Source organism: Rhodamnia argentea, chromosome 1, assembly GCF_020921035.1.
Source record: "Rhodamnia argentea isolate NSW1041297 chromosome 1, ASM2092103v1, whole genome shotgun sequence".
NCBI lineage: Eukaryota > Viridiplantae > Streptophyta > Magnoliopsida > Myrtales > Myrtaceae > Rhodamnia > Rhodamnia argentea.
In genome coordinates this window covers 35,751,154-35,881,107 of record NC_063150.1, presented here as the reverse complement: position 1 = coordinate 35,881,107, position 129,954 = coordinate 35,751,154, and the positions used below count along the sequence as shown (strand labels likewise).

Here is a 129,954-nt window from a genome sequence, read left to right as displayed (position 1 = left end):
TACTTAATTCCTAAAATCAAAGAAAATTTGATGAGAGGCTTAAGGTTGGTAATCTGCGTAAAAAAGGGGTAAGTTTAAGGCCTGGTTAAGAAATGAAAATAGAAATTTGGCTTAAGTACACTATTAATGTCATAAGTTGCGTATTACGCTCATTTTAATGCCAAATCTTTCAAAACAATCACTTAAATGTTATATTATTTTTTGAAAAATGCTCACTTGAGTGCTAACTCCGATTTAAAACCTACATTGGCTCGCTAGAAATCCGATGCGGCCTTATTATTATTATTATTATTATTATTATTATTATTAGGGTTGATACTACGGAAAACTTCAAACTGGTATACCCGTGACAAATTTACTCCCAAACTATACACCTATGATAAATTTACCATATGTTAGTCTTCGTTAAATCTAGCCGACAAATTGTTGAGTTGGATGATATATAACAATTTACGGATGTACCAATTTGGGGTTTTTACCTTATGTTTGTCACATATGTATCAATTTGAGATTTTTTGTGGTATTAACCCAATTTAACAAAGGGTAAATTTGTCACGGGTGTACCGGTTCGGAGTTTTTTGTTGTAAAAATAATTAGTTTACGGTAAATTTATCGCAGAAGTATCGGTTTGAAGTTTTTGGTGGTCACAAAAATAGTTTGGGGTAAATTTGTCACGGGTGTACCGGTTTGGGGTTTTTCGTAATCAAAAAATAATTTGGAGTAAATTTGTCACATATGTACTAATTTGAGATTTTTCATGGTATTAATCATAATAACTTAGCCAACATGGCTCGTTGAAAGTACATGTGGCCTTCCACATGAACTTAAACTTAAAAATTAAATAAAAATTAAACAAAAATTTAATAAAAGAAAATAAGCTGAAAATAAAAAAAAGGGGGGTTAGGATTTGTTTAGGCAGCGACGAGGAGCCACTCACAGGGGCGAAGGAACTCCCGGTGAGCGGGCTCCCACCACCGCCTGGTGCCGAGCCTCGCCACGGCATAGTGGATAAATGAGAGCGGCGTCACCGGTGCATCCCCAATCCGAGTGTGGATGGCACCAGGAGCTCCATCCTTTGCACCGTCTTCCTCGAACACATACCTTGTGTCCCCCACCTGAACAATCACCATCATCAGTCGAAATAGGAGAAGGATTCGTATCAAAAATGTCATTTTTATAATTCGTTTGAGCAAGTGCAATGGAGATTTTCAGATGAAAATTTTCAGCTTTTTTGGGGGCTTTCTTACTTGGAGATCTCCTGCACTTTGGCGGAGAGGGAGAGGCACGCGATGACCACGAGCTGCATCATTCGTGGCCTGCTATTGTCTTGATGTAGGCGGAAGCGAGCGAGCATTGGCCCAACCTAGGCCAGATCGGCGAGGGTTGCCCTTGCCGTGGCTGGCCTCCTCGCCCAGATCTGTCGGGTCGAGCTCGTTGAGGATGGGAGAGACCTTGCTTTCTTGTTGCGGGGGTCGCCGACCATTGGCTAGGGCTCGGTGACCCCGCTGGCCAACGCCCACCTTCATTAGCCTTTGCCGCCTTTGGTGGGGCTGCAGTAGTGAGAGCTGTGCAAGCCTTTGCCGCCTGAATAGCTCCTTCTTTTTTTAAAAAAAAAAATCAGCTTATTTTTCTTTTATTTACTTTATTTTTTAATTTTTTATCTTAGAAGTCTACGTGGCCATAATTTTATATAAAATATGCTACGTCAGTTAATAAAATTAGATATAAAATCCACGTATTTCATTTGGTCGAAATTATTTCAATTTGGCACTTGAGTGATTGTTTTTCTCCGATTTTGGTACTTAAGTGATCTTTTGAAAGTTTTGACATTAAAATGAGCGTCGTACGCAACTTATGGCTACTTGTAATGTACTTCACCCGGACTATAAGAAAATTGGCAAATACACAAAAAAAAAAAAAAACCAAATACTAGACCATAATTTAATGGAAAAAAATTTGTCGAGTCTATAATTTGCGACAGTAATCTCTAAACAGAGTTAGAAAATGTAAGATGTTGCTTACCAAGGAGAATAAAAATGCTTAACTCGATAAAAAAAAAAAGTAGATAAATAGACAAAAAAAAAAAAAAAAAACACGTGAACGTTGGTAACCCAAATAAGAGTTAGTAGTGACCCAAAAGTAGTTCTTATTTTGATTGGGTGAAAAAGTGGAAAATTACTCTATAGGTTGGTAATTTCGTATAAATGTTAGCAAACTCAAAATGTTGGTAAATTATGCAAATAAAAGTTGCTACGTTGACATGAAAATTGCTAATTTGTAAACTATCAAAATAGTTGATGATGTCATAAAAATGTCCGTAAGTGACTTGAGAAATAGTCATCAATCATCTTTCATATTAACATTCTTTTTAGGATTAATACCATGAAAAATTCCAAATTGATGCAAATGTGATAAATTTACCCCACATTATTTTTTTTACCATAAAAAAAATTCTAATTTGTGCACTTGTGATAAATTTACCAAAAACTATTTTTCTTACCACAATAAACTCCAAACCAGTATACCTATGATAAATTTATCACAAACTACTATTTTTTACCATAAAAAATTTCAAACTATGCAAGTGTAGCAAGTTTACCTCAAACTAATTTTTTTACCATTGAAAACCTCAAACCGATACACTTGTGATAAATTTACCCTCCGTTAATTTTTATTAAATTGGGTTAATACTTCGAAAAATCATAAAGTAATATACTTGTGAAAAATAGAGGATAAAAACCTAGTTTGGCTTCATTCGTCAACCGCACGTATCATCCAACTCAGCAAATTGATGGTAAAATTTAAAGTAAACTAACGGAGGGTAAATTTGTCACAGGTGTATCGCTTTGGGGTTCTTGATGGCAAATAAATAGTTTGGGGTAAATTTATCACATGCGTACTGGCTTGAAGTTCTTGGTAGTAAAAAAAAAATAACTTTGGGTAAATTTGTCACAAGTTTACTTTTTGGGATATTTTATAGTAAAAAAAATAGTGTTAGATAAATTTGTCACGTGTGTACCAAGTTGGGATTTTTCGTGGTATTAACTCTTCTTTTATAGCTATCAATATATATTGAAATTCACTGGCATTTTTTTTTTTTTTGGACATGAAACAATAGAATCATGCTAAATCAATTTGTGAAGAATGAGTGTGGGCGTCGTTACTGTGAAGGAAACCAATGTCCCCACTTTTAAGGGAGACTTAAAAGTGTATGAGCTATCAAGTTGGAATGATGAAACACGTACAATAAATCACCTGCAACTATAAGTACCATCACATGACATTAGAAAACGAAAATGTGCGCGTTGAATGGAAGCATACATTCGACAAATGCTTAACCTCCTTCAAATTTTGCTTGAAATGCCACTAAACTTCATATAGGTCATATGGGCTATGTAACATTATAAGGCCCGGTTTATTTCTCGAAAAATAAACAATTAAGAAAATATTTTCCTAAAAATGATCGGATGTGTTGCTTGTAATAATGAATGAATGAAATTTTTTTCATCGTCCACTAAAGCGTTTAAATGTAAAATGTTGTTAATATTGGCTTATTATTCCTAAGCAGAAAATATTTTTCAAATTATTTATTTTTGTGAAACAAACGGAGCTTAAGTATCCTTTTTTATTCTTCTTTTAGTTAGGATAAATACGTCATAAGTCCTAAAATTTGTGGCAAATGTGCAATTGAATCATAAAACTTAAATACAATTGAGTTCTAAAACTTGCAAAAAAGTACAATCAAATCATAAAAATTATTAAATTGGTACAATTAAGTCATTCCATAAAGTCCGTCCAATTTGGCTAACCAAAAATGATGACATAGCATTGTTTGTCAAATTTTTTAAGACACGTGGCGCTGAAGCGGCGCCCACCAAGCACCATATTAGGGAAAAAAATGAAAAAAAGAGAAGAAAAATAATTTCTGTTCATCTTCTTCGTTGAGCTTGGCCATGGCCAATTGAGCTTCATCAAAGCCATGGCCACTTGAGCTTCTTTGAGCTCGCGGAGCTTTGTCGAGCTTGTGGCCATGGCCGCTCGAGCTTCTCTAAGCTCCGGGCCATGGTTGCTCGAGTTTCGTTGAGCTCGGTCATGGCCATCCGAGCTTCTTCAAGCTCGTGGCCATGCCCGCACAAGCTTCTTCCACGAACTTGTTCAAACCAATGGCTTGTTCTTGGACACACTTCTCCGTCTTGAACGGACTTTGAACCATTGCCCCTGAAAAAGCAGCTAATTATGGATGGCAAAAACCATCCATTGATGGTCGACCAATACAACGTTCCAATCGGTCATGTCCAACACAGCGATAGTGGCCATTTGCTTCAGCAAAATCGAGTCTTTTTTACGGCGTGTAACACTGAAATGGCTAGAGTGCCAAAAAAGGGAATGAAATCTGTAGACGAAAATGCTGGTTATGAATTTGCAGGTGGATATGCGCACAAGATTGGCTTGTGCTAGGGAGCAATATGTGAAGCCAACGAAGAACCGGAGCATAAAAAGCCGGACATTTTGCTGTTCGAGATTTGATTATGGCCAAGCTTGCAGATGCTCAAGCAGCCATGGCCACGAGCTCAACAAAGGTCAGGCGGTCTCGAGCAGCCATGGCTGAGCTTGACAAAGCCGCTCAAGCGACCATGGTTAGGAGCTCCAAAAAGCTCGATATGGCCAAACTCAGTGAAGAAGATGAACAATAACTTCCTTTTTCTTTTTCTTCGAGAATTTTCATTTTTTTTTCCTGATGTGACATTTGATGGTTGGACCACATGTTTTAGGAAAATATTAAAAACCACGCCAGCATTTTTGTTAGACAAATTAAACGGAGTTAACGGAAAGAGTTAATTGCATCAGTTGATAAATTTTAGGACTTAGATTGTAATTATTACAATTTATTTGTATTTTCGACAAATTTTGATTTTTGGTGCACTTATCAATCGAAAGTTCATTTAGGATTATGCAACAAATTTACCTGTTTAAGCACTTTTCCTCTTTCACTTGAAAAAATACCTTGATTTCAGTATGAAAATTGTGTAAGATCCGAACTTCACCATTTCATCCTCTTAAGTTGCAACTTCTTGGTTGACTTGCCAATTAGAACTGTCGAGAGAAAAAGACAGCACTGATGAGGCTGGTGGTAATATTTTCAGTCGAGGTTCTTTAACGGGCATAAATCGTCTTGATAGCAACCACCAAAGCACTGGAACAAGGTTAGCTCCGCTATTGGTCCACAAGTAAGGTAAATAGGTCCATTGCCGGGCGGGCGGGCGGGCGGCTCAGAAACGGGAAGACCTAATGGAGTAACCCCAACTCTAGGATCAGAGATGCTAACAGATAGACCTATTTACAACTGGTGTTTATCTCCCGTCAAGTGTGCTCCCCAGACATAGACTACGTACAAGGTAGTACCTTTGGTAAGATAAGAATATAACTGCGTCAACAGAACGTGTCCAAAAATAAACATCCCAGGGATCAACTCACTACTCAAAATATAGTCGCCTCTAGAGTCCCAAGACACATGTAGATACTATATCGTATGTCATCTCAGCATGGATTCAAGGTTTTCAAAGTCATATTGATGCTGTTATCTGTTTTCTTTAAACATGGGCCAACATGAGCATGCTAATAAGAGGATGAGCTATTCATTTTATCACCATTTCTTGTATCCGCTACATCTTCATTTCCAACATCAAACTATCAGATCTTTTCAAACATTAGGCAACATGATCGTCCTGTTCAATTACGAAAAATGGTCTTAAGCAAGCGTAGCAATAACTTTAACCGATCTGCGATTCATGCGTAGATACTAGATCCTCTATAACAACCCTTCTCTAAGTGCTTTTTCAAGCCAAGTCTAACTTCAACCCTCGGTGTTATCTTTGGCAAATGGCTCATCGCACATATGTCTTCAATCTTTTGTAGAAACATGTTAAACTGAGCCAAGAGTTCACTGAACCATACTTGATATAGGGAACATGGACTTGGCTAGGTGACAGACCGTTCAAGATGCAAGATGTCTTCAGTTCAATTCCTATCCACTTCCCATCTTACCAAATAAAAGAAATATGATCACAATCCATCACTGGAAACAGAAATGAGCTACCTGAGTGAAGTTGACGAACTCCAATGTAGGAACAAGCAGCAAGAATCTTTAATCAAAGAAATTGCCTTTTTTTCCCACAGTTGCAATGCAAAGAAGATTTGCTTTATAGCTAGAACTTTTGCGCATCTACAATTCCAAAATACAAAACTTCAGGAAAATCCCTCCTTTGTCCTACTTTCACTATGCTGCATAGAGGCCGGCTTGTTAGATGAAGACCATACTGTAACTTCAAAGGATAAACAAAATTGTTGGTATTTCTCCAACGCCCGGAAGATGAGAAAAATTTGAATGGTAGAATGGAATATATTATAATCCATTATTAGTAATGTCCAGGCCCATTTTTGGCGACAACTTAGACGAAGTGATGAGTAGGATATTCATGCTCGTACCCATTATAGTCATAATAGAGCCTTTCCCCCTTGGCAATATCACGAGTAGCAACCAAAAAGACCCTGCACTCGCTGTTCACATTGTACCTCACGCATTTACAGTTCTGCTTCTTTTTACCATCCCTGCATATTAGTTTATGAAGTCTAAGCAGAAGGAGAAGCATAAGCTCTTGATATCTTTGGGAGAAGGAACGATGAACATCTGGCTTGAAAACACTTCAAAACAATTTGAGATGGCAAATCATGCAAAGTAATATTCGAAATTCAGCTACACAAAAAGTAAAGGTGGTTTTCTTTTAGAGTACAATGCATTAAAATAAAGAAGTAGATGACGAACAAAAGGATTCAAGTGGCTTACGCGGTGTGGTTGTTGATGCCATTTATAAAGCGTGCAATGTTTCCACGTTTATCAGGACAGATGACAAGACTTCTAGATGAATCATTTGCTAGAAGAAGAGTCATCATACTATCGCAATCGTCTTTTTCTCGGTTCTTAAGGTAATCCACATCACCGGTGTACTCTGCAATAAATGTCATGTCTTTAATCGGACCATCAGCTTCTACAGTGAAGCTGCATCATGATGGAGCAAGCAAAAGGGACCAATTAAACAAATGCATAATGGTACAGTAGATATCATACTAAAGGTCAATGGTGATAGTAAAGTAGTACCCTTCACATGAATCAAAAACTACTAGAAGAGGAGGCCATTCGCCTCTTTTAGACATTGCTCTACAGTGCTCCAGAGTTTCAATATCTTCTTTAGGAAGAACCTGTTAGGAAATCGAAACACTTCAGAAAAATAAACTGTCAATTTTGTGCGCAAATGATGTCAGAAAAGAAGTATATAATCCAAACCTGCATGCCACCTTTTTCAAGCTTTGCCTGATTAGCCGATCTAGGAGCCCATCCTGGTAAGTACGTGAGATCATCACTGAACTCCATGTTTAGTGCTGTCAAAGCAGAAGCAAGTGAACCCATTTCTTGCAACCTTTGGGAGGGATCCTCCACTGGCGTAAATGGAAGGAGTCTCCTCCTTTTCTTCTGCATAACCAAAGGCCCTGAACGCTTCCGACGCTTCCTAGTGTCTAAATGAAAGGAAGAATCAAACTATTTGCCTCAATAGTCAACAAATGTACGACATTAGAGACTTTCCAAGTTCTCTTTTGCCAATAATGGCTTCAACAATTGGTGTAGTCACTAATGCAAGTGTAACAAAAAGAGCAGCAGATTTGAAATGTAATATGAAGTTCAAACTGTAATACTTTCAAGACAAAAGAATCCATGTAATTCAGTGGACTGTGCGACGGTGTCTTTGCCTGGGCTCAATGGCCTAATATGGATGTTTGTAGTCTGTATACTTTGAACCAGAGGAAAGAAACACCAATAAGCATGATTTTTTTGTCTAAAATATTTAGGGGGTGGGGGGTTGGTTCTCCTAGCCTTTCTGACTAAAAGCTTGAAGTCAGGTGATGACATCGAAATCCATATTAGGAAAAGTGCGATGATGTTTTTTCCTGGGCTCAATGCCTAATATGGGAAGTTCTAGTCTACATACTCCAAACAAGAGGAAAGAAACCCTGATAAGCTCTATTCTTTCTTTAAGGTCTTGTAGTAAAAGAGCAAAATGGTCAAACATTGAGGGACATAAGGAAACTAGTCGCACATGCTCGAGTTACAACATCTGAGTTTTGACCTGCTTCCCAGGTCAAAACTCAGAGGTTGTAGCATTAGTGCAACGCCGGAACTACCTAAATCAACCACATTTAGGTAGGACGCCCTTGTTCCTTCTTGTTCTTTACCGCATCGACCACATTCAGCCATGAGCTCTAAGACTCTAAAAGCTCTATCTGTTATGATCGCTGTCTATTGCGGACAACTCCCATGAACTAACAACACTACGATCAGAGATCAAAACATGAAAGATCAAAATGCCAATGGGTTCTGATTTGCCATTCACGTTAGCAATAACACCAAAGACGGGCTAATCAAAATCTTCACCTTGAGCTTGAGGAGACCCGCATTTCTCATCGACACAACTGGACCTTTGGATCCTGAAGAAGTCTATGATCCTCTTCTGCGAAAATTCTACAAAAGAAAGGTATGATGGCACAATCAATCACACCCTCATCAAAAAACAATATCTTGTACGAAAAACCAAGAATCGAAGCATCGGATCGATAATGCCCCCCTACTTCTTACTCTTCTGTGTTCACAACACTTGGGGCAGAGCCACGACCCCATTGGGAGCTTCACGACGATCGGCCTCAGGCAATTCATGTGGAACCCCTTGTCGCATTTGTCGCACAGCAGCAGCTCATCGGCACTGTCGCCGGACCGGCATTGCTCGCAGATCACGTCGCTGTAGCTCTCCCGCTCCACCACCGCGTACTCGGCCTTGGCCAGCACCTCCGCGATCGTCTTGTACTTTCTGGGTTGCGGCGGAGATGGAGGCACCGTCCGCCGCGATGACCCGCTGAACCGGATGAATTTCCTGGCCGGTGCCATGTTTGCCTGGGTGGGCTGAGATAGGGTTTGATAGGATTGTTCAGAGCTTTTTTGAGCTGGAAGAAGTAGAGAAAATGCTTTGTCTACACCAATTTTTAGCTCCCTATAAAACGTGAGAGTTAACGAAACTCACACATTACAGCACAACACATATGCAAGGCACAGCTTTACAAAACAGATACGATTAGACTATTAAGGACAATTTTCGCCAAAATTTATAAATTACAAGGCTTCTAAACACATTTACATACCACAGCTAATACCAAGTGGGACTCTAAATCACATACTAAACTCGCGAGGTGACTCATCAATAGGGTTCCGAGGAAAATTTGATATTTCCGAAAAATATTTTCCAAAGAGAAAATGATAATATCTCCTCATGTTTGACTCAAATATGAGAATAAACTGAAAACTATTTTCTATCAATTTTGAAAAGGGAAAACTTGATTTTTGTTTTCCTATATAGACATGCACAATTCATGTGTCTAAGAGATACATGGCTGGGAAGGTCTTGACGGCAAGAGCCGTGCTTTTTCTTGCCTAGCCACTCGAAACATAAGCACAGGCATGGGGGGACTTAGGTGGCCTTGATGTACCTAGGTCCAGTCGCCAGTGACATGAACATGGGAGTCAAGTATCTAGACACGATTGTTGGGAACTAGAGCACAACGCTAAGGTCTTGGGCCCGACATCGGGGCACCTAGGCCCAGCCTTGGTGGACTTGGGTTAGAGCGTTGCGGAATCGGAGCCTAATGCTGGTGACTTGGGCATGAGAGCTGGGTAATCGGGCATGATGATTGAGGGCCTAAGAATGAGCATTGGTTCTTTTGTGGACCCAATCCTTGACTTGGGTGCGAGAGCCAAATACTTGGGCATGGCCTTCGAGGACTTGAGCACATGCACCGGGATCTTGAGCATGGCCATCAGGGACTCAGTCATGAGCACAAGGGTCTTCGGCCTTGTCTTTGTGGACGTAGGCCCCGACTTGGACGTGGGAGTCAAATGTCCAAGCATGGCCACGAGGGACTGGGGCACAAACATCGGGGTCCAAGGCATGGCCACTAGTTGCTCAGGCATGCACTTTGGGGTCCTAGGCCTAGCCTCAAGAGACGTAAACCCGGCCTCTATGGACTTAGGCCTAGGCATTGGTTACTTGGGCACGGCAATGGGGTACCCGGCATGGTCGTAGGGGGTCTAAGGCCTTGAGCCAAAGGACTTGGAACCGGGGTTTGGCTTCAATGGATACAGGCGCAAGTGCTAGTAACTTGGGAGTGAGAGCTGGGTACCCAAACATGGTCGCCGAGACCCAAGCACATGCATTGGGGTTCTAAGCCCAGCCTTCATGGACCCACATCCAATCTCTATGGACTCGGGCTTGGGCATTGGTGACTTGGGTGCCGGAGTCGGGTGCTAGGACATAGGCACCGAGGTCTTAGGCTGACCTTTGTTAACCTAGGCCCGGTCATTGAGGAGCCGATCTCGACTTGGATGGGCTCGGGCCAACTTGGGAACGAGTGTCGGGGTTTCTTTGCTAAGCGCATAAATGTTTGGTCTAAGCTCCATTGCATACTCTTACTTTGGAAAAAGACTTTTGATTTTCAAAAGAGGGAATTATTTTTTGAATTCAAACATAGATTTTCTGTTAATTGAATTTCCTGAAAAATCCAAATGCCGGATTATGAGGAAAATATTTTCCGACATAATATTTTTTGCAAAACAAACGGAACCTAAGACTCATCCTACATAGTCAACACCCTTTGAGTGTTCTATTTTATATTTCACCACATGTGAAATGTATTGAGCTGTTACGAATGATGTCAAAATAAGTTCCCAGCTCCTGGCAAGAGAAGGGTTGCAAGTGATCATCAAGGCAAGAGAGCTTCAATAAGGGGGGCGAGTATGTAGCTTTGCAAGGTAATTCATCAAAAGATCTAATTTTCAAATTGTCGGCGCATTGAGTACTCTTTGAGGGGCATAACTCACATAGAACCGGTTGAAGTGCCACAAACGGTATCGGAATAGAACTCTATCTAGCAAATGCGTGGTTTAAGGATGGACTAGGCCTTTAGTCGACTTAATGAGGATGGAGAATGATTGCCGGGTTGAAGTAAGTTATGGATGTTAATAGACATTTAAAATGGCGGAAAGAGATAAGAGCAGCAAGTCAAATATTGAATTAAGAGAGTATTATCCTAGCATTGTAAGAAGAGTATTTAACAAATGAGACCTACATTATCCATACTTGCTAAATTTTGGGTTGTACATTGTTAACACTTGATTTTTAATTAGTTTTTCTTTATAAAATTCTTTTAGGAACCCAAAAAATTTATAAAATTGCAAAATTAACTTTGGAAGCCTTGGCTGAGCCTAAGGAAACAATTTTGATAAAAAAAAATTTCGGTATTTTTTAAATATTTTTTCATATATTAGGAAAATGCCCAAAAACTACAAAAAAAAAAATAGCATTCATGGCCACAAAAATATGGAAAAATAGCCAAAATTTTTATTTTAATTCCCTTTTCATTTTGGTCATTTAAAAATTAGAAAATTCAATTTGGAGTCACATGATTCTTCACAAACGCGTATCCCAATTGAGCCAACAAATTACTCTTTGAGTCACTTTATTTTCTATTTTTACGTTTTTCAAGTCATGAAGCTTTCCTCTAAGGCATCACATTTCACTTTAGTCCATTTTTTTGGAGATTAGTTCAATTTTGGCAAAAAAGACCTAATTGCACTAAAAATTTTCAATTTAGTCCATCATTTTCTCCAAAGTGCAATTAGCCAATTTTTAGTTATCCCAATTCAAAGCCAAACCACTACCTCCTAGGTTTTTGGGCATTCTGAACACGATGGTGGGGGTGGTTTGATCTGATTCCGCCATTTCAAGCCTCAATTGCACAAATTGGGTGATTGGGTCAAATTTAAAATTTGGGGGTTTTGTGCAAAATTAAGCCAATTGGACCCGAGCTTGTCATTCCTAGATGAAACACATAACATAGAATTTGATTTTGGCTTTGATTTCATAAAATTTGGGCATTTGTGGGTCCAATTTGACATTTTTCAATTGTCGAGGTCGGTTAGGTCGGGCGGACCCGATCCAATGACTCGGCTGCCTATCATCTTCCCAAGCTCATTCTAACGTGTAGTACATAGGCATGGGAGAGGAACCAAATTGGCTTCCCAATCGGCACATCCGAAAAACCAAGGATAGATCTCGAAAACACCCATCGGATTACGATGACGGTGAGCCATTCGGTACGTGATTCTCGGCACGTGCCGAGATAGGCTGGCGCAAACGGTTGAGCGCACGGAAGTTGGTCGTAGGGGGGGATCGGTCGGGATTTTGATCACTCTCGCGAAAAGGGGAGGGGGGATTCGGTTACAAACAAAAAAATGAATAACAACGGACGCACGAGGAGAGAGAGAGAGAGAGAGGGGGAATCCCCTGAAAAAGTAGGCTTGTCCACCATTGAAATTGAAAAACCCGAGAGTTTCAAGCTCGGTTTCCGGCCAGCACAGGCAACGCCACCGGTCTCGTTGGCTTCACCTTAGCCGGGAGAATGTGTCAAGGCCATCCCGTGCCCATGGACGCTCGGGCTATCATGGAAACTCCTTAGTCCGAATGTTTTTCTTCAATATTTTTGGTTGATTCAAGTCCCTAGCAAGCCCTAACCTTGGATATACCTCTGTGTTGCATTGATTAATCACTTAAGTCGAACCCTAACCTTCCCGACCGGGTCATGAACGCCTCCCCCCCGCCACTGCAAGATATTGTCCGCTTGACACACCCTCACGGTTTGTTCCTCCGAGCGCCCGGAAAACGCGCCAAGTCTAAGGGCACCCCATAAAGGCTTCCCAAGACCTCCTCCAGGCAATGGGGACTAGAGGAGTTGGACAAACTCCAAAGGCACAGGTCCCCACGTGCCCTTTAGCACCAGCAGGGCCCCTGGCCCCACATGCGGAGCGACTACCAACACCCACCCCCCCCCCCTCCGCCCCCCCACTCGCAAGAATTGTCCTCTTTGGACACACATCCTCACGGTTTGTTCCTCCGAGCGCGCCCATACAACGCCCAAAACGCGTCTTCAAGTCTAAGGGCACCCAAGCCTTATAAAGGCTTCCCAAGACCTCCTCCTAGGCAATGTGGGACTAGAGGAGTTGTGACAGTCATGAGCTCACTCATTCGTCTCGAGCAAAACCGAGGCCTTTGGTTCTCTAGGTAAGCATACTCGACCTCCATGGATAATGCCTGGCTGTTTAGTTTTAAGCTTTGAACATTGAAATCTAGAGATTCTGAGTTTCACTGGATAATAGCTCACGGCTCACATTGGTTAGCATAGTTCAAGGTTGATTCAGGCTTCGAATTTGATATATGTTGATTAGGAAGAGATGAGGTTTCGCTTGGTGTAGGAATCGCAGCATTTCGGGCATGTTTTGACATCGGAATGGGAGCTTTGGCAAGGCGCCGACGCAAATCGCTAGCGCCAATCGTTTTCTCCAATGGTCTATTTGACTAGTCAACAATTGTTGACTAGTTAACGCCGATATGGTGCCCACGTGGCGCCCACGTCGATTATAACAAAACAAAAAGAAAAAATCCGATCCGACATTGGAAATAGGTGCCATGTGTTGTCATCGTGCCTTCTCAAAAATAAAAAATGATTTTCAGAAATTAAAAATGAATTTTTCAAAAATAAAAATAAAACCCAGATCCGATGGTGGAGGTTGTGCCATGTGTCAAAATCTAGGATTTTTTGGAATATAAAATCATTTTCAGAATTAAAATCAATTTTCGAAAAATTTTAAAAAATGTTTTGTGATTGTGTGGCCTAGGTTTAGCCACACGTCACGATCTCGATTGTCCGTAAATTTTTTAAAAAAAAATTAAAAATTATTTTTTTGATCGGGCGGTCAAGATCTCTCACGTTTCTTAATCGGGGCATCGGTATAAATGGGTGGGAAAATAATAAAAATTCGAAAAAATTTGAAAAATTCAAATAAAAATCGCCTAAATGGAGTTGTTTTGGTCATAGACCGACTCAAGACCCTTATGATCTGGACCGGGTGCCCGAGAGGCGCGGGCCGAGTCAACCCAAACCCGTCTAAATAAATTTTTTCAATAAAAAATCAGAAAATGGTTTTAAAAATCCCCCAAAAAAAAAAAAAATGGAAAAATCATAGAAATTCCAAAAATTGGGAAAAAATAAAAAAATTCCAAAAATTCAGAAAAATCTCAAAAATTAGAAAATGGCCATTGTTTTTGATAGACCAATCTTGTTTTTAACGTTTTTGTCCCCTTCATTCTTTTGAAAATGATGATTTTGCCCTTTAAGGGTAAATTGTCTCAAATTTCCGAAAATTCAAGAAAATCCCAAAAATTAGGAAATGGGTCTATTTAACTGGCTAATCCTATTTTTGGAGATTTTGCCTCCCGATTGTTTTTGTAATGATGATTTTTCCCCTTATGAGCAAATTGTCTTGAAAATTCATAAAAATCCCAAAAAATGTCAGAAAATATAAAATAGGCACATTCAATTGGCCAATCCTATTTTTAGTGTTTCTGATTTTAAATCTTTTCAAAAATGACAATTTCGTCCCTTTTGGGAAAATTATCCTCAAATCATTCACAAAACTCCTTCCAAACTCCGAATACCTCCTCTCTAAGTCATTAGAGCTTTACTAGGGATGCCATGTATTGATTTTATGTGCCCTATCTGCATGAACTAGATCCTTGATTTACACATTTAGTTTCACTGATTGTGATTGATAGGTAGATATTTCCCATCAGCCCCAAATCATCTGCATATAAAAATTAAGTTAGAGAAATCATTTAACTTAGGTACCATAAGGTCGTCAATAACGACATTAGCGTAACTAAATCCCCATCCCCATTTCTCTTGTTCCGTATGAGTCATGTGACTTTTCCCATTGCCCGACAAGGTTGTCAATTTACCTTTTCCAACAATTGATGGCAACTCCGAAGGATGTACACTTACACACATATCACCCGATCACGCACTAAAAGTTCGAAACCATCAGTAAATCCTGCCGTCGCAAGAGATGAGGACTTGGAAGAGTCCAAGCCAATCTATGGATCACCATGGATCTATAGAAATTGGTGATTACCCCTAAACCTAAACGCGTCTCGTTTGAAATGAGGGTCACGACATGTGAGTTTGCCCATGACTTTCAATCATCACTCATGCCTCTTGAATCTTAATTTTGCTATAGTCCTTGGGACTCTATTAATTTTTTCAACATGTGTGATGCATATGACTTTTCAAAAGCAAAAATGTTGTTGTATCATTTTCTTTGATGTTTGAAAGTATTATACATTACCATTAGATTTTCATATATTATGCAGTTTTTCGAATTTCGATAGATTTGCTTCTTTTTTTTTTCTTTCAGTTCTTTTTTTAATGAAAATATATAAAAGATGATTTCTAATGTGAGAGAGAGCTAAAAAAGTGGAAATTAAAAAGGTTAAAACTACGAAAAGTTTCAAATTGGAAATTTAAAATAAAGTATTTAAAAAAATAAACCGTACAAATTGGACGTAAGTTTATCCTTGGCCCTAATTTGGAATATAATGTCAATTGAGTTGTAAAAGGAATAGCATTGAGATGTTCATGATATTAATACATTTACGAGAAATTTGTCAACTACTAGTTTGGAGTATTTCGTGGTCAAAATAATTAATTTAAGGTAAATTTATCACAGATATACTAGTTTAGAGTTTTTGATGATCAAAAAAATAGTACCGAATAAGAAAATAAGTCGAATAAAAAATTTACTTAGTTTGGGGTAAATTTGTCATAGACGTATCAGTTTAGGACTTTTCATGGTAATAACTCTTAAAATAAAGTAGTAAAAACAATAAAATTCGACATAATTGTTTTGCCCTAATTTGGAATATAATGTCAAGAGTTGTAAAAGGAAACATGAGTTATGGAATGCTTGACAAATATATGAAATCTCTATTACGCAAAGCAGTCGATCGAACAATAAAATAAACAAAACAAGAAAATAAGTCAAATAAATTTAGTCGTGTGATCTCGTTCACGAAAGGAATTATTCTACTATAGCTCAAATGAATAAGATGGAATGGAGAAGTACTTACCAGGCTGGATTAGTGACGAAAGTCTGAATTTTAGCCCAAATGAATAAACGAATGGAGAAGTACTTACCGGGCTGGATTAGTGATGAAAGTGGATTTGGGAAAATACTATATTTGATATAGTGTATTATTTTGAAGACTGTAAAAATATTGGACGCGATATCTAGGGCCGTCGGTGAGATTTCTATCGAACGTTATTGTATGAAATTAGGCCCGACGTGACCCCGATTCTCGGCTTGAGCGCGAAACCTCCTTGAACCTCTACGTCCCACTAACCCCACCCCTATAAGAGCCCCCACTTTTCTCTCTCCCCCTTATTTTCTCTTCCCCTCTTCCTCGTGGATATCTCCCTTTCTCCTCCATCTTCATCTTCTTCTCTTCTTCGGTTCAGCCCCGACGCCACCGCTCCTAGTATGAGCTTGTGCCCGGCGACAACCCCATCCTCAGCCCACCGTCCGCTCACCGCTTCCTCTTAAGCCTGTACGGCACCGAAAAGAAAGAGAGGAGCCGAGCTCATTTTGTCGATGATTTGGACTCCGTCTTCTTTGTCTACGATCCTAAGATAAACTAGCTAGCAAGGTGTGGTGGTCATGAGAATGGAAACCTTGGACGGAAGTAACGTCAGCGAATCGAGAGCAGATGCTTTATGTAGTCCCCTAGTTATCTGATGAGGAAGTTTTGTAAATAACCGAAATGCATAATGGATATGTATTTCTATAAAATCAATTGTTGTGGCATGGGATGATCATACTGATTGTATGCGCTATTATTAGGCTATAGGTTAGGAAACTCTATAAGTAAAGTCATACCTTTAGGCGTCGTGCTTGCTGCTTGTTTTACATGCACTTATTTATTTTTGTCTAATTTTTCGCATGCGTACTATTATAACAAGTAAAAGACTAAAAAAGAATGCAATTAGAGCATGATTTAATGTTGGGGTCTCGATAAGGTTGGTATCGTAGTACGGATTAAAATCGGACCCCTAACAATGTATCAAATTAGGAAGATCGAGGACCGCTCCTTACACAGTGTTTCCCAGCCCCCGATTACATCATACAACTCATGCAGTGTTTAGCCCCACATTTCCTCATGAAATAATATCTCAATTTTACAAAAGAATTACACAAATATTACTCTAAAATTTAAATGGCTTACACTTGAATACTTATGCAATTCCACGAAAAAAGACCCACGTCAAGCACTCGTATCAATGGCTCTTCAACCACTATAATAGAAGGCCCTCGCGTAACAGAACACGCACTGTACTTCAACAAGGGAAATAAACAAATAAAATAAAATCTTTTAGTTTCCTCTTTTGATTAACTTCGCGATTCCAACTCGCCATAAAGGAAATTACCATGTTATACTTTGCTGGATTTGGAACATCCTGTAAAATATCCAATTTAGAATATTCACATTTTTGCTTTGAGGTCAAACTCAAGACATATTTTAACAATCTTTACTTTGGCCCGACGTTTGAGTCAAGTTACAATCGCTTCGCAAATAATTTGATCTTCACTACTACTCCCCTATAACCCCTTTATAGGCTCAACCGCCATAGACATCGTTCAAGCTCTCTTGAACTTGGCCATAACCATGGATCACATTAGAATAGTGAATGCACATGCACCTTTAACTGCTCCATAAGGGCTTTCGGACACAACCTTCTCTACCATAGATAAAGGAAAATCATTATTACATCCATATCTATCGAAAGCTCTAACATGTAACTTGTCAATATCGGCAGGTACAACAACTATTGGCTCTGCTCGATTATCGAGATTAAGTGGTCCCAACTACTAAGTTGACGCACTATTACCTAAGTTGACTAAATTTTCTAACCTCGGATTTAACAAGTCCAGCAATCACAATCAATCAATATACCTCAAGAGTTTCTGATTGCAACTCCACCTCAAGCTAAATACCGTTTAGATCCATATGAACAATGCTATAATCATTCTACTTACCTTGTGCATAGCCTAGGAACATTCATTTTTCTGCCCTTCATCGAGCTTATCATTACTAACTCGAAAATAATATGGACAACCAAATATGACAATAATAGAATAATCAGAAACGTTACCTAACCACAATTTTTCGGGAGTTCAACATCCAATCGTAGTCGATGGGATCTATTCACCAAATAGCTCGCCGTACTAAGTGCATCCGCCATGAATCTCCTAACCATACCAAGACTAGAGAGCATTTTATGGGCCGCATCTAATGATATTCTGCTCATCAATTTTGTAACATGTTGTGGTTTACTAGTACTAGTGTGGTATCTCACTATGCCTTCATTCATGCAGAATTCATTTAACAACTCTGAGCAAAACTCCATGCTTTTGTTAGCCCGCACATGTTTGATCATTTTTCCAGTCTTCTTTTCAATCAAAGCTCTCAACTGTCCGATCCTGATAATAGCATCAAACTTGTGCTTAAGCACAAACATCCAAGTCCTCCTCAAGTAGTCATCCATAACTGTTAACATAAGTCTGGTGCTCTTCTTCGAAAGAAACAGTGACAGCCTGCGAACATCCAAATGAAGTAATTCTGCAATTTTCATGGTTTTTCTAATAGCCGCACTAAACTGCACTTTTTGCTGTTGATCTAAATCACAGCACGTGCATATATTTAGTTTTTTAATAATATAACCGCACAACAAATTTCTTTCATTTAAAAACTTCAGACTTCTCTCGCTAATGTGCCCAAAACGAATATGCCACAATTCGGACTCTCAAACGGATGCATTTGACGTCTCCGTGGCAAAATTCATCATTATCTCACCTTAAAGTTCATATAGGCCATTGTGTTGGATCCTTTTCATTATCACCAAGACACCTCAAATAATTTTCAAAATTTCATATTCTGAAAAATACCGACACCAAGCTGAGTAGCACTCAAGGAAATTAGATTTTTCTTCAACTTTGGAATATGCCTAACTCTAGTCAATGTCATCACAATACCATTATGCATTCTGATTCTAATATCACTAACACCTACAACATCGCATTCAACGTCGTTCCCAACTGCACTTTACTACTATACATGCATTGAGGAGTAATAAACCAGTTTCTATTTGGTGTAACATAAAAAAAAAATCATAATTCATAATCCACCTACCAAATGACGAATCATCAATGACATATAAGAAATAATTAGCATTATCCGAATTACTATCACCTACAGCTGCAACATCATATGTAGACTCAACTCGAATTCTCTTCCCCTTCTCGCTTTTTAGCTTAAAGTAATCCCTTCTAAGATACCCTCTCTTGCCACAACTCCAACAGACATCACCATCAGTCCTAGATTGGCTATGTCTGTTTATATTTATACTACTTTTGCTAACATGAGTTCCGATTCTTCCTATATTTTTACTACTAAAGCGGTAAATATAGATTCATCAGATCCTCTTCTAGCGACGTCGTCACTTAGAACTAAATCATGAATCCCATCAAAAGTTAAATTGGTTGACCCATATGAATTACCAATAGCAATAACAATAGTATTCCAACTATCAAACAATAAGAATAATAGAATCAAAGCACATACCTCATCTTCAAAGTTAATATTAACTAAACTCAATTGGCTAACGATCACATTGATTTCATTGATATGATTAGCAACCGATGCACCTTTGCCCATCTTTAAATTAAATAGACATCGCATCAAATAGATTGATCGTAAAGGGCTTCTCGTACATATCCAATAGGGCTTTCATCAAACTCGCAGTAGTATTCTCTTTCATGATATCAAACGCAAAGGTACGAGCCAACGTCACCCGAATAACACCCATCACTCGCCTATCTAATAATTCACAGTCAGCTTGCTTCATGGATTCCGGTTTCTCCCCAAACAAAGGTAAGTGCGCTTTCATCCGATATAGATAGTCCTCAATCTGCATATTCTAGAAACCAAAACCGTTCCCATCAAATCTGTCGATTTTCAGTTTACTTTCTTTCATCTCCATTGATTCATTTCAACGCAATCAAGCCTCGCTCTTATACCAATTATTGTGCAAAGCAAGCAATCGAACAATAAAATAGAAAGAACAAGAAAATAAGTCAAACACTTGATTTACATGGTTTGATTGTCGAGACCTATGTCCACGGGGAAAGCAACAATAAATTTCACTATAAATCAAACGATACGATGGAGATTACAACCAGTCGAGTCACTCAAACACTCTCAGTGTTTTTCAGCCCCCAATTACGTCAAATAACAGAAGCAGTATTTAGCCCCACAATTCCTCACAAAAGAATTAGACAAAGCTTATTTTAAAATTTAAACAGCTTCAACACTTGAATACTTGATGCAATTTTACAAAGAAAGACCCACGCCAAGCACTTGTGTTAACGGCACTTCAACCACTCTGATAGAAGGCCATCACATATCACAATATACATACATGTTTATATGTACCCAAAAACTTGGTCCAAGTCAAAAAAAATCCACATTGAACTTTCCTTCAATGGTCAAGGCTCCAACATACACTGTAGTTCAACAAGAGAAATAAACATATAAAATAAAATCTTTTAGTTTCCTCTTTTGATTAACTTCGCCAATTCCAACTAGCGATAGAGGAAGTTACGATATTATATTTTGCTGGATTTTGAACGTCCCTAAAATATCCGATTCAAAATATTCAAATTTTGGCTTCGGGCTCAAACTCGAGATATATTTTTAACAATCTCCATCTTGGCACAACGTTTGAGCCAAGTTACAATCGCTTCGCAAATAATTTAAACTCAATACTACTCCCCATAGCCCCTTCATGGGCTCCACTGCCATAGACATCGTTAAAGTTCAAGCCTCGAACTGTAGATCTCATCGTAACACCAAATGCACATTCACCTTTAACTGCTCCACAAGGGCTTGCGGACACAATTTTCTCTATCACGGATAAAGTAAAATCATCTCTATCACAGATAAAGCACTTCAAGCCCTTATTTGAAATAAAGTCTATTGTAGGCCCCTATTTGAGAAAATGAAAGCACTTCGAGTCCTTATTTGGATTTTTCTCTAAAAATGATTACAAACTTATTTCTCTTTTTGGTCATAGATCACAAGCTTAACTAAGAAAAACGATCTGACAAAAAAAAAAAACTAAGAAAAAATATCTGGTGTAACTTACATGCATTCTTTAAATTTTGTAATAGTAATGTCTTACCCAACTTAAAATTAATAGAAGTCCAAATCCGAAATTACACAAATTTATCATGCTCATGCTTTTTTCACTCCATTTTTGAATTATGACACCCCCATCACCTTAAATGGCCACATTACTCCTTATGGTCCTCATTCTTCATTTAAAATTAATTTTTTTCTTTTTTTCTTCTTTTTCTTCTTTTTTTTTTTGTTTCAATTTTACTGACAGGCAAAACTACCTATGCCTATCTCAAACGACAAACATAGAGGTCAAAATGCCGGGCCAACTCTTGATTTAGGATTTATTCTTACATTTTTTTCTGAATTTCTGGTCTCTTCTCTTTTTTGATTTCTTCCCATTTGGGACGAAATTAGCGTCCCACTTTTCCAAAAAAAAAAAGAGAAAGGATTTATTTGACAGATTACCATCTAATATTGTACTAATAGTCATATATATATATGTGTGTGTGTGTGTGTGTGAATTATCTACAAGTTTTAATGAATGCATTTTGTTTAACTATAAGTTTATATTTGTCATTACATTATAGTCCGAGTATTTTAACTGCTCAACTTTCACTTTATTTGGCAAATCAAATAGTCCAATTTTTTTTTTTTTGTTAATTTTAGTGGTATCACCGCACAAAGTTTCAAAATATTCCATAAAAAATTAAAAAATATGAGTATATGACAAAGCTATGTACATTAAAAATCTTAAACATCTATTATTACGTAAATTCAAAAGAAAATGCTCCATAAAACATTATTATGTGAATTATTATATTTGAATTATTACATGGAATAATTAGCCATTAATAAAACGAAGATGAAAAAGTAAGTAATAATCTTAACTCAAGAACGAGACCCACAAGGAATAACGTGGTCAATTCAAAGTGGTAGGAGGTGTAGAAGCAAAAAATGGAGTGCAACTTGAGCCATTCATTAACTGTAAACTTTTCTACTACAATTTTTTTAGGAAATGTGCCAAAAAATCTTAGACCTATTGCATTGGTGTCAATTTAGTCCTCAACCTTTCAATTATGCCTATTTAATCATAAAATTTTTATATTTATGCCAATTGAGTTTATCCGATCAATTTTGGCTAGAAATCGCTAACGTGGATGCCGTCCATCCTACATGCCGTGACCTACATTGACATGGACGCCATCCGTCCTAATTGGCATGACCAGTAATGATGTGGACTTTCTTTATAATTTTTTTTATATGTGGCATGACTAGCGTTAAAGTGGGCATTCTTAGTAAATTTTTTTTTAAAGAAGTTTAAATTTTAATTATTTTTTCTTTTTTCTGTCGGGCCCAATATGAAAGAAGAAAAAAAGAAAGAAAAAATTAAATTTTTTTCAAAATAATTAAAAATACAATCTTTTCATAGAAAATATTTAAAAAAATGCCCCTATTAAAGCGGTCATACCACATAGGATGATCAACGTCCACGTTAGATATTTTTAGCCAAAATTAGCTGAGTGGCCTCAATTGGCATAAATGAAAAATGTTTAGGATTAAACTAGCACAATTGAAAGGTTTAGAACTGAATTGGCACAATTGCAATAGATTTAAGACTTTTGTGGTACTTTTCCCCCAATATTTTATGTTACTTAAGGCCTTTTGTTTTATTGCTAGCAACGCCTAATCAACACAACTTAAAGCGAATTCAACTCGAGTCCTAACAATCCAATTTAACTCGAAAATCAAAATCATCATCTCATCACTAGCCAAAAGTGTTTTTTTTTTAATAAAAAAATTGAGTAAATTGAATTTGTTTGAATACATTTGTTGCCTCATTTTTTTTTTTTTTGGTACAACTCTACTACCAACCACCATGCTAGCCAACTTTCAATCCAAAACAACTTAACTATTGTATCCAGATTCTACAAATTCAAGACATAGACTTATTGCAGTGTACTAATTTTCAGTTGTTTGGTTGAAATCTCATTAAATTATGTAAAAATACATATGTGTGTTACTAATTGGACTTTCATTGTATCTATAATAGGTGAAAATGTATTCGTGAGTACGCTATAAAAGAATTATAGATCACTCGATAAACGTGTGGAATGTGAGCGTTCTCTAATCTCTATCCACTAATAATCGAATCCACTTTAGGGAAAGGCTAGGCCCAGAGGCCTTTGTATAAAAAGTCAAACAAACAGAAAGTTTGACTGGGCCAGCGCTCGACGCAGACCAAAAGATAAAATTGCATATTGGGCTTAGGCTTTGTTTCGGAAAATTAAGGAGAGAATATTATTTCCTCTTAATTTGAGATTACTCGCTAACAAAAGTTATTTATACTTTTATCCATTTCGCTCCCCAACTTCCACTTTTCCGCCACGTCCTCTCGTCCTCGAGCAAAGCGGATTTTTGCGTGATTCAAGGCTTTTGTTTTACAGAAAAAAAAATAAATGATTTGGAAAATATTTTTCTTTAAATGATGGTTTTTGTTAGCAATGAGAAAATTTTTTATTGACTAATTATTTCAAATGATCACTTTTAGAAAAATACTTTTCAAATTATTCATTTTCACGTAATAAATGGAGCTTAAATGTCGGAATTAGGCTCCATTAGAACCTAGAGATCATCCTTGAGCAAGCATTATATATATACATAAATTATACATGAACCGATAGTAGTCGAGATGCAATTCCAACACTAAACCTCTACTACTTACATAAATTTCGAGTATTAGATGTATGCATCAATTATTAAAAGAACAAAGGTGTTTGATTTTTTATCTCAACGTACCATTGTTGAGATGACTTTCACTATATAAAGATATTGCAAAGTATTACATAAGGAAACAATACAACAATGAAAAAAAATAATAAAGGGATAATCAGATTACAAAAATTGTTAATCCCTTGATTCTAGCATCTCCAAGAATCAGCGCTTGTGATTTTGATTGATATCTCCAAATTCTTCTCCCTTGATTGATAAATTAGTGCCTTTACTCCCCCCTCAAATTGGAAATGGGAGAATCCCAAATTCAATTTGTGACATAAGTTTCCAAATGTATTTCTAGACAAGGGTTTTGTGAAGAGATCAACAATTTGATGCACAGACGGAACATATTTAGTTACAAATGTTCTAAGAGCCACTTTTTCCGGCACATAATGATAATCTAATTCAATACATTTAGTTCTTGCATGAAACACTAGATTAATCGACATATAAAGTGTGTTGATATTATCACAAAATAGTATTGGTGAACTTGAGAGATAAATACCCAAATCTCTCAAAAGAAATGATATCCAAATAATCTCTGCAATTGTCAAGGCCATTGCACGATACTCTACCTCGGCATTGGATTGAGTAACTGTTCATTGCTTCATAGCGGTCCACGATATATAATTACTACCTAAGAAAACACAAAATCCAGTAGTCAATCATCGAGTCAAGGGACAACCTGCCCAATCTGCATCACAAAAAGCATACAAGTCCAAAGTTGACTTGGATGAGATTTGCATTCCTTGATTAGTTGTGTCGCTAATAAAACGCATTTTGTGCTTCACAATTTGAAAATGACTCACAGTAGGTTGATGCATGAATTGATAGACAATATTGACTACATATGAAATATCAAGCCGTATAACCGTGAGATATTGAAGAGCTCCAACGATACTATGATATAGCGTGGGATCCGAAATTAGTGTTGCATCTGTACTAGAATGAGAGCTAGTGGCCATAGGTGTGGAAACCGGCTTGCAGCCCTCCATTTGTGCACGTTCAAGAATTGATAAAGCATATTGTTGTTGGTACGGATAAAGACCACCAGAGAATATCTTAACTTCCACACCTAGTGTAGCAGCCCCATGTCCTTCATTGCAAATTCACTACTCAACGTAGAGATGAACTCATCAAGCAATTTTGGGTTATCACCTATAATGATCATATGATCTACATATAAAAGTAGAGCTAGAATGCCATGGTCGGACTTTTTGAATAAATAACGAAGAATCCAAATTGCTGCAAAAGAAATCGGATCCCAAAAGAATGAGCTAAAGCAATCAAACCATGCGCTTGGTGCTTGCTTGAGGCTATACAAAGCTCTCTCCAGTTTGCAAACATAAGACGGATAATTTTTATCCTCAAAATCGGGTGGTTGCTCCATATAAATAGGCTGCGATAAAAATCCATGTAAGAATGCATTTTTAATATCTAATTGTTTGATGGGCCAACCTTTAACGGTAACAATGGTGAGGACCGTTCTTATGCTTCTTGGTCGAACAATTGGTGAGATTGTCTCACGGAAATCTACTCCTGCTACTTGAGTATATCCTTTGGGGACCAATCTTGCTTCTAATCTTTCTAATGTACCATCGGATTTTAACTTAGACTAAAAGCCCATTGACAACCCACAACATTAGTATTTGGAGGACATGGAACAAGACTCCAAGTTTTATTCCGATGCAACGCCTCTCAAGTTCCTCTTCCATTGCCGCCGACGACACTGGATGCTTTAAAGCAAAGCGTACATTGTTCAGTTCCTTCATTATTGAGTCCATCATATGAAAATTGGCGTATTTTGGATCAGGCTTCACAATACCAGCATGTGCTCAAGTAACCATTGAATGATTTCGAGTGGGAGAACATGGTACTGAAGAATCATGAAGAACATCCAAAAAAGAATCTTCATTTGTCAAATTGCATGAAGAATTAAGCAGAGCACCAAATGAGTCACTAATTTCAACATGACTTTGGCGAACATGTGATTCACCTCCATCAATGTTGTCCTCATGAGAATTCTTCTAAGTAGCAAAATTCAATAAATCATCACTTGGTTGATTTGAGTTAGCAGAGGACGCACCTTGTTGCAAATACAAAGGTCAAAATTCTAAGTAAGATGTTGAAGTGTCTTCATTTGGCCAACTTATAAATTTAGATATCTCCACTTTATCACAATGATCGGGAAATATGGTCTCATCAAAGACGACGTGCCGCAATATATAAATTTGACCAATCGGATGATAGAGACATTGATATCCCTTATGGTGATCACTATAGCAGAGAAATACACATTTAATGATCGAGGATCGAACTTATTCTTGGTGTAGCCCCTAAGATAAGGAAAGCATCCATAACCAAAAAACTTGCAAAAAATTATAATCTGGTTTTTTGCCAAATAAGAATTCATAAGGTGATTTCATGCTTAACAACCTTGTAGAAAGCCGATTCAATCGAAAAACTGTTGTTTGAAAGCTTTCAACCGAGTACTTTTTAGAAATTCCCACTTCGATAAAGCATCGTCAAGCCAATTTCATATATATGCCTATGTTTTCGCTCGACAACTCCATTTTGTTCGAGAGTATTTGGGCAAGATACTTGAGTAACAATCCCTCTCCTTTGCAAGTGTATCAAGAAATCTGCTCGGTTGAACTCTTCTCCTCCATTAGATTGAAATTTTTTAATATGCCCTCCAAATTGCCTTTCCAAATATTTCTCGAAATTGAGAAAACATGCATAAAAATCAAATTTTTGCCGCAATGGAAACAACCAAGCATAACATGTATAATCATCCCCAAAGAAAACATAATACTAAAACCTTTGAAATGACATTATTGGAGCCTTTCCTCGCAAATCACAATGTATCTTTTTGAAAGGCTTAGTAGTATTAGTTTTGGAAGGCAAAAAGGGAAGTTTAGATGGTTGCCCCATTTTACAACTACTATATATGGTAGTAAGTTTATTCCAAGCGAAAATAGTAATATCGCCTTTATTTTGCAGATAATGGATTGCCATTGGCTATGGATGTCCCAACTTTTGATGCCAAGTACTTTCATCAGCTTTTCTAGGTTGGTTTGAAAATAGTGCTTCTATTGGCGCCTTTTAAGGTATACAAATCACCTTCACTGTTTCCAATTGTTAGAACCTTACCCCGTTTTCCTATCCTTTATCACAAAACCAGTGGTGCAGAACTCAAGGTTTAGAGGATACTCAGTTGTAAATTGACTCATTGATAATAAATTCTTTTTTTATGTGGGGAACAAGTAGAACATTTTTTTAATTCAATACTCTATTTGCCCAAATTGATTGGAACATCACCAATATGGGAAATTTCAATCGAATCATCATTTCCAACCTTGATACTATCTTTTCCCATATATGGTCGTAAGCTGAAAAGATTACCTTGATCGCCAATCATATGATTTGAAGCTTCGGTATGACTGAACCATTCTAAATCTTGACTACCTTGAATAGTAAGGGCGGCAAATGCTTTTGGCACATCCGATGGTGGGAGGAAAGATTGATTAGACCGATTAAAGTAATTTAAAGCAATATGTCCTTGTTTGTTATAGATTTAACAGGGAACAATTTTGTTTGTTCCTTTCCCAAGTTTCTCGATCTTGCTTTGATTAAATTGTGGCTTGTAACCCCGGGAATGCATAAAATCAACCCTACATATTTTTTTTTCTTGAACTGTTGTGAGAAAACCCCCTTCCATGCGAAGAAAAATTATTGTTGTTGGAATGTGCTTTCCCTTCTTGTTGCTTTTAAAATTGCTTCAATGACCAAAGAAAGTTGTCCCGTGTTGAACTACAAGAGAACTTTTATTTGCCAGGCAACTCTCAAAACTTTGCAATTGTGAAATCAAGAGAATGTTGGCATTGGAGGCTTCAACATAGAGGTTGTGAATGAATCATATTGATCACCTAAGCTATTCAAAACAAAGAGACCCTTCTTTTTGTCCTCAAGGGGACATTCGATAGTAGATAACTCATTAAAATATTTTTGAAAAGTACTAAGATACTCGTGAAGAGATGAAAAATTAGCTCTATGACTTTTTTGGATTTGTAGAAAAATTGAAACTTCACGTTCCGCCTCGCTACGATACCTTAGCAAAAATATTTTTTTGCTTAAGAACGTTTGAAAGTTACACATTCAGTGAACGTTGTAAAAAGACTCGTTACTTCTCGAAAAATTATGACTCTTGGTTGTGAAAAATGACAGTTCCCCAAAAAAATATTTTGTAAAGCTAACCACACCCCTCTAGATGTCTTCAAGTCTACTCCTTGAGCAAGAACTTCTTCAGAGAATGTTGTAATAATCTATCCGCGCAGAAGGCGATCTAACCTTCTCCATTGTAAACTCTAGATTTGTCACTTTCTCTGAGACTCCGGTTTCTCCTCCGTTAGCAGAGGAGTTGATTGTTGGACTCGACATCCGGTAATCGCCATCAATGAATCCCACCATATCCTAACTTTCAATCGGTGAAAGCATTTGTGCTCTCCAACAAGACAGTTTGTTTGTGTTATTTTCAGTGACACAAAATTGCCAATGTTCAAAGACGAGGGGTATGGATACTTGGCGGGAGCGATGGTTAAGGATCAATTTCTTTTGAAAATATGCTCTGATACCATAAAAGAGCAAAGGTGTTTGATTCTTAATCTCAACATACCATTGTTGAGATGACTTTCACTACATAAAGATATTACAAAATATTACATAAGGAAACAATGCAACAATAGAAATTAATAATAATAATAAAGGGATAATCATATTACAAAAGTTTTCAATCCTTTGATTCTAGCATCTCTAAGAATTAGCGCTTGTAATTTTAATTGATATATTCAGATTCTTCTTCCTTGATTAATAAATCAGTGCATTCAATTACATCTTAGAGTAGTTCCACAAACACTCCTTTTGATAATCAAACCCTACGTGCCCATCGGTCGATCAGAGAGTCACCCTAGGCGGTCGCGCCTGGGTCGCGCCCGTTGGTCAAACTCAAGAGTCCCTTGCTGACAAAAAATGTCTGCCCATCTCTTTCCAGAAGTATATAATACAGATTTGTGGAGGCTAGGCTGGACTCGTGGTGGAAGCAATCCACGATCGCATACCTGCTGCATCTTTCTTCGGGATTCCAGCGGGACCACTATTGTACGTGATCGAGAAGGTTTGGCACTAACATTGATCAATCTAAAGAACGCATACTTTGCTCGATGCATGCCTCGTCTGCTCCGCGACGAGTTGATCGACCTTACCAAACTGTCAAGTCAAAATCAAGTGAATAACTGTTGGGAGACCTAAAAAACATGGTAGGTTTTTGCCAGTTTTTTCAGAGTTTCACACCTAATTATTGTTTGTAATATCTATTGACTTGCGTACCAACAATATTGATACTTGACTAACTAGTGGTTGACCCAAAGAAAATATGAGAGCCATGCATTGTAAGTGGTGGCTATTGGTATTGGTCCACGTGTAATTTGTTTATTATTTGCTCCATCACCCTCAAGTGAATGTTATTGGACATCCTCGGCAGTGTGAGCGCTGTCTGAAAGACGGGACATGTATAGGTCTTTAAATCGGTATGGATGCCATTCGTACGCCCCTTGTTCAATGCAATCCGATCACAACATCAACATATAAATAGTCATCCGAGCACTCATTTGATTTCTCTCTCCCAATTAACTTAAGGATTGGACGGTCAATCCAAGAGCAAAACCCGGATGGGAGGAGAGTAAAAAAAAGTTCTAAATCTATTATATTGATATCAATTCATTCTTAAACTTTTTGTATTGGTACTAATTCAGTCCTAAATCTTTTGTATTTATGCTAATTGAGCCAATTCGGTCAATTTTGACCACAAATTGCTGACATGGATGTCGATTGTTATACGTGGCACGATTGACGCTATCGTGGATATTTTTAAATGTTTTTAAATATATATTTTTTTTTTTTTTAAAAAATGCTTAATAAAATTTTTACAAATATTTAAAATATTATAATAATATTAAAAAATTATCTACGTTGACGCCAGTCGTATGTTGTAGGATAATTGACATCCATGTTAACGATTTCAAGCCAAAATTGGTACGATTAAATCAATTAGCATAAATGTAAAATATTTAAGACTGAATTGACATCAATGTAAAATGTTTAAGATTGAATTGACACCAATAAAAGTTTAAGGTAGAATTGGCACTAATGCAAAAGGTTTAGGACTGAATTGGCACAAAAAAAGGTTTAGAACTGAATTAATATCAATGTAACAGGTTGGACTTTTTTGACACTTCTCCCAAATCTGGACACCCTGACCCGTTTGTTGTGGTGCTGACCAATTTTATGGTCCCCATTTCCAGCTTCAACGGTTATCATATTCTTACTTATTCCCTCACGATAAGGACGATGCGCATCAACTTGTTCGTGGTTGCACACCGAAGATCCAAGTACATAGGAAGTATCAAATGAGTGGGTACAAGCATGAGATTCTGACTTTCAATTCCCATCTAACATTCAAGAAATTAAATTCCAACGGACGATTATAACTTTGGGACCTTCTTATTGAATGGTGATTCCAATTTGTGGATGCCAAGAACCAAAATGCAGCAATAACTACAGTCGTGACAGAATTTTCATGCGATTGTGTTACTACGCATCATGATGGTCTTTTTAAGGATGTTATTTCGACACAGAAAGAGTCTATGACCGTGGGCTAGTCTCCCAAAATTATTTTACACGAATCATCAAGTAGACATCACGGTTCGTTAATTATTCCCAATGACTCTGTGGCCATCGGGGCCATAGTGTGATTTTCTTCAAATCCCTAGGCTAAATCTTCCATGAAGGCGGAGTTTTTGCATCCAAAACAAATAAAATCACGGGGGTTCTATTCTCACTTTCGAGATTCTTTTCCTCCCTTTTTATTTTTTCTAGAAAGATGCCATGCATATATCATAATAAGGGAGAAGTATACCAAAAGTTGTGTACCGTGCTTATTTTAATACAAAAAATTTCCGCATAGATCACTTAAGTGCCAAAGTGGAGAAAAAACAATCACTTAAGTGCATCCAATGAGAAATTCTAGCCAAACCGATTTCGTGGCATTTATAACAAATTTCTTAATCCAACGTTGCAATTTTTTAAAAAAATTTAGCCTACATGGATTTCTAAAATTAAAAAAAAAAGCTAAAAGTTTTTAAAATATTCAAAATAAGATAAAAAAAAAATTAAAAGAGAGGGGGGGAGGGGTTGCATAGGCAACAAGGGTTTGCATAGCCCTTGCCGTCGCCGCCCCACTATCGACAGCAATGACCAAATTGCCAGCGAGGTTGGGGGATGGCTAGTGGAGGTCACGAGCCTCGGCCAAGTCGATGACCCCCGCTAGTGGCTGCCCTTGACCGGTCTTGGGCGAGGACCCGTAGGCACTTACCTGTGTTCAACAAGGGTTGTCGACCCCTAGTTAGGGCTCGATCACTCCCATCGGTTATCCCTCACCCTCACTAGCCATTGCTAGGATGGTGGGACAGTGATGGTGAGGGCTATGCGTTTGTGCAACCCTCTATTTTAATTTTTTATTATTATTTTTAGATTAATTTTAGCTTTTTTTTTTTTTTTTAATCTAATTAATTTTTCAATTTTATTATTTTTTATTTTTTATTTTTTATTATTGATTGGACCTCCGGCAAGCCATGTCGGTTGCATATATTAATAAAAAAAACCACGTTGAATTTTCGACCAAGTGAATAGAGTTAGCACTTAAGTGATCGTTTTTAAAAAAAAAGCACTTAAATGATCATTTCGAGACTTTTAGTACTAAAGTGAGTATTGCATATAACTTTTGGCATTTCTAGTATACTTCTTCCATCATAATAATACTCAAGAGTTACATCTTTCAAATCTAGCAAATTTCAAATAATTGCATAACAAAGCAAAAACCAGAAAGTGCAGTTGGAAGCGTATTCTCATCCCTCCAAAACAAATTTGCCACCGTAAAATTTTAGCGATTAATCACCGGATTCAATGATGAGCACACATCAAGATCCCCCACTCCATATGTAACGGCTTGCGGTGCACATTTAAGTTCAACTTCCTCATTACCATCATCGTGCAAAGATATTAACATCAATATATTGAAACAACACGGATCAAATACGTGTAGGGAACACTCAAATCTATATCTAAATTTAGTTCGAAAGGGAAAAATCCCAAATCTTGACCTAAATTTAAATCGAGAGAGGAGAGTGACTTAATCATGAATAGGTTGCGGAGTCACGTCATAAACATCCTCATCGACAGCTGTCAGGATGGATGACCGAACCGATCTCCATGTTCACCCAAGATCAGCTGCGAAAATTTATTCATGCACACAAAAGGAAAGCTTCAAAGAGGAAAGAGGGAAATAGGAAGGGAGAGAGGGGAGGTTAGCCTCCCTCCCTCCTCATGGACAACTTGAGAGGTGGCATTTTCTCGAGGAAAGGAGGAAGGGGAGGAAACCCTATCGAGAGAGAGTTTTGAAGGAGAGACAATTTTAATTTCCTTTTCCATTTTTTTTTTTTTTATTTTTTGTCTAAATAAAAAAATTTGACTCTCACTTATTTCATCTTCACCGTTGATGGGATCTTTAGGACTGGATTAAGAGAAATCGTGTGCCATTGCTAAATTTTCTTGAAGCAGCGTATCTAATTGCTCCATTATTTGTCAAACCAACAAATATTGTTTCCAAAGGTCAAAATTTTATTTTTGGCTTCTCAGCTTAACCTTAATAATGTTAAATTATGTCTCGAGTTTGAGCCTATTACGAATCTCAATATTTATTAGACTCTTGCTGTTGATTATTATTTCCTTTTGGTATGATGTCGTTTTTCGTAATTATCCTAGGTGACCAAACTAGGACGTCTTTTTTCTTCACTGGAAAGAAAGAGAAGATTTGGTTTGGTCGTTCAAAAAGGAGGAAAGAAGAAAGCACGTGGGACCCAGAGAAAAGGAAAAAAAAGAAAGGGTTTACCTTTTGTCTTTTTGTGAGCCTACACCAGCCGTACAAAATGAAAGAGAGAGAACTTTTGTTGTTCAATTCCTTAATCGAGACAAGAGCGGCACGGAAAAAAAAGAAATCATGGGTTTACTTCGTGCAGAGTCCCGCGCTGCGAAGGAAAGAAAAACACGGAGAAGGACGAACTGCGACATTGTTATTTTTGACCGTACGAAAGAGCTGCAATTACACGATTTGTCGGTGAGTTTATATATCCAATTGAGCTGTTTATTTATAAATACTTTGGGTTTGAGTATAATCTAAGTGTGGAAAATATGAGCGTATTGAGCGATTGTTAATCTAATTCTCCGCTTATAGTGAATTGTTTTTTATGGCTCTACCCATAGATGTAGATACCGATATTCGAATAGAACCACGTAATTTCTTATGTCCTTTATCGTTCTTCGTTATTTTTATGTGCTTTTTCGCATTGACTTAATTTGCAAAATCCTGATTAGTTTTTCGCGCATTATATTACAACAATTGGTATCAGAGTCAGGTTCAGATATTTTGGATTGTGATTTGAGACTTTTGTTTGTCTGATTATTATCTAGATACCCTGTGATTACAACTATATCTGGAGTGAAAGCTGAAATTGAAAAGTTTAACGGTAGGAACAACTTTGCAAAATCCTAGTTAGTTTTTCGCATATTATATTACAACAATTGGTATCAGAGTCAGGCTCAGATAATTTTGGATTGTGATTTAGGAGTTTTGCTTGTCCGATTATTATCTAAATACCCTGTGATTACAACTATATTTGGAGTGAAAGCTGAAATTGAGAAATTTAATGGTAGGAACAACTTTGAGTTATGGAGCCTCAAGATGGAGGCATTATTGACAACTCAAGATTTAGCAGAAGCATTGAAAGGGAAGGTTGAGTTGCTCGAAACGATGATAGATGCTGCAAAGGATATGTTAATGAGGAAAGCTAGGAGTTTAATCCTATTGAATTTATCGGATGAAGTGTTAATAGAGGTAGGTGAAGAGAAGGTATATCACAGTATTGTATGAGCAAAACTTCATGCGCTCTATGTGACAAAGGATTTGAACAATCGCTTATATAATGTTGAAGAGGTTGTTCTCAAGATACGTCTATCAGAACCCATCTAGATGAATTTAATAAACTCATGATGGATTCGAAAAACGTCGGTAAGACATTTGATGATGAAGAACAAGGCATGATATTGTTGGCTTCTTTACCATAGTCATGGGAGCACTTTATTGATTTATAATTGCGGGGGCAAACTACGATTACCTCGGAAGAGGTAAAGTTCGCCTTATTTTCTAAGGAGTGAAAGAGAAAGTTGCAAGATGACAGTTTAGCGCAGAATATAGCGCGGGGACCGGTGATTCGAGGTAGAGAGCAACATCAGAGGTCTAGTAGCGATAGAGGTAAAAACATATCTAAATCACGCCATAGAAAGTTCAAGAGACACATGAAGTTCTTTGAGTCTCACGAGAAAAGACACGTCAAGAGAGATTGTCCTAAGTTGAGAAATATATGTGATAAGCAAAAAGCCACAAGCAGTGTGGCAAACATTCTTGAGGAGAGCACTAGTGATACGTAGGCTGCTTTTGTGTGACTACAAGTTCGTCGGGAGATGAATATGTGCTAGATTCAGGGTGTTCTTATTATATGACCGTCGCGACCCTCCTCGATCTAAGAGAGGAAGAGGGCTAATGGGTCGCCCTTCCGGCCTAGTTGCGTGTGGATCTTCGGACGCGGGCCTCTCTCAAGGCCCATTACCCAAATTGCAACGGAGAATAACGTAGTCGACCTTTAGTGCGGTCTAGTGACATGTGCTACGTGTGCATGCCTCGGAGTCGCCGCCAATCGTTTCGTGGAAGGTACGATTGGAAACTCTATCGAATAGTCGGGAGCTACTACTCGATTATGCGATAACCAGAGAAATGAGATCGGGGACTTAGTTACGCCAACTAACAGAGTTGACGCCCTTTCGGAACCTAAGTTGACTGAATTTTTTAACCTCGAGATTTCATGCAGATGAGTAGGGTACGAATCCTAAATCTAGGAGTTCATGCAGATGGGAATGACTATTCTAGCAATCACAATCAATCAAAGTAAATGCGCAAATCAAGGAATCCATAACGTGTGGATAAATCGCATCAAATCAGCGTGACATTCCTAGTATAGCCCTATCAGCTTAGGGAAGGGACATTGAAAGCATAAGAAGAGGTATGGAGTGATTTGGAAATGATTTGCCCATGAGGGGCAAAATCGTAATTTTGAGAAAATTTGGGGACGATTTTCCAAAAAGGGAAAAATCGTCATTTCAGAAAAGATCCGGATTGAAAAGCGTCGAAAATAGGATTTCCATGTAAACCGACCAATTTCCTAATTTTCGACATTTTTTGGAATTTTCTGAATTTTTTTTATGAATTTTTGGGGACAATTTTCCCTTGAGGGGTAAAATTGTCATTTTCTCAAAGGAATGAAATATGAAAATTCCAGACAGAATGAGTAGCCACCTAACCGACTCATCTCATAATTCTAGCAATTTTTGCAAATTTCAGAAATTTTCTGGAGACAAATTACCCATAAAGGGTAAAAATGTCATTTTGGAAAGATCGGGAAAAGAAATCTCAAAAATAGGATTAGCCAGTTGATTGTGGTCATTCCTCAATTTTTGAGAATTTCTAGAATTTTTTAGGAATTTTCTACAATTTCTCCTAATTTTTTTGGATTTTCTATGATTTTTCCATTTTTTTTTTTGGATTTTAAAAAAACATTTTTTGAATTTTTTTTATTAAAAGAAAAATATTTCCCAGGCAGGATTGGGTGACCTGGCCCACACCTCACGGACGGCCGGCCCGGCCCACGTGGATCCGGATTAGCCTCGACCAAAACGACGTCGCTTTTGAGCAATTTCGTTCGAATTTTCAAAAATTTCAGATTTTTTATTCTATTTTCAAAATTCCCGCCCAAATGAAAATGTGCGTGCCAGATTGTGCCACGTGGCGCTCTCTAGACGCTCCGATCAAAAATTAAGATCCGTGGGTCAAGACTCGCTATGTGGCGGAATTTCGACGCTTTGATTAGAGAGCGAATCTCGCATATTCAACGTTGAAACCTCAAAACGGTTGATCAAATAACATCAATATAAGTCGAAGAAGCTTACCCGATCATCATCGAGGATCGGTTTCGCATTCGTCAAGCTTATGAGTTCATGAGAGGTCACGGATTCTCATGGTTCAATCGTGAGGTTTCGAGTAGATTTCATGCAAAAAAGACATGGATGCGAGCTTAGGGCTTGCTAAAGACTCGAATCAACCAGAAAAATTGAAGAAAAACGATCGGATTAAAGAGTTGCCATGGAAACCCAGGATAGGGTGCGGCGACGATACTCACCTGTTTCAGGAGCATCGACGATTGCGAGAGTATCCGACGCGTTCGTAGGAGTGAGACGAGGCCAACGATGCCGGTGCCGCGGCGTGGCGTCGCTCCGATCAAGAACCGAGCTTGAAGCTTTTCGGCTGCCCTTCAATGGCGGACGAGCGCTTCTAGCAAGCCCCCCTGCTCGTTTGTTGAAGATCCTCTTTTCTCGTTATCTCCCTCTCCCTCTTTCTCTCTCTGCTCTCTCGTTCCCCCCCGTCGTTGTGAGTTCCTCCGTCGGTTTTTTTGTTAACCGAACCATCTTAACGGCTCGACCTTCTAGAAGCTCCCAAAACCGATTGAAAAAAATCAGCTCGCTCCCCCACCAATACGCTCGTGAATCGGGCGGAGGGGATGATGAATAGTGCCGGGTCGTCAGTTTGGATCCGGCCCGACCCGACAAACCCGGTTACTCTAATTTCTTCAAATTGACCTACAAAAATTTGGAATCTTTCAAATCAAATTATATAATCGGAATCAGAATGATGGATTCTATTCAAAAATTTCATTTTCCCTAAAATTTGTGAAGAGATTGCATAAAAACCCCAAATTTGTCAAAAGATCCGAAAATGTAATACCCCAAATTGAAGCCCCAAACGGCCAAATCTGACCCCGATCCCACTTCCAATCGATTAAAAAGTCAAAATACATAGGGCAGAGGCCACACCTTTGCATGTAAGTCCCCGCATTAAAAGTAATTTCACTTTTGGCCCAATCCAGGGACTAAATTGCAATAAAAGTATGCAATTTCACCCAATTCGTGCAATTGAGCAATTTTAAGCAAGCAATTGGGCAAGATTGCAATGCAGGAAGATCAAATTGAATGTCAAGATTCAAAAAATGTAAAAATTGCAAATTAAAAAACTCAAATGCTATTTTTGGACAAATTCAACTCTATGTGTTATGAAGGAACACATAGAATTGAACTTGAATTTTGACTTTTTATGAGGTCAAAATGCGAAGGGAATTAAAATAAAAATATGGATTATTTTTCTATATTTTTGCGACCTCAAAACTATTTTCTTGATTTTTCTTATATTTTTCCTATTTTCCAAAAATACCAAAAAATGCAAAAAAATATGAAAAATTATTTTTTGGTAAAAATGGTTCTCTAGGCTTGGCCAAGGTCCCCAGAATTGATTTTTCTATTTTTTTTTTTTACTTTGTATGAATTTTTTATGAATTTTTCAATTTAATTGAAAAAGATCCGATAAAAAACCAGGTGTCAACAATGACGTATCATAGGAACTGGTTTACTACTTACCATACTCGAGATAGTGATAGGGTTCCGTTGGGGAATAACGCAGCATGCAAGGTTATGGGGATAGGAACGGTTCGGATTCGGATGCATGATGGTATAGGAGGCATATACCGGAGCTCAAGAAGAATTTTATTTCTCTGGTATGCTAGTTGATATTGGGTGTAAGTACACCGTTAAAGGTGGAGTGTTGAAGATTTCTCGAGGTACCATAACAGTGATGTAAGGGAAGAAAGTGAGTTCTCTCTATCATTTACTGGGAGAGACCGTGACGGGAACTGCTACGGTTTCATCAAGTGAATCAGATTCTGTTTTAACTCGGTTATGGCATATGCGCTTAGCGCACATGAGTGAGGCAAATATGACAATGCTGAGTGATAGAGGGTCGTTAAAGGGTTAGAAAACAAGTAAGTTAGACTTATGTGAGCACCGCATCTTTGGGAAGTAGGACCGTATTAAGTTTACTACAAAAATTTATTCGACCAAGCAACCGGTTGAATATATTCATTGAGATGTATGGGAGTCGTCTCCTGTTCATTCGAAAGAAGGTGCCCGTTATGTGCTGACATTTATCGACAACTATTCCGGGAAGGTATGGGTATACTTTCTGAAGCACAAATCTAATGTGTTTGATCGATTTAAGAAATATAAGAAGCAATCGAATAAACAAATCAAATGCCTAAGAACCGATAACGGTATAGAGTTACGTGGTAAATATTTTATCAAGTTCTACGAGAGAAAAGGGATTGTGAAACATCGCACAATGCCTGGGACACCACAACAGAATGGCGTGGTAGAACGGAAGAACATGACTTTACTTGAGCGGGCTCGGAGCAAGCTTTCGCATGTTGGAATAGGTAAGGAATTTTAGGCCGAAGTAGTGAACATGGCATGTTACCCGATTAATCGATCTCTATCATATGCTATCGAGTAGAAACCTCCAAAGGAAGCATAGTTGGGAAACCTGTTGATTACTCCAGATTACAAGTATTCGGATGTCCCGGGTATGCTCATGCTAGTGGTGATGAGCTTGAGCAAAGGTCAAAGAAGTGCATATTTCTGAGTTATGCACATGAGATGAAAGGCTACCAACTATGGTGCACGGATCCCAGATTACCCGATTTTCTAATCGGTAGAGGTGTAATCTTCGATGAGACCACAATGCTTCGATAGAGGAATTCTGAAACACTACCAGCAGAGCAAACAGATCATGCTATCGGTAGTGAGGTAGAGCTTCGGGTAAAGACTTCGAAGACCTCGGAGGTAATAGAGATTGAGATTGCAGATGAGGTCGCAGTTCCTAAAGTTGGTGATATTGAAGAACCAGCACAAGCACAACGTAGTATAGCCGCAGGCTGACAAAGAAGGCAAATTAAACTATTGGTACGTTATGCTTATACAGACATTGCTTATGCTTTAACCGTAAGTGACAAGCTAGAGACAGATGAACCTTCATCTTACTTTGAGGCGATGACTAATTCCGAGTTGTTGCAGTGACTAGGGGCTATGAGTGAATAGAGAGAATCACTTTATCGAAATCAGATATGGAAGCTAGTTAAAGTACCCAAGAGCCAAAAGATTATCCGACGTAAATGGGCCTATAAACGGAAAGAGGGCATTCCTAGTGTCAAGATAGTGAGGTATAAGGCGAAACTTATTGCAAAAGAGTATTCCCAGCGGAAGGACATTGACTACAACGAGTGTTCTCTCCTGTGGTAAGATATACTTTTATTCGTGTTTTACTTGCCTTAGTTATTGTATAGGATCTTGAGTTGGGGCAGCATGATGTAAAAATGGCGTTTTTTCATGGTGAGTTGGAGGAGCAGATTTACATGAGGCAGCCGGAAGGATTTGCTATTATGAGTAAGGAAGACCATGGTTGCTTGTTAAAGAAATCATTATATGGGTTGAAACAGTCTCCTAGGTAGTGGTATAAGCTTTTTGATGCTTTCATAGCTAGTCAAGACTATTCAAAGAGTTATATGGATAACTGTTTTATTTTAGGAGATTGGAGGATGGGTCTTTGACATATCTGCTGTTATATATTGATAATATGTTGATAGTAGCTAAGAATATGTCCGATATTGATGTGCTGGAGAGACAATTGAGTGCTGAATTTGAAATGAAAGATTTAGGTGCTACAAAGACAATTTTGGATAAGGAGATTTTGCGTGACAGGATTGCGGGAGTATTACGTTTATCTCAAAAGAAATTTATCAAGAAGATTGTAGCACATTTTAATATGCAATCAGCGAAGTTTGTGAGTACACCATTAGCCAAGCATTTTAAACTTTCAATTAAGCTATCACCGCATATTGAGGAGGAGGAGGAGCATATATCCCGTGTTCCTTATTCTAGTGCGATGGGTAGTATTATGTATGCTATGGTATGCACTAGGCTGGATATTTCACAAGTTGTTAATGTAGTTACTTGTTATATGAAGCATCCTAGTAAAACTTATTGGGAAGCTGTGAAATAGATCCTTAGATATTTGAAGGGGATAGCAGACGTTGGTATAGTATACCGGAGTGACCGTAATGGCGGGAAGACCACTGGTTATGTGGATTCTAATCATACAGATGACTTGGATGAGTGCGGGTCTTTAGCAAGGTACGTATTTACGCTTGCTGATGGTACAGTTAGTTGGAAGGCATCCTTACGGGACTACGTAGCCTTGTGTTCATCTGAGGTGGAGTACATAGCACCGACCTTTATAATGAAAAAGGTGCTATGGTTACAAGATTTGCTCTTGGACTTTGGGTTAGAACAGAAAAGTGTTGATATACACTGTGACGACCTAGGTGCAATTTATCCGGCACATAATCCGGTTTATTACGAGCGAACAAAGCAAATCAATATCAGATATCACTTCATCCGAGATGTCTTAGCAAAGGGTAAGGTTGTTGTGAAAAAGATAGCGACAGCGGATAACCCCGCAGATATGATGACTAAGCCCGTTTCTTTGGCAAAGCTCAAGTTTTGCTTGAGAACAATTAGCGTCCGTAAAGAGTTATCGCCTTCCGGGGCAATGGGAGAGCAGCATGGATAATGAGCACTATGAGTTGGCTTTAAACATCGAGCCAAGGTGAAAAATTGTTAAATTATGTCTTGAATTTGAGCCAATTACGGAACTCTATATTTATTAGACTCTTGTCGTTGATTATTATTTCCTCTTGCTACGATGTCCAAGGTGACCAAACTTGGACGTCTTTTTTCTTTACTACAAAGAAAAGAGAAGATTTGGTTTGGTTTGGCCGCTCAAAAAGGAGGAAAGAAGAAAGCACATGGGCCCAGAGAAAAGCAAAAAAAAAACGAAAGGGTTTGCCTTTTGTCTTTTTGTGAGCCTGCACCAGTCGTTCGAAATGAAAGAGAGAGAACTTTTGTGGTTCTGTTCCTTAACTGAAGCAAGAGCCGCATAGCAAAAAAGAAATCATGGGTTTCCTTCGTGTAGAGTCCCGCGTTGCGAAGGAAAGAAAAAAAAAAACGGAGAAGGACGAACTGCGATGTTGTTATTCTCAACCGTACGAAGGAGCTGCCATTACACAATTTGTCAGTGAGTTTATATATCCACTTAAGTTGTTTATTTATAAACACTTTGAGTTTGGGTATAATTGAGGTACGGGAAATACGAGCGTATTGAGTGATTATAAATCCGATTTTCTGATTATAGTGAATTGTTTTTGCTGGTTTTCCCGAGGATGTAGGTACCAATATTCCGACCGAATCACGTAATCTCTAGGTCCTTTATCGTTATTCGTTATTTTTTTGTGCTTTTTACATTGACTTAATTTATAAAATCCTGGTTGGTTTTCCGCGCATTATATTACAACAAATAAGGTGCCCACGCACGCCAATTTCAATCAGTTTAAGTCTTTTGGAGTAATACGATATAAATTGGTCATGTAATGAGAGAGAATATAGTGTGTTGCTCATGAGGGTGATTTTTACAAACCTAGGAAACCTCCGACACATAATCATTATTACTCCGGCAGGTACATACCACATCAATAGACGAGTCCCCGAGTATTCGACTCGCCCGATACACCTAATTACCAGGCATGAAAGATTTTGATAACACATCACCTTATCGTTATTCATAGGAGTAAACTGTGGTGCTACAACTAACCGAAGTGTTGAATATGCATTGATCTCTAGAAAAGTTGGGATGCCATTGGGTCACTTGTCATCCAGAGACCGCTACATGTCCAACACAATCGGGCGACCCATCAACAGTGACATCGTAATCTGAGCACTTAGGGTTGTACCTCTCTTCTTAACCTTAAGTTGCAGATCAAATTCTTGGTTTCTATGTCCAGTTTCAACAATCATCAACAATCTGGCGACCCGTGTGTCCGGTTTCTATTGTCCAAGCACGTGGGGCTACAAGTATGACATATCGTTACTTAACTTTCAATTCCTGTCTATCATTCAGGAAAGTGATCTTCAAAGGACCATGGTAACTTCTCATCGAATGACGATTCCAATTTGTGCCTGCCAAGAACCATACAGGATGGGCAGGAGAGGTTGTGATACTTGATTCCATTCATGATCCGAAACTAAAGGATTAAAAGAATACACCAATCCTAAAAACCCATAAGATTAATTGTGGATCTAACACAATTATAATTATGGGTCTTTAGGATTGGTGTTATAAAAATTTCGCCGTTGAGTACTTCGCTGATTCAAACGGAAGCTCAATCGAAGCCGAATAACACATCGAGCCTGGAGTTTCGCATCGAGTCAAGCTTGAGTAGCGGACCACCCTCCCTTGATTTGGTGAAATTGAGCCAGGAGTGCCACATTTTTGGGAGGGACTTTTAAGGGTCGGTTTGTTCCCTTGAAAATCCACGTTTCAAAAGACATTTTTTCCAAAAGATCGCTTGTATCACGTACAATGATGAATGAATGAAAGATGTTTTTATCGTCTCCGATAATATTTAGACACAAATTATTATCAATGATGAATTTTTTTTTCCATTTTCAAGCTATACAAGCAACCACTTTTAGGAAAATGTTTGCAAATTCATTCATTTTTTACGAAACGAACATATTCTAAGCATTGTGATAGCTCTTACTCCAATGCATAGAGATAGTCTTAAAGAATGCTATTTTGACACTGAAACAGCCTATCACATGGGGACGAGTCTCCCGATATTTATGCCATTCAAATCATCAAGTAACTATCAAGTTTAGATTAACTAATCTAAGTGATTTGGTGGCCTTCATTGTCGTGTTCGATTAAGGTAGGCCTTTTGCAACCTAAACAACCCAAATGTTGGAGATGTCTCACTTTAACTATGCTCCCTTGTTTTGTCATCCAATCTTCAAATTGGACTAAATGATAGGACGGCTTGACACTTAGGTCACACACTGCATGTGCGTGTCGGGAGGAGCAATTTTTAGTAGGTCAGTTAATCATCGTGGCATCCGCAAGTCAAGAAGAATAAATAATGTTAGACCGGCGTGCCCAAAATTCAGTAGTAGCTTGAATTACTTAGAATAAAAGGAAGAGTAGAAAGTAAGGGTACTATCCCTAGGAGATTTTGCTCGGGACTGTTCGATTTCACTTGGTGGTCGGATATCTCGAAACTTCTTTGCTTGTGAGGTGTAAAGACCCCATGATAAAACTAATCAAAAAGAAAATTTATCACATAATGTATATGGGCATGTGAAAAATAGGAAAAAGTATAAAAAAAATCATAAACCTATTGCATTTGTGTCAATTCAATTATTACATTTACATGTAGATTTTGAGAAAATTGCACACGGAAAGAACTTAAGAATCAGATTGATGAGAGAAACAACATCCTTTTCAAGGACAAACCTCTCTTTATCCTGGCCATCATCAAGCATCTCCACAAGGTGGTCAGAGATATGAACTTATCACTTGGTTTGATTGATGACATTCCCCGCAACAGGCGTATACAAAGAAATTGGGGCCTTTCCCCTTCTATCTTTGAGGATCGGCCCGTTGCTTAGATTAGCTTTTCTTTTGGCTGTTGTTTCGCTCTTGACTTCTTTCTACCGTGGCCATTGTTTGGCTCTTTAGGTCTTTAGATCCTTCTTATGTTGTGTCTTTCTTGACACTTACCCCTTTTCCCCCCTCGGGACACTTCCAAGTGTAACGATGGGTACGAGGTTTTTGTGTTCGGTCCTCTCTTGTATTTGGCACCTTGAAAAGTTATATACATACTTATCTTACCAAAAAAAAAAAAAAAGAACTTAAGACTTTTAGGGTTTGTTCGTGATTATTTCATGTTAAGGTTGTTTGCATGTTGGTCTTCAAGAAATGAAACATGAGAAGGGGCGAGAAAGAGAGGAGTGGTCAAGGAAGGTGAAGATTATAAGTTCGAATCGTAAGGAGAATGCATGAATTTGTTCGCAGAGTCATCATTAAGATAGAAAACTTTACAGCTAATTTTGTTGGTATTTTACCCGATAATTAACCAGATGGGGCAATTCCACACGAGAAAGCATCAGAAAGTACTTTATTTTATAAAATACATTGGTACATTCTTCATGTAGAAAAGATTAACTATAGAAAACCTCCTGCTAATTGGCCAGAAAAAGAAAAGCATGTTGGACAGAACACAAGTACACGAAGACTACATATTGTCTTATGGAAAAATCAAGTGAGAAAGAGAGGCAGAAATATGGTGAAGAGCAATGAAAGCCCTACCAATCGCAATGGAATTCCTGACATTGACATTCCAGTATGATTTTCATCTATGGGAGAGTTAGAAAGGAAGCAAAATGTTATATGGATTGAATGAAGTTTCTAAGAACTGTCGCCATAACAAGTTGAAAGTACACCATCGTTGCTTGCTAGTGGCTACCATCACCATGAAGCCAACTCGTGTCTCTTTCGAAATTAAAGTTGTCATCTTTTAGCGTCCTTGTCGCTATGAAGTAATTTACAGATAAATGGTTCCAGTACTCTTCTTCTGGCAATCCAAAAAGCTGATTTTCCTTATATGTCTTCCCACTATGGCAAAAGAAACAAAAAAGTTCGGCAGATGCAATCACGGGGAAAATTTCGAAAAAGGGCATCAAGTATCCTAATTTTCTCAAAAAAAGTTTAAAATGGACCTTATTTCAAATAAGGGTTTGAAATGCCCTCTTTGTTTTAAAAAATGACCTCAGTAGGGGTGTTTTTGTCTTTTTACATTTTTCTAATTTTTTCCCATTTTCCTTTCCTTTATTTTTTTTTTCTATCATTTTCCCCATTTTTCTCCTTCCTTCATTGCAGGTCGCCCCCGTCATTGTCTTGTTCTTCCTCCTTCAACAACTCCAATTCTTATTTTGATTGTTCAGCAACAGAGGAATCCATGGAGTCCGCCGTCTCTCTCCACGCTCTCCTCCTCCTCCACTAGGCTTGCCTCCTCCTCTCTCAGCAAGTGTGCATCAACAACAAGCAGCTCGCCTGCGACAAACGACACCTTCACCGAGGGCTTCGCCCGCAACGACCTCCGCAACTCATGCCGCTCTTACGTCACCCGCCGATCCACCCCCTTCTACGCCTCCCTCGTCTCCATCTCCTACCCGCTCAACTCCCAGCCGACCACAACCTCCTCGACAAAAATAAGAAGGCCCTCCAGTTCATCGAAGAAGTCAAGGCCGCCGACTAGGTCCAGAGGCGGGTCCTCGTCGAGATCCACAGCCGCAATGCTCGCATCGAAGTACATGGGCCGCCACGGCCTCGATGGCTAGACCAATCGCGAGTCCTTTAAAAAGCCCATGCCTGTGATCACCCACGAGGACATCTAGCCGGATGCCGCTCGTATCGCCAGGGCAACAAGTCTCCGATCCTCTACTCGCACCCCATTTCGGAGTTCCTCACCAAGCACGGGACATGGCGGTTTTCTTTCTGGTTCTTGATTTTTCCAGCGGGCGTTGGGTGGTTCTTGCTTCTTATCAAAGGTTTGCCGGTTCTTTTCTAAGTTGGGTTGATTCTTGATTTGGAGCATCTCAAGGACGTTCGGAGGAGAGGGCAAGCTGATGCCCACCATTGAAAAGAAGCTGAAGCCGGTGATGGATGGGAGAGAGAAGAGAAGAAAGAAAAGGAATAGGAAAAAGTAAAGTAAAGGAAAACAGAAAAATAAAATAAAAAGAACAAATTTTATAATGCAAAAGACGAAAATATCTCCTATTGGGCCCTCTTTTGAAGTAAAGATGGCACTTTAGACTCTTATTTAAAACAAGATTCACTTCGAGTCTTTTTTGAGAAATTGAGCACTTGAGACCCTTTTTGAAATTTTCCCATATCACTTGAAGAAACAAGTCAATTTAGTTAGACCTTTTGTATTTGTGCCAATTAAATCCATCTAGCCAATTTTAGCCCGAAATTGCTGATGTGGACACCGGTTGCTCCACGTGACACGGCCGACACTAACATGAACATTTTTTTACATTCCTAATAATTTATTTATTTTTTATATTAAGTAATGGGCAAGGGTGTGGGGCCCTCGCGAGGGGCGGTCGGCCGGCAACCCTTGCCTATCCTCAATAAAAAAAAAATGTACAGAAAAGAAAAAGAAGAAAAGAAGTAAAAAATCCCCAAAAAATAAAGTATTAAAAAATATTCACGTCGGCACTCGTTGTGTCACGTAAGACAATCGGTGTCCACGTTAACGATTTTCGAACTGAATTGGCACCAACGTAATAGGCTTAAGATTTTTTTGTGAAAAACAAGTAAGTTAGCATCCGAAGGGCTTTTTTTCAAATTGCATAAAAAAAATATTTACCAAATTAGGGAAAAAAAGGAATTTACCGATGGGGTCCGCTTCGCGGTCTTGGTGCGGAGTGGACCCAACTCGGCAGCCTGATCGCCGAGCAGACCATTGCTCGGCACTATGAGTGCCGAGCAAGTCAGCAAGCAGAGCGCCGCTTTGCTCTCTGCTCGTTTGCTGGCCGTGCGATAGGGGCGCCTACCCTCCCGGCTCGCCGGCGCCTTTAATCGGCGGCGCGGCGGATGACTTTAATCGGAAAGGCGCAGGCACCTTTCATGAGCACTCTGAGCCTTCGGCTCTGCTTAAAAAGCCAAAGCTAAAGACTCATCCCCAAACTCATCCGAGAAGCCTCATCCACAGAAGCTCTTGTTATTTTAGCCCTTCCCTCCTCCGCTGAAGCCTCCCCCACAGAACCTCTTGTTATTTTCGCCCCTCCTCCGCAGAAGCTCTTCCTCTGTTCGCATTACGCTTCCCTCCTCTGCAGAAGCTCTTCTCTTTTCGCATTCTTAGAGCCCCCAAACGGTTCCATAAGCGACAACGTTTATAAGCCCCAAAATTGGAAGTGTCGTGCCTCCTATTGGTGGCCTTTAATTCTGATTTTAAGTGATCTTGATATTAAGTGAACAGTGTGTGGAGTCCACTGGGAGCCCTCCCCTCGCTTTGATTAACTTCGGCGAGATTTGTTCTTAATATCCCGACCAAGTTTTAATCGGACTCTCTAAAATCTCGCTTTGAGCCCTCCCCTCTCCTCTTGTACTCTCCCTCACATAGCTCACGAAGATTTTCTCATATCCCCCTCTTCTCAAGTGCCTTTATTGATGTTAGTGTTTTTATTTTATTGCAAATATTTTCGTCATGTTTAAATTAAATTGGGATTTTTTATTTTTGCAGAAGTTGAGACAAAAGCAAAGCCAACCTTCTTACTCGGTGCTTCCTCTTGATAGTTTGAGCTCTACATTCGGTATGTGATTACCCTCAATAATTTGAGGTAAACCTCGTTATAGTTATTTTTTGTAGTTTCGTAAGTATTGTTTTATTTATTTGATTATTATTTGTACACTGAATAGTTATAATGTTTACGAATTGCGGTAAATAAATAAAAATTACCATAATCTCGTAAAAACAAATTGTCGGGACTCAATTTTGCAACTATGTCCATATTTATTTTGACGATTTTCAAAATTTAAAAAAGAAATTTAGGAGTGTAAAATGATTTTTTGGGAAAATAAAAAAAAAGTTGATCAGATGGCCCGAGAAGCGGGGGCGGGGTTTGACCCGGTCCGAAAAATATGTTTTTAGTAATTTCAAAATTTGAATAATAGAAAATTAGAAAATACAAAATTGATTAAAAATAAACAAAAATCATAGAGACTTTCAAAAAAATGAAGGAAAAATATTAAGAAATTCAAAAAAATAGGAAAATAGCCACAATGAACTGGCCATACACTATTTTGGCCGATGACTTAAAAAATGACGATTTTGCCCTCCCGGCAAATTATATCCCAAAAAATTTGTAAGAAATCCTCAAAATTAAGAAATGGCCACAATCAACTGGCCATATACGATTTATGGTATTTTGGCCGACAACCTTTTAAAAAAGACGATTTTGCCCTTCCGGCAAATTGTCTCCCAAAAAAATTTAAAAAATTCCAAAAATTAGGAAATGACCACAATCAACCGGCCATGGCCGATTGAGGGTATTTTGGCCGACGACTTTTTAAAAAATGACGATTTTTCCCTTATGGCAAATTGTCTCTCCAAAAAATTTTAAAAAATCTTAAAAATTAGGAAATGACCACAATCAATCGGCCATAGGCGATTCGGGGTATTTTGGCAAACGAATTTTAGAAAATGATGATTTTGGCTTTATGAAAAATTGTCTTCCAAAAAATTTGTAAAAAATCCCAAAAATTAAGAAATGACCACAATCAACCGGCCATAGACGATTCGGGGTATTTTGGCCGACGACTTGTAGAAAATGACGATTTTGCCCTTCCGGCAAATGGTCTCTCAAAAAAATTGTAAAAAATCTCAAAAATTAGAAAATAGCCACAATCAACTGGCCATGGCCGATTCAAGGTATTTTGGTCGACGAATTTTAAAAAATGACGATTTTGCCCTTATGGCAAATTATCTTTCAAAAAAATTGTAAAAAATCCCAAATATTAGAAAATGGCTACAACCAACTGGCCATGGACAATTCAAGGTATTTTGGCCGGTGAATTTTAAAAAATGACGATTTTGCCCTTCTAGCAAATCGTCTTCCAAAAAAATTGAAAAAAATCCCAAAAATTAGGAAATGGCCACAATCAACTGGCCATGGACGATTCAAGGTATTTTGGCCGACGAATTTTAATAAATGACGATTTTGCCCTTCCGGAAAATTTTCTTCCAAAAAAATTGAAAAAATTCCAAAAATTAGGAAATGACCACAATCAACTGGCCATGGACGATTCGGGGTATTTTGGCCGATGAATTTTAAAAAATGATGATTTTTCCCTTTTGGCAAATTGTCTTCCAAAAAAATTGTAACAAATTCCAAAAATTAAGAAATGGCCACAATCAACTCGGCCATGGACGATTCGGGTATTTTGGCCAATGAATTTTAAAAAATGACGATTTTTCCCTTCTGGTAAATTGTCTTCCAAAATGTCATCTAAGCCCCTTATGGCTATACTAGGACATTTATTTCATTTGATATATTGATAGTGGTAATGTTAATTTAATAACGTATACGGGACAATATTTACGAAATTATAGTTTAGAAATAATTTCTAATTTATTTATTTAGCAGAATGTCGTCTACATCTTTTGTAATTGTGCACTTGGGAGGTACAATAGTACAAGTTGAATATGGAATTGATTACGAAGGCGGACAATCTACCATGTTCGGGATTGCAAACATATCGACATTTGATGAGTTATGTGTGTCGATTAAGAGCGCATTGAATATAACAGGAAACCAATACATTCAAACAATGGTGTATAGATATCCGGTTATAACACGCAATTGTGTTACATATGACATTACGGAGGTACATGATGATGCTACGATTACGATAATCAAGCAATTTGCAGTGCTATGGGATTTTTGCAATTTTATGCAACTATAGCAGAACACCAAATGAAAGATGATTTCGCAGAGGAAGGTTCGAATGTTGGTGAAGATGATGATGGTCTGCATAATCGATGCGTGCAAGCCGATGATAATAATGATAATGCTGATAATGCTGCTGATAATGATGATGATAATGATGATGATGATAATGATGATGATGGTGATGAAGAAAATGATCCTTGGATGGACTCCAATGACAATGACGAAGAAGATGTCGGATGTGACAATATGGGGGCTTACTATAATCGTAGTGCAGCAATCCCATTTTGCCATTGGTATATCCACCGCCTTATTCGGAGATCGACTTTGACATGATGCAAGACGACACAAGAGCCAAGCCGAGCCATATGTTATTTGATCCATCAAAAGAATTTGATGTTGGCATATTGTTTCCATCACGGGACGCGGTGCGATTGGCTGCAAAAGAGTACTCCCTTAGGAGAAATCAAAATTTTCGCAGTTATTTGACAAAGAAAGACGAATATGTGATAAGGTGTGGCAATCCAAATGGACCGTGTGGTTGGAGGCTCCGCACAATTGCTAAATCGGGTGGCATGTTTTGGAAAATAAGTAAGTATAATGGGCCACATACATGTAGTTCTCATAAATGTCACGGGATCATTGGCACCTTGACTAAAAGTTCCTATGCAGCCGGATAGAAGCAATGGTCGCCGCCCAACCGGATATCAAAATCAAGCCATTGATGGCGAAGATTCAAGATAAGCTGCACTTCAAACCTACTTACCGCAAAATCTAGAAGGCCAAACAAATGGCGATCGCTAGACAATTTGGAGATTGTGATGAATCATACGGTAGGTTGAGGACGTGGATGATCGAAATGGAGAGCCGAAATCTAGGTTCGCATTTTGTGATTGATGATCATATCAACCTAGATCGAGGCTGCACGGTTTTCAACCGGATGTTTTAGACTTTCAAGCAGATGATTGAAGGCTTCTGAAGTTGTCGTCCTATGATATTTGTTGAAGGTACATTTTTATACGGAAAATACCAAAGTACCCTCATTTGTGCGACCTCACTTGATGGAAATAATCATATTTTCCGGCCGGCATTTGCTGTAGTCCATCGGGAAAATGTTGACAATTGGACTTGGTTTATGAATCAGTTGTGGAGATATGTCACTAGGAGAGATGATATTTGTGTAATATTAGACAAACATATCGGGATTCAACGAGCAATGGAGACAAGACGGTGGCGTCCTCCACATGGCCACCATAGATATTGCATTCGCCACGTTGCCAGCAACTACAATAAAAATTTCAAAAATGCCGAAGGCAAAAAACTTGTTTAGATGGCAGGTAAATTCTCGAATTTGTAAATTTCAGGAAAATACATATGCAAAAATTTGAGTACGAAGTACTAATTAATGATGTAATATACAGCTTACGCGAACCAACGGCGGAAGTTCAACCAATTCATGAGCCAAATTAGGGAGTTTGATCCAACCACAGCTGCATGGTGCGATCAGATTCCAAAAGAAAAATGGACAAAGGCTTATGATGAAGGGAGGAGATATGGATCGATGACGACAAATTTAGTCGAATCGGTCAACGGGATGTTGAAGGGTTTTCGTTGTGCGCCAATAGCAGTCATGGTTGACAAGATATTCTATCGGTTGGTGCACTATTTTGATATGAGAAGAACGATGTACATGGTGCGAAAAGACAATCAGTGGAAATATACGCAATTTGCGGGTGCCACGCTCGAGCGAAGCAGTCAAAAAGCAAATAGGCATGCCGTCACATATTTCGACTTTGATAGAGAGGTTTTCGAAGTGACAACCGGACATGATAGATCTAGGGTTCGGGGGGCCACAAACACATAGTGCTCTTAGACTTGCGAACATGCACATGTGGGAAATTTCAAGGGATGAAAATTCCATGTTCACACGTAATTGTAGCATGTCAAGCGTATGGCATTGATTATGAACCGTACGTAGATGAATGATATACTTTAGATAAAACCCTTCAGTGCTATCGGTATATGTTTCATCCATTGGGGCATCTTGATTACGAGCTTGAACCCGACGAGCTGCCATTAGTGTCGGACCCGGGTCGTATTCGGAAGAAAGGAAGGCCCCGTACATCACGGATCGGGAATGAGATGGACTGGAGAAGCCCGAGCAGTAGCACTTCGTGAAATCATTGCACACAATGTGGAAAATCGGGGTACAACAAGAAAACTTGTGCACACAGATCGGTCGGAGAGTAGATCATACTTGCGTTAATTATGTAAATTAGTTTCATGAATTTTTTGTAATGTTATAATATTATTATTGAATTGATATTTATGAAGTTCATTTTTTCCGGATTTTTACATTACATATTTGAATTTTTTTGTAATGTTATCATATCACAATTGCACAATATTTATTCGGTTTATCTATTCCACGTTTTCCATACATATGGAAATTTGTTGTAATGTTATAGTATCACAATTGTGTAGATATGGCACAAAGTACTTACATTCAGCCGGGCCCGGAGGATGGTTACTACTTATTGGGCAAGCCCAACATAGATCTCGGGTTATATGGGACGCTAAGGTAATTGAAGAATTTTCAGTTGATATGTCCTTTGTAACAACATCATCAAAATTGCCACTAACTGTTCATGTTACATTTCACAAATACTTCCGATAGAGGCCCTTAGATGTCAACGAGCGATGCTACATATAGGTGATCTTGATCCCCGGATAGTCCCGTATCCGCAAGCTTCGGGATTTTTTGGCGTTTATTTTATGGTATTCGTGCAGCTGGATTGACATTTAATTACTGCATTGGTCGAGCGGTGGAAGCCCGAGACCCACACCTTCCATATACTAGAAGGTGAATGCACTATCACGCTGCAGGATATTGCGGTGCTTAGAGGACTTCCTATAGATGGACGTGCGATTCTTGGCCTCGGTATTGTGAATTGGGCCACTGTCTATGACGATCTACTCGATGCTCACCCAACCCGGTTGCGTGGCACACGATTCAATTTGAGCTGGTTGAGACAACGCTTTGAAGATCTTCCGCCAGAAGCCGATGACGTCACCATAGTGCAGCATGTACGGGCTTTCATTCTCCGTTTGCAAGGAGGATCTATTTTTGCGGACAAATTAGGTGCCCGAGTTAGTTTGCCGTTTCTTCCATTATTGGCGAACCTCAACGTCCCTACGCAGTATAGTTGGAGTTCAGCAGCACTTGCATGGTTGTACCGAGAGTTATGTCGTGCAACCGACCTAAAGGCGAAACAAATGGGCGGTGCCTCACATATACTTTAGATTTGGGCGTGGGAGCGCTTCGGATGTATCTCACCATCCCCGACGGTTGATGTTCCTTTAGGACATGCATCTTTCGGTGGTCGGTATGTGATCTATTGCATTTTTAGTTCGTGCATCATTAATTCCTTCCAGTGTGTATAATATATAAAAATTGAATGTTTTTTGTTTATGCGGTTAGGAGTCAAGGTTGAAGCACAATGGAGATCCCCAAGCATGCGTTGGTACATATGTGCTACCAACTTGATAGATTAGCATCCGAAGATGTAAGTAATGATAGCAACGAATGAGTTTAATATAATGTTAGCTTTTAAATTAATTTTTCATTTAATTTGATATGTTTTATTACGATAACAGATTATTTGGGAGCCCTACGGTGGCAACATTCCGGAGAATGTATCGGATTACTGCTTGCGGGGACAGGATATTTGGAGGGTTCGTGTACCACTCATTTGTTTCTGGATAGTTGAGTGACATTATCCAGACCGAGTAGTTCGCCAATTTGGTATGCAGCGGTCGATACCTACTCCTCCTAGCGATCACAATGCCTTACATGATATTGACAATAGGCCACCCGGGAAGGATTGGGCAGCTAAGCACGGATGATGGATCGCTATGTGGGACATATGTACCGACTATATAGTCCATGCTGATCCTACAACGGAGGAACTCCACTTTCATTCAGCATATATGGAGTGGTTCCGTAGACATACACGGAAGTGGATTTCTATTACGGGAGATGCAATGGGTTCAACGGTTCGTGCAAATACTTTCAATTTAATTCATTAACTATATTTTTCGTAACATAAGTTATTGTAATTTGATAACATTTATTACTTGTGATATCATTACCAGGATGATGGCGTGGAACAAATCTTACATATAACAAATTCACGTCCATCTCGTCGGGCTTGGGTAGATGTGGGGAGGATAGCTAGGGCAATATTATACGCCCGGCATGAGGAGAGGCGGCTAACGATGATGCCACCACCCCAACCAGCAACTACGGTGGCATCCGATTAGCCCTCACGATGACGATCCACTTGAGCATGTTCGGTCGATCCGGAGGACTCCTCGAGCTCATGTAGTTGGCGATGCCGTCCCTTACACCTTCGAGTATCATAAGACGGATTTCACTTCGGGTTTCACTTCAGGATTAGACCGGACGGGTTTCGATGCAGGATTTGCCCATTTTGCCGCCCCATTTCCCGATGGATCTACTTTTGCATTTCCCGACCCCCAGACTCCGGCTCCTTCTCCCGCTTCTTATGAATCCGATTTCCCTCCTTTTTATTCGAGCTTCTCTGCGGAAGGATATGTACCGTCTGGACATGGCATATTTTCACAAGATATGCCTTCATTATCTATACATCCTCCTCAATCGAATCCTCCTCTTCAGCCTCCTCCTCGTCCGTACAATACTAGACCTGCTGAGCACCGAAGAGAGCCTCGTTGTAGAACATGAGATCATATAGGAAGACGACATCGTTAGTACATGTAATTGCGACAGTCCGATTATTATCTATTATGAAAATAACATGTTTTTCATATATCTTAGTACTTTCATTTTATGAATATTCGTAATTAATTATACTAATAAAATAAGCTTCAAAAGAAATAATTTATAAATAAAATAATTATTATTAAAAACGTAACAAAAATAATGATTTTCTTTTTAAAAAAACGTCGAGCGGAACAAAAGGCCTTGAATCGTCCATGGCCGATTAATTGTGGCAATTTACTAATTTTTGGGATTTTTTACAATTTTTTTGGTAGACAATTTGCCGAATGGCAAAATCCGTCATTTTCTAAAAGTCGTTGGCCAAAATATCTTGAATTGTCCATGGCATGTTGATTATGGCCATTTACTAATTTTTGAGATTTTTTATAATTTTTTTGAAAGATAATTTGCCATAAGGGCAAAATCGTCATTTTTAAAAATCGTCGGCCAAAATACCATAAATCGCCCATGGCCGATTGATTGTGGCCATTTACTAATTTTTGAGATTTTTTACAATTTTTTTGGAAGACAATTTGTCAGAAAGGTAAAATCGTCATTTTCTAAAAGTCGTTGGCCAAAATATCCCGAATCGTTTATGGCCAGTTGATTGTGGCCATTTACTAATTTTTGGGATTTTTTACAATTTTTTTGACGGACAATTATCCGGAAGGGTAAAACCGTCATTTTCTAAAAGTCGTCGGTCAAAATACCCCGAATCATGCATGACATGTTGATTATGGCCATTTACTAATTTTTGAGATTTTTTACAATTTTTTTTGAAAGACAATTTGCCGAATGGCAAAATCGTCATTTTTAAAAGTCGTCGGCGAAAATACCATGAATCGTCCATGGCCAGTTGATTGTGGCCATTTACTAATTTTTGAGAGTTTTTACAATTTTTTTAGGAGATATTTTGCTAGAAGGACAAAATGGCCGGGCCGGACAAAATCGCCGGGCGGGGGTTGGGGCCGGCGGTGGAGAGGGGTTGGGGCGGTGGGGGGCGCACACGCCCGGCTCGGCAGTTAAATCGCCGAGCTGGGTCCGCTCGACATCAAGACTGCCGAGCGGACCCCAAATCAGTAAAATCCTTTTTTTCCCCCTAATTTGGTAAATTTTTTTTTTTTTTCGCCCAATTTGAAAAAAAGCCCGCATCTGAACTTCGGTTACCGGAAAGGAAATATTAGAATCTAAAATGGATTGACTTTCGAGTGAAACAATCAGCAAGTGTGTTTTGGACCGACAAGTCAGTCTCCACCTAAATCTCAGTGCCTACAAGTCAAACTCAGGAGACGAGACCCCCGGCCATATAACCCAAGGGAATCAAGATCTGACTAAGATGTAGCCAGACTGAAAAGTCTTCCACCTTTGCTTTCTTGCTCGTCAATCCGCAAGGACCCACCTGAGAAAAAAAGGGGACGAAGATGACGACAATGGCGGTCCGTGCAACTGAGGTTTCGATCTCTGCCATTTTCGTGGGGCTTCTGCTTCTTCTCTCTGCAAGCGTCGTGAATGGCGAGGTTCATTACCGTGATTTCGTGGTGAGTCTGCTTCCCTTTTTCGCCATAGAAGAAAGCGAGTTTTAACCTAATATATTGCTTCGCTTCACTTCAAACTTTTGAAGCTTTCTCAGTTGGATAATGTCTCATTAAGAGTGGATATTCTCTGGCTAATGGAGTCTTTAATTAATGAAACGTATTAAGCTACGCGTGACTGGGTTGTACCTGTGGTACAGCTGACGGAGAAAAACTACACGAGGCTGTGCAGTACGAAGAGCATGTTGGTCGTTAACGACAGCTTTCCGGGACCGACCGTTTATGTCAGGAAAGGCGACACTTTGTACGTGAACGTCTATAACCAAGGTAGCTACGGCATCACCATCCACTGGTAATCTCTCTCTCTCTTTCAGTCTCAACCTCGTACTAGTCCTAGGTTTGGTATCCGACATGAAAGTTCGTGGCGCATGTCGGTTTTCCATATTGAGTTCATGAATCGGTCTTCGCACACCAAGTTTAAGCCAAAAAAAAAAAAAGGTCAGTGAAATGTCGGTTGATCTATATACTTTTACCTGAAAATAAAAACAAATCGCCTCTCAACTATTTTTTGTTTGGTTCAAAACGTTCATGTATTTTTTTTCAAAATGTGCTACCGTTGATGGTAACAAAAGAAACGGCGCATCCAACCATTGCGATGGACAACACGAAAAGTTGGTACACAGTAAAAGACAATAATTGGAGTAAGACTATTGCCATGGCCCAAAAAACAGAAGCACGTATATTCATCTGTTGATTTTACTCCAGGAACTTCGTACTTTTAGGTTTACATAGTGCTTGTCCAATAAGATAAAACATTAATATTCTATTTGTTTCGTGAAAAAATGAGTAATTTAGAAAATATTTTTTAATAATTTTCAAGAAATCATTTTTTTCAGAAAAATAGTTGATTTTTCTTTATTTGGTAAAATGTGAGTGTTCGGATCTTATTTGAAAAATAATTCAAATTCCATGATTTTATTGGAGGCAAAAACGAATTCTCATTTTTCAATTACATTTATTTTTTTCTCTATTTATTTTCTTTTTTCCTCCTTCCACCATCGCGACATTGTCCATCCCTATTGGCTACATGCAACCATGGGCGAGCTCAAGCTCGCTAGCCGACCGGCCATCGCCGAGGCCCTACGATCGGCAATGGCGGAAGGAAAAAAAATAAAATAATAAAATAATAAATATTGTGCTTGAATTCTTTGTTGATTGAAAAGTATTTTTTGTCAAATAAATCATTTGCAACCAAAATAGATGAAAATCTGAAAAATTAATCTTTAAAAAATACTTTCATGCAAACAAACGTACCGAAAAAGGATATCGACAACAAAAGAAACGGTGGGTCCAACTATTGCGATGACAGCACGAAAAATCGGTAGAGTAAAAGACAATCATTGGAGTAAGACTATTGCGATAGCCCATCCTGTCCACCTTATCAATCTCACTATTTTTCTGCCCCAGTGACCGGTTCTAATCCTATGAACCAATCGTCAAAATATATCACATCAAATTCGCTTTGAACCATGAACTCGAATACAGGCATGCACCTAATTTGAACTTAGATTTATCCACCTAAGTAATCTTGGAACAAACTTATTGGCTCGATCATTCTTGCTTGATTAGTTACAACTGCCAACTCCGATTTTCGTTAGGCACGGAGTGAACCAGCCGAGAAATCCGTGGTTCGACGGGGCCGAGTACGTGACACAATGCAATATTTTGCCGGGGACGAATTTCACGTACCAAGTCTTGTTCTCGGAAGAGGAGGGGTCGCTGTGGTGGCATGCTCACAGCGAGTGGGCGAGATATAGTGTTCATGGGGTCATCGTCATCCATCCCGTCGACGGAACGTCCTACCCATTCCCGCGACCCGATGGCGAGAAAGTGATCGTACTCGGTACGTGCGGCAATCTCGCCTGTAGTTTTCAAAACAGTTTATTTCTTTAATGTGGCACTATTACTGGATACTTTGTAGCATCTTGGTACACGGAGGACGTTTACGCGACCATCGCCGAGAGGCTCGCCGAAGGAGCGGATTTACTGGTGTCGGAGGCTTACACCATCAACGGTGAACCTGGAGACTTCTGCGAATGCTCCAATGGTACATCTTGTTTGTGCTTCTTTTTTTTTTCTGTGGGGCAGCAATGGCCGCTGGCTGGCCCTGGGCGAGGTTGTGACATCCAGATCAGGCAAGGGCTTTTTTTGCCAGCCCCCAAGGCAGGCAAGGGAGTCCCAGTCCTCGCTCATGGCCAGCGAGGTTGGCCCGCGATCCTTGTTGGCCCTCAACCCGAAAAAAAAAAAAAGGATAAAAATGAAAAAATATTTTTAAATATTTACAAACTGTTCATGTCAACGCCGATCATGTCACGTTGGATGGCCGGCGTCCACATAAAAAATTTCCGGCTAAAATTGATCGAATGACCTCAATTGATACGAATGCAAAAAGGTCTTGATTAAATTGATATAATTAAAAAGTTTAGGATTGAATTGATATCAATAGAACAGGTTTAGAAATTAATTGCTACTTTTTCCAAAGTTGGATACTTTATGTGCATGACATGTGTTACCCCTAAGACTGCAGGTTCACTTGATTTCTTCGTTTCTTTTCCCTTTGTTGTGTAGAAACAACACACAGGTGGACGATCGATTATGGCAAAACCTATCTCCTCCGCCTACTCAATGCCGACATGAATGCGGAGCTCTTCTTTGCAATTGCGGACCACAATGTCACCGTCGTCGGCTCTGACGCGGCGTACCTCAAGCCTTTCTCCTCGGAATTCGTCTTGATTAGTCCCGGACAAACCATAGACGTCCTGCTCACGGCAAATCAGCCTCCGGGTCAGTATTACATCGCCTCTAGGCAATACTACAGCAACATGTTCAAATACAGCGGGTACGATCACACCAACGCGACAGCGATTCTAGAGTACAGTGGAAACTACACTTCCCCGTCGACTCCCTTTTTCCCGTCCGGTCTTCCGCCGTACACGGACTACAAAGCAGCGACGAGCTTCGTGCAAAGTATGCGGAACTTAGTCAATCCCGCTGATGTTCCGATGGATGTAACCACTCGCATGTTCATCACCGTGTCGCTCAACCAATTCATGCTCAAAATCAATGATACGACTGACGAAGCTTACCCATCTGCTAGCGTAAACAACATCAGTTGGTATAATCCTTGGACCGACGTACTACAAGCATATTACAGGTTAGCTCTGCTAAATTGTTATTATTATGATTGTCCTTCCTCATTGCTCAAAATGCCAAAAAAAAAAAATGGTTAATAGTGCGAATTTAGATGTTTAAATCAATAAGCGAACGCAAAGTTCACTAAATTTATTTGATCTCAAGTATTGTTTCTACAATTGTACTACATATCGATTGCAGGAACATCAGCGGCTTCTACACGACGGATTTTCCCGATGATCCGCCGACTTTCTTCAACTTCACCCAGCATGACTTGCCTCTCAACACCACGGCTGAACCGGAGAGAGGGACGAAGGTGAAGGTGCTCGAGTACAACGAGGAGGTGGAGATAGTGTTTCAGAACACCGACGTGATGAACTCGTCCGAGAACCATCCGATGCATCTCCATGGCCATAGCTTTTATGTGCTCGGCACAGGGTTCGGCATCTATAACAACGAGACCGACCCTCTAACGTTCAATCTGGTCGATCCGCCTTATCAAAACACCGCTTCAGTGCCGAAGGACGGATGGCTTGCCATTAGGTTTAGGGCGAACAATCCAGGTTAGTACAATACAATAACACTTGGTCACGTTATCCACTACTCTTCCGCATCTTTTCCCTTGATGGCAGGGACAAAACTTAAGCTAATCGAATCTTAATTCTCCATCCCAAAGGTTAATGCTGTCGTGTTTTCCTCAGGAGTGTGGCTATGGCACTGTCACTTGGATAAACACCTCACTTGGGGCATGAACGCCGTGTTCATCGTGAAAAACGGCGGCACCGAGGACACCAGCATCCGCGATCCCCCGGCCTATATGCCCCCATGCCGTCCCGACTCCAGACTCCGGCTCGACGAGTTCTCTGGTTCGGGTGAGAAGTTGTACTTGACTTCGATGTGATCAGAATTGATACCCTTTTCGAGGCATTAGCACAGAAACTCTCTCTTCCTTTGCCGCCGTCTACAGTGCTAGTAAATAGTTCGCCGAGCGCATAGGACGTCGGTCCTTGAAAATAGTTTGATTGTGCAATAATTACTCGATTTAGTCTACTTATTGGCATAATTTTATGTTCATATTAATGGCGGCCCCTGGCCTGTCTATGAAGCCTGTCGATGAATTTGACATGATTTCAGCTTCTTCTTCTTATTATTACTACTATTGTTGTTATTATTGGAATTGGTTATGATGTGATTAGGGGTGGCCATGGTTTTAGGGTAGAATCTAGAATTTGGAATCGAATATGTGGAAAACATGTCTGGTTCCAGGTTCAAAGATATTCGAGGTAGGTTTCAAATTCTAAAAATTGGAGAATCTGTTCTAACGGGTAGGTTTTGAGTTCTAGGTAGATGGAATCTAGAACTTGTAACAAGTTTTTGGGTTTTTCTTGGTATATGTATTCATGTGATCCTACGATATTTCATGGCGCCCGATAATGAGTGTATAACCCGAAACCATTAATTTGAGTTTTCATTTCCGATAATATCCATGACTGAAACTTTTACTTTATTAATGTTTTATACTTATACGTGTGTTTAAATATAAGTGAATTATAGCAACAAGTGACGGTCATTAAAGGTAGGACCTGTACAAAACCTGGAACCGCTCACCCTTAATTGTGACTATTTTGATTCATGGACTATAGTTGTGTTGGTCATATTTCTATTGAGCCCATTTTACTAATTATGTACAGTAGGCCCAGACGCAGAGGCCTCGGTTTAAATTAGAGACTACGAAAGTCGCGCCTTGTTCGCGCACATCATTTCCCATGCACGACTAAAGAATTTTAAGCTTTTTATAGTCTCTGATTTTTCGTATGTTGAAGTGACTTTTGATAATTGTTTACGCCTTTCCCGATGAATTAAGAAATGGTATTTATACTTCAATCATATATTTTTAAATGTTAATAATCGCAAATATAGTTGTATAAAATAGAAAATTACATCTCAAATTGTAAAAGTTAAAAAATCATAGATTTACGGTTAAAATTAAAATTCATCTCAAAGAAGATTTGTCACAAATGTATCGGTTTAAGATATTTTATGGTCAAAAAAATAATTTGGGGTAAATTTATCACGTATGTGCCCGTTTGGAGTTTACTATAGTCAAAAAAATAGTTTGGTGTAAATTTATCACATGTGTAGCAATTTGAGGTTTACTATGGTAAAAAAATAATTCTAAGTAAATTTGCCATAGAAATACCAGTTTAAGATTTTTCGTGATATTAACCCAAAAAATTTTGGCCTTTTCCTAAACATTTTATTATCTAGCCTCTTTTGTTTTTCCCCCTCAATTTTGGTCTTTTGTTCTTATGTGGAGTCCACCTAGCGTCACATCAAATTTTTCGATTGATCAAAATTGATGAATGTCATGGAAATACTTTATCGCAAATTGTTTAATACAAATTTTAAGATTTAATTACACTATCTAAAATTTTTTAGACTTGATTACACTTTAGCATCAAATTTTAGAACTTCTAATGCATTTATCCTAAAACGAACAATAGAATAGAGAGAGAGAGTACTATTTCTTCAACAAAAGGGCCGAAATAGGCGACTTGCGCTAGCAATTCAATTTGGGTGATTTACCCTAAAGGTCTAACTACAAAATGTGTGATTTGAGTCATAACTACTCTGCATCTCTATATGACTTGAAGTTTCGAAATTGGCCAGCCAATATCGGTTAAGCAATATAGAAAGTAGGAATTCCTCTCTAGTTCGCTCATAGCGTGAATTGAACGTGCAATCTTATGAAATGGGTAATCACTTTATCATTTGAACGTACAATAGACGTGGCGACAGGTCGTGAACCGGCGGTTTCGATTCCGAGCCGGTTCAAGGCCCGGTTCCTGTTCTGAATTTAAAATTTAATTTAAAATAATAAATTATGAAATAAAAAAAATAAATTATCAATTATAAATTATAGTCAAATTGTACATTGTAATCAAATTTGGGGGGAAAAAAAAGGAAGAGGAAATGGGCTTGAACTTAATGAATTATCATTAAGCGCCTACATATCTTATTGGGGATAGAAGAATCAAAACCTATATGGTTCTTTTACCTTTAATAACCCCAACTTACCTCATCGTTAATCGTCGCTACCCATTGTGGTATCCGTGGCGGTAGTATCTCCACTATCATCATTGAAGAATTCATTGTCTCGATCCAGCTCTTGTTGTCGAAATTTAGCCTTTGTCTAATCATGGACACAAGCTTAAGCCTCCACAGCATCCGAATTTAATCTTGAATAGCGGTCGTCCAAAATTAATCTTCCAACGCTAAATGTTTGTTCAACTGCAACTATTGAAGAATGAGTTGCTAACATCTGTCTTGTGAAGAGAGCAATGACTAGGAATTGGGTTGAATGAGTCTTCCACCACTCTAGAATTTTGAAATCTATGCTATGTTTGGAATCACGGAACTCAATAGCAATGGTTAAATAATTTTCTAATTCGAAAATATTACATGTTGCTCCCTTTTGTCTTTTTTATCTATTAATTAATAGATTGTACCTTCTACTAAGTCTATCACTCTCCTTCCTTTGTGAGGCACTAGGTTGAGAAGATTCACTATCACATAAACCATATCCACTACAAAATTCATTATATAATGCTACTATAGCATTTTTTTTACCTCTACTTGTATAGTTTTAATATCTACTGTTTCATTCAAATGTAAATAATAATAGTAATAATCATTCATATAATCATACAAACCATCTAATTTAGTACGTGGATCGAAAACAATAGCAACCAAATAAATAAGAGGAATGCATGCATAATAATGTAGCAATTTTGTTTTCATTGCTATAATAGTCGGAGTTAATTGAAAATCTTGCTCATATTCACAAAAAATACCGGTAATGTTAACACGCTCTATTAAAAATAAATGCATAGTAGGATAATAAACACAAGATAATGTATAAGTTGCATCATTAAAAACTTTCAAAAAATCTAAATATTATTTTGCAAACAACCCAATCTTGAGGGAGCAAAGTAATTTCAGAAATATTATATAAAATAAACGTACATAATAAATCTTTATAAGCAAAAGATTGATGAAGTAACTCGTAAGTAAAATTCCAACAAGTTGGAATATTTTTTGGAAATCTTTTTGATTTTTGTCCATTTGATTTACAAAATATGCCACATTCTTTCATAACTTAGGGAGGACTCTATAAAAATTTAATTGCTCTCTTTATTGGGGTGAGAAAAGTTTCAAGAGTTCGTAAACATCTTGTACATATAAATTTAAAACATGGCAAGTACATCTAATGTGAAAAAATTGTTTGCCAAAAGAGGGTTTATAAATATTTTCTAAATCGAGAATGAAAGTGGTATTTGACACAGCATTATCAAAACCAACTGAAAAAACTTTATTAATCAAATTATATTATTCTAAAACTTGCATAATTATTCTATAAATATTATTGGCGATATGCCTTTCATCAAACATTTGAAATGCAAGTACTCTTTTTTGAATGTTCCAATCGTTACCTATCTAATGACATGTGATACCCATATAAGAATGAATTTGTTAATGATCACTCCAAATATCGCTACCTATATACACACGTCCATTGAAATTCTAAAAAAAAATTTGCAAAGCTTTTTTTTTTTTTTATACACCCTAGAAAGTTTGCATTTAAGAGCAGTTCTCGGAACAAGTTTTGCTTGTGGAGTACATGCCGTGTTGATCAAAAAATTCAAACCAAAATTTTCACCAATAGTAAAAGGTAAATGTTTAATGGTAACATATTGAGCTAATATTTCTTTATAAAGTTCATCACTATAACGAAATAAATGAGAAGTGTTAGGATTGGCGTACTCAAAAATTTGTTGTTGTCTGGTGTCGATCCCCACTTGCGTTGCATGTTTTTATGTTAGAAACCGACGGTATGTTCTATATCCGTTTTTTTTATTAAAATTGTATGATTTCGTACAATATTTATAATTTATCTTGTATTTGTCTCCGCTTACATGTACCTTGTCGAAGTGTTGCCATAAGTTGGATGTACTCTCCCGGGCTTGCCGTTCTAGCTCCTTTGCTATTGACGTTTCTTCGACGCCGGTAGAAGGATGAAAACTTTCTTGCGTTGGGATGTGCTCGACGTTAGGAACATAGTTGATATTATCATCGTCGTCTACCCAACATGTAAACTCACGAGGATCATGATGTTGAGGGTAATCGGATTTCCCCATCCCCATCGGCATCGAGCTCTTTCCCTTATCACCAACTCCGCTTCCACTTGCCATTTTTTTCAAAAAATTGAGCGGAAAGCCGATTTAGAAAATTGGCACAATTGAACCGGGATTGAGCGGATTGAGAGAATTGAGAATTGAGAAAATTGAGAGAATTTGTGAGAAAAAATGAAATGGGGGATATGATATTTATAGGAAATTTACAAAAGAAAAAAAAATAAAAAAAAATTTGGGGGAGTGCAACGGCTATAATATGGCTGTTGCATTGCAATGGCCATAAGAAGAGAGAGAGGGGGGGAGAGGAGGGGGCCCGGGGGTGGTGGGCCCCGTGGAGAGAAAGAGCCAACGGCTCTTAAGTTTTAAAAAAGAGACCCAACGGCGGCCTCTTTTTTTTTTTTTTTTGGCCGGTTCCTAAGTTTTTAAAACCGAAACCGGCTTGTGAGGGGCCGGGCCGGTTCCTGTTCTGATTATTCCACAGGCCGATTCCGGGCCCAAATCGGCCCATGACCGTGTCTACTCCCATCACATGATAACGCCAATAAGAACGTCCCTGTCAATCTTGGCCTATTCGGTGCAAAATACCCAGGTCGAAACAGTACAAGGAATGGGACAATGATTTTCTTAAAGATTGCCAGTCTGCAAATAGTACGAGATTTGTTCACTTACTGTTTGCTGCAAGAATTGACACGCTTGCAGCTGACAGACTTGCAGTCACCATCTACTACTACCCTTTGCAGCCGCAGAAATTGCAGTCACCATCTACTTTCTTCGTATGTTTCAAATCAAACTTCCTTAAAAAAAATTGTTGAGGGATAAGAAAGCACCTATGAGTTAAACTTGTAATGAAAGAACATACACGTGATAACGTTCATGTCATAGATTTCATGGTGACTTAAACTAATATAATTTGATTTGTTTCTAAAGCACTTCTTCCAAGCAGAAATGGAAATGAAATAAATAAATTTCAGTCTGCAGATAGCACGAGATTTGTTCACTTCACGGCTGCCGCAGGAATGGACAGGTTTGCTGAGAGTTGCAGTCACCTTTAAATTTGGGGAATGGCTGAGAAAGCAAGAAGTGATTAAATCAAAGCCTGGAGGGGACATGGCTTTCCTGTACACGCTCAGGATGGGGAGGGGTCGGAAACTACAGTTCTTTCCCACTTCATCAAAAGTCTTCCTGTGCCATCAAATTCGAAGTGGGACCAAACTCTCACCTAACCCTAACACGAAATTTAAGACATGACACCACATCGGTCTCCTGGCTCCTCTCTCTCTCTCTCTTTTTCTCTTCAGTAGCTTTGCCCTAGTCACCTTTCTTTCTATTTCTCCTGTCCAAGACCAAAAAAGAAGAAGAAGAAGAAGAAGAAGAGTCTTCTTATGTTCCTTATCGAGAAAAAAGAATATTATTGAATATTTTTAGGGCATGAACGATAATCATTTTATTTATTTATTTTTTTATCTTTCTGTTTCCAAAAATAGATTTGTAATAGAAATCCATATGATAAATTAATTTTATTTTTCTGTTTTCAAGACAAAATTTTAGCTTAGAAATAAATTGAGAATAGAAATGAGAAGTTGAAATTTTCTACTTTTATGTTTCTAGAACAGAAATAGAATTAGAAATAAGAATTCTTCTAATTGCTTTCTCTCTCTCTCTTGTCCCCGTCGCCGACCACTGTTCATCGGTCGCCGGTCGAGGCATGGCGATCGCCAACCATAGAAATTTATTATATTGTTATCAAACGAATTTCTATTTCAAGAATAGAAATTTGTGCCATTATCAAATACGTTTTTCTATTCGGAAACTCGTCCAAAAATAGAAGAATATTTATGGCTAGAAATAATTCTCAAGAATAGAATGATTATTATTCACACCATTAATATCTATGAACTCAGTATAACTTGTTAATGATATAGATTTCATTAGGTTATCGATATAATTCACTTAATGCTCAAGCATAATTTCATTTCACACATGTGACTTCTCTATGTTAGTCATAGTATATCTTATGTTACTCTTGTGCACGCCGAACTCAGCGGGTTATGTATGATGTTACTAAAAGAAATTATCGTATTTCGATGTGTCACATGTCCATAAGAAGATTTGATGCATCGTATTGTGGAGCCTATAAAAAGGTAAGATTATTCGATGCGATAGATCGTACCACTATGTCGTGTCAAGTTATATAAGTGTTCTATCACGAACTCTCTCTCTCTCTCTCCTTTTACTGTCGTTTGACAGTGGGAAAAAAATTTCTTTTGATGTAAGCCACTTCTGTCTTGAGATCACTCTTCAACCAATTAGGGACCTATTCAAAAGTTTCTTCCATCTTTTTCTACTTTCTTTTGCTTCTACCCCATTGGTACTCCCCTTCCCTCCATCCTAACCTTGGTAGCTCAGCTAGTTTAGACACTAGACGGAGCTGGCTCCACACACGCACATTTGACAGAATCTCATGAACCAATAGTCCTCCTCCATGTTTGATCAAACCTGCCCAATGTTTCCCTCTGGTTTTCTCACCACCTCTTGCCCTCCAATCTTCCCAGACAAGGCCAAGCCAGCACAGAGAACACAGAAGTGAAACATGGGCGTGTTCAGACGAGCTCTAAAGTTACTGCTTTGGCTATCTCTGTCCTGGTTCTTTCTCTTTGTTGCCCATTGTCATGGATCAAGAAGCACCCACCATACGTTCGAGATCAAGCCAAAGCAATCTCCTGACAATGGGCTCGGCCACTTCCTGGGGTTCTTGCCCAGACACTTCCCAGTACCAGCGTCTGGTCCTTCAAGGAAGCACAATGGCATTGGCTTGCAAAGCTGGACTTCATCATCATCATCACCGTGAAGATTTCGTCACAGATATAAAGTTTTGACAAGAAGGTGATGGATGATATTACTATAATTGTGCCCCTGTCTTTCTTTTCTTTTCTTTTCTTTTTTCTTTTTTGGGTACCCTTTTATTTCTTCTTTTTTGCCCATTTTGTTGAAGCAAAATGGAAAAGGTTGTGTTGTTACTATGTACATGGAGTGGTTGGGCAAAATCTTTTTTGGAGATTGAAGGACATGGTTTGGGGTGGATATTATGTTGACTTTGTACATGAAGATTGAGCTGCTTGCTCTCTTGCTTTATTTGCAAAAGAAGATCAAAGATGGAAAGATTCAGATGTCCCCAATATCTTCTCAAGCCTTAGCTTCTGCGTTTGGGTCTTCTTTTCCTTTACTTTCTGGACATGTTCTTGCTGTCGCCATGCAATTGCAGACACGATTTCTTGTCCTCCTTATCCACAACCATAAAGATGAAAGATAAAGAGTACAGCAGTTGATTTCTCTTATGGTGGAGAATGCATTATTTTGTAGGATTAAAGCATAGAAAAGTGAACAATTTCCAAATGATTCCGCATCAACACGATATAGGGGATCCAAAGTCTCAGGACATGATTGAAGCTTGCATTGGATTCGAAATATGTTGAAACTGGGGTTTTGAAGTTTGCGAATGTATACATACATATATAAAAGAAAAGGGAACTTCATGATTGTTGGCTCCGCAACATTGTGATTGCCTTTTACATCTTTGTGATGACTGGGTATATTAAGCCAGAAAAAAAAATAGAGAGATACAAATGAGCTTATCTATGAGCGAATCGTCCAAAGAATTGCCAGGTGATACATCGAGGATGGTTTATATTGTAACTCACGGTACGCGTGATCATTTTTTAGACAAATTAAGAAAATTTATGAAAAAAAATTATAAAAATTATCCTTGTCGGTGATTTACGGTCAAAATGGCAGAAATGATTAGATTAGCAAATCGTCGAAAGGATTAGGACTAAATTAATCAAATTGAAAGGTTTAAAATTGAATTGATACAAGTGTAATAATTTAAGATTTTTTTTTTATAATTTCCCCCTTAAAATCGCTATAAATGTATATAATCTTCATACCACATAAGTGCATTGTGTATGTAAATACTACATATCAATCTAATGGCCATACTTACGCACCGCCACATGACAATGTGGTCTTGAATTTGTTACAAAGTCCAATATAAAAACCTAGACTATCATATGGAAAAAGAGCACATGTATAGTCAACATCTTTAATCAAGTGCAAGCCGCATTAGGAGTGACACGTGTTATTTGGTTGATGCATTTGGTTGACGCGGGGCGAACACACATACGCAAAAAGGACAACACTGATTCAAATATCGTTTTAGAAAATCCAATCCAAAAAAGTTTCAGCTTTCTCTTTGCGTGGGGAAATTTAATATGTTAGATATTTTGCGTGAGAAATATTATGTGGCAACGAAAGAAACTGGACATTTGTAAGAGGGATACGCATGGATTGATATCGCTGTCAAATTAGCTGGAAGGCCTTGAGGGTAACGCATAGAAAGGGCCACCTCTAGAGATAGCCCGCAGGGACTGGGTCTTACGTAGCTGAAATCCATGTCGATTCGGTGACGACAAGACAACTTCATCAAATCTGTCACGGGTAATCAATCAAACAGTAACCGAGAGCCACGTGGTCATAAAAAACTATCCAAAATTTTTTAATCTACTATCCTTTTGTCAATTAAATTTTAAATATTTTTAAATTTGGCCAAGTGAATCTACCTGATCAATCTTAGTATGGCCTGCGTTCACATTAGCTTTTTCATATCCACGTTGGGTGAATGAAAGTGCCACTTAAAACGACCGACATTCATGCCGGGCATTTTAAGTCAAAATTGATCGGATGGACTTAATTAATGAAACGTGAAAATTTTTAAGACTTAATTGACAAAACCAAAAAGTTTAGAGTTTAATTGGTAAAAGTACAATAGATTTTGAACTTTTGGAAATTCAATATTAACTACTTGTACGGACATGTTCGCCAGAAGAAAAATTCAGATGTTAAGGATATAAAGATTTGCGTGCGAAGTGATACGGAAAAAAAAAAAGGTACGTGAGCAAAAATTTGAACAATTGGGTTGAATTTGTGAGAGCCAATAAAAAAGTTTATGGCCTCATTTGGAAACCAGAGATTTTGTTTCTCTAGCATTATTCAAATGGGAATAGGTACTTTAGAGTAATTTTCTGCATGAATTGTCTTATATCACAGGGCTGTCAAAACCGAATTAGAAAATCAAACCGAACCGCTAACCGAACTGAATCGAATCAATAATTTCATGCATTTTGGTTCGGTTGTAATTTTGATTTAGGTAATTGAAAAATAACATCTTTTTTTTTCAATTTGGTTATTTCGGTTCATTATATTTAGTAGGGGTGTCAATGTTTCAATTCGGTTCGGTTTTCAATTCAGGTAATTGAAAAATAACCATTCTTTTTTCCAGATCGGTTATAGTATATAACTACATACCGAGTACATCATAATTTTCTTTTTTTAAAATGTCTCGAGAATATCACATTTTGTATTTATTGTGGCGACAGATAAAACACCTCCAAAGCATCCCTGTTCAACAGCTGTGAAATTATGTATCAAGCAAAACAAAGAAAAAAACGTTGACTACAGACGAAATTTTTGTATTGTCAATTAAGCTCAAGCTGTCAGCCACAAAAGAAGATTTCGTCGTTATCCCTCAATTTTATCAGGGCGTTACGAAGCATGACTCAATTTGTTTGATGCTTGCAGCAAAAGACATGGACGAATTTTTGTGTGCACGTGCAAGCTGCCGTTGTCGTCCTGCGTCGTGATTTAATTGATTTAAGAAGCGTTTATTATACTGAAAATTTTATGATGTAAAAAAAATATTTTTCATAAAATTAAAATAATTAGTATTCATATGTTTGGTAATTTAAAAAAAGTGATTTCTTTTTTTGACAGAAAGATAGTAAATTTTCATGAATTTTTTTAAAATCAATTAGTTTCCTATTATCCAAATTTTGGAAAGTCGGAAAATAATTTTTTGGAAATAATTTTTTTTCCAAATAAACGGATTTTAACTCAAAGTGGACCTACTAAGAAAATTACTTTGTAATGATTTTTCAGACCATGCAAGAGATAGATCACTCATTGGACCCTCGAAAGTTGAAAGCAGGTACTTAGGAACCACTTGATCTCCATGTTGTTAGAGCTTCAGAAAGTACAATCATTGATTTTCTCACACAATTTGTAGTGGTGGGCCAACCAATTTTGATTGTAAACATCAAGATCAAACGCCATTTAAATTTAAATGAAGTTGTGATTTATTGTAAGATGCCAATCACGAGCTTTCAAAACGTAAGAGGCTTGCTAATCACTTTTGACACCTTCATTGCCTTTTGAAAAGTTTGAGGTGACATTTGAGCTACGTGTTAGAAATGACTGATGAGCCATCACTAATCCCACTGTGATGACATAAGTCAATTGATTAAACGTGGTCAATGGTCTTTTAGTAGATCCAATCAAACATGAAATGTTAATGTACTCATTCAAACCTGATAATACTCTGACACAAAAAAAAAAAAACTCGATAAATACATTTTGGAGGAGAACTCCAGCAAGAATCTACAAAATACCGACACTCTTCGGGCGATTCCGTATCGCGTTCAACACTTTCCGACATAAGATCGACATTTAGTCGGCACTCCCGAAACACCAAGCTTCAATGACAAGCGAGTCCAGTATCCCGATACGTTATTTTGACACTCACGGGATAAATTTTAAGCATTTTTTTTAATAAATTAGGGATCAAAATATAAATTTATCAAAAATATATACTTAAGTCATATACGCAGCAATTCCAAAATTAATAGACTTAGTCAACACAATATATATATATATAAAAATTGTGAATTCCTAACAGAAGAAGAAGAAATTCACCGCTTTCTTGTCGGTGATAATTTAGTATCTATATACACATTTTTATATAATTTATTATCTATATATACATTTTTATATAATAAGTATGGACACGAGATATGACTTGCCGATACGACATTTCTCAAAAAATAGAAAATTTCGATATATTTAGACTATTAAATGTATATTTCTATATATAGATAATATTTCTATTTCTTAAAAAAATATCTTATCAACTTGTTGTATCGTTTTGTGTCGCGTATGGCGTATTAAAAATGCTTGATAGAGCTTGCAAAAAGCCTAACCTAGAAATCAAAAAAGCTGCCAGAAAAATTCAGCTAACTTCTTGCAGCAAGAAAACCGTCGCGTCAGGTGTGTTCTAATAGTTTGATTTTCTAAACCAAGAAGATGAAAAGGTAAATTTCTAGGTTAAAGGTCTCCAGGCAAGAACAAAAAAGACAGATGTTTCATCTGTAAACGGAGAGGTCATTTTGCCATATAAAATTTCGGTCCTTTGTAGTTTACACTGGTCTTGTAATCTCAAAATTTGTCAACTGCAGAAGAAATGGGCAACCGGGTTCAGTAAGAAGTCAGTGCTTAACTTGAAGCGATAATAGAACTCCATGAAGGGCCTATCAGGTTGGGGCAATGTAACAGAGGAAGGTAACGGAACTAAAATAGACCTGATATAACACAATAATTTAGCATTAGCAGATTGTTTATTTCCATTAGTACATATACAGTATAAACATCCTGGTTTGGAATTAATATCTCAACAAATAGACTCGACAACTTCGCTCGTTCTTTTTGCCTTTTTTTTTTTCCCTATTTTCTCTGTTTCCATCGCTAGCAAGATTCAACTCACCTCTCCAGTGCTATTTCTGTTCATCGTTTGACGCAAGAAAAATGACGACAACCAAATATATAAACCCGATGTTTAGAGTTACTAAATTTAGAACACAATTTGATGCTTATATATCTATTCCACTGCTTGAATGTGAACCAAATTCGCTAACTAGAAACTCTCCTCACCATCAACAGGTTTGGAGTACGCTCGAATATCAGCATTGCAGCTTCCAAGTGCTGAAATCGTGATTCTGTCGTAGGAATCCGGTATATATACTTCCTGGAATTGTAAAGAAAGCTTTCCATTTCTGTGAATTTTAATCCCTCTTGCAGCAAGGTTTCAATCTGCAGCATTTGTTCGCCTGACAAGAGAGATGGACCGTCCATTTACTAATATGCCTATGGGCCAAAGAACCTCTGGAAGCCGACCAAGCAGCGTAAAACGATTCTGCAGCATTCAAGCTGAATCCATTATTGCTCAGATCCAATGATTCCAACTGCTTTGCCATCCCAATGGCCATGGAAAGCTTTTCGACAAGCGGGCTTTCCACTGCACCAATTCTCTCCCATGAACTAGCACAGCTGTGATTGACCCCAGATGCATCAGGTTCTATCCCAGTCTGACCATCTTCACTGTCAGCAACTTCGAGTTGATTGCACTCACGATTCACAATGCATGGCCCATTCCGTGCTGGATCTATTTCCTTTGCAGCAGAGCTATCGAGTGAAGAATGAGGATGCATGAGACTTATCTCTATTTGCGAACTAGATATTATTTCCTTATTTTCGACATTACCAGCAAGATTGAGTTCCTTCAGGGAGTCGTTTTCTGTTATCAGAATCAAATGGCAGATGCATCAGCAAAAAGTTTTTGTAGAAACCATTATTGTAAGAGAGGGTTTTGGGTATCTAACCTGCTAGTGCTTGTATTATTTCGACAACCCCGGAAAGCCCAAGCTTACACTTGTTTAAGATCAAAACTTTTATGCTGCACTGAGGACGCACAAGTGCTGATGCCAATGCATTAATTCCCTGTTTTCATGAGCACCATAGCATAAGCTCATTTCAGGTGCATTAAAATTTTAAGAATTCAATACTCTGAGAGAGCTCACACAGCAAAAAGGAAATGTTTTAGAGAGAAACAAATATAATCAGCATAGGCAAAGGAAATGCCAACAGATTATAATCAAATTTCAAGTCCATTATTTTCAGGAATGTATACTGAGAGAGCTCATACAGTGAACCTGTAGTCTTACCATGTTGAAAATGCACACATCAATAACATAGGCAGAGAACTTAAAGAAGTGGCAAGATGATCAAATTTCTAGCATGGGTTTATTAGCTTAACTACAAGCCTAAGCCAACTTCCACTTGAAATATAAGAACAACAGTGATACTGAACCAGAAACGAAGCATATAACATGTCACTAAATCACTAAAAGGTCATGTTAAGCTGCTTCAAGTAGTGGCTCACATAAAATATTAGATAAGCTTTCACATACACGATAAGCTCATCAACGATGCTGCCAGACTAAATTGAAACACATAGATATCATTCAAAATTATCCTATCATTTGGTAAATACAAATATCACTTTTTGACTTGTATAGTTATGGCACTCAAATTAATTGCTGGTGAAGACAATGAAATCTTCAGTAGTGTTGGTTGTTACAGCATCTACACGTCGCTGACATGAAAGCTTCATTATAGTAATAAGTAGACAGAATTTTGAAGCAAACCGCTTTCAAGAACTTCATATAATGGGGAGAATGGTCATATTATAGCACCATTTACGATAAGCAGGAAGTAAACAATATACCTCTTGCTCGATCAAATTCCCTCCAAGGTTCAGCTCCACAATTCCACAAACCAGAGTCTCAACTAGTTGTCTTGAAAAGTACTTGGATGCCAATCCACAAAATGACAAGTCCAACTTCACAAGCTCGTGATTCTCAAAGAGAAGTGATTCACTCAACTGTAGTGCTCCATCCTGGAACCCAAACAAGCACGTCAATATAAATATGCACAAAATGCTACAGAGCCATACATGTGAATGATGCACTTTTAACTTGAAGAAAGTACTCACAGCTCCAATATTGGTACCTCCAAGCATTAGTCCAGACAGAGACAACCTTTTAGATATCCGACATAGGCTGTCAACTACAGTTTTGCTAAGCTTCAAGCCACTCAGACTTAGTTCAGAAAATCTATCCAAAAAATAAAGTTGCTAAAATCAGATGAAAAGTTTAATATCATTTCCAACCTGTGAGAGAAATGACAGTATGGTTTAAAGTACCTTTCCAGTGAGGCAAGCTTGGAAAGCAGATAGATTATAGCATTTCCTGATATCAGGTCATTATGTCCTATTGATTTTTGGAAAAGGGAGTTAATATTACATAAATAACGATCAGTAATGGTTTGGAAAAAAAATCTTAAGTACCTATATAAAGTTGCGTAAGCATAGATCCAGCTTCCAGTGCTTCAGCGGCCTTATTAATTGTTCTAGATGTAAGTGAACAGCGCTCTACATTCAAGCTATACAGGGCTACAGAACAAACAATCCATGAAAAAGAAGTAATTAATCTTCAATCAAGTAAATAGACGCATGTGCCTGTGGGTGGGTGGCTCAGTGTGCACACATTCTCATGTAGGCATTGACGTTTGGGTGCTTGCGCATGCTGTGTGTATTTGTTCATATGCTACAGCAGATGGACCTTACCCCTACAATTTTTCAGAATTGTGGAAATGTAAGATCCACAAGCATCAGTGAGACGATTGCCGGATATATTAAGTACCGCCAGTCGTTCAAACAGCACGGGACATTCACATATCTGCATGTGTAAACTAAATAAGCTCATTCAATGCTATCAAATAGGCATGCAGTTTATAGACACCAATGAAACATTGTCACAATACTAAACATCCACTAGCCATTTTTAGAGTTCAGCTTCTTTCTCGATATAGTTAAACATCTACATCCCCACATCAAAGTACTTCAGATTTCTCCCAAATAACGAGGTGAAATGAAAAGGTAAATGGGGGATGTTTGATGGACTGTTATTATTCAATACGAACCTGAAACAATGCCGTTGGACCGAACCGGTTGCAATGCAGATCCAGACTCAAGTCTCCATAGCTCTGACCTGAAGATTGGAATACTTGTTGAAGTTTCTCCATGGTTCCATTTCCTGGAAAAGTCATTCAAGTTGTGGCAGCTTTATAAATCTACATGCTGTCTTTGTTTTGGAAAAATTATTAAGGAGAATGGACGGCGGCTACAAACCACAAGAGTTCTCTGGTTGAAACTAGATATCGGATGATTACCTAGGAGATTATGAGAAAGGTTAAGCATCGCAATTGTTCCGTGCATGCGCAATGCATTCAATAGAGGAGTTACTGATACATCTTGTAGTTCACATTCTGACAGGATAACTTCATCTTCTGAGACCTATTAAACAGGAAGTATCGTAGCTTTTCCTCAATAAACTCACGAATTTAGAAAAAAGTAAAGATATTCCACAAAGGATGAAAGTAGTAGTACAACAACAGGAAGTTAACCTACCTCCAAGTTGTATAACCTTTTGAGCAACTTCATATTTGGTTGCTCGGTTAAGTCCTCACAGCAGTCAACATACAGCTTCATCAAGGGCTTCTGTATCCAACCTGTAAGGTGACGTCTTAGAATTAAATACAATCTTTTAAAAGTGACTTTGGTAACAACACCATAAGATACTCTGCTCCAATGAAAAGTATTTTATGTGTTGGTCACACATGGCTAGCACAGCGTAACCGACCAATCACAATTCCCGAGGGAAATGCATTTCAACCAACTTTTGAGTTTGAATATGGAAACTTGCGTGAGAAAATGATGTGATTTTTTCAGGCAATGCTGATGTGGTTACCCAAAAAAACATTTCTGATTAAAAAGTTCTTCTAGTGTCCGCAAGTGCGGAAGTTCATGTTGATGATTCATGTACTCATAAACCACAGGATGTTTACATCATGCGTATATGAAATGTTCTAGCACATACCATGAACAAGTACTTCAACTCCTCCCTTTGCCAAGAGATACCTCAACCTTTGAACAGCTTCTAAGCATGGGAGGGGCTTTCCCTCATTTAATATTTTCTGGATGATTGGCAAGAGACCTGTATTAGATACGAGCATCAGAAAATTGCGAGAATGGGACTCTCGTGAAGGGTACTTGTCTGTGTGCGTGCGTGCGTGCATGTATTTGAGAGAGAGAGAGAGAGAGAGAGAGAGGCCAAAACATTGCAACTAATAGAAGCTGAAATGATGCATCAGAAAGAATTGAAGGTGGGTTCTTGTCCGATGGATGGAATGCATGACCCTAAGCAGGAGATGTTTATTGACTAACCCTTTGATCTCTTTTCTTTAGAAAGATGCAAGTAGTATAGGCATGCCAATTCAGCCTTCACAGAGTCGATGTCGAATTCATCATCGGACCCAAAGCTCTCAGCCTCTACATGGATAAGTTCATTGTCGATTTTGAACGATACGAATAGCTGCAATAACGCAATGTATAACAGGTTGGCAAAAAAAGAGAGTTAGATACCAAAAGGATAATCTGTTATCACTCTTAATCAAGAATTTCTCTACCAACAGATACCAACAGATGAGAAAATTTTCACTAGATTCCTATTGGTCTCACAATTTGTTCTAAATGCAGATGAATTTGGTAGAGTTAGCATCAGTAGCAGAAAATAAAGGACAGTTTTAACAATTCAAAGAACGGTTACATTGAATTCTAAATGAAGTTAACATGACCATGGCCACATAACTGTAGCACAAAATCTAAATGCACTTGAAGCAAATTGACTCTTACTTTGGATTTGTCAGCGCAAGCAGGAAAATCCAAATGAACAGTGTGTGATAGGTTATTGGAAACATCAAAGTCACATTTTGAGCTATCTGCCACAAAATAGTCAGGAAAAACATCCTTGGTGCTCAAGGATCTGTCTTCTTTGCCATTTTCAGATGCTACTCTATTAGAACTCCTGGTTCTATAAGAACATGTGCTCTCCTCTACATTAACAAGATTCCAAAAACTCTTTGTACATTCGGAACCATCTCCAGGTGCATCCTGGCAAAGGAAAAACAGAAGTTGAATAAAGAAACAGAGAAAAACCATCATGGGCTCAGAGAGATAAATAATTCTGTGCTTGGTCCAAAGACCTACTTACTTGACATCCCCGGGCTGCTGCTGCTGCTGCTTTATTCCCTGCTCCATTCATGCATACAATTCAGACATAATCATATCACATCAGGAGCTAAAATCAAGCAAAGCAATACTCACTTTCATCAGAAGTAGCTGTCCTCTCCATAGAATGTGGCCCAGCCATTGAGCCCCCTGCCTGAGCATGCATTTCTCCTTCATCATCAGAAAGGACTAAACGAATACGTTTACGATTAACAACTTTCTGCATATCACCAGATGACTTGGATGAACTTCTGGATGATGCCATCATGTGCTTGACAGGATTACCATACTTCTCTACAGGAGCGACTGTTCTGAACTTTGGTGAAACTTCCTTTGAATGGAGGAAGGATATCAAAGGGGCATCATCATTTAGCTCTTCCACAGTGTTGTGAAGTTTTCTCTTATAAGAATTAGATGTAAGTGGAGAACTGCATGTGCTGGACCTACTATTTAACGAATAATCATCACCTTCCGTGTCTGTTTCAGGGCAGCAATCTCCTGCCGTTTTTGGTCCTTCAAGCTCTTTCCTATCTGATTGCTTCAACTTGTCAATTAGAAGCTGCAACCTCCTGAACAGAAGAATGCATCCTAGTTTACGTACAATCAGGTGGATTCAATTGTGGTGCAACCTAATTAATCTAGGATATTGGAGTTTCACTTATTATACTGTAATTTATGGAGTTCACCTTTTGGTTCCTTAAACTACTCTACTGTTGCACTTTCTAAAAGAGAACATTCACCTTGCCTCTTCAACATTGTCAAATCTGATCATGTGGCTATAGTGCATGTTCTCAAGGGCAGAAAGCTGTACTGAGAGGAGGTTAGCTTCCACAGAAATCCTGCAACACATATTTGGAAAAGAAAGCCAAGCATTTATGTTAAAAGTGATGAGGATAACTCTGGGTAGAGGGCGATGATAATCGATGTTCAAGGATTTGAGTAATATCAGGCTTGTGAACGCATGAGTTCAACTTAAAGCAAAGCATTTCAAAGATAGCAATGAAGATTAATAATGGATGCATCATGCACGTGAAGCACAAACATTCATTGGATATACAGGCAGGTTTATGCACCTTTTCATCTTCCAAGCAGTAATTATTGCTGGGGCAACAATTGTTTGCGTACTCCTACCTCACACGGGCACCAGTTTTGCTATGCACATGCACTCTTATATCAAACGTATGGCAAATTAATTCTAGATATTTTGAACATATCAAAGTAATATTAGAGAAAATTCCCAATAGTTGACAACCCAAAAACATTTATTATTTCTTTTTCTGTAGAAGCCTCTCATGCTACCTTAATTAAAAAAAAAAAATACAACTGAAACGATCAACATAAAGGAGGGCAATCACCTGTACCCCTCTTCAAAAGCATCCAATGCACCTGCCCAATTTCCGTCACAGTCCAAAACATCACCAATATTAATTTTAACTAAAGCTTGCCCCTGAAAATGATACAGACCTCGAGTAAGCATCAACAAACCATTAAATGAAACATGCTCTCACCATAAATATCAAGAATATGATCAATGCATAAGCCATAGGGGCAATGAAAGAGTATCTCAACCTTAGAATCTACGAACTCCTACAGGGCAATAATTATTAAAGTAGCAGCATGGTCATCAAATCAGAAAACAAATCATGAATCAAGTTTTTAAAACTGCGAACAGTGAAATGAGAATCAAATCACAGGATTTGTTAAAGTACGAAAGTTAAAATTTCAGGCTATAGCTATGTATAAAGAATATGTGGAGAAGAAGGTGGTTTTTTTTTTTTTTTTGCCCAGAGAAGAAGGTTAAAAAGGTGACAAAAAAATGGTTTTTCAAGAGGAACTGCTATTGCTTTAAGGAAGTGAAGATGGAAAGAAGTTGTCCAAATGTGATTTAGTGAGTTCATAGAAGATGGAAAGACAAGGCTACAACATATAGATTAGTAGGTTCCAATTGAAAATGCCTAAAAAATTGTCATGGTTTGATTAAGAAATACCACTTTATAGAGCTATGGACAGAACACAACACAGAATTTCACTCAAAAAATTCATCAAACAAAACTGCTTTCATTTTTTTTAAAGTGTAATTTAATTAGTTTCCTGAGCAATTACAAAGATAACTTCAACTACATCCTGCGCTTCTGGACATAATATTGCTACATTTGTCCCTTGAACACACAAACAGAAAGTTAATGAGCCATTTTGTTACAAATTATTCAGTTGACGTTATTGCAAAACATCATATGACTCAAGTGATGATGACGCCAAAATAATTTTATGAGTAACTTGTATATTCTTCGGATAGCTTTGACTTTTCGAACTTGGAATCAAATTATGATCTTGAATAGCAAATCCTCATATTCTAATAATTATCAAGCAGAATTAGAAAAGAAAATTATTAAAGGATTAGAATTCAGCGAAGAACAACCTAACGAACCTCCATGTTGCCAATGGACTTATAAATCTCCCAACTCTTGTTGTACCATTTCAGGGCTTTGTCAAATTTTCGGAGCTTCTGGTATGATTCTCCAATAACAAGGTACGAATCACTCAGCTTTTCCTTGTCGCAAAGTTCACTTGCAATTCTTTTCTTGCGTTTAGCAAACTCGAGATGCTGAAATAAATCACAGAAAACAAACCAACGTAAGACTACACCAAGATAAAGTATTTGAAAATAGTTTACTTATTCTAGAGAATCTGGAAATGACTCAATCAATCTAAGGACTCCACTTAATCATCTAGAATGAGGTATCTCCATAAGCAGCTTTAAACTTTCATGAAGAGTCATATTGATCATTCAGAGAAGCTTATTGAAGAATCACTACTTTGTCACTACTTCTATACATCAATAATGATTGTGCTATGAACATCTGAAACCGGAAGTTTCCAAGTAGCAAGTTTAGTTACAAGTATCAACATCCTATGTCAGTATCAGTGATCGTTTAATTTTTCTTTCTTTTTACTGGTTGGGGTGGGGTGTGTCTTAAAATGTGCGAAGAGAGAATGTGAGGTCTCTCTTTCAAGGGCAGCCTTTAGTAAATCCATGGTTGCCATTCTCGGAGTTTAGTTTTTGTCTTGGATGGCCCAGATCTCCTCTCTTATCTTTTTTTTATATGCTACTTGTGCAACTTACGAGCCATCAACAAACTAATTCAATTATTGTATCAGTGACCATTTTCTTCCTCGAGACTAGAACTTTAACAAAAGATGCAACTTCAGCGACTATGATGACTACATCAAATATCATGATTAGGTCCCATTAGTGGATTGAATGTACATACAACTCTCCCTGTTATTGTTATCGATGCATTTTACTCTAAAGAATTAACAGAACAACATTATCCAGCTATAGACCTTGCATTATGGCCAACCTTTTTCAAGTTCCCATTTGAGAAGACAAAGTGTCTTACAATGCAAAACCATGATCAAATGCTTGCTCAAAGAATGTTTGAAGTGGTTATTTTCTAGTGTTTTGAGAGAAAGAATGTCATAAAGCTGCTTCACACTCGAGCCAAATGTTCTTAGTCTCCAGCACAAAAAAAAGTGCCATGTTCATAAGGAAAGAATAAAATTTCATCATGAATGAGCTCGGGAAGTAAGGAAGTTTTTAGAATTAGCGATCTTTGAATTGATATGGAAGCAATAATGATAATTATATAAGCATGATTTGAGAAGCCAAGCAATCTAAAACTTAACCGAGAAGGAGACTTACTTTTAACCATGCTGTGATCATACTTGATTTCTCAATAAGACTGTCGAGGGACTTATTCTGTTGCAGGAGCCATTTCCTTTCACTTCCGGTGCCCCTAGCACTGACCAACTTTCTTGACAGCTTTTTAAAGTTCTGCTCCTCAAGCCTCAGCTCACCCATCACCTTAATAGCTTCATTCACTGTATCGATATTTTGATTAATTTGACCCATCAAAGCATCCTCGTCCTCCATAGATTGTGCCAGATCATGCGCCTTTTGATAGCAAAGAATTGCTTCATCATACTTTTGTACCCTGTAATGCAATTCACCAAGATTTATGTACCCCTTTGCCTCACCTTGGCAATGCCCAATCCTCTTACAGATTATTATGTCCTTCTCAATATGCTCCCGAGCCTCATTCCACATCCTTGATTCCATGAAAACGTTTCCAAGATTATGATGTAGCCTACTACGTCCATCATCGTCTTCAATGACCTCTTCTTCATCACATATGTCTAATCCTTTAGATAATATTTTCTGGGCCTCTACTAAATTGTCAAGATCTATTTCAAGCATACCGATATTGTTATGGGCATCAATATATTCCTTTAAGAAAGAACACTTATTAGTCGGCGGGTTCTCCTTCAGCTCTTTCGCAAGCTTCATGGCAGATTTGAAATACTTCTTAGCATTTCGAATAGAGTAGTGGTCGTCCACAGACCTCAAAAACATTTCGTGGTACGTACGACCAAGCTGCGTACTCGCTCTTTGCTGCTCAACAAGATCATCAGAGTCCTTAGCAAGCTCCAAATGTTTCTTCTGCAGCAGTTGATAAAGTATATCTGAAATCAAGACTAAATCAACATGCCTCTACTTGCATAAACACAATCAAATCCGCAATAAGACGCAATAGGAAGAATCTGCACCCAAGCCGAAGCAAACGAACTGAAAGCACACGAAGAAATTCCGACAATCACCACCAGGACCGAAACCCGCATTCCAATTCGAGGAAAAAGGAAGAGTTACAAGAAGGTAGTACCTGGTAAAAAAGCGCGTCCTCGAAGAACTCGAGCCGCAGGTACATCTCCCCGAGGGACTGACACGTCGGCAACAAGTGCTTCTCCGTCAAGTACTTGGACGTGACATCGTAGTCGATCCGCAGCCACTTGAGAGCCTCGACGTACTCGCCCCTGTTCTTGAGTATGTCCCCGATCACGTTCGCCCACCTCGCCTCTTCCTGGTGGTTCCCTTCGTCTCTCGCGCTCTGGTACGCCCGCTTCGCAGCCTTGAACTGCGCCTCGTCTCTGGCCATTTCCGTGTGCTCCGGTCGGTGATCGGCCTAGGGTTTCTGCCTGATTTTGTGGGTAGAGAGAGAGAGAGAGAGATAGCCTTAGCAAGACTTGAATCCGTTTGAAAAACGCGCCCTTTACCCGCCAAATCTCTTAGCTAGTACCGCCAATTTATGGCAGAAATAGTTTTGAAACAAAATAGAACAAAATACATCGTAAAATAGAATGAATAATAGAGAGATAAAAGGTCTCGCATTTGGTTTCGCTTTAATCATTTCGATTTTCCTCCAAAATAAAAAAAAATAATATGTCGAGAACATAAAATTAAGTTTACAAAACAAATTTTGTTAACTTAAGCGGTGATGATCGGTTCAATCCTATCCGTCGGAACCGATTCTCCAATATTTAGAATAAGTTTCAAAATCTATCCAAATTTCATCTGCATTCTTAATTAAATGATTGCAATGAATTTTCAAATCTAGTGCGTATCATTTGCTGTTACAATCCATTGATATCACAGGAAATGAAAGTTCAAACTAGTGGTTCCTACCCATCAAAATCGATTCTTCAATTTTTGAAACATAAAAACTTACATTTTTTTTTTGGGTAAGGTATAAAAAACTTACATTACATATTCTAGAACTTAAAAACTACTTTGCATACCCTAAAACCCGGCTCTCTAGTTCTCTATTTTGCCTCGAAACCATGCTCACCATGTTACAAGACCCCACATTAAATGAAAGTTCCTTATGTTTGGCGAAAAATGAGTAATTTAAAAAATATCTCCTTAAAATCAATTACATAAAATAATTGATTAGTAAGAAATGAACAATAAAATATTTCCCATTCATTTATTTTTGTAATTGATACAAATGCTCATTTTGAGGAAAATATCTTTTAAATCGTACATAATCCGCAAAACAAACGAAGCCAAACTGTTGGGCAAGCATTAATGTCGATCCAAGTAATGTGATCACAAATTTTACAACTAATCCTAAGTGATCTTGTCTTTCTAGGTGACAATGCGAAGATAGAGACAATGTGGATGCTAGGGCTTCTTAGCTACAGATAGAGGTGGCAAAATGGGTCTAGAACCCATATTCAACCCATATTTGATGATAGTGGGTCAAAAATGGGTTAGCTTATGTGCTTAAGTGGGTCATAAAAATTGGACCCAAAAAAAAAAAGTGGGTCATAAATGGGTTACTTAAAAATCTAATAGGTTCTAAATGGATTTTAAATGGGTCATAAATGGGTTAGGCATAAATGAGTTAGGTAAGATAACTAGAGAGTCATAAATAATTTTTATGAATATTTAAAAAATTGGTTTTTAATATTTTATTATTTTATTATAACAATAATTTTTCTTTTCTTTCTTTTTCCTTTCTTTCTTCTATTTTCTTTTTCTCCCGCCTGGCGCCGGTTGGCGACGCCAGCAGCCTAGGGTGAGCTCGGGTCACCAAGATCCGGCAAGCCTCGAGATCGGCCGGCTCTGGCGAGCCTCGAGGCTCGGCCGATCCAGGCGAACCCGAGCTCGCCCTAGGTGAATGAGCCTAGACGAGCTTGGGGCTCGTTGGGATCCGGCCTCGAGTTCGCTAGTCGGGATAGGGGGAGCCTCGAGCTCACCGGCCTTGGGTGAGCTCGGGGCTTGTCGGGATATGGCCTCGAGCTCGCCAGCCAGAATTGGGCAACCTCGAGCTTGCCTAAATCGGTTAAGTCAAGGCTCGCCGAGATGCGATCGCTCCTTCCCACCTTCAAAAACCCCAAATACCAAAGGGGAGGGAGGAGGTTGCGGCGGAGTTGCAGAGTCGCAGATGGAGGAGGGAGTTGCGGAGAGAGGAGGAAGGAGGAAAAAAAAAAAAAGAAAAAGGAAATAAAAAAATCATAATAAAAAAATCATAAAATTTGTATTGTATGATTTGATTAAATATCATTTTTAGCAATATCATTTTTTTTTTATCAAATTACAAAAAAACAAGTATCATATGATTTGGTTAAATATAAAATGTTTATGAAATACGGGTCGGGTATGGATCGGGTATGGGTCGGGTCGGGTATAGGTCATTGAATTTGCATTGGATGAATACGGGTCAAAATGGGTTAAATGGGTCAATATGGGTCGGACCATATTCCACCCAACCCAAACCCGACCCAACCCACCCATTTGACACCTCTAGCTACAAAGACTAAATCATCCAAACCCTTTTGCTTCTGCTTCTACACCGACTAAAACTTCGGATGGGGTCAAATAGTTGTAGGAGGAAACATACTTACTTGCCTAAGATCTCTTAGGGCATAACAACCATTCCGCTTCTCTAATTCTGTTCTCTAGAACAAAAAAAGATGAGAATTCTGTTTTGTAATGTAAATTATTCTGATTCTGATTCTGGAAATAGTTTTGGAATAAAAATAAGAATAGAAAAAAAACCAGGTTGGTTTTGAAAAAAGAATCACTTTTGATAATTACAAAAAAGAATACAGTCCAACATCTCTTACTTTTCTTTTTCGTTCTCTCATCAATTTTCCCTCAACCTAAAACAAAATTCAAATATATATAAGATAATAAAATAAAAAATAAAAAATTTGAAAAAATCATAAAAGTTTCAGAAAATCCCTAAAAATATAAGAAGCTTAGATTAGGCTAGTTTGATCTTATTTTCATAAATTTGGACTTGGATTTCCTAGAATTTTGTTCTTTATTATTAAAATCATAAATACATTTGCAATTAAAATCGAACCACATTTCTCTAAACCCTTAGAGCTTCATTAAGATTTTATGATGCGATTTATCAATGCCATGATTCGTTAATTGTGCACTTGATTTCATTAATTGTGTTTTACCTAGGTTTATGTACTTTAGACTTAGTCTAGTTATTTTGAAAAAAGACAAAAATAACAACTATAAACACCTTAGCAAGCTCTAGTTCTTTAATTTTCAACAAATTAAGACTAAGATTTGATTTTTCAGAATAAAAAACGCACACTAATATAGGACAATGTAGTGCATTTTTCTTGCAGAAATGAGGGTGTCGCTCGTGTTGGTTATTCACTCACTCAAAAGAATTCAATGAAACCCCACAATAAATGATGAAAATGACTCATGATGGTTCTTGATATTTATTTTTATATTTCAATATGCAATAGGTTGTTTAAGAGAATCAATATGAATTAATCTTTGATTAATTCGAAATATAGGACAAAATTTCATAAAGTAACTACGTAATTATTTTACTTAAATGACAAAAATTGGTTGGACAAAAAAAAATGACAAATTGAAAAGAGCAATTATTCTCCGAAAACAGAAATTTTGTGCGGTTATCAAACGCGTTTCTATTCTAAAAATAAAAATTTTGGACAATTACTAAATGCATTCTGATTTTCTAAAACTCATTTAGGGAACAAAATCAAAAAAATCATTTTAATCGGAATTACTTTTTCGGATCGGAATGGTTGTCATGCAGGCCCTTAGTAAATATACTTTGTACAGATGAGATGGAAATGAAAAGGATAAAGCAACCAGAGAGAAGAAAGTAAACAAGCTGCAAAACGCGAACTCTATCGGAGGACAAAAGATGGCCCGAGGTTAGTGATACTCCTCTTTCTTCTGCAACTGTCTTCTCCTTGACTCAATGATAGCTTCGTCCCTTCTTTTCATGATCTCTCTAATTGCCTCCTCGAAGTTCCGCTCGATCTTCCGGAGCTCTATTCTCATCTCTTCGTCATCATCTTCACCAAATAGAAAAGAAACGTTGGTCGGAGAAGAACCGGTCACCACACTATTCCTCCCCCCATTCAAGACCTTACCATTGCCACCGCTACAGGTGTGCAAATGAGCATTTGAACATACTGAGCACCTATCATTCCACTCATTAGAGGTAGCAGAGACATAAGACATTTCAGAACCCTGATCTTCTAAAACAGTCGGGTTCTCGAAGCCAGTAGCACGTAATGCCACTGCAAATGGTTCACATCTTGGAGAATTGATTGCCTCACAAGCATCTACCAGAGATCCAACGGAACTTTGTCCACATTCTGGCAAGTGGGGGTCATTCTGATGAGAAACTCTTACCAAATGACTAATGGGTACGCCAGGTTCCCAGTTCTTTACCAAGTTTATCAAAAGCAAGTCAATCAACTCCGCTATAAATATGACATTCTGATCTTCCAACTCCAGTTGCTCAACCATTTCACTTGAAACTGAACAAGCTGTATCAGTGTCGAGGAAGAACAAGAAATGGATATTCCTGGCACGACCTGCACATCAAATAACATATGAATCACTGATAAGAAAATGGCAACTAAAGCAACAGGGATCAATATCGGCACTCTAAAGTGGAAGACCAACCATTCTGATCAGCTATGCGGAGTATTAAAGAGACAGATTCTTCATCATTCACTTCTCCCTTTAACAAGAACGAACTGCCTCTTCTTGTCCTTTGGACCTCCACCGACAATGAACATGACCCATTGCTCCTGGAGTGATCAAAAGAAGTGATTATGGGTAGCTCACCATCATCAACATCCATTGGAAAGGGTTTGCTTGGTGCAGTCACAGGTCCTTCTGAAACCAGACAACGGTCCCCAAATGCTCCTATTTTAGGCATGACTATATCAGGAAGCAGCAGAGGGCGATTTTTCACAGATCCATTCGTATGAAGGAAGGGCTCTGTCAAAAGCTCATTTGCGGACAATCTTTGAGATGCTGGAAGTAGACAATTCTCAATAAATAATTTTACTTCAGGATCTTTCACCTTAGAAAGGCCAGCAGGCTTGATACCCTATAAAGACAAGAATATAAGCGAGGTCTCTAGATAACTATAATTGACTCTTTAAGAAAAACAAACATCTTTCAATAAGTCATTGGATAACTTACACATGAAACCTTCTTATATATCTGAGCAGAATTCCTGCATTCACTGTAGGGATATTCAAAAGTCACCATCTCAAGCATGCACATCCCAAAAGAGTATATATCTGCTAACTCGTTATATTTCTCATCATACATCTCGGGTGCCATAAATTCAGGAGTTCCTGTACATTCGAGACAGAAACTCAAGGCTATTGCAAGAACACAAGCTTTTAAAGAGAGAGTTCCACTAGTCAGAACTAGTGGACCTCTTTCTTAGGTGGAAAATATATAACGGATCTAAAACATAGTGATGAGTACGACATAAAGCACCAATTCAAGCAAACAACTGAGGAGAAGACAAAATGCAGAAACAAACACTCAAGAGTAGAAAAATACCAATTACACTTTTGGCAAAGGTTTGCTGCATGACAGTTGCCAGTCCAAGGTCCCCAATTTTAACTTCTCCTAGGTGTCCATTAATGAATAAGTTGTCACACTTGAGGTCCCGATGGATAACTGGTGGATTCTGACTATGAAGGTAGCTCAAACCCATTAATATCTGCCTAGCCCATCCCTTCACAGCCTTCATGTCAACTTTCTTGTGTTTCTTACGATACCTAGATCATAAATTCCATCCACTAACAATATGGTTAATCTCGTTAGAACTGGAAAAATAAACTTGAGACACAGATTAAATCAGGAAAGGAACTTACTGTCTGAGGCTACCCGATGTGAACAACTCAGTGATAATATTGACTGTCTTATTTTTTTCATCAATCCATGAATTGTAAAACTTAATAATATTGTTATGCCTCAATGATTTCAGGAGATGCACTTCAGAGTACAGCCGTTCCAAGTCATCAGGAGATTGTAGCACGTCATCAATTCGAACTTGGTTCCATGCCACTTCAATTCCATCTACTTCATCGAATGCCTTGTAACTATTACATATATGATTAAGGAACGCCACAAAATGAAATATTGTAGTAAAGAAATGTTGAATGCAGCCGCTCCTATCTAATAACAAGGTGTACAATTGATACTTTTATAAAGAAGAAGCTTGATAAAAGGAATCATCTTATGCGATGCACCATGTCATTTTAAACTTTCAAGTGATAAAACACTAGTGAACTTCTCTCGCTAAGTCCCATCACAAAGCATTTATAATGGACAAGATACAATCTTGATGTTCAATTTACAGTCGGTTTATGTTAAATTTCTCCTCCTAATGAAAAACCAATCTCTACCCGAAAATGTGGCATGTACAAATGCAGATAGTCCATTAACACAAGTAGTAAAAAACAGAGGAGGTGCTATAAATACATCATGGCAATGGATACACTGTCTTGAAAGCACCTTTTCCAAGCACATCTCTATACTGTACAAAGGCACAACAAGTTACAAGTCAATAATGAAAGTCAAATTTACCTGAATGGAAAAATACATGATAGACTTTAATAGAGAAATCAAGCCACAGATAAAGGAAAAAACTTAAGAGCTTCATTGCTGTTGCCTCTGCACGGTTTTTCAAGAACCAGCTATCACGCAAGGACCACAACGAATCAACAATAGGATTACCATGAAATTATGTTTGTAACCAATGAAAGAAAGCTATTCAGTAAAAGAAAAAACCATGTCACCAATTACCCGAATGTATCGAAAAGTTGGATCAGTCTCGACGACATCAGGATCGGGGGGCTCCGCAAGTGCTGCACCCTCATCTCCACTGTCCACACTGACCATGCTCACTGCTGCGCGTCCAGAACCCCGCTCTATCTCACAACAAGAAACTATCGAAACCCAAAAAATTGAATCAAACCGACGCCCTAACTTTGATTTCAGAAGTTAACATATGTCTCACTAGTTAATAAACCCAGAACAAAACGAAGCAAATCTACGGGAATTCAGCAGAAACAGGAGACGATTGCCCACGAAACAGGATTCACATAACCAGATAAAATGCTAATAGCCATAACACATTTTCATTCGCCACAATCACCTGGGTGGTCGAAAAAAGCCCCTTATTCCGCCCAGTATAAACTGAAAAATACCCAAAGGCAAGCTCGTGCCAATTGGATTCTCAAGCCAGCTCTGATAGCATTCAATCAGCTAAAGATCACATCTTTATGGAAAAAAACACATGCAAATCCACCCTACAACTCCGCCTAATCGCGCCAATTCCCTCCTAAAAACCGCTATAAACAATCACAAATTGAACACATAATGGCGAGACACGAGGAATTACCAGGAGAAAGACTGGAAAAGCAATAGCTGAATGTTTTGGGAGACCGCTCGCCGTATGAAATGGCCCGAACAAACCGCCCAAAAAAGGAAAATGGGGGCGAAACCGAATCGCCAAACCCTCATCAAGATTCAGAAGACCAAAAAATTTCACGAAAACAAGGCGGTCGATTCCGAATCGAATCCCGAACCAGCAACAGCAACTTGCCTGGATTCTTTCTCCCTTGCCCGACGGTAATTTCTCGAAATGAAAAGATTATTGCCAAGTTAAATCCGATCGCGTTTCGACTCTAATCCATATCCATTGGTGATAAAAATAAATCCGACTTGTACCCGGAGGTGACCTGAACAGGAGGTCGGACAGGACTGGCAAGCCACGTGGCGGTATATTAGTGGGCGGTGTCGGTGAATAGATGACTTGGGAGGTAGGGGGAACAAGATGTGGGGGGACACGTCGGGCCCACCTGCTGACTCACGTCGTGCCTGGGCCCATCCTTATCCAAATGCTTTATCCTAAGATTTGGATATTTGTAAATCATATTCTCAAGGATTTTATCACCGGTTATAAGTGCTTTTACAGAGTTAAAAGTAACTGGGAAATTACCTGGAATTAGTTAGCAAGTTTTAAATATGGGGAGGCGTTTCCCTATTAAAGATTGTCAGTTACTATATTTCATGAGGTGTAAGTACTCCATTGCCCGTTATAAAAACAAAGGTGAGTAGTCCAAGTTATTTACGGTATAAATGATAATTATTCTATTCATGAGAATAATTTTTTGCTAGATTTTTCTATTTATATTCCCTGTACGAGTTTTAAGCAGAGGATCGCGTTTGATAATAACACAAAATTTCTGATCCCGAAACGAAAAGGAATAGAAATTCATTTGTTAACAATATAAAATTTCTATCCAAATTGCTTATCACAAACTGGGGTGGCCACGTTAGGTGCAAAGACTCCCTCATCAATACGGTTATTCATTAAATTCCTCCGGATCAACTACTGCATCACCACACCATTGTCATCTCCCTTTGACACCACGAAGTCTTCTACTTCCTGCGGTAGATTGTCCAAGAATATATGTATCACCAAATACAATACATAGGTCGGGATACTGAGGAAACCCATCATTACTGAATATATCCCATTCGCTAATATCCTGCAATTTTCACAATAATGACATGTGTCAACAACATAATCAAAGTTTACATCAACAATAAAAAAAACAAAATGACCCAAGTAAAGTGATACCGAGACTCCCATACACTTGGATCCTCCACATCAACCGTTTTGTTTACATTATCCTATCAAAGTCTAGCCTATGAAAAAAAATTCTCATATGGATAGGAATAAAAATAAAGAGAATTCGAAGTTATAAATATTTAAAGAAGAATCATTTTTATTATGGTTTGAAAAACCTCTTGTGACTCTTCTTTTCAACTACAAACGATGGAATCGCCCATTGCAATATATAAAAAATAATCAATTTGAAAATGCTATACTAGTAATTCTGTTTTGAGTATATCGCGATACTATTGTAGATATGAGCTTACCAATAGGAGTCAATCTCCAAGATAAAAGCTTCTTAACATTATTATACCGTCTCTTCTATTTGTTTACCTTGTTCTTCAACTGAACTAGACTAAAGTGGAGCCTTGTCCATTTATTGAATTATGCATGTGTGTAATTCCACCTTGCTTTGTTATAGGTACAAGTGGTGTGATTTCTTTTTTTTTTTTTTTTTTATCTCTTCCACCAACAAACTTACAAACAAATTGGTAAAAGGTTTAGTCCACTTTGCCTTAAATGCCTTTTTGTGGGACGGCATTTAACCTTAAATGGTTGAGCATCAAATGAGTCAACTCTTCAAATGCAATTATAATAACATCAAAGGCAATTAAAATGACAACAAAGTATTACCAAAGTACATCAAATTCATTTGTAATCAACACAGGTCAACCCCATGATAGCGAATGTAGGCACAAATAACCCTTCATGTTGAAATGAATAGAAGAATTGTCACTAATTAGTACGATCAACCGATTATCAAAAGTATTCATGACACTGAACATCTAGAGATGGTGTATCAATTCAAGCACAGAAGTTTTTTTTGTCAAGATCACTTCAATGTAATGTCTTATAATTGTTAATAAAAAAATACGTGAAGAAAATTGAAAGAGAATGTCCCCATATCATATTGTACAAGCTGCCGAAGACACCAATTGATCGCGAACAGCAAAGAAGGGGCGAAGCTAGGTCATAAGGGTGTGCATGGTCCGAGCCTGTCCGGTCCCGGTATAGAACCGAGGATCAGATCGAGACCAGATCGGACCAAGACCGTCGATTCAGTCCTGTCTTGGCCTAGTCACATGAGATCGAAGCGACCGAGCAAAGATGGAGATGAGGAGAGGAAGTGATGAGTCGACGATGCCAGTGGCTGTTGTAGGTCTCGTCGGTGGCTGCAAGATGCGAGAAGAGGGACGATGCCGACAAGCGAGAGATGGGACCGCGAGAGGAGTGAGCGGAGAGACGAAGGAGATAGAAGTGAGCGCCGAGCAGAGTTGTGTTGCGAAGGCGAGATGCAAGCATCAAGCAAGAGGAGAGAAGTGAGTGTTGAGCAGAAGATAGAAAAATGAGGTTAACTAGCTCTTCAAAAATTTCTATTTTTTTTTTTATAATTGTGTATGTATATATATAATGAATTGCTAGTCGTAGAAATATTATTCTTGTCAAACTTAAACCTAACTTATAATTATATATACTTTAAAAGGTTCGATTTGGTCCTATCCACCATGGAATCGGGAACCGAACCGCCCAATCAACGGTCTCATTTATTGGGATCGGGGACTGGACTGCCCCCCTCAAGGACCGGACCAACCCGGCCGGTCCGGTCCGGTCCCGGTCCGGTTTGGGGTCAGTCCAGTCCAGTTTGCTCACCCTTACTAGGTCATGACAACAAAGAAGGAGAGAGAGACTCACCTTATTGCGATGGATGCTAGGGTTGCGACAGGAAGCGGGGCTATGATTGCGATGAAAGACGTTCGACAGTGGTGGCGAGGCTCCTTGCGGCGATGGAAATCGAGCGAAGAGGAGATGGAGATGTTCGGCCAAGTCTATGCACGCGAGAGACAAGGATGTGAGAGAGAGGTAAAGACGCACGCAAGAGAGGGAGTGAGCGACGGGAGGAGTTTTTATTTATGTTTTCCCATTTATATATTAGTAGCAGTGGAGAAGATATCCTTCATAAATGACAGAAAAACCTCCCTCTCAAAATTACTCTAGTTATTCATGCTCATGTGTCCCTTGACCTTCCATCTTCCTTATGAATGTCCAATGCCCCAAGATCGATTATCTTGATGAGGTTTCATACCTCAATGAAGATGATAAGATCTCTAGTACTCATCTTCTTCTTGTAATCCATATTCGGCTTTTGCCAAACCTACTTCCTTTTCCCTCATCCGGTCCATAGAGAAGCCGAAATATTGAGAAAAAACCTCATTTCCAAATATTTGAATAAGCAAAGCCGACAAGGTTGTTATTGATAAAAATATGTTGCATAAAGGATTTGAATCAATATATGTGAAAAGAGAAGTTGTCAAAATTTAAAATCCTCTAAGAAAGATTCATTGCAGATCATTCATTGTGACATAAAGCCGACGAACATACTGATAGATGACAACATGCGAGCGAAGATTTCTGATTTTGGGCTTTCGAAGCTGCTGAAGGTACATCAGACCAATACCACAACAGGAATAAAGGGTTCGAGGGGTACATTGCGCCGGACTGGCACAAGAAACTGTCGGTGACGGTGAAAGCGGACATTTACAACCTTCGAGCCGTGCTGCTGGAGATCATCTGTTGCCGAAAGAGTGTGGATTGGAGCCTCCAAGGATGAAGCCGTTCTCGAGGAATGGGTTTACGACTGCTTCTTGGCTGACGAGCTGGATAAACAGGTAGATTATCAAACCATCGACCAAAAACAAGTGGAGAGGATTGGTTAAAGTCTCACTTTGGTGTATCCTTGGAAGAGCCATCTCTTCGTCCTTGGATGAGAAAGGTGCTGCTGATGCTTGAAGACACTGTCGACGTCTGAATCCCTCCTTGTCCTACTTCCTTCCTCAGTGTTATCTGAATCGTCTTCGCAACTGCACTTATCACCACCATCAAAACTTGCTCGGGTTAGAGATAAACCAAAGTTGTTTCTACTATAGAGCGCAGAGAACATGTTTCTAGATGTCAGTGCATCGTGCATTGTCTGTGTGTCATTCCAATAGCAATGAGTTCCCTGTTCTGTCCTATGCAATTCTTCGTTCTAATAGGAAGTCAAGTAACCTCGAGTTCATTTCAACAATTCCTTACTTTCTTGTGGTGGGCCTGGGGGTAGATACAGTTTATTAGTATGAGTCCGGTTAGTAGTCCAGGAATTTAAAAGAGCATAGAATGTGTTTTGAGGGAGAGGGGACAACCACATTTCGCTTATGGACAAAAACAAGTTATTTTTCAGGAAAATGACTATTTTTGAATGTTTGACTGAAACCTAAAAATAAGGTGACAGTTATTTCCGCCCTTTGTTAAGGAAAATCCTATGGGCATTCCTTTTAATGATGATTATTATTATTATTATTATTATTATTATTATTGTTTAATAAAAAAACAGATTTTTATACTTTTTTGCTTTTCTTTCTCCTCCTTTTTCCGCCGTGACCCGCCAGCGATAGGCATAGGTGAGCTTGAGGATAGGTAGGCCTCGACCATGGCAGGTTGCGGGGTTGCTGGTCGTCGCTAAGGCACGATGACCGGCGAGGGAAGGAAAAAAAAAAAAAAAAGAAGAAAGAAGTAAAATAAAATAAAAAAGACAAATTATGAAAATAAAAAAATTCATTTAAATAAAAAAAATTGAAGCGTGTAGATAGAGAGAGAAGAGAGACATTGGTCTTTGTTTTATCTTTTCAAAAAGAGGAAATCATTTTTCTCATTTTTTAAGTTGTTTTTTCCATGACTCATTTATTTTTCGTGAATCAAACGCTGGAAAATCCGAAAAATATTTTTTTGGAAGCTGAATGGAGCCTAAATGTTTGATGTCATTCTGATTAATCATCTAATCTCATGCAAAAGGACAGCAAAACTCTCCATTTTTCAGAATTCGAACCTATTTTATGTATTAAGATTATGAGATTTAAATTAGTAAGCTTTTAGTGTACTTAGAGAGGATATCAAACATCTCTAGTATGATAAGTGCCTTGAGAAGCAAACTCAAGGTTGATACAAGAAAGTGAACTTCTCATTCCTTTTGATTGCTCATGAGGGGTTGCTTTCTATAAAGCTTGGTCAGATTTACATATGAAATTATACTATCGTTACAAGAAAAAAAGTATAGTGTAATTGAAGTTAGGGAAAGTTCCAAATAAAAGCCTGAAATATTTTCATTTTTTCAAGTAAGGGCATGAAATTGACGTTGTTTCAAACAAGGGCCTGAACTGTTCAAATTGTTTAAAAAAATGGCCCGGATGAAGAGCATTTTTGTCCTTTACTTATTTACATTTTTTTTCCTTTTCTGTTTGGTTTTGCCTTTTTTTTGTTTTTTATTTTTCCCCTCCCCCTCTCTAGGCCATCGCCGGCCTTAGGCAATGGAGCTCGTGGTGGTGTTCGGTGCTCACGACGGTGGACTCGAGATGGCCGGCGTTGGGGCTCGCAGCTCGGAAGACAGGCGGGCAAGGCGGTCCTTCAAGGCAATGGAGCTGCTGTTGTGGCAATGGTCGGATCCAGCGAGAACTTGGGGCCGCCAGAAAATTGGTGAAGCTTGGATCTTGTCAGCACGGACTGGAATATAGCAGGAAGGATGCAGCAGGAAATAGTGATCTCTGAGCCTCGGGGTCTGGTAAGGGAGGACTGTGCTCGCTGGCTTTGTGGGTGGTGTTGTGGGGTTGATTGCGATGGTGGGTCTTGCTTGTTCTTCATTGCCAAGAACGGGGACGAAATCAAGAAGATGGTGAAATGGGCAAATGTGGGCCTTGCGGTTGAATACGAAACCCATAGAATTTAGCTCTCTCTCTCCTCCCCCTCACTCTTCTGAATCGAGCTCCATCACCTAAGGCGTACGATGGACTCGGGAGGAGAGGGGAGGGAAAAAAGAAAAACAGAAAAACAGAAAAGAACAGACAAAAAGAAAAATAGAAAAAGAAAAATATTCAAAAAACTTAATGTAAAAAGGCCCTTCAACTAGGCCATTCTTTAAAATAATTTGAGCATTTCAGACCCTATTTGAAACAAAGTCCACTTTAGGTTTTTATTTAAGAAAACGAGAGTACTTCGGGCATTTTTTTGAAATTTTTCCTTGAAGATATTATGGTATAGCACCACTCTCTTCTCACCAAATAAACTTTTGTCTTGACCGGAAAAAAAGGAATAATTTTTTGTGTGATAAAGAACTTAACTTATATTAAGATTTGATATTTCTATACGAATTTAGATCTTATGAGAGATTTCATGAAGTTATTATGAGATTTATGCAGCACATTTAAATTACTATTTTATCTGTTGTTTAGTCAATATGTACGATTAATCTTAGGAAAAATTATTAAAAAAATTCTAACTCTATTGCAATTGTGCCAATTCAGTCCTAAATTTTTTTTACCTATTTAGTTTTAAACCTTTTGCAATTGTGCCAATTCAACCTATTTGGCAGGTCGGCACTAATGTAGCAATTTTTATAATTATGTCAATTTAGTCTTTTTTTTTCATCGGCCCTCGCCTCCGCTTGGTCATTGCGCCCGGTGGTCGGCCAAAGGAGAAAGAAGGAGAGGAGAAAGAAAAAGAAAAAGAAAATAAAAGAATAGAATAAAATAAAATAAAACAGAAAATCGAAAAATATTGAAATATTGTCAAAAATTGGCCACGTTAGCGCCGGCCACACTACTTTAGCAATTTGTGGCCAAAATTAGCTAAAAAGATTGAATTTGCGCAAATACCAAAGGTTTAGGACTAAATTGATACAAATGTAAAAAAGTTTAGGATTGAATTGGAAAAAAAGGTCTAGGATTGAATTGACACAATTATAAAAGGTTAAATGTTAATAAGACTAGCTCAAACCCATTATTGCTCATATGCAAATGTCTTATAAGCCCATGTCGAACATACTTGCATACGTTTTCTGGTTAGTATGTTATAATGTCTTTTGCAGCACACAGAACCATATTTCTCCTTATCTTTTTGGTGACATAAATTGGCAAAGATACATTCAAAAGAATCGAAACCTACTTTCATGAGACGAAAGTTCGTTCAACAAGCTTGTAAAATCTTACAAGGTATCGTTATGTTATGTAATGCAAGTAACTGAAATATTGAGAGATTAGATAATACTTTTCCAGTATCTTTAATCAGAGCTTAATCCCTTTACGTTGTTTCATTATTAAGAGGAAATATATCAAAAGAGAGTTACAACTGCACCTTCTCCTACAAATCTTGCATATGAAATTGTTAAGTAAGATAAGATGTGATGCAGAGAATCATCTATGTCTCTCATTTCCATGTCCCTCTCAATGTTAAGCCTAACTGAAAGGGAAAGATTGTCCAAAAAGTCCTAAATCTATTGTACTTTTGCCAATTTAATTCTAAATCTTCTTCCTTTTTGTCAATTGAGTCATGTTGGCTAGAAAATAGGCGACGTGGATGCCAAGCATGGCCGGTGTTGACGAGGAACAATTTTAAGTAATATTTAATATTTTTTCAAAATTATTATTATTATTTTTTAATTTTTGTCGCTTTTTCTCAATGGCCGGCGAGTCGCTGGGCACTAAGAAAAGAAAAGAAAAAATAAAATAAAATAAAATAAAATAAAAATAATATTAAATGTTATTTTAAATTGTCAAAGTCAACATCGGTCATGTCATATAGGATGGTCGGCGTTTACGTCAGCGATTTTCAATAAATGGAATTCAATTGGTAAAAAGTGAAAATGTTTAAGATTGAATTAACAAACTTAAATGGTTTAAAACTGAATTAATAAAAATGCAATATCTTAATGACTTTTTGGAGAAGTTCTCCCATTATAAAGAGGAGAATGAATAGTAACCCATCCTGGCCAACACCATGCTAGGGAATTCAAACTCAAAATTCAAGTACCCCAATGAAAATCATTACTAAAGCAGGATTTAGGTTCATATGAGTTAAAAAAGCTTTAGTCTAGATTCCCACAGAAAAATCACACACGAGAATTTCACGTGACTTTCAGGCACTATGGGTTCCCCGATTCCACGTCTTCGGTTGATTGGGAAAATTACTAAAAAAGTTTTAAATCTATTATAATTATGTCAATTCAGTTTTAACCCTTTTGAAATTGTGTCAATTCGGTTCATTTGACAGCTCGGCACGGACGTGGCAAAATTCTAATAATATTTTGATTTTTTTATAATTTTTTAATAATTTTATTCTATCTTTTTTTTTCCTTTTTTTAGGCTGGCAGAAGGCTATGGGTCATCGGCAACTGGGTGAGGGCCATGAACGGGCCAGTGGCCGGCAGCCTCCTACCGGCCCTAACAAAAGAAATATACATGAAAAAAATTATTAAAAAATTCAAAATTCTAAAAAATAATGAAATATTATCAAAAATTTGTCACGTCAAGATCGGCCGGCCAAATGGACTAAAATGACACAATTACAAAAGGTTTAGGACTTAATTGAGCAAAAAATAGATTTAGAACTGAATTAACACAATTACAATAAGTTTATGACTTTTCTGGTTATTTTCCCTCAACCGATCCATCTGTCAATATCTCAATCCTTGATCATCGTCATGAGTCGAGTGATACGCCGAGGGTCGCCTTCGTAGGACCGATGCGAGTTTTCCCACTTCCCTGCGACGGCCAACCGGGTTTAACCCGTGACGTGCTCTTTGGGACTGACCCGTGCTTGAAAGAGACATTGGCCAAGCACCAAAATGTTATCGCGTGATATCACTCCCGTCCGGAAGCCTTGACATTTCACTTGTGAGACTCTTTCCTAGGTCGGGTGTTGATTTCATGTCCGGTCACTTTCCTGGAATGTGAAACAAAAACATCCGATTAGAATAAAAAAAAAAAGGACAAGAACATGGGTTAGGACCACAATTGCCATCGGTGGTCCATGCCAATGGCATGAGCCGAAAGTGATCAGCACTTCTAAATCCATCTTTTGATAGATGGAATAGTTATTTAGCTAATTTTTTAAAAATATTATATTATTTTGTAAAAAGATAGTACAAGTGGTGTCCATGTGGACTGATTTTTTTTTAAATATAAAATTGTCATGTGGACTGACTTTTTTTAAAAAAATTTCACATAATATTAAAAATTAATAAAAAATTGCAACATGTGTTGTTTGGTCGGAATTGATACTTAAGTAATCGTTTTTGGCACTTTAGTGATCGTTTTTTCTAAGTGATCCAAAAAAAAAAAAAAAGCATTGAAGTGAGTGTTGTTCATAAATATTGACACTTCAAGTATTCTTTTGCCCACTAATGAGCAGAGAAGGCAATTGGTGCCAAATTGAGCGTTACTGGCTACGATGAGAAGGATGTTCGAGGAGCAGCAGAACGATTTGACTGATCACGTGATAAAATATCTTCTTGATGTAGCTAAGCCCATAACTACCAGCGCCCTTCACGATGCCGTATCTAAAACGTAATCATCAAGCCAGTCAATGTAGCTTAAGCCAATTCTCCGCAAGGAAAGTTATCGGAAGAAGACACTGACTTTCTCATGCAGAAGAAGAAAACGAAAGAAGACTTCAAAAGCTTCTAGTGGTTCCCCACCCGTGTAGAACGGATCAACCGTAGAAGAAGCTTCCTCGCGTTCTTCACAAATGCATTGGAAAGACTTGTCGCAAAGTAGGTCCCGACGGCAAAATTGACAGGAGTGAACAACTTGTTGGTCAAAGCTAAAACAAGACGAAAAGAGAAAGGACAACTTGGTACGTAATTGAAATACCATCGACGGATGTGAACGCGAGACATCTAGGCCCATGACATAAGGTTAAAAAGAAAAAAAAGAGATCAGTAATTACTATGATCTTATCCACTCTTAATTTTATGATTAGTGAGAGGGTGACCAGTCAAGACCCTCAAATCAATAGTGAACTGGGCCGTTTGTAGAAAATTTTCTTTATTCCTGCAATACATGCTTAAGATTAACTATGGAAAAAGAGTCCTATGTTCTGACCGCTCAAAAAAAAAAAAAAAAAAGAAAAAGAAAAGTCTTATGTACCATGACACATCCCTAACATATTTCCATTTTCCCATGAAAAATATGGACCTGATGTTAAAAGTTAGGGCTTTACTAGTATAACAGTATTTTCTTTTGGATTTTCATGGTTTGCTGTGAAAAGGAATAAACCGTTCTTTTTAAACTGATATAATTAAAAAAGAATTGTTCTGCAATTTTATAATTTTTTTTTTCTGAATTCTTTGATAAGAACACATTCTAACTAATTCCCGAAAAATATAAATTTATATCAAATTCGAACTAGTAACTAGCCCTTCCAGACGGGACTTCCGAAAGGGGAGTGGTGTGGTGGGTAGAGGTGTTAATATTTAACCCACTTTTATTCACTTGGGTCACATATGAGTTTAGTAAATTTAAAAAAGGGTCAAATATGAGCTTAGGCTTATAAAGTCTATTCAAATATGGGTTTTTCTCAACTTATTTTTGACCCATTTTTGGCCCATGGCTTTCAACTTCCCATTTAGACTCATTTTTTGTCCTCTCGCCACCACCCGCCACCGCCTCCGCTCGCTACCCCCGCCGCGGCCTTCACCCTCCACCACCTTCTATTGACCACCTCCATTGCGGGAAATAGGGAGCTGAAATAGAGGAACGTTCATCTCGACCTCATATCGTCTCTTCATAGTCGCATCTCTTTCGTCTCCAATGGCATCCAGGCACGAAGAAATCGAACGAGACACCGCTGCATTTCCACCACTTTTGCTCGAAGAAAGTCGGATTCTACTTTTTTCATCCATGAGCTTCGATCGTAACATATATATTTGAAGGGTTTAAAATAGGTTAAATAAGTTGTATAGGTTTTCCTAGAATATTAGTGTTTTAGTAATATGGGTCAAAATGGGTCAAGTCGGGTATGGGTTAGTTGCGGGTTGGGCATGGGTCGAGTAAAGGTCATAAAATATGGGTCAAAACGAGTTAAACGGGTTAATATGGGTCGGACCATATTTGATCCTACCTACCCATTTGACACCTATAGCTAGTGGGTCCCTTCACCTTTTTCATGTTCGAAGATTACACCCATTATCTCAAGTTTTGGATCGAACGAATCCATTGACACAAATAGTTCATGGGAGAAAATTGAGTTATTTATGCCTCGAAGGATTTGAAAATATTAAAATTCAAGTATATATTGGAATACAAGTCTATCAAATATAAATAGAGAGTATATAGAATTTCGGACAATTGAACCTTCTCAAATTGTTTCTTCTTAAGAACCAAAAATATTTGTGCCAAAATAATAGGTTGACAACTGTGAGAACTAACCGTATGTTGTGAGTCACAAATTCTTTAAAGAGTGGACCCCATAATAATTTTTAATTAATTGCTATTTTTTTGTATGGCCCAAAACAAACTTAACAAAGATTTATGCTTACGTTGACGAAGACTTGTAGAGTCAAGATTCTCTGTATTAGAAGCTGATGTAGCTCTATAAAGGATGGACCGAAGAGCTGATTCTTCCCACCAACAAAAAAAAGAAATTCTGTAGCGTTAGAAGTAAACCTCAGCTTGCTTTAATGGCTAATTCTGCCCTTCGGTACAGGCACTTCATTCCTGTGGTTGCTACGCTTCCCTTTCTTCTCTCAGTTGCATTCGCCTTCGCAACTGCGACAGCACATACACCGATCAACATTAGCCTCGGTGCTTCTCTCACACCCAACACCGCCACCAACTCCTCCTGGCTCTCGCCTTCCGGTGTCTTCGCATTTGGGTTCTATCAGCGAGACCACGGTTATGCGGTCGGTGTTTTCCTTCCACGAACTCCGCGTAAAATCCCAGTCTGGACCTCTAACCGAGACCATCCTCCGGTCCCAATAAATTCCACCCTGCGCTTCACCACCGACGGGAGACTTGTCCTGCAGTCTGCAGAAGCGCAAGAGACGTCCGTCGCCATTCTGACAGATTTTGCGGTCTCAGCTTCTATGCTCGACACGGGCAATTTCGTTCTGTATAACTCGCGGCGGGATGTCATTTGGCAGACTTTTGATTCACCGACTGATACCCTCTTGGCAGGCCAGCATTTATCAGCAGGCCAACAGTTGTTCTCGAGCGCTTCCGAGAGCGACCAATCAACCGGCATCTTTCGCCTCAACATGCAAAAGGATGGAAACCTCGTGCAGTATCCTGTAGATACTCCAGACACGGCCTCGTACGCTTACTGGGAAGCTGGCACCGGCGGAGCCGGTGACAATGTGACACTATACCTAGATAATGACGGTTTTCTCTACCTGTTGAACACAACAGGTAAATATCTAAAGAATATCACCACAAGTAGAGGACCTCCTAAGGAAGGGATGTTCTACCTTATGAGAATCGACACAGATGGGATTTTCCGACTGTATTCATACAACGCGACCCCCGATTTGTCCGAAATATGGCGGTCTTCTGAGGACAAATGTAGCCCCAAGGGCTTATGCGGGCTCAACGGGTTTTGTGCCATGAACGACCAAATCGCTGAGTGCAAGTGTCTTCCAGGATTCGTACCTGTGAACCAGGGGAACTGGACATCCGGGTGCGAGAGGAACTTCAGTGCAGAAAGCTGCACGAGAATGGACGCGGCCACTGGGTACACTACTCCAGCGGTTTCTAACACTGTATGGGAGGATGCTGCGTATGCCGTTCTTACTTTTTCAACCAACGAAGAATGTCAAAAGGCATGCTTGCAGGATTGCAATTGCGAAGCCGTGATATACGAGGAGCAATCCTGCAGAAAGCAGAGGCTTCCGCTGAGATATGGCAGGAGAGACCTCAGCAATGCGAATGTACTCTTCATCAAGGTAGGAGAGACTGGATCTAAAGAGAATGGCACCAACGGCTTCATGCCGGAGGGCAAGAAAAGACCTTCTCAGAGAGACATTCTAGTTGCAATTGCATCTTCTACGGCTTTCGCATTAGTCACACTGGCAGTGTCGGGATTCATTGTTTACAGATATCGGGTTCGACTATATGAAGTACTTCCCAAGGAGGGAAGTAGTAGAATGATAGAGAATATTTCGCCGAGATCATTTACTTATGAAGAGCTGAAGAGAGTAACCAAAGATTTCGCCCAAGAGATTGGCAAGGGAGCATTCGGGACAGTGTATAAAGGTACACTGTTGAATAGCCTCGAGGATGTAGCTGTTAAGAAACTAGAGAAGGTCTCATCGGATGGTGAAAGCGAATTCCAAACAGAGGTGAAAATCATCGGGAGGACTCATCACCGGAGTCTCGTCCAATTGCTTGGTTATTGTCTTGATGGTGCCGACAGGCTTTTGGTGTACGAGTACATGAGCAATGGGTCGCTCGCAGATCTACTCTTCACGCCCGAAAAACAACCTTGCTGGGATGAAAAAATGGGAATCGCTCGGAACATAGCCAGAGGCCTCCTCTATCTACACGAAGAGTGCAAAACCCAGATCATTCACTGCGATATCAAGCCACAGAACATACTGATCGACGAATGTAGGCAAGCCAAAATATCTGATTTCGGGTTATCGAAGCTGCTGAAGCCAGATCAAACCAACACCATGACGGGGATTAGAGGAACAAGGGGTTACGTCGCGCCAGAGTGGCACAAGAATTTGCCAGTGACGGTGAAAGCAGACGTTTACAGCTTTGGCATCGTGTTGCTGGAGATCATCTGCTGCCGAAGAAGCGTGGATTGGAGCCTTCCCGATGATGAAGCCATTCTCGAAGAATGGGTCTATAGCTGTTTCCTGGCTCGCGAGCTAGAGAAACTCGTCAATGATGAATCGATCGACAGAAGACAGTTGGAGAGACTGGTTAAAGTGGCTCTTTGGTGCATCCTTGAAGAGCCGTCGCTCCGTCCTTCGATGAGGAAGGTGCTCCTGATGCTGGAAGGCACGGTGGACATTCCGATGCCTCCTTGTCCTACTTCCTTCCTTAGTGCCATCTAGACTTCCGCCACAACTGTGCTGATCGCCATCGACAGAAATGCATTTGATGGTCAGTACCATATGTAAAAACTGTTCTGAGAGATTTATTCATGCTACGGCGCAATGCTTGTTTTCCATTTGAATGCAACTATCTCTGTTCTTTCTCTGCTATTCTCTCTTCTGGTTACTGGCTAGTTTTGCTTTGCTCTCACTTGAGTTGCTTAAGAACACTTATTTGATTTTTTTTCCATATTTGTCTACTTTTCTATTTAGTTTCATACTTTACCTTGTCTTTTTTACCAACCCATTAAGCTTACAAACTTTGTTTAGAAATTACCTACTAAAGGCTTTCTCCAATTAAGTTACCAACTAGTTTTGCCTATCCGAATTAGGGATGATTATTTGATTTTTAAAGTTATCATATATCTTATCCAGATAATTTTTGTGTTATTATCTCTTAATTTGAGTAAATCATCAATATTTATTAAACCTTTTAAATTGCCAACTTTTCTTATCTCGGACAAAATAGAAAATCCCTTTTGTTTGGAATCCTAGATCCCACGACTCACATTGGATGCTCAATCAACCACATTATCTTGACCCAATTAAAGAGTTGCCATGATAAACAAACGTGCTTCCTTTTCCACCGCAGATTCGTGATGTAAGTCCAAGTCTTCGAGCGCTAGATTTTTGCGTTGCCATGCTTAACCCAACTTATATTAGACACTTATTGTCGGACGTCATAGAATACTATAGGATTGCACGAATACACGTATCAAGAAAAGTACAAGAACTTGTTCGAGGTTTCTGGTTACAGAAACATACCTGGAACTTACCCGTCGGAATAGGTTTTCTAATTTTTAGAACCTGAAACATATCCTGCTTACACTGAAACTTGGAACCAATTGGTCCGGCTCTTCAACTCCCCATTCTACCTTGAACCATGCTCGCCCCTACAAAACAAGTTCAAACATTAAAAGACAGGCTCAACAACTGCATAACCTCCATTACAGGCGCTTCACTTCTATGGTTGCTCCACTGCCCTGTCATTTGCATTCATCTTTCCAATTGCAACTTCACGGGGACAGAAGAACATAAGCCTTGTTCCATCTCTCACCCCCGACGCCACCAACTCCTCGTGGCTCTTGCCTTCTGGCCTCTTCGTATTCGGATTCCACCAGAGTGACGGTGGAACTCTGTCAAGAGTCTTCCTCCCGAGAACTCTAGTATGAGCCGTGAACCAGACCGCCAACTGAAACAGCCCTCCCGTCCCGAGTAATTCCACCCTGCTCTTCACTGGCCGCGGGATACTTGTCCTGCAGTCCGCAGAAGCACGAGAGACGCTTGTTGCCAATGGTACTGTAATATTTGGCCCTTTTTGACCAGGTCGACCAAGGTGGTGGACCCACCATTTAAAAAAAAAAAGAGGAAAAGAAAAAGTAAAAGAGGGCAGTCAACCACCCCTTTTAAGCCGCACGACCAGAATAGAAAAAGGAAAGGAAGAAAAGAAGAGAAAGGGAAAGGAGAGAGGAGAAAGGGAAAAAGAAAGAAAGAAAAAAAAGAGTCACGTGCGTGCGCCACCCGCCACAAACGCCTCGCCGAATTTGTTCCACTACGTGTTGCAGCGCTAGGTAAGGGCTCGCACCTCTCATCCCTCCGATTGAAGTGATTTTTCGGATTTAGGGCAAAATTTGAATTTTTGGGAAAACTGAGCTATTGTGTCTGATCTCATGGGTGATTGGCTGTGTTTTTGCTTGAAAAAGAAACTTTAGGATGTTATGGACCCGTAGGATTCAACGGATCTTAATTTGACACTACGGTTTGCCCGGAACAAAATTTTCAAATTCTGGTGTGCTACGATACAGCGCGAACAGTAAACTTTGAGACCTGATTTCATTAGTTTCCAGTTATCGGCTGAGGTTGGCCATGTTGAGACTTTTGTAGTACGTTGAACAAGTTTCGCGTGGACAGTAAGATGGCTTGAAACGGAGTTCGATGGAGGAAGTTATGGCCTTAACGGTTTTGGTGCGTAGCTGTCCATAGCAGACAACATTGAATCTCTGTTAGGGACAAGTTTCCGTTGACGCCTAGTCGTTGTTTTGTCACTAATAAGTGTAGTTTAGCTAAGTCATACGTTAGGATGACTTGTTACTCCATTTGATCTGTTTTTCTATATATTGGATAGGGATTTGGATGAGTCGGTTCGAGTGACCAACGTAGTTGGATTTTGGCTTTATCGGGTGAGTAGTACTTTTCTTCTTTGAGTTTGTAAACTCATGTTTCGAGATTGAGAAAGAAAAAAAAAAAGAATACTAGATATGTTATAAAATAAGAAAAGAGCATATTTCTTGCATAAATGGATCGAACATTTACTACATTTTGTCGTTGACTGATAAAGCTTTGAAATGTATTGTTTGTAGTATTTTTGGAAAGAAAATGGTTTGAAATGCCTTGAATAAATGTTTTGCGAAGGGAATATCCGAAAGCTATATATATATATATATACGGTTTATGAAATGCATTTTGTCGATAAATGCTATTGTAGAGTTTGTTTGAGTTGTTATGAGATGATTCTGATTTTGATTGGATTATTGGAGATTGTGCTTTATGTGCCATGCTAATATCGCTATGTTAAGAACCCATTGAGTGGGAGAGGTATGCATACTATCAAGACGTCCTTCCGGGCCGCACCACCGATCGATATAGGTGGTAGACCTAGCTAAGAGGGGTAAACTTGGCCGCCTTTGTCATGGCGCTAAACGTGACCATAGTCCGATATAGAGCATTCTAGTAGTCGATGGAGTGGATCATTGTCTTTTGCTTTGATTGAGATTAATCGGTGGATAGACCATTGATACTTGGTTTGGGATTACTCAATGGATTGACTATTGATTGTTGATCTATGATTGTAAGTTATAAGTGTTGTTAACCTTATATGTAAAAGGATTTGCTGGAAGTATATTATTTTTATAAAGGTGCACAGTGATTGTTCGATCCGCTTAGAAGAAATGTATTACTCAATGAGCCGTATTAGCTTACTCCTTTCACCTTACTTGTTTTTCAGGTTTTTTAGTGTTGCACAAGTAGGAGAGCGCTTCATTAGTAGGGGGTTTTTGATAGGGGATTTTTTTGTATAAGTTGTATGTATACTTGATGAGCTTCTAAAATCTTTGCTAACTACGCGTATCTTTTTGTTGGTTTATAGAAGGCTTTGTTACCGTAACCGCATGACCTTTTATATATATATTAGGTTAAACATGTTACATTTTGAGGCTGCATCCTTTGAGTGAAAGGATGACCATGTCATTACCCTATTCTCGTAGGAATTGGGGTGTGACAGGTACCGAGACAGAGGTCTCGGCTTCCATGTTCGAAATGGGCAATTTTGTTCTGTACAACTCAAGGGGGCGGACAAAATATGGCAGGGTATCGATTCGCCAACCGATACCGTCTTGGCAGGGCAATATTATCACTTCCAACGCTTCGCACAGGGACCCATCGACCAGTATATTTCGTCTTGACATGCAAACAAATGCAAACCTCGTAATATCTGGTAGATAGTCGAACACGCACGAACTTTACTGGTTGTCCCGCACTTATGGAGTCGGTAGCAACGCGACACTATCCTAGAAAATGATGGTTCTCTCTACTTGTTGAACATAACAGATGAATAATTAAAGAGTTATCACCGCTACTACGGGACCACCTAAAGAAGGAACCATCTATCTCATGCGAACAGATGTTATGTCTCTCAGGATTTGCGCATGTGAACAAGAGCAATTGGGAATCCGGGCACGAAAGGAACTTCACCGCCCAAACCTGCGAGGGAACCAATACATGATGCCGGCAGTCCTGCCGGTCCCTGAACCGAGAAAGGGGAAAAAAGGGAAAAAAAAAATTAGAAAAGTATTAAAAATTTATTAAAATTTGTCAATGTTAGCACCGACTATGCCACGTATGATGGCCGGCGTTTACATCAGCGATTTTCAGCCAACATGACTGAATTGGAAAAAGGTGAAAACGTTTATGAATGAATCGGCCGACTTAAAAGGTTTAGGACTGAATTGGAAATATGACGAAAGGATTAAGATTCTTTTGACAATTTCCCCATTTGTAGTACTCCTTTACATACCCCTTTTGAAGTTTAGTCCCCATTGACGTAGTCAGGTCAGGTCGGAACAAATACGGACAAAGTAGGAACCCTTCCAGTAGGTTGTGTGGCTCGAGAATGGACTTAAACTCAAGCCATCTAAGGAGAGTTGGGAGTGATTACCAGGGCAGAGAGGGCATTTTTGCTTTGGGGGATTTGGCCCCCGTGGAATGTACTGGATCCTTAAGCTACTGGATCAAGCTATTTACATTTTAAGATGCGATAATCTCGTGGAGACCCAACATGATTGCTTCAAATCATTACAAAACCCTAAGCTAGTATATGAAAAAAAAAAAAGAAGAAAAATCTCTGGGGACATGGTATTTAAACTTCCATGTCACGGGCGAGCAACTGCGCTTACTGCTGAAGTTTTTGCTAGCCAAAGTCTAATGCTATCATTGAAGAAGGCTTTTAGTGCTTCCCCACGCGGTGAACGGATCGACCGTAGAAGAAGCTCTCTTTCGTCATTGGTAAAACCATTGGCGAGGCTTGTGGAAAAGAAGAGAAGAAAAGGACAACTTGGTACTAAATTAATGAATAGTCATGGGAGACATAAACCAATCAGATAAAAAAGTATGGTGTTCTTGTCCATCGGCCGATCTGGAGAGGGTTGGGGAGTGATCACTAGGACGAAAAGGGCTATATCCCTTTTGAGGTTAAAATATATTATAAGTGTCAAAACTTTTATACGATACTCACTTTAGTGCTAAAATTTTCAAAACGATAACTTAAATACCAACTCGATTTGGGATGACGTGGCTACATTGTGTTGGTTGACACTGAAGTGAATGTTTTTAAAAAAATTTAGCACTTAAGTGATCGTTTTTTTAAAAAAGGCACTTAAGTTATCAATTTGAAAGTTTTGGCATTGAATTGATCTTTTTTAATACTTAATTGATCGTTTTGAATATTTTGACACTAAAATGAGCGCCGTACATAAGTTTTGACACTTGTAGTGTACTTAGGTCTCCCATTTGAGGACTTGACCAACGTATAATGGACTGGATCTTTAAGCTATTGGGTCAAGCTACTTGCGTATTAAGATGTGAGACTAGCGTTGACACCCAATATGATTAGTTTTGTCCATTACAGCACCCATAGGCTACTTAATAAAAATGAATCTTCTTTTATTTTTCAGGAATCTTTATATCCCTTTCTTACCAACAATATTTACCATCTATTACATAAAGTTACCAGCCTTTATTTGAGTGAATTATCAACTCTTTTCTAATTTACCAACTATTTTTGTGTTATCAACTCTCATTTGAATTGTTCGTCATTGTTTATTTATTTTTGAAAAATATCAATTTTTTTTATTGAATTAACACTTTTTATTTTCCTAACTAACCAACTTTTTTAAATTTACCAATTTGAAAATTACCAACTTCAATTAGAGTAATGAGGTTACCGGTTGGTAACTCTAATTGAAGTTAGTACCCTTGGGCTTCCGTTGGGTTCTCGATTAAATTACCAACTAATTTCATGCTCCTAATTCTTATTTGAGCTATTTACAAACGTTTACTTATTTATTTATTTAAAAAATTGTTTACTTCTCTTATGTCTGACAAATAAAAAAGACTTCTCCCTATCAATAACCAAGTTTTTTTTTCCTTCTTACGAATGAATTAAATTTGCCAACCATTAGAGTAAATTGTCACCGTTTATTTGTATGACCTACCAGGTTTTTTTTAATTAAGTTATCAATTAATGAATTCTCATTTGAGTTGCTTTCCAATGCTTATGTTTTTTTTTTTGTTTAAATTTATCAAGTTTCCTACTGAGTTGCCACCTTTTTTCTACCTTTCTTAATAATTTTTATAATTTACTAACTCTTTTTAGAAATTACCAACCTTAATCAGATTGATTATCGACTACTTTACGAATAAGCTACCAATCAATTTTGTGATTGTCAATTCTGATTTGAGTTAATTATGAACGTTCATTATATATATATATATATATATATATTGGTAAGATTCATCAACTTTTTGTATCTCTACAAGATAGGAAAGTTTTCTTTTCACTTCGAGTCCTGGACCCACGACTGACCAATGGATGGTCAACCAAATCACATTGTTTTGACAAGATCGAAGCTTTGCCTTGATAAACAAACGTGGTTCCTTTTCCGCAGCAGATTCGTAATGTAAAATTCAAGTCTTCAAGCGCGTTGCCGTGCTTAACACACTGGAAGTCTTGAGATGACCTTGACCTAAAAAGCAGACCTTCCAAGAGTCAAGGTCTCTGTAAATGTGAGAGAAAAACAGCACTAAACACATTAACTTTGGATCTAGATGCGTAGCTCTATAAAGTACAAGCAAAGAGCTGATTCTTCACACACCAAAAAACAAGTTCAAACATTAAGACAGACTCAAGGGCTACATGTTTTCACTTTGCTTTGATGGCTGATTCAACCCTCCATTACAAGCGCTTCACTTCTGTGGTTGCTACACTTCCCATCCTTCTCTCATTTGCATTCATCTTCATACCTGCAACTTCACAGAGACAGACAAACATAAGCCTTGGTGCATCCCTCACCCCTACCTCCACCAACTCCTCATGGCTCTCGCCTTCCGGCCTCTTTGCGTTCGGATTCTACCAGAGAGACGGCGGTTACTCGGTTGGAGTAACTCTAGGCAGAACCGTGGTTTGGACAGCCAACCGAGACAGCCCTCCGGTGATGAGCAATTCCACCCTGCTCTTCACTGGTGGCAGACTTGTCCTGCAGTCTGCAGAAGTGCAAGATACGACCGTCGCCAATGCTAGCGAGGCGGCAGTCTCGGCTTCCTTTTCCGACACGGGCAATTTCGCTCTGTATAACTCGAGGGGGGACAAAATATGGCAGAGTTTCGATTTGCCAACCGATACCCTCTTGGCAGGGCAACAATTATCACCGGGCCAACAATTGCTTTCGAGCATTTCTTATAACGACCCGTCGACCGGTATCTTTTGCCTTGAAATGCAAATTACTGGAAACCTCGTGCAATATCCGATAGATAGTCCGCTGACCTATTACTGGTCGACCGATACCTATGGAATCAGTGACAATGCGGCACTAAATCTCGATACTGATGGTTCTCTCTACTTGGTGAACCCAACAGGTGACATTTTAGAGAATATCACCCGTAGTAGGGGACCTCCTGACGAAGGAATCATCCATCTTATGAGACTCGATCTGGATGGGATTTTGCGACTGTACTCATACAACGTGAGCGGGAACAACTTGTCCGTGGAATGGGTATCCTCTAATGACAAATGCAGCCCCGGTGGCGCATGCGGGTTCAACATGTTCTGTGTGATGATGGATCAGAACGCCAAGTGCGAGTGTCTCCCAGGATTCACGCCTGTGAATGGGGGCGACGGGAGATCCGGCTGCAAGAGGAAGTTCACCGCCCAAACCTGCGAGGGAACAGACCCCATTCCTGGATACAACATTCAAGCGGTCAATAACACGGTGTGGGAGAACACCACCTATGCCTCAATGACATTTTCGACCGGAAAAGAATGTCAAGTAGCATGTCTGCGGGATTGCAATTGTGAAGCCGTGATGTACAAAGAGGGAAACTGTGCAATGCAGAGGCTCCCTCTGCGATACGGCAGGAGAAACCTCGCCGAGTCGAACACTCTTTACATCAAGGTAGGTGAGACTGGATTGAAACGACCTTCTGGGAGAGAGGTTGCAATCGCGATTGCATCATCTGTTGCTTTTGCTTTAGTCACACTAGCAGTGTCTGGATTCTTGGTTTCCAAGTATCTTGCTCGGGTACACATAAGGCTTTCCGAGGAGGGAAACAATAGAATGATAGACGACGTTTCGCCGAGGTTATGTACTTATGAAGAGCTGAAGAAAGTGACCAAGGATTTTGCTGAAAAGATTGGCAAGGGAGCATTTGGGACAGTGTATAAAGGCACGCTGTCGAATGGCCTCGTGGTTGTTGCTGTTAAAAAACTAGAGAAGATCGCATCAGATGGGGATAGTGAATTCCAAACTGAGGTGAAGATTATTGGGAGGACGCATCACCGAAATCTCGTCAAGCTGCTCGGTTATTGTCTTGATGGAGACCACAGGCTTTTGGTGTACGAGTACATGAGCAACGGATCGCTCGCGGATCTGCTTTTTGCGCCAGAAAGACGACCTCTTGGGGATGAGAAGATGGAAATCGCTCGGAACATAGCTAGAGGTCTCCTCTATCTACATGAAGAGTGCGAAACCCAGATCATTCACTGTGATATAAAGCCACAGAACATACTAATTGACGAGCATAAGCATGCGAAGATATCCGATTTCGGGTTATCAAAGCTGCTGAAGCCCGATCAAACCAACACCATGACAAGGATGAGAGGAACGCGAGGCTATGTCGCGCCAGAGTGGCACAAGAATCTGCCGGTGACAGTGAAAGCGGATGTTTACAGCTTTGGGATCATGTTGCTGGAGATCATCTGCTGCCGAAGGAGTGTGGATTGGAACCTCCCTGATAAGGAAGCCGTTCTCGAAGAATGGGTCTACAACCTTTTTCGAGCGGGCGAACTGGAGAAGCTTGTAGATGATGAATTCATGGACAGAAGACAGCTGGAGAGAATGGTTAAAGTGGGTCTCTGGTGCATCCAGGAAGAGCCATCACTTCGGCCTTCAATGAAGAAGGTGCTTCTGATGCTCGAAGGCACAGTGGACATTCCAATACCTCCTTGTCCTTCTTCGATCCTCAGTGCCATCTAAACTCTCCACAACCGTGCCGATAGCCATCACGAACTGCTCCGACATGAAAGAAAGTGTATTAGATTGCTAATCCCATATGTAGAAACTATTCTAGGTCTCTTTTCGTGTGTAGCGCAAGGCTTGGCTGCCATTTCAAGGGAAATAAGTTCTCTATTCTGGTTTATGCTATTCATCCTTATGATCGAATATGGTTTAACGCATTGAACGGTCATGGAAGGAGAGGGCATACAGGTTTTGCCTCTTAACATTATGAATTCTATATCGGACTAAAATATCGATGCTTTTCGAACTGATCAGCTAACCTAATGATAAAGTTCAGAAAGAATTTCAAACTCTAGTACCACTTTGACATTTAAGTATAGATTAAACAGATGTACCGTTAGAGTAGTTTTTAGCCCTGGAGGCCGTCCCCTCGAGCTCCCGCCGAACGGGCTCAACGAGCGGCTAGAGACCTGCAGCATCGGCTCCGGAAGAAACCTCCAGATGGTACAAGTCAAGAATGTTTATATTCATATTCAGATTATACCAAATAATGGATAAGATAAGATATAAATATATTCGATTTACGCTTGAATTGGTGCATCTCTTGGTGTTCTTCCACAACAGAAATAGTCAACATATGGAAACCTTCAACCAAGTCTAACTATTCCTCAAATTTTCAAGGTCTAGTAAATGCTGGTTAAGTTAAAAAGCCCTTGTTTATTGGCAGAAAGACACCAAAAATGTCAAAATTTGTATACGCCACTTACTTTGATGCCAATTTTTTTGAAGAACGATTATTTGAGTTCCAACTATGATGAGCTTTGTCGGAAATCTTGCTTGGCTTTTTTTATTGATAACCTAATCCTATGTGGCTCGTCGGAGGATTCTAGTCAGCAATGCAAATATCTTTTTGATATTGCATATCCTTGATTGATTATATTTGATATTGCGTTTACCTTAGTTTGTAAATAAGCTCCATGTGCTCTTTTCTATTCACATCGAAAAATATTAAAATTCCTCCCTTCCACTTTACGTTCTTTAACTGCCTTGATAAACAGACGTGGCTCCTTTTCGACGGCAGATTCATAATGAAAAATTCAAGTCTTCAAGCGCGTTGCCGTGCTTAACACACTGGAAGTCTCGAGATGACCTTGACCTCAAAAGCAGACCTTCCAAGAGTCAAGGTCTCTGTAAATGAGAGAGAAAAACAGCACTAAACACATTAATTTTGGATCTAGATGCGTAGCTCTATAAAGTACAAGCAAAGAGCTGATTCTTCACACACCAAAAAACAAGTTCAAACATTAAGACAGGCTCAAGAGCTACATGTTCTCACTTTGCTTTGATGGCTGAGTCAACCCTCCATTACAAGCGCTTCCCTTCTATGGTTGCTACACTTCCCATCCTTCTCTCATTTGCATTCATCTTCATACCTGCAACTTCACAGAGACACACAAACATAAGCCTTGGTGCATCCCTCACCCCTACCTCCACCAACTCCTCATGGCTCTCGCCTTCCGGCCTCTTTGCGTTCGGATTCTACCAGAGAGAAGGTGGTTACTCGGTTGGAGTAACTCTAGGCAGATCCGTGGTTTGGACCGCCAACCGAGACAACCCTCCGGTCATGGGCAATGCCACCCTACTCTTCACTGGTGGCGGGAGACTTGTCTTGCAGTCTGCAGAAGCGCAAGATACGCCCGTCGCCAGTGCTAGCGAGGCGGCAGTCTCGGCTTCCTTCTCCGATACAGGCAATTTCGTTCTGTATAACAAGAGGGGGGACAAAATATGGCAGAGTTTCGATTCGCCAACCGACACCCTCTTGGCAGGGCAACAATTATTACCGGGCCAACAGTTGTTTTCAAACATTTCTTATACCGACCCATCGACCGGTATCTTTCGCCTTGACATGCAAACAAATGGAAACCTCGTGCAATATCCGATAGATAGTCCGGTGGGCGAGAACTATTACTGGTCGTCCGAAACCTTTGGAGTCAGTAACAATGCGACACTACATCTCGATAATGATGGTTCTCTCTACCTGGTGAACACAACAGGTGAAATTTTAAAGAAAATCACCCTTAGTAAGGGACCTCCCGATGAAGGAATCATCCATCTTATGAGACTCGATGTGGATGGCATTTTGCGACTGTACTCCTACAATGCGACGGGGAACAACTTGTCCGTGGAATGGGAATCTTCTAATGACAAATGCAGCCCCGGTGGCACATGCGGGTTCAACATGTTCTGTGTGATGATGGATCAGAACGCCAAGTGCGAGTGTCTCCCAGGATTCACGCCTGTGAACGACGGTGACTGGAGATCCGGTTGCAAGAGGAAGGTCACCGCCCAAACCTGCGAGGGAACAGACTCCGTCCCTGGATACAACATTCAACTGGTCAATAACACAGTGTGGGAGAACACCACCTATGCCTCACTGACACTTTCGACTGGGAAAGAATGTCAAGAAGCATGTCTGCGGGATTGCAATTGCGAAGCTGTAATGTACAACTACAAAGATGGAAACTGTGCAATGCAGCGGCTCCCTCTGAGATACGGCAGGAGAAACCTTGCCGAGTCGAACTCGCTTTACATCAAGGTAGGTGAGACTGGATTGAGAAGGCCTTTTAGGAGAGAGGTTGTAATCGCCATTGCATCGTCTGTTGCTTTTGCTTTAGTCACACTAGCACTGTCTGGATTCATTGTTTCCAAGTATCGTGCTCGGGCATGCGTAATGCTTTCCGAGGAGGGAAACACTAGAATGATGGACAACGTTTCGCCCAGATTATATACCTATGAAGAGCTGAAGAAAGTGACCAAGGATTTTGCCGAACAGATTGGCAAGGGAGCATTTGGGACAGTGTATAGAGGCACGCTGTCCAATGGCCTCGAGGTTGTCGCCGTCAAGAAGCTAGAGAAGATCGCATCCGATGGGGATAGTGAATTCCAAACTGAGGTGAAGATTATTGGAAGGACGCATCATCGGAATCTCGTCAAGCTGCTCGGTTATTGCCTTGATGGAGACCACAGGCTTTTGGTGTACGAGTACATGAGCAACGGATCTCTCGCGGATCTGCTTTTTGCGCCAGAAAGACGACCTTGTGGGGATGAGAAGATGGGAATCGCTCGGAACATAGCTAGAGGTCTCCTCTATCTACATGAAGAGTGCGAAACCCAGATCATTCACTGCGATATAAAGCCACAGAACATACTAATTGACGAGCATAGGCATGCGAAGATATCCGATTTCGGGTTATCGAAGCTGCTGAAGCCTGATCAAACAAACACCATGACAAGTATCAGAGGAACGCGAGGGTATGTTGCGCCAGAGTGGCACAAGCATATGCCGGTGACAGTGAAAGCGGATGTTTATAGCTTTGGAATCATGTTGCTGGAGATCATCTGCTGCCGAAGGTGTGTGTATTGGAACCTCCCTGATGAGGAAGCCATTCTCGAAGAATGGGTCTACAACCGTTTTCGAGCCGGCGAACTAGAGAAGCTTGTAGATGATGAACTAATGGACAGAAGACAGTTGGGGAGAATGGTTAAAGTGGGTCTCTGGTGCATCCAGGAAGAGCCATCACTTCGTCCTTCAATGAAGAAGGTGCTTCTGATGCTCGAGGGCACGGTGGACATTCCGGTACCTCCTTGTCCTTCTTCGATTCTCAGTGCCATCTAAACTCTCCCCAACTGCGCCGATAGCCATCAGGAACTGCTCCGGCAAGAGAAAAAATGTATTAGATTGCTAATCCCATATGAAGAAACTATTCTAGGCCTCTATTCATGTGTAGCACAAGGCTTGGCTGCCATTTCAATGGAAATAAGTTGTCTATTCTGTTTTATGCTACCCTTCCTTATGATCGGATATGGTTAAACGCATCGAATGCTCATGCCCTTTGATCTTTCCCTCATTTGCTGCAGTTTTATCAGTTTGCTAATGCTCAAATGGCAAAAAAGGGGAGAGAGTTTCAACAAGTATGATTCTGAAATTTCCTTTGATTAGATGAACAAAGGGCTTGAAACGTTCAGATGCTTGGAGCGCGTACGCGATGAATTTTTCTCTTTTCTCTTCCTTGGCAGCGCACTCTCTGCTTCTCTTCCTTTTCACCGAGCGAACCTGCAATATGAAGGAGGCGGCTTTGTATATGGGCTGAGGAGAGAGTGGGCTAAGGGCTTTGGGCTTAAGTGCGACATGCAATTGGGCTTATTTCCCTTTAATTCCTACAAGCCCACTTGTTACCGTTACCGAATGGACGAGCTAGAGAAGATTGTAGATGATGATTTAATGGACAGAGAGAAGACAGAGAGAATGGTTAAAGAGGATCTTTGGCTAAGATGATTGAGGATTTGAGAGAAAACTTAGGGTAAATCAACATTAAGAATGATACATTGAAGTTTGTCGATTAATGTCCGATTTGCCAGCCAGTAAAAATTGAGCATAAAAAACTAGGTGGATAGCTGCACATATTCAAAATACCTAAATAGATGTGGGAGCATATCATCATGGGCTTTATCATCGGTTTATCGAGGAAGCCAAGCAAAGTGGAAAAAAGGTTATATGGGTGACTGTCAATTGATTAACTAAATATGTATACTTTTTGTCATATTGATTCGACCTTTCACTAGAAGACATGGCAAAAGAGAATGCTAATGAGATAGTGAGGCTTCATCGAGTTCGAATGAGCATTGTCTCAAACAGATATCCTAAAATTATGTCTAATTTTTTAGGAGATTGCAAGGAGCGTTGAGTACTAAACTCAATTTATGTACAAATTTTCACCCACAAATAGATGGATAGTGAGAGAGAACGATTCAGACATTAGAGGATATGCTGAGATCATGGGTTATCGATTTTGATTGCTTGTGGGATGAACACCAACAGTTGGCGGAGTTCTCTTTTACTAACGACTAGCATTCCGGCATTAAGATAGCTCCTTGTAAAGCTTTGTATGGCAAAAAAATGTAGAACTCATATTTGTTTGGATGATGTTGGCGAAAAGAGATTAAGGGCCTATTTAGTAACTGGTTATTTCTCTATTTTTTTGTTAATTTGTTCATCGAAACAGAAAACTAACAGAAATTTGTTTGTGTACATCAGTTAATATTTTTCATTTCCCAGAATAGATAAGTGGCCAGGGTATAGATTTAGAGCAGAAACAAAAAGATGAACAATGTCATTTTAGAGAAACAAGCTTAGCGTAGCCTAATGCCATATTTACACAATCAACACAAACTCAGAGAAGATGACTTCTTCACAAGCAGAACATGGGCGTGACTGAGATCAACACTCTTCTTCATCACCATCATCAAATCAAGCTTCAACCGCATGGGCGTGGCTTCAAAGTGAGTGAAATTATAGATTTTATTGCAAATATGCTGGGCCGCCATTGTCGATCTGGGAAAGGGTCACCCTAACCGATCGGACTGAGGGCCGTCCTAGCTGATTTGCACAAGAAGTGGTAGGAAATTTCCAATTTTCACATTTGACTGAAAATCACTTCCATGCTTTGGCGAATATTCGATGTGGATTTTCATCTTCATCTTCTTATAGATAAATGTGAGTTAATTTTAACGGTGACTAATGTTAGCTCTGTTGATCTGGTTGAGTCTTGCTTGCTACTCTGTTATGTTCTATTTTGATGAAGAATAAATAGCTTGTTGCTGTCCAGATTAATCTTGCTGGATTCTGAGTTTAGTTCACTGCTCTCTTACATGTTGATAGTATAAAAAATTGTACAATTACCAAACCCGTTCTTATGCTTAGAAACTCGTCCTGAAAATAGAAATAGAAGAAATTATTTCCAAACATAAATTATTTTCTGGAATAGAAATGTTACCAAATGCACCCTAACCGGCTTAGAGTTTATACATCAGTCAGAAGAGAAAGTCAGATTGAATTGAGAACGTCTCAAAATAGCACAAGTCGTTAGAAAAGCTACGTAGATCATAAAACGGGTAAGGTGGAACAAAGTGTGGGAGATTATGTACTCTTCAAAATTTCTCCTATGAAGGGTGTTATGAAATTTGGCATGCGGGAGAAATTGAATCCATGATATGTGGGAGCATTCTTGATCTTATAGAAGATTGAGGAAGTTGCTTAGAAACTGGTTTTGCCTCAAGCATTATCTGGGGTACATAATGTGTTCTATGTTTCTTTATTGCGGAGATATATGCCAAATCCTAAACATGTACTGTATTTTATACCTTCGAGATTAAGGGAGAACTTCACGCATGAAGAGCAATCTATTTTTATCGTCAATATGAAGGATCAGGTGTTGTGAGGACACACTATCCCTTACGTGACATTTCAATGGCAAAACCACACTAATGAGAGGTAACTTGGGAGCTTGAGGGAGGAGGCAAGGTGCAAATGCCCTCACTTGTTTGATAATTGAGGTATGTCTAAATTTCGAGAATAAAGTTTTTGTATGAAGAGTAGATTGTAATAAATGAGCCCACACTAGGTAATGTCTCTTAAAGTCCAAGCCCAACCCATTTTATCTCCTCTTCAACAGATGAATCATTAAAGCCAGCAGAAAAAACAAGAAAAGAGAAGAAGGTCGTCCGTGAACAAGAAAACGACGAAAAAAAGAAAGAGCGATAAGTTTTCGTGCCTAGCCGTTTCAGAAGTCCGGACATGCTAAATCAACTCCCTTTTGCAACGCCTGATTAGTATCCAAGCCCATTGTTCGTCTAACCCGAATAATTTTCGGATTTAGACCATAATTTTGGAGTTATGTAAATTTTGAAATGTGATAATCGATTGAGGAGTTATTGAGCAGTGGATTTATATGCAAATGATAGTTTAGGGCATCGTGGAGTCATAGGGTTTCACGAAAATCGATTGCAAAGTGGTGTTTGATGGAAACAAATTTTGTGAAATTTCACATGCGAGTTAAGCGTACCGGACAAAGATGAACATTCGCTATGAAGGAGTTTCTTCATCAGTGCGTAGAAGTCTTTTTATTGATGATTAAGCCTAATTTAGTCGAGTCGTTTGTTAGAGTAGTTTATTACTCATATTTTGATGACGAGTTTCGCTTAATTGATAGGAATACAAGTGTGTCGGTTCGAGTAACCTTTCTTAAGTTGGTTTCAAGCTTTTTCACGTGAGTGGTTCTATATATTTTTTGAATTTGTAAACTCGTATTTTAAAAGCAATATGGATTAGTAATATTATGAGTTAAGAAACAACGTTTTTGAATGCATAAAACTAGATTGAGCATTTACTACCATTTGCCTATTTGAAATGAAAAAGTATCCATTGATTATAGTTAAAACTGATTACCAGTAAATGACTGTGACTTTGAGTATGGTTTATGAAAGATACTATATTTGATGAATTGAATCGTGAACATGTTCTGGTTTGAACCTGGTTTTCAGATGATTTCTGATTTTGGTTTGTTGGTTATTGGAGATTGGGATTGGTGGATTATGCTCATGTCGCTATGTCTAGAACCTATTGAGGGGGTAAGTACGCGCCTTGTTATCAGGACGTTCTTCTCGGCAAGGGAGGAAGCTTGATGTCCTTAGTCACAGGCGTTTATGGTGATCATAGTTAGATGTTGAGCATTTCGATTGAATTAATTGAGATCGATTAATGGAATAAACCATTAATGGTTGATTTGTTATTGTGAGTTAATGTTATTAATTTATCTTGTATGTAAAAAGATTCATCGGAAAGACGTAATCTACTTTTGATATTTCACACATACCATATTCTGAATTTTGGACTGATGAGCTATGAAATCGGTTTCTGTAGTTCGTTCGGCTTAGAAGAGATGCATTACTCACTGGTCTGTGATTGGTCATTCGATTCGTATTTCTTGTTTTTTAGGTTCTTCAACGAGCCGCAAGTTGAACGCAAGCGTTTTTGTTATCAAGATGACATCTTGATAGCGAGGATTTTCAGGTGTAAGTTGTTTACGCTTGAGATGGACTTGTTCATTTATTGTTGGATGGAGATGTATATATATCTTTTTGACGGATTGCAAAAACTCTCAGTCCTGTAGTCATATGGATGTATATATGTCGGTATCAGGTTGAGTTTTGGTTGTCTTCTTTGGGTGAATGGATGGCTGTGGCGTTAGCCCATCTTCTTGCAGAAGCGAGGGTGTGACATAATCAACCGTGATGAAAGCAGGATTCTAGGTTTGACATAAGCCACAAAAAACTTAGTATGAGATTTCCATGGAAAAGTCATACGCGAGAAAGTTACACCACGTCACCCTTATGATAAGGATTCCCCGTCCACGGGGTCTACCACCTTCGGACCCTTCCAATTCCTCTTAATTTCCAAGTCTCCGGCTGATCCATCAGTCAGTACGTCAATTCTATGCAGCAAAAAGAAGGATTCAAAAGTGCTAATCACTTTGAACTCGTGCTACCGTAGCAAACAATGCGAAAGGTCGGTCCGCCTATGACTATTCTAGTCCTGGCCTAATGTTTTTGTTTCACGTTTCCAGGAAACTGACTGGGCATGAAATGGAACCAAAACACACAGCCAAGGAAAGAGTCTTTATAAATAAAGGGTCAAGGCTTCCGGATGGAAATGATTTCTAGGAATAACATTTCTTGCTGTTTGCAAGGCAATTTCAAAGTTTACCCCGTCAAGAATACAAGGCCAAAAGCAGTAGACTTGACTTAAAAAAAAAAAAAAAAAAGAACTTGTTTGAACGGATCAGTCCCAAAAAAGAAGTCCCCGGGTTAAACCGGATTGGCCATCACGGGGAAGTGGAAGACTCACACCGGTCCTACGGAGGAGGCCCTCGGCCTACCACTTGACACGAGATAGAAAGCGTTCGAATCACCGGTGATTGAACGGATGTCACGAGAGATTTTTCCTGATCGAAGAGTTACAGATGTGTTGGGCTTACATGTGAGCCGAGATTGAACAATTTTCACTCAATGGTCCGCATCCTCCAAAATGAGAAGGCATGAAATGGTATTTAGACAAAACGGGTCATGATCAGACATCGCTGAAGAGTTCACATTATTTTGTCAGCATGTCTTATCGGTCAATCGTAAGACATTTCAAGCCGCTCGTAGAGAAAAAGAGGGAACTGACAACTGTGCCCGTCTCTGTTGAAGTAGAATTCTCTGCCTCTGGTCCGCCAATTAGCAGAGAAGACGACATATTAGTATTTGGAATCTGAGCTCTATAAAGCACACCCACGAGCTGATTCTTATTCTTCACACCACAAGCCTGTGCACATAGAGCCTCCATTTCACAGCACAGGCACTCCCTCTCCCTCTCTCCGGCTATGGCTGCTCCAGTTTTCTTTCTCCTCCCGTTGGCATTCCTGTTCATAACAACAACTTCCCAAGGACAGAAAAACATCAGCCTCTCCGACACTCTCACGCCCACCTCCAAGCTCCCGTGGCTCTCGTCTTCCGGCGCCTTCGCGTTCGGATTCTACCAGAGAGGCGACGGTTATTACGTGGGAGTCTTCCTTCCGGGGACTCCAAACAAAACCGTGGTCTGGACTTACAACCGAGATGACCCTCCGCTTCCAAGCAATTCCACTCTACATTTTGACAGCAGTGGCAGACTCGTCCTGCAGTCAGCACAAGCACAGGATGCATACGTCGCCACTCCTAGCGGTACGACCGCTTCAGCATCAATGCTCGATTCGGGCAACTTCGTTCTTTACAACTCTACCCATGGAGTCATATGGCAGAGCTTCGACACACCAACAGATACCATTTTAGGTGGTCAACGTCTATTGGCATCACAGGAGTTACATTCTAGTGCTTCGTTCACTGATCCATCGACGGGTCGCTTTCTCGCCATCATGCAGTTAGATGGAGTTCTTGCGTTATATCCCAACGGTACTTCATTCACTGCGGAGTATGGTTACTGGGATTCCGGGACTCCTGATAGTGGTCCGAGTGTGACGCTAAATCTTGAGGATGATGGTTTTCTCTACCTATTGAATCCCCAAGGTACATACCTTAAGAATTTCACGAGCCGAGGACTTCCTAAAGAAGATATGATCTATCGTGCGACGATTGACCCAGATGGGGTTTTCCGGCTGTACTCATACAACATAACCACGAAGGACGATTGGTCCCAGGTGTGGTGGGAGCCGACCGATGGATGCAGCCCCAAGGGCATATGCGGGCTTAATATGTTCTGTGCGAATATGGATCTGAATCCTCAGTGCCAGTGTCTTCCAGGATTCGCAACTGTGAGGGATGGCAACGACACTGCAGGGTGTGAGAGGAACTTCACTGCAGAAAGCTGCAAGACAATGGACTCCACGACCAGATACAACATTCAACCTGTTCTTAGCACCATATGGGAGGACTCAACCTATTCCACTCTAACATCGTTGACCAGTGAAGAATGTGCAGCAGCATGTCAGCAGGATTGCAATTGCGAGGCTGTTACATACGACGGTCAGTCCTGCAACAAGCAGAGGCTTCCTCTGAGATTCGGTAGGAGAGTCGTTGGCGGGAACTCAAACTCGGGACTTTACGTCAAGGTAGGTGATGCTCAATCTGGCGGAGATGGAAGCAATGGCTCTGTGCGGAAGGGAAAGGAAAAGTATACTCGGAGAGACATTCTGATTGCGGTTGCTTCATCTATTGCTTTCGCAATGGTAATGTTGGGGGTGTCTGGAATCATAGTTCACAGAAATCGCGTCTGGGTTTACGAAATGCTTCCAAAGGAGGGATTTCTCAAAACAATTGAAGATGTTGCTCCTAGGTCGTTTTCCTTCGAAGACCTGAAAAAAGTGACTGGAAACTTTTCGGAAGAGATTGGCAAAGGAGCGTTCGGAACAGTCTACAAAGGCACGCTGACGAAGAATCTGCACAGTAGCAAAGTCGTAGCTGTTAAAAAACTAGAGAAGATCTCATCTGAGGGGGAATATGAGTTCCAAGCTGAGGTGAAAACTATTGGAAAGACTTATCACCGGAATCTGGTCCGACTCCTAGGTTATTGTCATGATGGACCGAATAGGCTCTTGGTGTATGAGTACATGAGCAATGGGTCGCTTGCTGATCTACTCTTTAAACCTGAAAAGCAAGTCAATTGGGATGTGAAGATGGGATTAGCACTTCATATTGCCAGAGGCCTCCTTTATCTACATGAAGAGTGCGAGACGCAGATTATTCATTGCGACGTAAAGCCTCAGAACATATTGATAGATGACAACTTGCAAGCAAAGATTTCTGATTTTGGGCTGTCGAAGCTGCTGAAGCCAGATCAGACCAACACCACAACAGGGGTAAGAGGTACAAAGGGGTATGTCGCACCAGAGTGGCACAAGAATATGCCGGTGACTGTGAAAGTGGACATTTACAGCTTTGGGGTCGTGCTGCTGGAGATCATCTGTAGCCGAAGGAATGTGGATTGGAGCCTTCCTGAAGAGGAAGCTGTCCTCGAGGAATGGGTTTACTCCTGCTTCCAGGCTGGCGAGCTGGATAAACTGGTGGATTATCAAACTATAGACAAGAAACAATTGGATAGGATGGTTAAAGTCGCGCTTTGGTGTATCCTAGAGGAGCCATCTCTTCGTCCTTCAATGAGAAAGGTGCTGCTGATGCTTGAAGGCACGGTTGACGTTCCAATTCCTCCTTGCCCTACTTCCTTCCTCAGTGTCATCTAAATTTTCTTAGGAACTATGCTTCATCTCCACCAAAAGCTGCTCAGGTCAGAAATGAACTCGGTTATCTGTGATATAAGCTTTTCCAGTGTTTCTAGGTTCATACATCAACGCGCATTTTCTGTCTATCTTTACCATAGAAATATGTTCCCTGTTTGGTCCTATAAAGTTCTTCCTTCTTATAGCAAGCACAATAACTTTTGAGTTTATGTCAACAATGCCTTATTTTTCTGTGGTGGCAGAGTTTATCATTCTGGACCTGTTAGCTACCCATGAATTTATAAGAGCATAGTATGCATATTGAGGGAGAGGAGACAGCAATGTTTTGCCTACGGACAAATGGTCCATGTAAATGTTTGATGCTGTTCTGACTGATCGGCTGACATCGTGTGAATAATCGACAGAACTTTCCATGTTTCAACCTTCAACTGAAGGATTTAAAAGAGCACAGTATGCGTATTCAGAGAGGTGAAAATTCTGCCAGAGTTTCTTTGTTGCCCTTCTAAACAGGATTTGCATCTTTTCTGTGTTAAGAATATGAGATCGAAATGAGTTTGCTTTATGTGTACTCAGAGAGAATATCAGACATCTCTCGTGTGATAAGTGTGTTGAGAATCAAACTCAAATTTGATACAAGAAAGGGTACTACTTCTCACTCCTTTTGATTGTTCTCCTCAACTAATGCAATTTACAACTCAGAACAAAGATCCAATATCAGCTCATCAACAAGCACAGACATTTTCACTCTTTGATAAGTAACAAACACAGAAATTAAGCGTGTTCTCTCGTATTAGTATAGAGAAGACCCAAAGAGGTTCTCTCTTCCCGTGTTGCGTCTTTACAGTTTCTGCTTAATTGCTCTTCAAAATTGGGGGTTCTGGGTTGTTTCCGCTATCTTTTTAATTGCACATAGCTGAGGTCGAACCTCCCTATCACTGTTCTAGTGACATAGGTACGCCATAGCAATCAAGGATTTTTCAAGCTGCTAACTTATCCTTGTAGCCCCCTACTTCGCTCATAAAGCCCGCATAATACGCAGGTGGACAGACTTATTTTGTCCAGAGCTATTCAAAGATATGTCTAGTGCTGCTCACGTTTCACATTGCTTCAAATCTGTCGAGTCCACTAATGCAAAATCAAGGCCTTCACCTATATTATCATAGTCATGCATCTAACCCCAAGAAGTTCGGAACTTGCGTATGATTGCAACTTTTTTTAATAGACACCGCCCTAGTTCTGCAACTTTTCTTGCAAGCGTAGTTGCTTCCTCAGATGGCATTGACCTGACCAGCTCAAAGACTTTTCTTCTCAATTGTCTATTGGTGGGACTCTATGTCAAAAGCAAACACATTCCCATCGACATGCTTACCATTATGAAGCATAAGCAAGATCGAATTCTTCACCGGGACAAGCTAGATTCAAAGGCATTTTACCTGCTATGGCCACTTCACATTTGTTTTTCATCCCATGGTGATCATGTTCCCAACGGTAACTTCACAAAACCAGACCACGAAAAGCCTTGGCGCTTCTCTCACGCCCACCACCAATTCCTCTCGGCCCTCACCTTCAGGTCACTTTTCATTTGGATTCTACCAGAGGCGATGGCTAGTGAGTAGGAATTTTCCTTGCAGGAGATAAAACCGTGGTCCGAACTCCCAGACCAAGACAGTCCTCCAGTTTTTAACCAATTCCACACTGCGTCTCACTATTGATGGGAGGCTGCTTCTGCAGTCAGAGCTAGCAGAAGAGACTTATGTTGCTCCTAGAGGCATTGTCGTTTCAGCTCCAATGTTAGGCATCATGCTCGCAGTGAATTATTTGGAGCTCACACTCTTGGTGCAAATAATAGGATTCCTCTTGTTACATCCAATGCGATTCTCATTCTTCTGCTCGAAGGAGGCTGCCTTTCAGCATCAAACAGGAGATTTGCTGCTGAATCCATAGGCAGGCAAGAGACGACCCGAGTAATCCGTTCTCCATATATTGGAATACAAGAAGCTTCCTTGAACTCCATGCAAAAGCCAAGCAATTGGAGTATGTTTTCGTGGTGAGTATGGCTGATTGCAGCCATTTCAGTCATTCTCTTGATTATCCCTTTGTACACCGCCCCGAAAGAGTTCAAAGCCTCTTTGCTTTAGTACTAGTTTCCTCTATCAGATTCCACAACTTCATCGGTCCCTCATCGGCATTTTCTTGAAGTCGATGTCTCTGGATTATCCAAGATTGAAACCAGAGAAGAAGAGAGAGAGAGAGAGAGTTAAATTTGATCATACTTTTCGAGTCTGTCTAGTCATAGTTTAATTACTTTATCGTTTATCGTTTCATTATTAAGATGAATGTACCAAGCGAGGATTTCCAACTGCAAGCCCTCCTACAAATTTTGCTTGTGAAATTGTTAAAGTGAGAGAAGATGTGATATAGGAATCATCTATGTCTCTCACTCCCTAATTTAATAGTAACCCACCCTGGCCAATACCACGTTAGGGAGTTCATACTCAAAATTCAAGTACCTGATTGAAAATCATTATAAAAATTCCTTCGTCAACCCTAAGCGGGTGATCAATCTTGACTAAAGGAGGATTTAGGTTGATATAAGCGACGTGAAAAACGCTGATCAAAATACCCGTAGAAAAATCATACACAAGAATTTTTTTAAGACGCAACTTTCGGGCACTACGGGCTGATTGAGAGGGTGCCAATCACTTTCAACTCATTCTATTTTAATGATCTTGCCAAAGCCCAACAGATAACAATTCTAATCCTAGCCCCTGTTGTTGCTCTGACTTTCGAGCAATGTGACTCGGTACGAAACCAACACTTGACCAAAGACAGAGTCTCACCAAATAAAATATGAAGGCCTTCCAGATGAATATGATTTCTATTGGGTCACATTTGGTGTTTGGCCAACCTTCCTTTCAAGCTAGCACTGACAACTTTAAAAAAACCAAGAAGAAGAAGAAGGAGAAGGCTTGACTCAGAAAACTTGCTTGAACGGAGCCCTCCCCAGGTTAAACCCGATTGGCCGTTTACCGGGAAGTGGAGGACTCGCACCGGTCCTCGGAGGTGACCCTCGGCCTATAACTTGACATGAGATAGGAAACATTCGAGTCACTGGATTCATTGGACTTCACAAGAGATTCATCCGCACTAAAAGTTCAGATGTGTTAGGTTCACGTTTGAACCGAACCCGAAGCTCCTAGATTGAACAAGTTTCCTTCCATGGTCCAAATCAATCTGAAGACGCAGCCATGAGAAGAGAAAAGGAGGGGAACTAAATTGTGCTCTTTCTCTGTTGAAGTGGAATTATTTTCTTAAGAGTCATTTCTCTCTGCCTGTAGTCAGAGAAGACCCCATTGCATTTCGATCTTGAGCTCTATAAAGCGCACGCACGAGCTAATTCTTCACACCACAAGCCTTTATACATAGAACCTTCATTTCACAGCCTGTTATGGCTGCTCCAATCTTCTTTCTCCTCCCGTTGGGATTCCTGTTCATAACAGCCACTTCCCAAGGACAGAAAAACATCAGCCTCGCCAACTCTCTCACGCCCACCTCCAAATCCTCATGGCTCTCGCCTTCCGGCATCTTTGCGTTTGGATTTTACCAGAGAGGCAATGGCTATTACGTGGGAGTCTTCCTTCCGGGGACTTCGAATAAAACCGTGGTTTGGACTTATAACAGAGATAACCCTCCGCTTCCAAGCAATTCCACTCTGCATTTCGATAGCAGTGGCAGAATTGTTTTGTCGTCAGCACAAGCGCAGGATACATACGTCGCCACTCCTAGCGATACGACTGCTGCGGCTTCCATGCTCGATTCGGGGAACTTCGTTCTTTACAACTCTAACCAGGTCATCATATGGCAGAGCTTCGACACACCAACAGATACCATTTTAGGTGGTCAACGTCTATTGGCATCACAGGAGTTACATTCAAGTGCTTCGGTCACTGATCCATCGACGGGTCTCTTTCTCGTCATCATGCAGTTAGACGGAGTTCTGGCGTTATATCCTGATGGCACTCCATTCACTGCCGCGTATGGTTACTGGGATTCCGGGACACCTAATAATGGTCCGAATGTGACGCTACATCTTGAGGATGATGGGTTTCTCTACCTATTGAAACCCCCCGGTGTATACCTCGCGAACTTCACGAGCCAAGGACTTCCTAAAGAAGATATGATCTATCGTGCGACGATCGACCCAGATGGTCTTTTCCGGCTATACTCATTGAACATAAGCAGGAAGGACGATTGGTCAGTTGTATGGTTAGCCACGACCGATGGATGCAGCCCCAAGGGCATATGCGGGCTTAATATGTTCTGTGCGAATATGGATCTGAATCCTCAGTGCCTGTGTCTTCCAGGATTCGCAACTGTGAGGGATGGCAACGGCACTGCAGGGTGTGAGAGGAACTTCACTGCAGAAAGCTGCAAGACAATGGACTCCACGACCAGATACAACATTCAACCTGTTCCTAGCACCATATGGGAGGACGCAACCTATTCCACTCTAACATCGTTGACCAGTGAAGAATGTGTAGCAGCATGTCAGCAGGATTGCAATTGCGAGGCTGTCACATACAGCGATCAGTCCTGCAACAAGCAGAAGCTTCCTCTAAGATTTGGTAGGAGAGTCGTTGGCGGGAACTCAAACTCACTACTTTACATCAAGGTAGGTGATGCTCCATCTGGCGAAGGTGGAAGAAACGGCCTTGTGCAAAAGGATAATGATAAGCATACCCGGAGAGACATTCTGATTGCAGTTGCATCATCAATTGCTTTTGCAATAGTGATGTTGGCAGTGTCTGGAATTATTGTTCACAAGAATCGTGCCTGGGTTTACGAAATGCTTCCAAAGGACGGATTTCTCAGAACAATTGAAGATGTTGCTCCTAGATCGTATACTTTTGAAGACCTGAAGAAAGTCACTGGAAACTTTTCGGAAGAGATTGGCAAAGGAGCTTTTGGAACAGTCTACAAAGGCACGCTGATGAGGAATCTGCATGGCAGCAAAGTCGTAGCAGTTAAGAAACTAGAGAAGATCTCCTCCGAGGGAGAAAGTGAGTTCCAAGCTGAGGTGAAAACTATTGGAAAGACTCATCACCGGAATCTGGTCCGACTTCTAGGTTATTGTCATGATGGACCGAATAGGCTCTTGGTGTATGAGTACATGAGTAATGGGTCACTGGCCGATCTACTCTTTAAAGACGAAAAGCAAGCCAGTTGGGACGTGAAAATGCGAATAGCTCTTCATATCGTTAGAGGCCTCCTTTATCTACATGAAGAGTGCGAGACGCAGATCATTCATTGTGACATAAAGCCTCAGAACATATTGATAGACGACAACATGCAAGCGAAGATTTCTGATTTTGGGCTGTCGAAGCTGCTGAAGCCAGATCAGACCAACACCACAACAGGCATAAGAGGTACAAGGGGGTACGTCGCGCCGGAGTGGCACAAGAATCTGCCAGTCACTGTGAAAGCCGACATTTACAGCTTCGGAATAGTGCTGCTGGAGATCATTTGTTGTCGAAGAAGCGTGGATTGGAGCCTTCCTGAGGAGGAAGCCCTTCTTGAGGAGTTGGTTTACAACCGCTTCCAGGCTGGCGAGCTGGATAAACTGGTGGATTATCAAACCATTGACAAAAAACAATTAGAGAGGACGGTTTCAGTTGCACTTTGGTGTACTCTAGAAGAGCCATCGCTTCGTCCTTCGATGAGAAAGGTGCTTCTGATGCTTGAAGGCACCGTCGACGTTCCAATCCCTCCTTCTCCTACTTCCTTCCTCAGTACCATCTGAACCGTCTTGGCAACTGCACTTGCCACCACCAAAAGCTGCTCGGGTTAGAAATGAATTAAGTTGTTTTCACTGTCGGAGCAGATAACATGTTTCTAGTTTTATTCATGCAACATGCATGGTCTGTCTGTCGTGGCAATGGAACTAAGTCCCCTGTTCTGTCCAGTGCAATTCTTCGTTCTTTTAGGAAGTAAAACCACTTTTGAGTTCATTTCAACAATTCCTTACTTTCCTGTGGGGCAGATTCAGTGTATCAGCAGCACGCATCCTATTAGCTGCCACGAATTTAAAAGAGCATAGAATGCGTATTGCGGGAAAGGGGAGAACAATATTTCGCCTGTGAACAGATTGTCCATTTAAATGTTCGATGCTGTTCTGACCTGCGAAAGGTTTATACAGTGTACTTCTCGTTCCTTTTCATTATTCACCTGAACTGATGCAAT

General features: G+C 39.4%; 9 protein-coding genes across 13 annotated transcripts; 6 read left to right on the top strand and 3 right to left on the bottom strand.

Moving 5' to 3' along the window:
* Positions 1-6,147: 6,147 nt before the first annotated feature.
* LOC115726361 (probable Histone-lysine N-methyltransferase ATXR5) lies at positions 6,148-9,132 on the bottom strand. Its single transcript, XM_030656197.2, has 6 exons — positions 8,680-9,132; positions 8,486-8,572; positions 7,343-7,572; positions 7,157-7,257; positions 6,845-7,057; positions 6,148-6,609 (listed from the first exon to the last, which is right to left on the bottom strand). Exons 1-6 carry the CDS (start codon positions 8,990-8,992, stop codon positions 6,450-6,452), a joined length of 1,104 nt encoding a protein of 367 aa, XP_030512057.2. The 5' UTR covers positions 8,993-9,132; the 3' UTR covers positions 6,148-6,449.
* Positions 9,133-55,696: 46,564 nt separating this feature from the next.
* LOC115726360 (laccase-14-like) lies at positions 55,697-60,174 on the top strand. Its single transcript, XM_030656196.2, has 7 exons — positions 55,697-55,841; positions 56,036-56,187; positions 57,494-57,738; positions 57,817-57,942; positions 58,464-59,049; positions 59,229-59,590; positions 59,729-60,174. The coding sequence occupies exons 1-7, from the start codon at positions 55,725-55,727 to the stop codon at positions 59,926-59,928; spliced, it is 1,788 nt and encodes a 595-aa protein (XP_030512056.2). The 5' UTR covers positions 55,697-55,724; the 3' UTR covers positions 59,929-60,174.
* An 11,662-nt stretch (positions 60,175-71,836) lies between these two features.
* Positions 71,837-82,163, bottom strand: LOC115729603 (protein TONSOKU). 5 transcript variants are annotated; one of them, XM_030660219.2, is made up of 20 exons: positions 81,794-82,163; positions 80,776-81,573; positions 79,501-79,677; positions 78,428-78,519; positions 77,813-77,911; positions 77,169-77,641; positions 77,056-77,093; positions 76,698-76,955; positions 76,230-76,386; positions 75,883-75,999; positions 75,414-75,514; positions 75,176-75,299; positions 74,927-75,039; positions 74,571-74,682; positions 74,292-74,396; positions 74,148-74,214; positions 73,938-74,058; positions 73,671-73,841; positions 72,766-72,883; positions 71,837-72,680 (listed from the first exon to the last, which is right to left on the bottom strand). In XM_030660219.2, the coding sequence occupies exons 1-20, from the start codon at positions 82,064-82,066 to the stop codon at positions 72,169-72,171; spliced, it is 4,026 nt and encodes a 1,341-aa protein (XP_030516079.2). In that variant the 5' UTR covers positions 82,067-82,163; the 3' UTR covers positions 71,837-72,168. The 5 variants fall into 5 exon arrangements, with proteins under 5 accessions (XP_030516079.2, XP_048140158.1, XP_048140161.1 ...); XM_048284201.1 differs by having other exon boundaries at positions 76,230-76,377; positions 77,056-77,096; positions 81,794-82,162; XM_048284204.1 differs by having other exon boundaries at positions 76,230-76,377; positions 81,794-82,162.
* A 2,136-nt stretch (positions 82,164-84,299) lies between these two features.
* Positions 84,300-89,409, bottom strand: LOC115729605 (probable serine/threonine-protein kinase WNK7). The gene is made up of 9 exons (XM_048281824.1): positions 89,138-89,409; positions 88,540-88,668; positions 88,233-88,270; positions 87,606-87,833; positions 87,289-87,509; positions 86,917-87,074; positions 86,389-86,821; positions 85,513-86,297; positions 84,300-84,335 (listed from the first exon to the last, which is right to left on the bottom strand). The coding sequence occupies exons 2-8, from the start codon at positions 88,633-88,635 to the stop codon at positions 85,627-85,629; spliced, it is 1,845 nt and encodes a 614-aa protein (XP_048137781.1). The 5' UTR covers positions 88,636-88,668; positions 89,138-89,409; the 3' UTR covers positions 84,300-84,335; positions 85,513-85,626.
* An 11,388-nt stretch (positions 89,410-100,797) lies between these two features.
* LOC115731656 (G-type lectin S-receptor-like serine/threonine-protein kinase LECRK3) lies at positions 100,798-103,442 on the top strand. Its single transcript, XM_030662329.2, has one exon. It carries the CDS (start codon positions 100,902-100,904, stop codon positions 103,278-103,280), a length of 2,379 nt encoding a protein of 792 aa, XP_030518189.2. The 5' UTR covers positions 100,798-100,901; the 3' UTR covers positions 103,281-103,442.
* Positions 103,443-109,798: 6,356 nt separating this feature from the next.
* LOC115733213 (G-type lectin S-receptor-like serine/threonine-protein kinase LECRK3) lies at positions 109,799-112,286 on the top strand. The gene has a single exon (XM_030663881.2). The coding sequence runs from the start codon at positions 109,808-109,810 to the stop codon at positions 112,121-112,123; it is 2,316 nt and encodes a 771-aa protein (XP_030519741.2). The 5' UTR covers positions 109,799-109,807; the 3' UTR covers positions 112,124-112,286.
* Positions 112,287-113,370: 1,084 nt separating this feature from the next.
* LOC115731916 (G-type lectin S-receptor-like serine/threonine-protein kinase LECRK3) lies at positions 113,371-115,944 on the top strand. Its single transcript, XM_030662596.2, has one exon. The coding sequence runs from the start codon at positions 113,451-113,453 to the stop codon at positions 115,779-115,781; it is 2,331 nt and encodes a 776-aa protein (XP_030518456.2). The 5' UTR covers positions 113,371-113,450; the 3' UTR covers positions 115,782-115,944.
* Positions 115,945-122,203: 6,259 nt separating this feature from the next.
* On the top strand, positions 122,204-123,878 carry LOC115732598 (G-type lectin S-receptor-like serine/threonine-protein kinase LECRK1). Its single transcript, XM_048285724.1, has 2 exons — positions 122,204-122,609; positions 123,126-123,878. Exons 1-2 carry the CDS (start codon positions 122,233-122,235, stop codon positions 123,715-123,717), a joined length of 969 nt encoding a protein of 322 aa, XP_048141681.1. The 5' UTR covers positions 122,204-122,232; the 3' UTR covers positions 123,718-123,878.
* Positions 123,879-127,147: 3,269 nt separating this feature from the next.
* Positions 127,148-129,529, top strand: LOC115730617 (G-type lectin S-receptor-like serine/threonine-protein kinase LECRK1). The gene has a single exon (XM_030661229.2). The coding sequence runs from the start codon at positions 127,163-127,165 to the stop codon at positions 129,512-129,514; it is 2,352 nt and encodes a 783-aa protein (XP_030517089.2). The 5' UTR covers positions 127,148-127,162; the 3' UTR covers positions 129,515-129,529.
* Positions 129,530-129,954: the final 425 nt, after the last annotated feature.

Excerpts from the sequence above, each read along its gene's own strand:
- LOC115731656 (XM_030662329.2), top strand. The coding sequence starts at position 100,902 with ATGGCTAATTCTGCCCTTCGGTACAGGCACTTCATTCCTGTGGTTGCT.
- LOC115733213 (XM_030663881.2), top strand. The coding sequence starts at position 109,808 with ATGGCTGATTCAACCCTCCATTACAAGCGCTTCACTTCTGTGGTTGCT.
- LOC115726361 (XM_030656197.2), bottom strand. The coding sequence starts at position 8,992 with ATGGCACCGGCCAGGAAATTCATCCGGTTCAGCGGGTCATCGCGGCGG. Across the intron at positions 7,258-7,342 it reads TTGAAAAAGGTGGCATGCAG|GTTCTTCCTAAAGAAGATAT; the intron begins GTTTGGATTATA and ends ATTTCCTAACAG. Across the intron at positions 6,610-6,844 it reads GGCATCAACAACCACACCGC|GGATGGTAAAAAGAAGCAGA; the intron begins GTAAGCCACTTG and ends ACTAATATGCAG.
- LOC115726360 (XM_030656196.2), top strand. The coding sequence starts at position 55,725 with ATGACGACAATGGCGGTCCGTGCAACTGAGGTTTCGATCTCTGCCATT. Across the intron at positions 55,842-56,035 it reads TTCATTACCGTGATTTCGTG|CTGACGGAGAAAAACTACAC; the intron begins GTGAGTCTGCTT and ends CCTGTGGTACAG. Across the intron at positions 56,188-57,493 it reads TACGGCATCACCATCCACTG|GCACGGAGTGAACCAGCCGA; the intron begins GTAATCTCTCTC and ends GATTTTCGTTAG.
- LOC115731916 (XM_030662596.2), top strand. The coding sequence starts at position 113,451 with ATGGCTGAGTCAACCCTCCATTACAAGCGCTTCCCTTCTATGGTTGCT.
- LOC115729605 (XM_048281824.1), bottom strand. The coding sequence starts at position 88,635 with ATGGTCAGTGTGGACAGTGGAGATGAGGGTGCAGCACTTGCGGAGCCC. Across the intron at positions 88,271-88,539 it reads CAACTTTTCGATACATTCGG|TATAGAGATGTGCTTGGAAA; the intron begins GTAATTGGTGAC and ends GCCTTTGTACAG. Across the intron at positions 86,822-86,916 it reads TATATAAGAAGGTTTCATGT|GGTATCAAGCCTGCTGGCCT; the intron begins GTAAGTTATCCA and ends TTGTCTTTATAG.
- LOC115730617 (XM_030661229.2), top strand. The coding sequence starts at position 127,163 with ATGGCTGCTCCAATCTTCTTTCTCCTCCCGTTGGGATTCCTGTTCATA.
- LOC115729603 (XM_030660219.2), bottom strand. The coding sequence starts at position 82,066 with ATGGCCAGAGACGAGGCGCAGTTCAAGGCTGCGAAGCGGGCGTACCAG. Across the intron at positions 79,678-80,775 it reads TGATCACAGCATGGTTAAAA|CATCTCGAGTTTGCTAAACG; the intron begins GTAAGTCTCCTT and ends GATTTATTTCAG. Across the intron at positions 75,040-75,175 it reads CCTTTCTCATAATCTCCTAG|GAAATGGAACCATGGAGAAA; the intron begins GTAATCATCCGA and ends TGACTTTTCCAG.
- LOC115732598 (XM_048285724.1), top strand. The coding sequence starts at position 122,233 with ATGTTCTGTGCGAATATGGATCTGAATCCTCAGTGCCAGTGTCTTCCA. Across the intron at positions 122,610-123,125 it reads GTAGGTGATGCTCAATCTGG|TGAAAAGCAAGTCAATTGGG; the intron begins CGGAGATGGAAG and ends ACTCTTTAAACC.